Source organism: Carex rostrata, chromosome 31, assembly GCF_964058835.1.
Source record: "Carex rostrata chromosome 31, lpCarRost1.2, whole genome shotgun sequence".
Lineage (NCBI taxonomy): Eukaryota > Viridiplantae > Streptophyta > Magnoliopsida > Poales > Cyperaceae > Carex > Carex rostrata.
In genome coordinates, this window is record NC_135948.1 from 1,960,377 (window position 1) to 2,082,272 (window position 121,896).

General features: G+C 33.8%; 9 protein-coding genes and 1 long non-coding RNA gene across 14 annotated transcripts in view; 3 read left to right on the plus strand and 7 right to left on the minus strand.

Moving 5' to 3' along the window:
• LOC144547347 (nucleotide-sensitive chloride conductance regulator (ICln) family protein) overlaps positions 1-2,414 on the minus strand; it is a 3,700-nt gene extending 1,286 nt beyond the window's left edge. Inside the window, exons 1-4 of the mRNA XM_078295975.1 lie at positions 2,090-2,414; positions 1,418-1,541; positions 850-964; positions 278-337 (exon numbers count right to left, since the gene is read on the minus strand). Of these exons, the coding sequence (XP_078152101.1) occupies positions 278-337; positions 850-964; positions 1,418-1,541; positions 2,090-2,250 (460 nt within the window). The 5' untranslated portion in view covers positions 2,251-2,414. The remainder of the gene's footprint in view (positions 1-277; positions 338-849; positions 965-1,417; positions 1,542-2,089) is intronic.
• Positions 2,415-2,723: 309 nt separating this feature from the next.
• Positions 2,724-5,967, minus strand: LOC144547346 (alpha/beta-Hydrolases superfamily protein). The gene is made up of 8 exons (XM_078295974.1): positions 5,686-5,967; positions 5,040-5,165; positions 4,834-4,932; positions 4,569-4,711; positions 4,163-4,271; positions 3,974-4,081; positions 3,716-3,856; positions 2,724-3,330 (listed from the first exon to the last, which is right to left on the minus strand). Exons 1-8 carry the CDS (start codon positions 5,755-5,757, stop codon positions 2,974-2,976), a joined length of 1,155 nt encoding a protein of 384 aa, XP_078152100.1. The 5' UTR covers positions 5,758-5,967; the 3' UTR covers positions 2,724-2,973.
• A 7,256-nt stretch (positions 5,968-13,223) lies between these two features.
• On the minus strand, positions 13,224-16,533 carry LOC144547528 (Class I peptide chain release factor). Of its 3 annotated transcripts, none has more exons than XM_078296198.1 (8): positions 16,090-16,533; positions 15,693-15,752; positions 15,222-15,304; positions 15,042-15,106; positions 14,531-14,564; positions 13,901-13,971; positions 13,708-13,808; positions 13,224-13,482 (listed from the first exon to the last, which is right to left on the minus strand). In XM_078296198.1, the coding sequence occupies exons 1-7, from the start codon at positions 16,412-16,414 to the stop codon at positions 13,718-13,720; spliced, it is 729 nt and encodes a 242-aa protein (XP_078152324.1). In that variant the 5' UTR covers positions 16,415-16,533; the 3' UTR covers positions 13,224-13,482; positions 13,708-13,717. The 3 variants fall into 3 exon arrangements, 2 of the variants coding, with proteins under 2 accessions (XP_078152324.1, XP_078152325.1); XM_078296199.1 differs by having other exon boundaries at positions 13,224-13,627; XR_013509093.1 differs by lacking the exon at positions 13,224-13,482 and having other exon boundaries at positions 13,748-13,808; positions 14,433-14,564.
• A 652-nt stretch (positions 16,534-17,185) lies between these two features.
• LOC144547609 (uncharacterized) lies at positions 17,186-18,376 on the minus strand. The gene is made up of 2 exons (XR_013509115.1): positions 18,330-18,376; positions 17,186-17,398 (listed from the first exon to the last, which is right to left on the minus strand). It is a non-coding gene; the product is annotated as an uncharacterized LOC144547609 (long non-coding RNA).
• Positions 18,377-32,227: 13,851 nt separating this feature from the next.
• LOC144547548 (IRK-interacting protein-like) lies at positions 32,228-34,068 on the plus strand. Its single transcript, XM_078296227.1, has 2 exons — positions 32,228-32,502; positions 32,611-34,068. The coding sequence occupies exons 1-2, from the start codon at positions 32,371-32,373 to the stop codon at positions 33,919-33,921; spliced, it is 1,443 nt and encodes a 480-aa protein (XP_078152353.1). The 5' UTR covers positions 32,228-32,370; the 3' UTR covers positions 33,922-34,068.
• Positions 34,069-36,359: 2,291 nt separating this feature from the next.
• Positions 36,360-39,763, minus strand: PHR1 (photolyase 1). 2 transcript variants are annotated; one of them, XM_078296289.1, is made up of 9 exons: positions 39,197-39,759; positions 38,925-39,124; positions 38,301-38,541; positions 37,570-37,727; positions 37,428-37,464; positions 37,272-37,330; positions 37,111-37,192; positions 36,890-36,961; positions 36,360-36,773 (listed from the first exon to the last, which is right to left on the minus strand). In XM_078296289.1, the coding sequence occupies exons 1-9, from the start codon at positions 39,740-39,742 to the stop codon at positions 36,597-36,599; spliced, it is 1,572 nt and encodes a 523-aa protein (XP_078152415.1). In that variant the 5' UTR covers positions 39,743-39,759; the 3' UTR covers positions 36,360-36,596. The 2 variants fall into 2 exon arrangements, with proteins under 2 accessions (XP_078152415.1, XP_078152416.1); XM_078296290.1 differs by lacking the exon at positions 36,890-36,961 and having other exon boundaries at positions 39,197-39,763.
• Positions 39,764-47,032: 7,269 nt separating this feature from the next.
• On the minus strand, positions 47,033-55,260 carry LOC144547367 (uncharacterized). Of its 2 annotated transcripts, XM_078295992.1 has the most exons (11): positions 54,147-55,260; positions 52,140-52,453; positions 51,754-51,840; positions 51,267-51,509; positions 50,273-50,491; positions 49,328-49,952; positions 48,609-48,829; positions 48,458-48,525; positions 48,277-48,335; positions 47,463-47,518; positions 47,033-47,283 (listed from the first exon to the last, which is right to left on the minus strand). In XM_078295992.1, the coding sequence occupies exons 1-11, from the start codon at positions 55,201-55,203 to the stop codon at positions 47,212-47,214; spliced, it is 3,021 nt and encodes a 1,006-aa protein (XP_078152118.1). In that variant the 5' UTR covers positions 55,204-55,260; the 3' UTR covers positions 47,033-47,211. The 2 variants fall into 2 exon arrangements, with proteins under 2 accessions (XP_078152118.1, XP_078152119.1); XM_078295993.1 differs by lacking the exon at positions 51,754-51,840.
• Positions 55,261-84,632: 29,372 nt separating this feature from the next.
• Positions 84,633-87,541, plus strand: LOC144547661 (uncharacterized). The gene has a single exon (XM_078296357.1). The coding sequence runs from the start codon at positions 84,940-84,942 to the stop codon at positions 87,190-87,192; it is 2,253 nt and encodes a 750-aa protein (XP_078152483.1). The 5' UTR covers positions 84,633-84,939; the 3' UTR covers positions 87,193-87,541.
• A 19,016-nt stretch (positions 87,542-106,557) lies between these two features.
• Positions 106,558-111,241, minus strand: LOC144547664 (enolase 2-like). The gene is made up of 17 exons (XM_078296359.1): positions 111,002-111,241; positions 110,479-110,542; positions 110,317-110,381; positions 110,153-110,200; positions 109,963-110,049; positions 109,747-109,827; positions 109,558-109,659; positions 109,370-109,450; positions 109,138-109,212; positions 108,993-109,055; positions 108,816-108,896; positions 108,258-108,452; positions 107,728-107,778; positions 107,556-107,644; positions 107,414-107,465; positions 107,246-107,302; positions 106,558-106,790 (listed from the first exon to the last, which is right to left on the minus strand). The coding sequence occupies exons 1-17, from the start codon at positions 111,065-111,067 to the stop codon at positions 106,710-106,712; spliced, it is 1,338 nt and encodes a 445-aa protein (XP_078152485.1). The 5' UTR covers positions 111,068-111,241; the 3' UTR covers positions 106,558-106,709.
• A 6,784-nt stretch (positions 111,242-118,025) lies between these two features.
• LOC144547411 (pentatricopeptide repeat-containing protein At3g56550-like) lies at positions 118,026-119,938 on the plus strand. Its single transcript, XM_078296053.1, has 2 exons — positions 118,026-118,485; positions 118,790-119,938. Exons 1-2 carry the CDS (start codon positions 118,062-118,064, stop codon positions 119,890-119,892), a joined length of 1,527 nt encoding a protein of 508 aa, XP_078152179.1. The 5' UTR covers positions 118,026-118,061; the 3' UTR covers positions 119,893-119,938.
• The last annotated feature ends 1,958 nt before the right edge of the window (positions 119,939-121,896 follow it).

Below are 121,896 nucleotides of genomic sequence, written 5' to 3' on the forward strand. Positions count from 1 at the left end.
AGTGCTGTTTTTTTCTTCCTTTGTGTAGAGATCAAAGATTGATAGTTTTGGCACCATTCATCTAAGTGTCGCAAGGGATTTTAAGTGTATCGCTTCATGTATTGTAAAAGCACATGATATTTTGCGTGTTTCATGAGGATACACATAGTATGATATTTTCTCATGTGTATATTTGAAAATTTCTCTGCATGTACTCCACCCCAAAACAAAGAAAACACATAACATAACATATTTGAGATTAAAAATAGAAATATTATGCAAAATATAGAGTGCTTACCAGCATTCGGGTCAGGATTTAATTCAGCACAATGACAGAATACCTCAAAGAGTGAATCCACTGAAAAGAGGAGTTGCAGTTAAAGAACAGTACAGAAGATTAAAGGAAAAGAGATCTTATGCATATTACAGTAGGATCATAGTAGACATGCATAATACCAAAATTTCTTCATTATTGCAGTTACCACCCAATTAATTTGCAATAAGAGACATCTATCAGAAGGTCTGTTCTATAATAACAAAAAATGAACAAACCACTTCATAACAAGTTCATACAAACTTCAAAATCAAAACATCTCTGTTTGGTTTCAGCTTAAGTTCAAGTAGGAATTAAACATATAAGAAAAGAGGACCAAAATAAGTCAAGGGCAAATGGAATTTATCTTTTCCATCATATGAACCTAAGGCTGCATGCTAATTGCAAACATCTTTAGAAATATTCAGTGTTAGTTGCACCCGCCCAAAATGTTGAGTCTTTTGTGCAAATACTGTAAGATGGCTGGTGCTGTTTGCAAAAAAAAAAAAAAGCCTATAATTAACTCATACAAAAGAATTGGTTATTTGAAGGAATACATTGGCTGGCGTCAGATGGCAGAAAGCGCATCTCTGTAATTTTAGATATTTCTGTATCTTCACCAGAGTCTGATCCTGAGCCATCTGATTCCTCCCCTTCCTCTTCTATATCAATCTACACCACAAATTCACCACACAGTACAGGGAAACGTTAATTCAAAAATTGCCTGAAGTTCAAAATATTTGACTGTAAGAAGGCTGAATTGAACCTTAAAAAATAGCAATTTCAGCTATACCCTTGTAAAACAAGAATTGTCATGCATATCCATAAAAAAATACAAATGTTACGAAAGCCATTAGAAAATGTTAAGAACATCAACCCTTGCTATTTTCTCCATGCAAGCACAATGAGGAAAGTAGCGCTAATCCGGGTGGTTGAGAATTTATGGGAGGGCAGGTAACTGAGGTACTTTCGATGTGTTAGCATAAATTAGACATTTGATGTTTTGAGGAAACCGTTATATTTGATTTTATTAAAGGAGAAGCAACTACTTAACCAAAAAGTTCATTGGAAAGGGAAAATGCAGAACAAGCAGACCATAACCCAACCTAAAGAAGAAAAGAGTACCTGAGTGTATATACATGGCTGTGGGTACGCTTCCGGATCCCGGGAGACAGCATGAAGAGAGATCGACACAAAATCAACACTATAACCCTTTTCCTTTTCTGTATCACTCAGCCAAATCACCCTCCTTCAAATTTTATAACCACAAAATTTTTTATAGGATAAGATTCTCTTTATAGATAAACATACCTATGATTATCATTTTCCAAACTTTGAAGACAAAATAGCAAGGTGGACACTCCGATAATTGGGTCTTTGTGCATAATTTAACTATCTGTTGAGAGTGTATCTTTTACATAGATATCACATTCGTAGTTGGTTTTTTGTAAAATGTTGTTTTCATTATAAATGAAGTCTACAAGTAGGAATTTTGACCTTAAAAAATAATCTGAAAAAATAAGTTTTGGGAAAAAAATGCATTTATAACCCAAAATTCAGAATATTGGACATGATATGTGCTAACAGCATCCATCTAGCATTTTTAAATTTCACTAAAACTTCACTAAAAAATTCTGCCGCTATGCTTCCACTATCACATTTGCACTTTTTAGCAAATGCATGTAAGAACAGTACTCACCGAACAAGGACTCGGCTTCTCTAATATTTTTACTAAGACTACAAGCTAAGGTTTCAATAAGCCGTTGATATAGGATTTGGAGGTATTAAAAGTCGTACTTGGTAGTGACGTAGAGAGTTCCAGGCGATTCCGGCTGGCGACGGCCGAGAGCGATGGCGGCGCCACGCTCGACGCGCATCACCTCCTCCTCGGCGCCGGCGTTGAGGCGGGGCCCACCGTCGTCTGTACGGTCGGAGAACGGTTGTATTCCTAGCACCATTTTTTGAGAAAACTCCGGGTTTTGTCGGAAGGGTTTTGGTTCTAGGGTTTCTCTTGTTTTCCTTGTTTCATGGAAGGGTTTTTAATCTTTGTAGCTGATGCCTTTTCTCTTCCCTTTCTTAAAAGTGCAAAAGTGATTTTCTTTTTTTTTTTTATCAATTTTTTCTCTTTTCGAGGGAAAGTGCGACAAATGAAATGCGGATACGGTGCGGTGGCGGATCGACATTACGAATTAAACGGGCTTACCTGTCCGGGCCTTGAAATGATTCTCGGCCATTTAAATTTTGGAAATCCAACAACACCCACACGGTCGAAAACACGTACAAAGGTTTTTCTATTGTTCCAAATTCCAATCATGAACTGCTGATCGTCATTACAAATGTGTCGTAATATAAGCAGAAAGCAGACTAAAATCTAACTGATGAAAAAAAATTTGGCTGAAACATACACCACCTGAATTCATGAAGCATCAAAGATTAGTCGCACTCCACAGCAAGACCATTATCATACAAAGAAATAATACAAACTACAAAATTAAAATACAGACCAATCATGGAGCAAAAAACAATATTTAAAACTGAAAAACATCTACCAAACACAAACAGTCTCCAACCATAATTTACAGCACCGTCTCCACTCTAAGAACCCAAGAAACAATTACCAAAAAATTCCACATCACCTCAAAAAAAAAAAAAAGAGGAAGCAAGGAAGTGCAAATGAGCTTTTATGCAACTAGACTTGCTTTAGATCTACTCATGTATAAGCAAAAGGCAACACAAAAGTGCTGCAAGAGCAAGTGTGCATGCAATCCCTCAAGGATTGCAAATTTTACAGTACAGAGTGCAAGGCTGTCATACATTGTGCTTGTTGGTACGGGTTCGTCCGAATCAAGCGACTCAGATCCGAAATCCTGCAAGTCATCCCTACCATTCTGACCTCCATGAGGATCACCTTTATTATTGTCAAAGTGGGATCCGCTACTGTCACCGCCACTGTTCGAGCTGCCAGCCCCGCCATCATACCTTGGAATGCCCTGTAATAGGTCTGTCCTTGCTTCTACACCAACTCTTCTTAGATGAAGCTGTAAATATCCCAAAGATTTACCATGATAAATAACTATTGCAAAAACCTGGCATAACTAGCATTCCCAGAGCAACGCTACCCAGTCGATATGTTCCAGAACAGTAGGTAAAGTAAGAGATTGTAATGAACCTGACTATGGAGACTAGAGACCCACAGTGTATTGGTGCCAGACCTCACTATTTGCTCATAAAGTTTACCATTAACCAACTTGACCAGAAGGTACACAGATTAGCGGCAAGGTACCGACACCAAATCAGCACAGTACCTTCCTGCCTACTGGGAATCGGCTTCACTTGGAGCTACTGGCAAAAGATGAAATGGTACCTGACGATAGGTAGGAAAAATTAAAGGCATCTTATTCCTTAAGTTACAAATCAAAATACCTGAAGGTACAAGTTAACCTCGTCAGACCGGGAAAGAAAAGGAAAATCACCACCAGTTTTAAGTACAGCCTTTCTTGCACCAGGATACCTCTCATTCAGTTGATCCTTCAACTCCTGAGGAACTGCGCAATAGTCATTTGTCTGGGAACAAAGGAAGAAATGTGAAATGATATACTGATACACAAAAGAAAGATACCATCCCAATTAATAACAATGGGTTTCAGGTTTCAACTTTCAAATATAAAAGTTCAGACATACATCCATGATAGTAATGAGAGTATCAGGTAGTGAGATGGGGCCCACTGATGCAACATTTACATTCAACAATAATCTTGAAGATAGATCATCCCTTGATAATGTCTCCACCTGAGAATATAATTTATAGTTGTTAATTTCATGATGCAAACTGAGGAGAAGATATCTCAATATTATTAACATAACATTAACCTGGCCAACAACAAAATCGACAGAGTCAGCTATGAATGGCTCGTGTGGCCCATCATGGATTCCTGTCAAGATATGCCGCTTTAGCATAAACGAAGGTGCCCAATTAACACTGCAACGCATGTTAAGAAGATATCACATGAAAATGGAGAGGGGAAGTTCCGTGATATATTGCAAATGGGAGGGATAATTTTATCATTACTCCAAGTGTCAATTTGCGTGTTAATCCTTCAAAATTTGGAAACATGTGACTGACTGACACAATTTAAACAAACAGTGCTAATAGACGAATTCAGTTTTTTGTTTCATTATTTTTCTTCATTTATTCTCTTCTATTTCTGTCCTTGTTGTTGTTATTGTTGTTGTTACAAAAGAAACTATTTTGACTAAAGAAAAAGAGAAGACATACACAGGAGCCCAAGGCATAGCAGCAGCAAATTTATGTGTATCCAGAAAGGAATTTGAAAGAACTAATGACTTGACACGTCTTGGCCGGTGTTGTGCAAATATTTGTGCCAGGAATCCACCAAGAGATGTGCCATATATATGTACCTAATTTGTTGAGACCGAACAAGATCAACAGTCATTTGAAGTTCAATGCTTGACAGATGAAAAATAATGTTTTAATGGAATTCCTTTTGGAAAATTAATGGAAGAGAGAGAGAGGTCCTTACATGGTGAACATTCAGGAAATCCAAGAACTTCTCGAATGCATGAATCCACTCAAGGTGATTCCACACACGAGGTATATCTATTGATATCACTCGGTAACCCTAAACAATGAAATTTAAAGTAAAGATCAATACAATTTTATTCATCCTCATTTTAAGCGATACAGCATAAATCAACTTTTTTTTTGTGGTATCATTATATTATGAACCTTCATGGAGAGAGCCATTATCTGCTTGTAATACACATCAGCTGTACCAGCGATGCCCGGTATGCAAATTAGTGGTGGGACTGCCTTTGGACCAAAATCATAATATCTCCATTGTTTGAGCCCAATCTACAAAAAAGCCACACAATTTCATTTCAACTAAGAAAATCAGAAAATAAGTATCTCATATCCCTACTATGAGGATTTTCATCTGTAAACCTTTATGAAACAAAAATGATGCTTCTAATTGTTGTTATCTGGCGAGTGAGATAATAAATTACCATTTTCCCTACACTTACCTCCGCTGCATTGAATGCAATGGGAATATCTAAACTTTCTACTGCAAAGAGCTAAAATTTAGTAGATCAATCACATATCCTGAAGATAGGAATCGACAGTGGACAATTTTGCTAGGTTGGTGGTTGACTAAGATAAAATATTCGAGAATCAAATGAAATGGCTCAAAATTTTAGATATGGGAACTTAATCGTTCTGACACCGCAAATTCCTCGAATTGAAGGAAGTGGCAAATTCGGCCGATTAGTAGTTGACTAAGCTAAAAAAAATGCACCATTCGGATCAAGAGTAAACAATTGACTAACTAAAATGCTTATATGCGACTTAACAAGTATCTCGGGTCAACACTTACAGAGATCTTGTGCAAAGGGACCAGCGATTTGAAGTTCACATAATCACCAGGCAAAGGCAGCACCGCTTTCATCTCTCTCTCTCTCTCTCTCTCTCTAGAGAATAACTTATGGAAAGAAAGTTCGAGGGATCAAGTGTAGGAGAGAGCAAGCGAAGCAGACATGGGATGTCAAGAAGAGAGAAGGGAGAACAATGAACGATTGCTTGAGAAATTGTACAGCTTGGCTTGGGGGTGGAAGGAACGTCGCGATTTTGTTGAAGGAACTGCTTCGCGCCTATCGTGTCGTGTACCCAGCAAGCCATCTACGCCAATCGGGTCGAATCCGTATAACAAAATATTTCTGTTTGGATCACAGTCGTCCGGAACTCCGACTAATCCGGTTCAAGGAAGAATGCACTGAGCTGATTAAAACAAGTGTCGTAAATAATGGTATGCGGTCTTAGGGTACCGTCAAGTAATTAATTGAGAATAATTGGAAATAATTAGTTATAATTGGAAATAATCGGCCGATTAGCCAGAAAAATTTATGATGATTTGTTTGTCAAGCAATTAATCAAGAATAATTGAAAATAATCAGCTATAATCGAAAATAATCAACCGATTAGTCGGAAAAATTCAGGACAATTTAATCACCGTCAACAACTAATAGACCGATTAATCGACCTGAACGGATATTTTTTACAATACTAATTTTAATAGTGTTGCAGATTATGATTAAACGGTATAGATCCAAACATAAATATTATAATACCTTGTGTGATACGAATTCGGGTCCACATACGGTAAGTCGGTAACAGATCATGCGTCAAACTTTGGGATTTTGGACAGCTACAAACTTTGGGATTTTGCAAATACGAATATTAAATCAGAGGCGATATAGATTGAATTAGGAGGATCAACCAACCTTTTAACTGTTTATATTCATGTATTGGTACTAATATTTTTTTTTTTTTTGAAACATTGACAGTGGCTGTCAAGTATAATTTTTATTAATTAAAACATAAAATACATCCATCGTTCTACATCCAAAACATCATCCAAACTACACCAACATCTAAAAACATCCACATCTAAACATCACATCTAACAACACAAACAACTAAAACAACAAAAGAAATAAACCATATCCTTTAGTGGTAGACACCGATAACCTTCAGTATTAGCTGGCTAGCGACCAAAGGAAAGGAGACATCTTTTTTTCTATCTGGGTTACGGGCGGAGAAGGCAGGGTGTCGCGGTGGTGGGAGTGTAAAGAGAGAGAAGAACCGACGACTAGGGCTATTACTACTAACTATTCTTAGTTCTCCCAACAATGATAAAGGAATAGAAGGTGCCAATAGACAAGAGAAATGACGACTAGAGCTATTATCGTCAATTTTCTCTTCTCCCGACGGATAGGTGCTGCCGTGCTGGGGTAGGAGGCAAGAACGAGTAGCGCTTGCTAGCGGCTAGAATTTTTTGAAGAGAAAATGGGGTGGACAAGAGTGGAAGATGGCGGACGAGGTAATGGAGAAGACAGAGATCAAGAAGAGGAGAGGGTTATCGGTGCAGATCCCCCGCTCCCCCCCCCCCCCCCCCCCCCCCCCCCCGCGGGGGGAGTGGGAGGTGAGGACGGAGCTGAGGAGGCTTGCTGTTGGAGAGATAGGAGGAAGGAGATGGACGGGACTGAGGAGGCTTGCGACGTGAGATGGAAGGAAGGAGGTGGCAAAGGTGTCTAGGATTTTCTTCTTTCTTCTAGCCGGTACTAATATAGTTGATAGGGTCATGTTCATTTGGTTCTCACAAATATCTTGCAGGTCACGAATAAGCCGAGATTTGGACCTCTTCAGGAGACCAATCAGGAATCAAAAATAAAAAGTCCAGGGTTCACGAATCAGGTTCAACAAGGTCTCATAAAGCCTCATGTAATATGGATCAAGTTCGAATTTGGCTTACATCGTCTTTATTTGACTTACACCGCCTTTATGCGAGATAACCGTCTCTATATTCGGTTCATTAACCCCCACAATCCTCTAACCGCTCAGACAATACGGAATGGTGGTTAAAGGATGACCTATGTAAGGCAGATATCTCCATTGAATTAGCTTATCAAAGAGAGATATCATACAGGTTAGAGTCGAATATCTTCAAACCTAATCCAGTTCAAAAACAAGTATCATTTCGACCTGAGGACGAACTTAACTCGAAGATCTTTTTCCACGTACGACCTACTCTCTCCGAGATGGGGCGTATCAATAGTAGTATTTTTTTTTTAATTTAGTATAGTAAAAAATTAGAGTTGCTCTTCCCAACGTGGGCCATGCCTGTCTTGTGTAAAACTAGTATTGTTGTAGCATTTTTATAAATGGATAATAACGGGTCTATGGTAGTGGAATTTGTTGGAGTAAAATAAGGTGTTTTTAAGTTTATCAAGTATTTTTGTAAATTTTGCTCTAAAATTTATTAGATTGGTTTTAATTTTTAAATGACAAATTCAAACTGTTGAAATCTATTTATTTTACGAGTGATACATATACATGCGAAAATTTTAAAATTTTAAATTAATTTTGTATAGAGTAAAGTGGTAAAACAAATCATTCAAAAAATAAATGTATTTAAATTAATTTATAAACCTTCTAATTTTAACCGCTTGTATATATATAAAATTAATTTATAACTTAAAATTTTTGCATGTAGATGCATCACTTGTAAAGTAAATAAATTTTAACGATTCAGACTCGTCATTTGAAACCAATCCAATAGATTTAGAGTTGAGTTCACAAATAGGCTTAGTGAACTTAAGAATACAAATCAGTACACAATAAATATATGTAGGTTTTCATTACTCAATATAAGCCAATACATATATCAGTCCATACCAGTATATATTAATACATATCAGTACACAAATTAGCTTATGCTAGTACATATTGTAGTACAACTGGATATCTTTTAACAAAAATAAGTAAGAAAAAAAAACAGAAAAACAAACATAGTACATGCATCAGTACATGTCTTAGATAGTGTGTGTGAAACAGTGATGACATGCTCCGATTGCGTGGTGGTGAGCCTTTAATTTTCCTGCTCAGATCAGTAGGTGTTGAGCCTTTAATTTTCAATAGGCTACTGGAAATCAAAGCAAGACAGAGTATCTCACTGTGGAGGAAAGAAGCAAAAAGACAAAATGACTGGAGAAGAGATGCTAGAAAAGAAGAAGAAGAATAAGAAGAAAGAGAGCAGTATTATTAAAACCGGACCAGATCAGTAGCTTAATTGGAAAAAAAATCGAATTCATGTAGATTTTCTATTAATTTGTCCATAAGACCGTTCATGTTAATGAACCGCTCAAAACCGAGTTATTTGACTGGTTTTCAATTAAAAATAGTAGTTCGTATAACCAAAAACCCGGTTGAAAGAGGTTTAATTCATGCTTCGTTTTTCCTTTCGATCTCTCACGCTTGTATGAAATTTGTCAGAGATTTCTTTGTCCTTTTCTTCACTCCTCCGAAATTTGATCTCTTCCGTTCAAAAAACGCTCACCATCTAAATACTTCATATATATGCAAAATTTTGAAAGTTTCGAGTTTATTTGCTACACGGTCAAGTGGTCAAAGAAATGAATATTTTATTATAAGTTATTTTATATATTCAATTTTTATTATTTCTTTGACCACTTGACCGTGTAGCAAATAAACTCGAAACTTTCAAAATTTTGCATGTATATGCATCACTCATGAAGTACATGGATTTCAACGGTTTGGATTTGACATTTGACGTCGATCCGATATACTTTTGGAGTTATGCTCACCAAACTTTCTTGGTGAGCATGTCACACGCTAGCTTTACTCCTAAATACTTTAAGGCTCAAGCTTTGAAGTTCATTATTCACTGTGATTTCTCCTGATTATGTCGGTAAATAGAAATCTGATTTCTTCATTTTTCAAATATTCAAGATTTCAGTCATTACTTTGGTCATTCCTTCAGCATGAATGTTAATATAAATTAACTATTATCGAATACTTAGAGACCGCAATTGGTGCTAAAAAATTTGTGCTCAATTTTATTATTGAAACTGAGAGGTTAATTTCTATCACTTCGTCTTCGACTTCTCAAATTAATACTCCCTCCCCCATCCCAATTTTGTTTGATGTTATTTTTTTATATGAAGCTTTTATTCTTGCTGCTTTCATTTCTTTGAACCTTTTTTCTTATAGTTTCTCTCATATTAAGATATACTATAATTAATATACTAATTATTAGAAGTTGGAGATTAGTGAATCAGTCAAATCAGTTATGTTAGTAGAAACTTACTGTAATTATTAAAAATTTGCTCTAAAATCTTGAACATTTATGTTGTTATTTTGCAAATATGTTTAATAATTATTTTAAAATAATCTGCTGTTGAATCGGCAAATCCACTGATCCGACCAGTGAACCGTTGATTCGAAGGTTTACCGTGTCAATACTTGATCTGATTTTGATAACATTGGAAGAGAGGGAGGAAGACAACAAACATCCAACATCACCAATTGAAAAAACAAGAAAAGAAAAAAGAAACACTTTATTTACAAAAAGAGAGAAAAAAAAAATACAGAAGAGGCGAAATGGAGGAGCAACAGAAAGACGAAGCGTGAGCAGAGCGACAAAGGAAGAAGGAAGCTTTCTCTAAGAATAGCGCTAACTCAGGAATAGCTGCTATTCCTGACGAGCTATTCTCAACACAACACGTTTGGGTGAAAAAAATGATATTCTCAACAAAGGAATAGCTCGGGTTAGCTACTATTCTGTTATTCCTATGAAATGTTGGGTTAGTAGCTATTTCGAACCCAGAAATAGCTGTTATTCCGAACTATTCCTTGATTCATCCAAACACACCCTAACTCTCAAAATGACAACCTTTTTTTTTCCTCAAAGAGATGTCGAATAGTTCCTCCGTAGTAGTGGAATTGGAACATCCGTGGCCAACTTTTTGTTGTTGTTTTTTTTTTTTATCAAATGGTATTCGAAAAAATTATTTACAACTTTTTATTTTTCATAAATTAAATTTCATCATAATATTTTCCAAATAAATAATTTAAAATAAACATTTATTACAAAATATTTTGGCCGATAGAAACTTGAATTTTCGCCAGCCGGAATAATTGGTGTGCCGCCAGCCCGCCACCTCCTTCCTTATTCCTCTCGTCTAAATTTTTATTCTATCCTGATTTTCAAAATAAAAAATGTATATATTTTAATAAATATGACAGCTTTATGTCACATACATTCAACAGTTTTTGACCGAACTCAAGCATTCAAATATTTAAAAGATAAAAAAAATCATTATTTAATACAATGACAAAGATACATAGTTCCTGTATGAAAAGTTATGAGTTTGAAATTCAAATGAAAAAAATTATTTATTGTAAATAACGAAAATATTAAATAGTTGGATTGCTTGATCTCCAACATTTATTAAAAAAATTTAAAAGATACTTAACAATATTTTTTACGCACCAAAACAACCAACTAAATATGTGATATTAAACGCATGCATTCACAATTCATTCAAAATGCATGCTTTCAGAAGTTCTGCTTTTAGTCATCTTGTTGTAATACTTAGAAATTCTTTCTCGACATTTTCAGCCGTCTAAACGTATGAATTTAGTATGACTTTGTCAACACATGCATACAAAAAATAGACATAATATTAAAAAAATCAAAATTTTATATGTCAATTTTTTTAAAACCGAGATTAGACCAAAAAAGAAAAAAAAAACTGCTCTTGATATTTTTTGTGGAGGTTTTTAATGAAATGAATCTTGATATGGTTAATGTGAATTTCATTAGCTGATTGCTTGACCAAAATCCCTTTTTACCCAGAAAATCAATTATTGTACTTAATAACTGAGTTCTGATCCAGAGCGTTGGCAAAGATCAAAATTAAGAGCAAAACTAAGTTTCTTGGTGAACTAAAGTGTATAGGCTTTAAATGATGAATCTGAACCATTGAAACCCGTCTACTTTACGAGTAATGCGTCTACATGTAAAAAATAATAATTTTGCATAGAGTCAAGTGGTTAAAAAACGTTCAAAAAATGAATGCATTAAAATTAATTTATTAACCTTCTAATTTTGACCGCTTGACTTTGTACTAAATTAATGCGAATGTTTAAAATTTTCACATGTAGATGCATCACTCGTAAAGTAAGCAGATTTGAACGATTCGAATTCGTTATTTGAAACTAATTTGATAGATTTTAGACTTGAGTTCACCGTAGAGCTTAGTGAACTCAAGAACACCCTAGTTCTACTCCTGAATTAATGTATAACAAATTTTTTTTATTATACGGTAGAGGAAACCATGTCTGAAATCCACAACATGAACAAGGAAGTGTCAAATCATAAGATGGGCCATATAGGGCCATGTTATCAGAATATGTATTACGACAAAAGCTTATGGCTAGAAAAGCAAGATGAGATGCATGCAAGTCAGGTCCCAGCTGCTGGTCATGGTCTTTGATTTTAAGTCGGACAAATAGTGAGTTAGGTGTTTTTGTTCATGGCTTCATGCAATTGTAATTACGGGAACTGCTAACCAACATGTGAGCATGTGGCGGGACCAACTATCGCCATGCTTTCAGTTCAGTACAATCATTTTTTCTTAAAAAAAAAAAAAGTTGATTTTTGTATATTTGAATTACTACATTTAGTTCAATTAAAAAAAAATTAAATACTTTTCTGTGCAATTAAAATTCTTCAAATATTACATAATGTTCAATCAAACTATAGAATTTTTTTATTGATTCTACTCCGTTATATTTTTGGAATTGGTTCAAATTAATACTTTAATTTGTTCGATAGTTATTAAAATTCTTCGAATATTTATTTGTTAGAATGATCTATAGCGTGAACCATACACCCCTAAAGAAATACAAATTTAAATTGATGATAAAAAATAAACTAATTATTTCATTAGATTGAATTAATCCCATCCAACACATCAATGAATATTTATTAGTTCAACAATTGTCAGCCATATGAATAATTTAAAAATAATTAATAATTAATTTAATGATTAAAATAATTGATGACTTTTACATCCTTAAATGCCGGAGTATATTAATACCCTTTAAAATAAAAAAAGGCCCTTTCTTTTGGGAAATTCGATACTACCCATGCCGAAAAGCTCCTAATATTGCCTCTAGGGATCACAATTGTACCAATGCCTAAAGTCCAATTGCCAAGGTGGGTTTGAAAAAAAAAAAAAAATTGACTATCCAAAGCCTAATATTCCTTGTCCATTTTACCTACATCTTTTTAGACCTTCTATTCTCAAATGCAAACCTAATATTGTTGCACTCCAATATATATTTTTCCAACTGTTTGGAGTTTGCTTGTCTAGCTTTTAGTGGCCTTTTATATAATTGCCAAAGAGCTCTCCAACAAGAAACCATCCTGTAACAGAGTTCATTTTATAAGATTATAGAAAAGTAACTAACCCAGATACGCTTCACATGAGTCTCAACTCTGAACCAACAGAACAGGAAATAAAGAAAATGTTAAATGAACAAATATAATTTAAGAACTATGCCTCTACAAATTATTGTACATAGAAAACACGATAGTATTATTAAAAAAAATTAACATGTTTTCAAAATTACAAATGTCATACCTTAAATTATTAGTTTTTCCATCACAGCTGCCCAACAAATAATTAAATCAGTATGGAAAAAGTGGAGAAACACAAATTATTGCACTCTTAACTCTATTTGATGACTATAATCCCTATTTGTTCCAGCTGACCACCATATTTCCCTTTAGCAATGAAATCATTCCCTGGAGCAATTGCATTTGAGGGGAAAATGTAATTATACCATTAGATATCAAACAAAGCAAAGGCATCTGAATTATCATCACAGCCCACTGCCTTATTTACCTCCATTCCTTGTCTTCTTTCTTTTCATGAAAACTTTATCCTTTTCTAGAAAATTGCAAAGTGTACAGTTCCATGACCAAGTTCAAATTAATCAAATAAATTCAGATAAGTTTCTGACTACAAACCTCATAAAGATTAATCCCAATTGCCACGATTTCTTCTAAATTTTTTCTTGTCTGATAGAGCTTTTTTATTCTCTAATCTCTTCTTTGCTTCTTTAGCAGCCCTTTTTAACACAAACAAAAGCATAATCAATCACCTAAAACACTACATATGGTTATATTAGAAGAAGGAATGCACTATCCATAGTTTTCTTACAATTTAGCAATCCTTTTCTTTTGCTCCTCTGTGGGAGGAGGCGGTACATAAGACGCAGCATCTATAATTGCCTGTTGAAAACAACAGTTCTTTAGGAAAACCAAATTCTTCAACAAAAAAGTTTATTGACACCAAATTATTGAAATAGGAGGAAGCAGTAAAAAGGTACTTAAAGGAATGGAATGTATCCAAAGAGTTGGCTTCGGACAAGACCGCATGGAAGTTAGCGATTCACGTACCTGAACCATGACTTAGGAAATATTATTTAGGGGTTGTTTAGGGGTAGTATATAGTATTATAAGCTTTAGGTCATAAGACTAAGGATTTGGGGTCAAGATGTAGAGCTTAGGACTTTGGCTTCTACAATCTATAGTGTAGATATAATATAGTTAGTACTATTATTAGTATTATTACTATTATTATTGGTACCATTATTATTATTATTATTATGACTACTACTACTACTACTAATACTACTACTTTTATTATAATTATTATTATTTTATTATTATTTTATTACTATCTACCTTACCTTGTGATTACGATTGGGTTTCATTTCTAGTCTACCCCAACTTGTTTGGGACTAAAGACTTGGTTGTTGTTGTTGTTGTTGTATATTATAAATCTGACCTGAATTTTCTCCAGAGCATCATCTATGTTTCCTCTGCAAGAAATGGTGGAAATGGCGTTGCAGGATTTAGAAAAAAAAAAATGAATAATTTCTTAAAATCAAATATAATTAAGCTAACATTATAAATTATTAAAATTACCCTTGATTGCTGCAAGAACTGTAACCCAGAAAAGGCTTAAGAATTATCTTTGAGAGTGGATTTTATTAAAACACAGGAGAAGATATATGGTAGAAAGGCACTGCATCTCATACATTTTATGGAAAGTTGAATGCCCATAAAAGAATATATATATCAACCGAATGGACCAAAATTATGTACACAGTAAAACTCCAATACCTAAAGGCCATTATAGTGTTTTTGGTAATATATACACTGTTAAAACTAATTTACTTAGGAATGTTATATTTAAAAATCAAGGGGATTAGATGAGATCACTGAAAACCCGAGGGAACCAAAAAAGTGTATGATATATTGTGGCACAAATTAACTTAGAAAATGACAATGTTTACTTTTGGGTTCTCGTCTTGGTAGAAGATATAACGAGTTCGTCAAACTTGTTTATGCGGTTCTTTTCCTGTAAAATTAGCAAAAAAAAATTGAGCAAGCAATTTAAGATTATTTCATGATGAAGTTTCTTTGATAAAATACATCAAAAAAGTATGATTGAAGTAATTTTAGATTTGTTAGACCATTTGTAAAATCTTTTCTCTGACTCTCTCGCTTAACCAATGTGCTTCCTTTACATTAAACCGCATGTCCACCTTTGTATTTACTGCGATAATTATAGACTGAATGAATATAGGAAAAAAAAATCTAATATTAGTTAACTAGATTACTTGAGAACATGCTAGTCAGGCCCAGTACACATTCCGGTGAGTTAAGTAACCCAACAAATTATATTCAACAGCTGCAACAGATATAACCAAAAAAGACACTATCTTATATCCACACCATAATTGCTAGACCGATGTACCGGTATAGTAATAGCACACAAAAAATATTTCTTCAGTCATTGGGGGTAGATGTGGTTATGAACAAGGTTTTGGGTTGAACCTTAAATTCTGGCAGGAAAGACGCTTAAGAAATATCGAAGCTCATTAAAATACCAGTTCAGTGGAAAAACATGTGAAGAAGAAGAATGATGAAAGATGGACTACAACCTTTGTTGACATTCTGACCCCCGGGACCACCACTTCTTGCAAAATTAACAGTGACATGTTCTATACAAGAAAATGCAAAAGGTTCAATGAGATTTCATTTACTGCTCTGGAAATACAAGTTGTACTGATTAGGGATATAAACAAATTAGCTTGGCTCCAGTAGGAAATATTGTTCTTTTATTTTCAGTGTAAAAATATTATCTCGACCTTTACTATGAATGGGAAAATAGTAAAAAGAGAGTATCCAACCAAACTAACTCGCATGTTACCAGACATGAAGGGTCTGGGAAAATCTAAATCTCCTATTTTTTGTGTGTTAAAACTTAAAAATTGAAATTGTTACTACTAATTTCATCCCTAATCCCTGTACTGGTTTTGCAAATGATGGGTGTTATACCTAAAGTGATCTTAGGAGTTGGGCCTGACCCAGCAGTTCGGGCCCGTTCTTCAGCCTCTTGTATGATCTGACTCATCATACCCAGCCTAGCTGAACCTTTCATCTCTTCGCCTGATTCTGATGCCATGCACCTCACAACCCCCCTAATTCCCCATATTCCTGCTATTCCCTCAATTCCACCATTGCCCCGAATCAATCCTATTTGTGTAGTTCCTCCATTGAACCCAATTCCTCTAACGACTCCATTGGTCAATCCAATTAGACTTGCTCCTACTGGTACGCAACGAGTTATTCGTACCAAGGGAAAACTTCTCAGGGTCGCCATTAGAGAGAGAGAGAGTGTGTCCGTGGTTGGCTGCGTGTGCCTCTGAGAGATAGGAGATTGTGGAGGGAAGGAGAGCGGATGTTTTAATGGCGGATAAATGCCGCAAGGGGAGAAACTAGGAATAAGAGAGGAGGGTTTGTATTTCCTTATTTGGGCTCGGTGTTTGTCAATTGTTATTGGACTGAACATAGTTTGATACTGGGCCTATTATATGTTGTGTTCTGAAAAGGCCTATTGGTGCCTACAATCCATCTTTGAACAACAGTAGCTTCTGAGATTCACCATTTTATATGAAAAGAAACAAGTTAACAACGGAGCTTTAGTTTAAGCTTCCAAATCCGAAAACAAAATCCTTTGAGAAAAAGTCCATTTTTGTGCAAAATTCATTAATTTTCAATTGGTCTCGTACCCTGCATTGCAATGGAAACAAATTATAAAAACACAATAAAATCTCATACAAAATGATAAATTTTCATAAAAAAATTAGACTAAATGGCAAATAATATTTCTTAAATAATATATTAAATAACACCTGCACATAAATAATATTTTTTAAATAATATATCAAATGACATGTAATTTTTTTTTTATCTTTTTGACATATTTTCATAAAACATCTCAAACAAAATGTCATATTAAATTACAAATAACATTCCTTAGATAATATAAAAAATAAAAAGAAATAAGAGCATCTACATCCCTGTCACACCCCTGATCCGGAGGTGCGACGATTACTACCACATCTATTTACCATTCAATTAATTTAACATAAGCCATGGATCTTTTTATGCATTGCCAATAGCATCCATTATTTTTGTCGCATCCCAATTTATTTACAACAATTATTTGACATTTTATAGTGGATGATGCTAGAGATATATTCTCTGCACCCTGTCAGATACAATAAACCCAAATCCCATACCTTTAGGTGGCCCCGCTGTCAATTATAACCCAGAAGCGTTTCTCTGACTTCGCATAATGAATCTGTAACTCACAAGGGGAAACGAGTGAGAGATAATAAATTATTTCTCAGTGCTAATTGCCACTCAGATTATTGGATTCGAAGGAAATCCATATTCAGAATGAAATCACCGCACGAGAAACAAACAGTTCATTATATAATGACGAATGCAAATGCTCAATAACAGTATCCAATTGAACAACAAAAATTAGACAAATAAATCAAAACTCCAAGAATCTTATCAGAATAGATGGTTTGGGTCAAAGTCTTTTAAACCATAAAGTCTGGTAATGTTTGGAACCTAATCTTTACAACCACTAAGTCTGGTAATATTTGGTTTCTTAACTCTACAATTTCTAGTCTGGTAACATTGAAAGATACCATAACATGTATTTGTCGTGTCAGGCTTATACTGTTATAACTATCATTATAATTGGTTAACGGAAACAATACGAAATCAATACGAAATCAATATCACAATACTGTCATTATCGGGAAGAAAATCAATGATAAGACAGTTACCACAATTCATTAGTCTCGCAGTCACAATTTACATTTATTCAATATCCCCTATCCAACCGGTACTGGATTCAGTTGGGGTCATTCACCATATGCGCATAAGGGTCCTGGAGTAAAGTCTAGTAGCTAACTAGACTTTACAATATATTAATCTTTTTTCTCCACTATATGGAGGTTCAAGGATTATAGTATTTCATATTCAATTAATTCAGTCACTGTGGTCTCAATCAATCATTTACAATAAGAATTAACCAATCGATAAACCATATCAACATGACAGTCAACAGACTTACCTGTAATTCAGTTTCAGTTGTATTGGGCTATGCATATGATGCAACAGTTCAATCAATGCAGTCAATCAAATATTCAAAATGAACAGCGAGTTACGATTTAATTCCTAGTAATGAACCTCAGACTAATCCAATAACCTCGCACCTGATATCGTAGGGCAATAGGTGAGATCACTAGTAGTCTATTCTTCCCTGAACAGTTTCATTTATCTCCGTCATAATTATGCCTGATATCGTAGGGCAATAGGTGAGATCACTAGTAGTCTATTCTTTCCTGAACAGTTTCATTTATCTCCGTCATAATTATGCCGATTAATAACTGTGAAGCTCTCTGAAAGGGACCGGTCCGTAATTGGATAGTAAAATTATTTCTCTGTTCTTTTTTTTTCTCGTTGTCATTTCACACCTTTCTCCTTTTACATGGTTTTGATTTTTCTAATTTTTCTAATTTTTCTCTATTTTCGGAAGAGATAGGCAATACCCTTGATTAAGGGAAATTTAAGTAGCTAAGTGTTTCACTCACCAGTGGCCGCGTGGCCCAAGTCATTTGACTATTCTCCTTTTATTTTATATTTTATTATTTAAATCTTAAGTTTGCATTTCTTTATATATTCAACCTTTCTATTTGCAAGTTTTGCAAATTAGTCCAAATACTAAAAAGAAGATTATAATTATAACTAGATGCTTAACCCTCTATTGTATATATTAATTTGTCTGACTTTCGAATATTCAAACATTTTAGAATTTCAAATTAACAACATATTATTGGACAAAGTAACTTAAATATATCAGTTATGTTTAATAAAATGATACTTGACACTAAAATGCGATTTATTCTATAAAAACATATTTAAACATTTCGTACAAAATTTTCAATTATTAATTCTATATGCCTATTTTGCGAAATGTTACAATCCCTGGTACTATTAGAGTTTCTAATATGATGTGGAAATTTCTAATTTAGTTTTAGAGATGTGGGAGAGAAATTATAAAGTAAAGTTTCTTATTAAGAAACTCTTTATAAACTCCGCGCGCTGACCAGATGATTGGTTCAAACTATTTCTCCTTTTTAATTTGTTCCTGATATGGCTTAATATAAACTCTAAAATTATTTTCATAGATGTGAGAGTTAGAAACTTTAGAGACCTTAATTTCTAAAAAGTAGTTAAACAGTTATTTAAAAGCTCATTTGAGTTGCTGAGATTTAGATACTCTAAAGACATTACCAATCAATTCAAAAATTCCTTAAAAAACATTAACAATTAGAAAGATGTACAATTTGTATGTGAATAGTACGTGTCTAAATAAATTTTAGACTTCTACACGTAAAAAAAATTATATGGAAAGAATTAGAACATATAATTGGAGGGCTAATATTCAATCCAAAATTTCACCTTTTAATCAAAAATTGTTAGCTAATCAGTATACCTACTTGCTTAATGTAAGAAGGAGATATAATTATTGAGAAAAAAAAAATTTTGTGGGTTCCAAAAGCACCACAATTGGAGAGTGGCATGGAAGGAAAATTCATTTCACTAGGACATGTTTTGCATCTTGCCCCAAAAAAATATTTATTGAGAAAAACTAATTTTAAGATTAGACAATTTATATCAGAAAGTTTGTGTGCAGCAAATTCAATAAGAAATAAATAGTTTTTGGAGTGCTACAATTTTGTAATTGGGAGCAACACAATTATTTGCGTAAGAATATCTTTTAGAATAATTAATAAATAATAATACATAGGACCTATAATCAAAATAAATAAAAACGCAGATTAAACAGTCAGCGGCATAAAATCTTTACGGCTGACTTCTTCTCTGAACAACTTTTAATTTATGTTTGTTTGGTCTTCTTAGTCTTTTATGTTTGTTTGGTCTTCTTATTAGTCTCTTCCCTTGTCCTTATGGCATCTCTAATTGTTTGTGGCTACGTCCATTGTGGCCTTTGGTCACAGATTTTTGCAAGAAATCAACCAAAAGTAACTAAAAGGCTTTAATATGAAATATAGATTGATGACATTATGTATTTGATGATTGTATATATAAGGGCATAGTCAGATTTTTGAACTATGGGGGTCAAACAAATACAGAAATTAATTATATAATTTTCCTATAGTGAATGCAGTCAATTTTACTATATAGTGACATTTTACTCTAAATTATTATAGGTACGTTTAGATTGTGCAATGAATCACTGCAAGAAGAGCGATTTTTTGGGTTAGTGGTTGAGAATAGTGCTAACCTGAGTGGTTTAAGAATATCGCTAATCTGAGTGGTTTAAGAATATCTCTAAGTTTGACCTATTTGGGTTAGTAAAAATATCGTTTGGATTGTATATTTGGAATAGCAATGGAGAAAATGAATAAAATAATGATTAAACTAATCTAATTTTTTAACTAATATTATATTACATTTAAGTTGATTTTTTTTAATACTAATCTAACATTTTATTTAATACTAATATAATATTTTATTTAATACTAATCTAATCTAATATGATATTATATTTATTTAATACTAATCTAATATTTTATTTAATACTATTTAATATTTAAACTAATATTATATTACATTTAATACTAATCTAATATGATATTATATTTATTTAGTACTAATCTAATATTTATGTTCATATTATATTACATACAACACTTAACATTTAAATTAATATTATATTACATTAAAATTTAAAATTAATATTATATTATAACTAATATTTAAACTAGTATTTTATTCAATACTAATATAATCTAATTTTATATATAATACTAATCTAATATTTGAACTTATATTATATTACATTTAACATTTAAACTAATATTGTATTACATTTAATATTTAAACTAATATTATATTATATTTAAGATAATATTTTATTTAATACTAATCTAATATGATATTATATTTATTTGATACTAATCTAATATTTAAACTAATATTTAATTTAATATTATATTATATTTAATCTAACATTTAATTTTATATTAATCTAATTTGATATTATATTTATTAAATATTAATCTATTATTTAAATTAATATTATATTGCATTTAATATTAAATCAAAAGTTTTATTTAATACTAATTTAATATTTAAACTAACTCTAATTGAGAGGAATGAAAACTATATTTTTATTAATATTACAAACCCCACTAGCTGTATTTTTGCTAACCCACCATTTTTATGGGTTAGAAGAATAGAGCTATTTTTGAGCTAACCTAATTTTCTAATTTGTGTTTGGATCACCCAAAGTTAAGAATAGTGGAACTCACCCAATGTTAGCTTTATTCTTGCCCCATCCAAACACAATTATAGATAATCATACGTAAATAAAAAATAAGAAAAAAATAGAGGTCAATTTAATCTCATTCTTTCAAGCTAATTCCGTCTCTGATTCTATATACATACCATCATTTTACTTTCACAATTTGATAGGGTTCATGCTACCTGTCCTTTTTTATTTTTGTAAATGAGTGTTCATGCTACCTGTTGATGATTACAATTAACAAATACCACATAACTCATATGTCCTAACAAAAAAAAGAAGAAAAAAAACACTGGTTGATTTCTTGCAAAATCATATGACCACGACATGGAAGATAGTGTGGACATGTCCACAAGAAATCAGAGTTGCCTCCAGGACAAGGTAATAGACTAAACAAACCTACATTAAAGTTGTTTACAGGAGAAGTCAGCCGTCAAGTCATAGTCTTTCACTGGTTTTTCTGTCTGACATAATATTTGTTTTAGAGGTGACATGACAGCTGCCTACGAATTCCTTTCAAGGTTGTGCTGGGTTCTGGAGTTCGGATGCAGTGAACGAACTCAAAAAGTCGGGTTTTAGATTTTAATTGTTTGATTTAAATTCGTTATAATTTATTTGAAGTGGAGTGCAAACATTTTAAGTAATGAATTTGAATTCTAATGTGATCTCGAGTAATGGATTCAAATCGGATGGATTGTGAGGGTAAATTTCTCATTAAGTTGGGTTGCTTTAGGAAATCTGGACCCTGAGTTGTGAGGGTAAATTTCTCATTGAGGCCCTGTTCAGTACTAAAAAGAAAGTTATTGTTTATATGTGAAAACAAAATTTACTTGGATTGAATTTTTTTCTTTCCAAGTGAACAATAAAATCAGTTCAAAACTTCTAATTTTTATTCTCATTTCTATTCCTTAGTAGGCTGCCGAACAAGACCTAAAGTGAAGGAGAGAGTTCGGAGGGAAGGCAATCTTCCGAACAGTAATTTTACATCTCAAATCGTGACAAAATTCGTCAAAAATCAACACCACGTGATTCCGCTCTTCCCTCCGAATAGTACTTCTTCACCTCCACTTTCTCTTCGGTTCTTCTCTTCTGGAGCAGAGGAAACCTTTGAACAGAACCAGTCTGGAGTGAGCATTTCCCTCCCACAGTGATTCTCCCTTCCCTTTCTTCCGTCTTCCTTCGTCTGGAGCACGCCCTAAAGATCCAAAAATTTGATTTTTTTTTTTTTTTTTTCCTCTGTTAAATAACTTGACTCTTTCCCAAAGAATCCAACCCAAACCAAAGATTTGGATTTTGGATTTATGCCGAACACTTGCGTTGATTTAAGTGGCAGTTTGGCACCAAAAGTGATCTCTTCAAAATCCCTATAAACTTTACTTGCAATATTTTTTGTAATAATTAATGTTATGTCCATCAAAACTTTTATAATTCTCTATTTAATAATCATAATATCTAAATGCCTCATCTCCCTATTTTACATAAATATATTTTAATCTAATATTTTCTCTATATAATCTGGAAATGATTACTCAATTTATTGTGAATATTTTATTATTAAAATAAATTGATCAGTATGCCCTTCTCAAATTGGCATATATCTTCTACCTTCCACCTAGATAGAGATGCTCTCTCCTTAAATGTAACTGAAAGCTGCTTTGCTCGGACGACTTGACGAGGGAGCAAGCAGATATTATTTTGAGTACAAGGCTAAAAAAAAATAATTTCATCTTTGAATAAAAGATTCATGACAAACTAAGTATAAATTTTCACATTATATAGAGGAAAAATGAATTAGCAATTGTTAGTCATTTTCACATTATATAGCGGAATGAGAAAATAAGAAATATTTTGTATTTATGATGACACAATAAGACATTTTTTATGTTCTGGTGGCCAAACAGCTGTTCTAAACTTTTCCCTATTAAAGTACTTTCTTATTGACTTGAAATGTATCCGTTTTGAATTTAGAAAAGGACTATGATGATTATTATTATTATTTTTTTAGTAAATGTTGAAAGTCAAGTTACTCATTTATTTAATATTTGTAAATAAAAATTGAATTTCGAACCTGCGATCTTCAATACATAGGACATTGTTTTTGTCTCTAGACCTAATACTAGTTATCAAAACCATGATTAAATTAACCAACTATACAAAAAAAAAAAAAAAAAAAAAATCTACCAAATTGTGCCAATTGTCTGTCGATATATTTTAATAAACTAGGGTGAATTCATTTGTACTCTTCTTATGCTATTTGCTGGAAAGTATCCAAAACCATGTTTACCTTATTCATGGGCCAGGTCAAAAAAAATTTGGACGCAAAAAATGAAGAAACTTTTGTGGGTTTGACCCCCAATCCTCTTTATAAATGTATCTTTTTAGATACAGAAAAAAGAACAACAGTTGCAACTGTGCTGCCAGAAGACCAGCAGAGATTTGGGACATTTCCATGTGAGTTCCAATCCAATATGACATAAGCCCCCATCCAAAGGAGGCCTTATTTATCGTTTTCATTTTTTTTTTATATATTTTCTCCTTTTTGCAATAATGAATGTATACAAGAAAATAAGAATACATATGTGTAAATTTTTTTGTGAAATATTTTTTTTCAAAATTTTGAAAGAACTTAAATCAATCAAATAATATATCTGCATATCAAATAAGATAATTAAAATAAATAGTAAACAGATCTAAAAATAATAAATTTTGTTGTCTTACGTGATTTTGATATGTGAAATACATTCAGCAGCTTGGACTTTAGATCGTTTAGACAATTTATATTCGAACAGTTTATATATATGTTGATCGAAATACAAAAAAAAAAAAATATATATATATATATATATATTACAACAGCCTATCTATTTTGTATACCTAAAGTGCAGTGCGACTCTTTAAAGAATACATTTTGTTTGCGTTTTTCTGTATCAATTATCGTGTGGTTAATTGGATGATTCATGTGTCATGCTTCTCCCTCTTCTTTTGTGTCCAAAATTTGTTAAATACAAAACTTATTTTGTAAAATTATGTTCCTTTAAAAGTTCAACTTCTTTAATAATGTTTTATCTACTAATTAACTTTTTTATTAGTAGTGGCGGAGCCAGTTCTATAGAGTAATCTATAATACCGAGTAGACAACAGTCTACCTCTGAAAATTAAAAATTAATTATTCTTATTAATCTGATTAATAAGGTTTGCGTACTTCTAGTTTCTCAGTTGTGTACCTTCATTTTACATTCCAATTCCTTTCGCAGCCTGTTTAGAGAAAAAAAGAATCCGAACCCAGTTTGTGCGCATAGCACAATTCCAAAAAAAAAAAATCTCATCAAGTGCAATTCTTCATAAGAAAAAAGAACAAAGCAAGAGCAAGTCTAAATGAATTAGAGCGCAGTTTGTTAAAAAAAAAAAAAAGCGGCTCAGGTGGAGGCAAGATGAGAGGAGCGCAATTCGATAAGTATAGGTGCGATTTAATAGACAACTCATGAAAAATGGGAGGTAGCACAATTGGCTAGGAAAATATCCTAGAGTTGTTATACCCAAAGGTCGAGAGTTCGATTCCCCCTCACGAACCTTGGTAGCTACTACCAAGTTTTCAAAAAAAAAAATAGACAACTAAAACAGAAGCAAGAAAAACTGTCTAAACTTGATTTAAATACTGATTACGCCACAACAACTATTACAATAAGTAGATGCTCTTCATTCTGGTCCAACAGGATTAGCAATTAATAGATGCTTTTCATTCTGGTCTGGAATTCTCTCTTAAATAGAATAGTAGGTAATGGCCAAGACACCTACTTCTTGCTAGATAGATGGGCAGGTGAATGTGCCCTATATTGTATACATCCTAATCTCTTTCGTATCTCAAGCAGTCCTCATATTACAACAGGGTTGTTTACTGTACACTTTCTATATCAGTGGTTAGAGTATGGGGGCATGAAAAAATAGTACATATTTAAATCTTTGGAAAACCAAAATACTCCTCAAAATTAAAATATTCATATGGTTATTAAAGGAAGGTAAAATATTGACCAAAGACAATTTAGCTAAAAAGGGTTGGACTGGTGACCAAAAATGCTTATTTTGTGACTCTTTAGAAACAATTGACCACCTATTTGTACAATGCCCCCTTAATATCTAGAATTTGGTCTTGGATAGCTGATCATAATAATTTACCTTCAATTGTGAATATCTATCATATTTATGGCTATTAGACGCTTGGATACCCCTTAAAGACTGCTTACTTATTGAATTGATTAGGACAGCCACACTTTGGACTATTTGGTTAGCTAGAAATAATGTTTGTTTTAATAATACCATGATACCTGCAGTAGCTTCATTAGGCTCTAAAATTATTTCCTTAACTTCTTATTGGTGCAAATCAAATTTAGATGATTCATTTTTTAAATTAACTTTGATACTATCTATGGATACCTCAAATTTGTCTCAGGCAGGCATTATAACTATATCAGAGACCGATACATCGAAAGGGGAAAGAAGTACCTGGGATTTAGAGGAAGAGCCATGTCTTGAACTCGAGGGATCCGACCTTTCTGATTACATATGTGACAGAATTGAGTGTGATGCAGCAGACGCAACCTTCCTTGCATCTTCTGATCCCACTACACAAACCAGTTCATCATATGCTAGCTCATTTGCTGCCCCTTATAACTATTATGGATTTAGTTTACTATTTCCTATTTTGTGTAATATTCCTCTAGCAAACTCTTAGCTACTATATTTTGTGGTTTTAGATATCTCCTAGCTGCCTCACAGTTAGTGAGATTTTTATGTTTTTGTTTACATATCTGAACTTGCTATTTTGCATGATGTGTACTATTTCTGTTTCTAATGAAACAGGTGGTCTAATACTACTCTTTTTAAAAAAAATAAAATAAAAAATAAGTAGGGATCTCATTTTCATAATATACTTAGCGTAGTAAAATTGAGTCAGTCAGTCAGCCCATTAGTTATGAGTTATTTAAAAAAAAAAATCGAGAATTTATAAGGACTAAAGGTTGTTTCTTTGTATTTTGTGTTACAATCCTCTAACCACACACTTTGCAGATATTTTAACATCTAAACTAAATTTATAATATCCGATACCGTCTGAGATTTAAACCCGACAATTTTAAAAATATCCATTTTCATAAATATTTTATTAAAAATAACTATGGTTCAGCCGAAATTATAAAAATACCCAAACCGTGAATATATTCCATGGTCCAAAATTTTAATTCGGAACCGTGTTTCTACCGAGAACAGCCAGGAACTGGGCAATTTTTAAGACCTGATATCTCACAACCTGTTAGGAGATTTTGTATGAAATTTTACAGTCTTGTTCTATGATGTCAAGACTGCATGTCAATCAATTTTCATGATTTTTGGAGATATTTTTCTATATTGACAAGAGGTGCAAATTGCCCAGACTGCTAAAAAAGTGCACATAGTAGCAACTTTGCACCTCTGGTTAACATAGCAAAACATCTCCAAAAATCATGAAAATTAACTGACATGCAGTCTTGACATCATAAAACAAGACTGTGAAATTTCATACAAAATCTCCTAACAGATTGTGAGATATCAGGTCTCAAAAATTGCCCAGGTTCTGTTCCTAGCGAAAACAGATTGTTCCTGGCAGAAACACGGTTCCGAATTAAAATTCCGGACTGCGAAAAAAATCTACGGTTCCGAATTAAAATTCTGGACCATGGAATATATTCACAGTTTGGATATTTTTATAATTTCGGCTTAACCATGGTTATTTTTAATAAAATATTTATGAAAATAGGTATTTAAAAATGTCGGATTTAAATGCGTCTCTCCGTAGGGATAATATAAATTTACAATATCATTGTCATGAACACAAGAGAGATAATTTGTTCTCTATTTTTCACTTACCAAATATTTTGTAGGAATAATATAAATTAGTAATATTTTAGAAAAAAACAATCCGAACAATGTCTGCACAGATAAAGATTTGCATTCTTCTCGTAATATTCTCAGGTAGACAGGCACTAATTTGAATTAAATGCAAGTAGTTGATCAGCGAGAACCAGAGATATTTATTGGGGTCCGGGTCTCCTGAAGTAACTCAACTTTTGGATTTTGGATCGAGAACGTCCGATTCGAATTTGTTGTTCGAGATTGCTTCAGAATTCGGATTCGCTGCTCGGATGGATTGTCACAGATTCAAATCGAATGGTCCCGATCTAAAACCCAACGATTGAGTTACTTTACTGGATCTGAACTCTATTTATTGTCTCCAGTTTGTTTATGTAGCAACCCGGACAAACAGGAGAGCTTTTCCCACAGCAACCCACGGTGCAGGGAAGCGTCACTGTTTTTACTATGCCTTGCTTCTCTTTATACAGATACCTATTTCATTTTCATCTTGTCTTGTAATCCGGGGCCTAGATTGAATTAAATGCTAGTAGTTGAGAAGGCACTGTGACTGCATTTAATGCTGCATGACCACCGATCCATGATCCGTGAATCCATCCATCTTCCATCCACATGCCGCAATCCCATTTCCTTCTCACACTTGCACTACTAACATGTCATTATTCTTTTTTTATTGCAAGTCTCGTCTTATATGCATTCCCAGTGTAATTTCAAATAAAGTTATCCTCTTACTTTCACCGCAAAATAAGTTTCTTATATTTCAATGAGGAAGAGGGGGCTGTCCGATCGGACCACTTTTGTCTTTGATGAGTTCTCTCACTGTCAGATCTGCTTTATGATTCGTGTATACGGATTTTAAAGCAGACGCGAAATTGCGGACGCAAATTCTAAAACAGATCTGATGGTGAAGAAAACTCATTGAACACAAAAGTGATCCGATGGGTGTCGGACGCCCCCTCTCCCTTTCAATGATGTAGATCATTTTAGTCACTTTTTATTCTTTTTTTTTTTAAGGCTTAGTCAGTTTTTATTATTAGTCTGGTATAGATTTTGTTAGGTGTGATTTTTTTTTTGTTGGGGGGTTATATTCTCACTATTTGGCAAATATGAAAATAGAATTTATCTCAAATATTATTTAGGAGTAGGTCCGATGAGCATTAGACCTATTTTTAGGTTCAATTAGCTCTAACACCGTACAATTAGCATTAAGATCTGTGTGCACATAATTGATACAGACACGCACAGATTTTATTACGGAGCGCACGAATCTTAATACAATCGAATGGTCACTGCACCCATCGAACCAAAGTAGCTCCGATGGTGACTAAAACAATATTCACATAGTTTGTGGAAAAACGTATATTCGAAATATCACTATATATCAGTCTGATTCCGACTTGTTAAAAAATAAAATAATAAAAAATGTAACTAACCTACTACCATGGGTACCACTTTCTGCATCAATTTCACGTGATCCGCAGCAATCACATAACAGAAGCACAGCCTGATCAGTTTAAAGAATTGCACATGGTAAAAACAAAAAAAAAGACGGAAGTTGGTATCCTCTCCACCAAATAGATGGGATTTCTTTAAAAAAAAAAATCTGTAGGCACACACAATCTTTCGAATTAGAGTTCTAAATTAGTGTTGTTTAGAATTTTATCCTGAATTTTATGATAGAAAACTTCGTCATCATTATCAGAGTTTAGTGACATAAGCATTGTCTGATGAGTCGAAGACAGATGGGACCCACAACGCTTGAGTCTCAGATTATAGCTGTCCAATGGACCGTTACAAAATCGGTACCAGTATTTCAAACTCTATATTGTACTCTACCAAGAGTATAAATACGCTGTCAGTCTCGTATGTCAGTAACTCGCTGCACCTGGAACAGAGTACTCTGCCTCCTTGTAAATTCCTCTGTTTTTATTTTACCAGTTTAGCTCGTGTTGTGTGCAGTGGGCACTGTTTCTGTCACATACATACATGGCAAATTGTTTGAATCTGAAACATGAGTGAGTCTATGGTACTATGCATATTATGATTTGTTACTGTGCTACGGTTCTATATTCAAGTTTTCAAATCCTAACGGTCGGTCCGAACTGTTCATCTTGTTCTCCATATTAATATGTGTTTGGAGACCAAATTTTACATTTTTTGAAATTTTTTTTTACTATTTTTTTTTTATTTAAAATCACTGTTTTAGGATGGTCCAGAATTTTCAGATCAAGTGATTTTCTAAATATCTAAAAAAATAGTAAAAATTTTTCAAAAAATGTAAAATTTGGTCTCCAAACACATATTAATATGGAGAACAAGATGAACGGTTCGGATCGATCATTAGGATTTGAAAACTCGAATATAGAGCCATAGCATAGTAACAACCCGTGATATGCATAGTACCATAGACTCACTCGTGAAACATTGTCAGTGCGTTCAAACTCAAGCCTTTATTGCTCTCTTGTGTTTTTCTGCCGAAATTAAGCTCAAAACCCATTACAAAAATTATGAAAAGAAAAGGTGGGTGTTTTGAATGTGAAAGATTTAAATGAGAGAGGCCACCTGACAGGACGAATTAATGCAAGATGGCCAGATCTTTATTCGTCATTTTAAAGGCATGTTCAGAGAATCATGTCATGACAAGTCAAAATGCCTAGGTCTTTAAAATGCCCAGGAACACCATAATTAAAATTTGCAGAGTTGATCTTCAAATTTCAATAATTGCATGCAAATTTGACAATTTGTGCACAACATGACAATTTAAAAGATCTTTAATCGCCAATAGTATGACATTGTCATTTATCAGTGTCGGTCTGGCGGAGCCGGATCTGTACAAACTCCCCCACCTCCAAAATTAATTATGAAATTATGTTTCATTGTACTTCTATAAAATAAGCCTCTACAGCTATACTTGATCTATAAAATATTTATATAATTATGTCACATCATAAATATTTGCCTCATCCCATCTCACGCTCTGCCTCCGTACCTAAATATTATAGAACTATAGACATAGTCTGCAATGTACTCTTGTGTTCAGCTGTTGCTTAATTTGTGCAACAGTTATAGTTTGTGTTTGGCTAATGATATTGCCAAGTGTCATAGAAAAATTCGTCAAACTTGAAATTTTCAAATCATTTTCCAATTTATGATTTTGAAAATTCAGAGTTTCTCTATATTGATAAGGAATTTCTAATTTGTGAATTTGATCCTTATTCAATAAATTATTCTTTCCAAGCATAATTTTTTTTTTTCCCACTATCCTAACATTAATACTGCTAAAAGGTGAAAGAATCATATTGATGAATTACGGTGCAATTGCATGAGACCTAAATAAACACTTTATTAGGCTTTAGTAGCCATAAAAACCTACTTTTTTTGTGGGGTGGAAAGGTACCTAAGTATAGTGGAAGCATGCCCATCTTTATTTCCTTAACAACCCAAACTACCATTTCCATGAAACAGTTAATAGCACTAACTATTTTAAGCGAATCAGATCAGATGTCTCCCTACCTAAAGAGAACAACGAAGTTTGATCCACTGTGGCAGGAAATAAATGAAAAGCTGTGGCGGATAGTCAATGAAATTACCCGCGCTAGTCAAGCCGTTTTCAGGTGGTTGGTTAGTTTGTTTCCTTATTTATTTTCTTGAAAGTACAGAAAACAAAATTGTATTCGTACTTAGCTACAATAGTGTATTTTATTGAGGAAAAATTATTTAGTTTGTCCGGAAAATTCCATTCTCACTCGCCGATCTGTAACGTTGTTATATCCTGTGTTATAAAATGCGGTTTCTATGCGGTATGCAGAAGGTCACCGCATACCGCATATACGGTATACGGCCGCATATGCGGATTTTTATGCAGATTTATATATGCGGATTTTAAAATAAAAATTCATATATATTTGGAAGCATAATCTCACAACAAGAATAATAATACACATGTTTGTAGAACTATTTTATATCCATTATTATCTAATATAAAAACAACATACATATATAAGAATACATAATAACAAGATCATATGCGGATCATATGCGGATCATATGCGGTTTATATGCGGATCGTATGCGGATCATATGCGGTATGCGGATCATATGCGATATGCGGTCAAAAATTATGCAGCCGAATATGCGGCTGCATATGCGGAACCGCATATTAATTTTCTATGCGGTTCGGAACCGCATATGCATATGTGGCCGCATAGACCGCATTTTGTTACACTGGTTATATCAATAGACTTGAAAAGTATGTACCTGAAATAATTTAAAATTGTACATATTTTATACATATTAGAAAATTTATTATAAGATTTATATTAATTTTAACGCCATTTAGCAAGTGCTTCAGATTTCAGAAGAAGATAAAATGAACACCCATTTGATCTCCATTTAAAATCTGCGTTAAAAGTTAAAACCCTTACAAACTAATGGGTATAAACAAATAGCACGCCCCTCCTGTCTCCTGATCAGTGTACTACTGCCATTAGCCCATCATGAGCAATTTTTTTGAATGGATTCCAAGCAACTTAAAACACTCTTTCTGCAAGTTTGTGCTCAAAATTTGAATATTGAAACTTAAACAATGCTATAAATATTTAAATTCTCATGCAACCATAACATAAAATTTGTTCTTAATTAATTATGCTACCAGAAATTAGAAGCATAGTAAAATCCAGATCCAATTCATGAGGCCAACTTAACCAAACCAAACCAAACCCAAGTGGTACCTAACAGGGTTAAGAGGAGAGCATTCACAAATCATAATTGTACCGTGATATAAGCTCCAAGAAAGAACACAGAACTCCATTAATGAAAGAGGACAAATCATTGTCCCAACTTATACCAGAAAGAATAAATCATCTTGTATATATTCTTCCTTCTCTCTCTCTCTCTCTCTCTCTCTCATCTCTGCCTCACTTAACTGGGCTACCTTGCCGTGTCTCTGAGGGAAAGCTAAAACCTCTCTAGTACCCCACCCCTCTAAATGGTAGTGTGAGAAAGAGAAAACAGAGAGAATAATGAACAGAGCCACCATTACTACCGCCAAGAGCGAGAAAGCTGCTTCTCTCTCTTCCTTCATGACCTCTCCTTCTCCCTCCTCCTCTCTACCTTCTATCCCCTCCTTCTCCCCTCTCTTCTCCCCCTCTCCTGTGAGTTGTCAATTTTCTGATTTCCATTTTACACGGAGGTTAACAGTGATAACTTTAGCATGTATTACACAATACTGACCTTGTTGTTTTATCTCTTGATCTTTACAGATCCCAGAGCATGAAGAGAGATCAAACGATAAGAAGCACAAAACCCACACACAGCATAATTGCCCCCCTGACAACGGGTCTCATCAGCCGACCCCACTGCATCCGTCCTCCAAGAAAAAAAAAACACCGAAGCAAACCCCGTCCGTCACGTCAGGCTGCAATGAACCCAACACCGTCGCATCAGTCTCCTGCTCCAAGTGTCGCCCCTCCCGCGACTCCAAGAAACCATCGGTAGTCCCCATCTCCCCCACTTCCACCTCAACCTCCCGTCGCATCACGCCTCCGTCGCCTCTCTCCCTCTTCAATTCCCTCTTCAACCGCCGCGCCGGTTCGATCTCCTCCAACACGACCCCTCAATCCAGCGTTGCAGCAGCTTGCGATGACACCGACCCGCTCTACTGGCGAGCCACCGCAACGGAGCTATCGAAGAAGCTCATCGCAGCCACTCGCAAGCGCGACGAGGCGCTTCTTGAAACCTCTAAATTGAAGTATTCCCTCTCTGAGCTCGAACTCAAGCTCGCACAACTCGAGTCATCCTACCACGACCTAACGCAGACGAACCGGACCGGAACAACCGGTCTAGGCTCCGCCAGGAGTGATCCCGACCCGTTTGTCCAATCCGTCGTTGATTCTCGCGCGGCTTCACGTCTCCTAGCACGCGCGCTCTCTTCGCATCTACGAAAAAACCCGGTGCATAGTTCGTCTGGTTTGCTGCCGGCTCATATGGAAGCATTTCTGAACCGGATTTTTTATTCCGGGTTTGAACTAGATACAGAAGAAGAGACCCGGTTAGCCAACCCAACTGAGAGATGTGAGTTGAACAGGACTGCATACGAGTTGATTCGTGACTTGACTTGGGACGAGGTCTTAACAAAAGGGACCAAGCATTTCAGCGAAGGGTTGAGCCGGTTTTGCGATTCAAAAATGAGCGATGTGGTTGGTTCGATCGGCTGGACGAAATCCTGGCCCGAACCATTGCTACAGGCTTTCTTTTCAGCTGCCAAAGCGGCATGGTCGGTACGGCTTTTGGCCCGGTCAGTTCACCCGGCCATACCGATAATCCGGGTTGACAGAGGTGCAAAATTTGACAACCGGTTCATGGAAGACAGCGCCTCAGACCGGGCTGTTACAGACCGTCTCGAACCGGTCAGTGTGAAAATGTTGGTTGCTCCGGGTTTTCATGTGTATACTGCTGGGGACGCTGTGGTGAAATGTAAAGTGTTGTGTTTGTATAATAGCCGCAGGGATGGCTACAGAGATGCGAGTGTAGGGGATGGTGTGGGGCAGTGTCAGTTGAGAGATAAGGTATGAGCCACTACTGCTTTTTGTATGTGGAGAGATTGGGAAAAGGATGATGGAGAGATAGGGAAACGGATGATAAAACAAAGCGTTGTTTTCGTGTCGATTTTATGTGTGGGTTTGAAAAGATAACTTTTTTTAGTACATTAGTTTTTGCAGATATGGATGAGTTTCTTTTAAATTCTGTTAACCTTTTGTTCTCCTTTTTGTACTTTGAATCTTACTGGTTCAAACTAAAGTGCTTCATCAGAAAAAATTCAACTTTTGAACATTGATTTCCTACGAGAGATGATTACCACATATAATCAATTTTGTTTTTATTTGAGAAAGTAAACGCCATTTCTTCTGATGAAAGCTGGTACCATAGACTATAAAAGTGGTACCGGTACCATCACCAAACTTCGGCTGAAAATAAAAGGGCATGAGTTTAGTCAGTATAAATGAGGCTTGTGTTCAAGCTCTAAATTTATTTATTTTTTTGAATAAAAGTCTTACAAGTACCGGTTTCATATGAAACATGATTACATGATAGGTAAATTACATACTACAGATACTTATTCAATCTCTAAATGAGGCATCAGGCATGTGTTTATTTCTAATTTTTTTTCCTTAAGAAAATACGAAGCTGCAACAATACGTCTAGTTTTTTAGTAAAAGTCGGAGATCAAACTATCTAAGTATTTAATATTTACAAGAAATCTTTTATTCATAATTCAAACTTATGACCTCCCAGGCATAAGTTATTGCTCGTCTTGCCTTTGCCATCCAACTATTTACTATTTAACGGTATCAGTATGTCTTATCATTTATCACCATGGCCGTGTGGAATGATTTCATCTCCAAATTAGCGGCCGTTTTTGGATCTCACATATGCCAATGGATTTGGTGGAATTTTGATATTAGAATACTGTTTGTATGCTGCTTTTAGTGGGATATATGACCTCGGAAAATTACATTTAGGCCTTGTTCGGCTGCGTTACTGTCAACTGAATTTTTTTTTCTACGAAAACAGTACTTTTCAGTTCAATTTCTATGCCAATGTCCATTCCCAATTGGAGGCCGAACAGGGCCTTAAGATCTTCTCTTGTATGAATAAAGTGCGGGAATAAACACCATAGGTCCCACTTAATTTTTTCACCGGGTCCGGATCCCCTAAAGTAACCCAATTTTTGAGTTTATCCGGATCATCCTATCTGAATCCAAATCAAAGTGGAACGCACAGATCCTTGACGGTCCAATTCGAATCGGACAGTTTGGATCTAAACTAAAAAAATGATTTACTTTAGGAGATCGAACTCGGTGGGCCTTTATAAAATACATGCACTACGTCTTACTTTATGATGGTGTAATTGCTTTTTTAATTATTAAGAATATCGTTTTTTATTAATAAGATTTTGTATGATATTTCTAAAGAAAAGAAGAAAATTGTCTATACATTCTGACAACTAGTTGAGTGTATTTCCATGAATATAGTGTCTCGCGAATTGATTCATGGGATAACATCTGAAGTTCCGAACAGATTGCATAATGAAAATAAAAGAAATACTTCAGTTCTAGGGGGGCCTGTTCGAAATTTTTTCTAATAAATATTTAATTCAAAAATGGTTCCTTAGGAAATGTTTTGACGAAAATTAAAGGATGAAAGCACGGAGCTATGAACGCAGCCATCGAACACGTGTCAATCCACATCATTTTTAGATTCATAGTTTGACACTGTAAAAGCAACATAAACTCGGAAATGAGAAATTCTATTTGCTAGGTGACATATCTGTACTTTCTCCAAAAAGGAAAACGCCTATTGCAAAATTTCATGCAAGAAATGCTTGTTACTAGATGACAATTCTGTAGTCTTTAATTAGTCCCTTTCAGCAATGGATGATATTTGCACATAAAATTCCAATTTAACTGCTCTGGGATGCAGATTTTCTTCATAAGAGAATGAAGTTTTTTATAAGATTCCAATTATAGTCTAGTCTGTTAACATTTCTTTTCCTCTAATTTGAACTTTAAAGCAGACTTTTACTTGTTGCTTTCTACATGGCTGCTAAACAGGCGAAATGCATGACATGAACATACTGACAAACAACGTTCAAAAAAGTGAGGGGCCACTGCATGCATCCTAAATTCCTAATATTGCAATGCACATTACAATCGTACTATGTACAACAGAGTTAATGACATTCCAGAAACGAAATTAAGAAATTTTATTAAACCATTCAAAGTTGGGGTAATTTCACACGTCACTGCAAAACTAGAAAGTCAAAAGTTATAAAAAGGAGTCTTGCATGAAATCATCTTACTTAATCTTGTTCTCTCCATTCCCTTTCTCAAAATAGCCCCAACTGCCTTTCTCAAATCACAGTACCTTGATTTAGAAGTTTTAGAAGAGTTTTTTTTTTTATTATTGTTTTCAAAACACTCTTGATGTTTGGTGTTCTAACAGAATGTACATCAAACGAACAAAAATACCATATGAACCGATATTTAGTATTTGAATGAAAGATTAAATCAACATCTCATCCTAATTTCTACTTTTACATGCTAATTTACACTATCTTGATCATATCATGCAACAGATCAACTAGAACTCTCTTAGTAGAATAAAATTTACCAATAACTAAACTTTAACCTCTTCCTATTCTGTTATTTAAGAAAATAAAATATGCTGTTCTACTCGCAAAAGGATCCTATTTGTTCACCTTTTTAGATAACAATTTATCTAAAGGCCCTTCAGGTCTCCTTTTTTTAGTATTACTAAACAGTTTATTCACATATGAGATATATGCATCGACATTAAATTTTCTCTTACATCCATCGTAGTTCATGTACCGTATCTTTCCAAATACCGGCCTTTCCTTCCAGCCCTACAAATTTACAAAGTAAATAAATCAGTAAGTAGTTTAATAATACACTCTTCCATTATCCATTTTGCACATGAAATATTATTTAGAATTGTGATTGCAGTGTGAAAGATAAAGACCTGGTCGTGGACCCCACATATTGACCACATGCACCCAACATAGCCGCTTGGATCTCTACCATCTATCTCATACTAAAAATACATTAACAGTTTAACACTGTCAAATTATATTTTAAATATAAGCAAACACTAACATAGATGAATAAAATGTAATAAAAATTAACAATTAGCTCAATATATAGTCATTTCAAATTGTTAGAATAAAAACATGACATTATTACCTTGTCATTGAGATAGGTTGCAATGGAGAGAGCTTCTTCAGGCCCACTTGTCCACTCCAAAATTTTTTTGGCCCAATACATTCTGCAAAAGAGATAATTCATTTAGACTCCATTAATACCGTACCTGTTATTTACTGGTACAATGATAGCTTTTGAATCACCTCATGAAACCATGCATCTTTCCATAGCAAACCATCTCCAGTTGTGATGCATTCCACAGCTGTAATAATTATTGAAAAATCAATATAAATTTAACTAAAAGAAAAATATAGTCCATAACAAATTAAACACAAAGTATCCCAAAAGAACAAACATACAGGATCATGCGTTTTTCCTTTTTCCAATTGCTCTCTCCTGCAATAGTGAGAGAGAATTAATAATATGACACACTTTCCAGTAAATTTTATTATCATTATTACAATTTTGAAGCTAGTAACAATAATAGTAAACAAAACTAACATGTAAATATGGTCTCTTTTATCGTTGGCATGATCATATAATGTCTTGCGGGCCCATTCCCAGGCACCATCCAATGAGTCATATTTTGGTTGGTAATAACAGAAGTTATCAGCTAGCTCTCTTCTCACTATCAACTCTTCTAGAAATGCATCAATTGCCTGTCATTCAATTTGAAAAGTTGATTTAGTAAACAATCACTATATGTTAATTTAAAATAGAACTCATTGTAGTGGAGAAAACCACACAAGCACACATTGAATATACCCTGTACCTGTAAGATTTGATAGCAAGGACTATATTATTTCTAACAGAGCACACATTCACTGCACTGAACAAAGTACAGGTACACAGCATACTGAAATGGAATCATCAAGCGCCAATAAGAACTTTATGGTATCCGATTATGATTATCCTAAAGGAGAACTGGTAAAATACAAAATACTCAAGACAAACTATTAGTAGAGGACATATAATGAACCGAACTGGCAATGTTTGTAATACCTGCATGGTACCACTTTGCTAGTTTGAACACTGGACCAGCCTACGGGCATTGTTTGAGCCCAAAAAAAAAAGTTTGAACACTGGACTGGTGAGTGCATAGTATCATTTCAGTTTGAACAGCATGGCACCGATGCAAACCAACTAGTATTAGAGCAGTGTCTTAATACAAGATGAATGGATACTGATACATACCTTCTCATATTATAGAACCAATCAGATATGTTAATTACCTGGGGACTAACATTTCTGCAGGCTCGGGCCTCTAAGGCACACCTTTGGGCAGAAATTTGACCAAAGTGAAGATAAGGAGAAAGACCCGACAAACCCCTCGGCTTGGAGGGGTCGTTTCGATCACTATGATATCCCTTTATTCTCTTTGTCAGGAATCCTTCCTTTGAACCCAATAGCATCTCCATTGCTGCATCCTCTCCTGGCACACACCAATCAATTTCTGCCACACCACCTGCTTCCCTAAAAATTTGAAATATACAATCTATTCTGTAATAATGGTAGGCAGCAATGAAGATAAGGCTGAAATTGGACTTATTCTTTCCAGATTGAGATAATTTGTTTAAGATCTGAGTGTGGCTTATTCTCACACAAGATCCCGTGTTTGAAATGAAACTGATGACTGAATTTAATCACTAACATCGAAATACTGATGTTTATTCCAAATATGAACAATGGATCTTCACCGGACCTTCAAATTATAAAGCGAGCACTATGCAAAAGACCAATTTCTACAATCTCAAGTAATTCTCTAGGAGCAAAGTACATGTTTCAGAAAGTATGCTCCCGTGAGAAACCAGATTACTATAAACTAAATAATGTGCAAACTAGATTGTATAGTGTACCTATTAATCTCATCAATCAATGAATCCCAATCATTCTTTGGAGGTTCTTCATCCACCCACTTTACAGTCTGTTTCGAGAGTTTAGGAAAATCAACGAGAAATTCAGGCAGTAATTTATTTATCTTTGATCGGATGGTCCTTGCCGAGTATTCAAGCTTGTTAGAAGCCACCCAAACAGGTACTACATTATGAGCATCAACCTGTAAATTACAACATTAATTAATAAAAAAAGTAATTTGAACCTCAAATTAACAAATAATCATCACGTTCACCTGATGAATTGCTACATGAGGCTCAATTCTCTCAATAATCTCATCAAGCTCGCCTCTGAACTGCCGCAAAGGAGAGAAATCAACCACAAGGGACGATGCACCGAGTCTATTCACCAACTCAGGTATGGAGTCCTTGGGGTACGATTTGAAAAAGAAAAACGGTATATTATACGAAGAGAGTGTGGACTCAAGGCGCTTGAGGCCGCGCAAAAGAAAGTTCACGTGCCGGGCACGTGCGGAGAGAAAGAAGGGAGGGGGAAAGAGAGAGAAGGCGACGACGAATGGGGCGGAGAGAGAGGAGGCAAGATTGGCCGCGTGTAGTAGGGCCCAGTTGTCATTGACTCTTTGATCGCGAAACATCCAGTAGATCACAGGATCGGGTTTCGGTTTGCTTAACGCGGATCCGGTCCGGAGGATCCGAACCCGGCCGGGGTGAACCGCGGTCGGAGCACAGTGAGAAGCCATGCGGAGGTTTTTTTTTTTGTTCTTCTCCTTTTTTGAAAGAGGGAAGGGAAAAGGAGTTCGGAGGGTGGTGTTTATTTCCATTCGATTTTTTTTTTAAATAACTGTTTTAAAACTTTTTAATGAAACCAGCACTGTTTACATCAAAATTATAAAAAAAAAATCCACCGAGAATGTCTCCACCGTTGGTTAAGATTGAGGGAGTTATTTTCGAACCATCAATAATGATAAATGTAAAGTTTTTTGCTCTACCGATCTCTAAAATTAGTAGAGAAAATGATTTATTCTTCACTGATCCGATTGATAGAATTTTTTTTTTATATATAACTTCTCGATGTATAGTGCTTATTATGTTAAAAAAAAAATTTAAAACCAGTTCTATTTTAAAAAAAAAATATTTCCCTTTTGTTACTAAAAATATATATATATTTTTTTTGCGTGTTGATCATAATTCTTAAACTCGTGTCATCAGAATAAAGGAAAGCAAAGAGTTCCCTCTTTTTTTGCTTTATTATTTATGCATAATGTACTCACTAAATATACATAATTAGTTTTTATTTTTGACAAAAATATGCATAAATATTCATTGGTAGAACCATCCTTTAAGAGTAAAATGTTATAAATAATGTAAAATTAATCTTCATTCCCAACAAAAAAAAATTATATACTTAATTCTATAATTCTATTTACATTTGTTGTTCGTAACTTCAAAGTGCAACTCCACACTTTCATACGTTGAATGAAATCTGAAAAATTATCTCAGGTTATCTAAATCATTAGTTAAAAGTTAAAAGAAATATTGAGGCACTGCAAAATAAAAGGTGCGCTGGGAATAGGATAAAATCTACAGAAGTTTGGGGCATATATGCAAATATCATAAAGGTCAAGTGCTGGGATCTCACAGACCGGCGTTGTGGTTCCAAATGTGACACGTTGATTGGAAGTTTGGAACCGGGGGTTGGAAAAAGGAAGGGCTAGAATTGGCGCGGAGACGGAGCGAGACTTCAAAAAGAGCAGGAAGCCTTTGAGATTTCCTGTTGCACGTTCGGGAGTAGCGATACGTGTACCGAGTATTCACAGACTGTACTGCAGCAAGACTCGAAATGGATTAATATTTGCTTTTTTCAATTGAAAGGACTGGTTAAATTTTGACCCAAAAAAAGTGTTTAAATCAAAATCAGAATGTATCAGTATAAATGTAGGTAGTTGTGCTAGAATAATGTACAGTTATCATTCAGGCTTTCGCAACAGTATCATATACTCAGCAGGGGTGGACCCACGTTGATTCGAAGGGCACTTGGATTTTGAAATTTAATAGAGAAAACATATCTGATTTTATTTTGCCGCCTCCTGAAAATGAGCTTGCTTCTCTCTAAAACCATTGTAGCGGGGTGGAAAAGAATTGGAGAGACGAAGAAGAAAGGAAAAAAAAAAACAATTTTCCTGTTTTCCTATAATTTATGAGATTGTCTCTCTCTTTCTCTGAAACCATTGCTGACGAGTAGAGAAGCATCGAAGAGACGAAGAGGAAAGGAAAAAATAACTTTCCTGTTTTCTTATAACTGATGGGCTGGGCTTAAAAGGCCTATTATTTTATTTCTATCAAGAAATAAATATGAAAGATTATATATCATGGTGAGGAAATTTGAAAAGTTATAAGTAGATCCTTCAATTTTTTCACTTTTTACGAACTGAAAAGGGGGCGAATAGTTGGAGATATCAAGAAATCAATATGAAAGATTATATATCATGGTAAGAAAATTTGAAAAGTTACAAGCAGATCCTTTAATTTTTTTCACTTTTTACGAAGTGAAAAGAAGGCGAATAGTTGGAGATATCAAGAAATCAATATGAAGATTATAATAGATGTGAGAAAATTTGAAAAATTACAAGTAGATCCTTCAATTTTTTTTCACTTTTTAAGAACTAAAAATGAGGTGAATAGTTGGAGATTTGTCTTTACTTTTTGAGTTATAAGAATTTACTTTTCAAGTTAGGTGCAATTATTTTATTTATTTGTTTCTTCTTTACCTCTAATGTATTCATTTTAGGCGATTTAATATATTACTCCTACCGGATTCTTCTATACACACACACACATATCAGGCCATATTATGTTCTAAATCTATGGTAGCTAAAATTACATAATCAAAATTTATAGTAGCTAAATTATTATGTTGATTATTTTATATATAGTATTCGATTAATTAATGAGTTTGAACCCGATAAACTATTTGAATCCGATTTTTGTCCCTTAGGCCCTTCCTGACAAAAATTCTACGTCCATCCCTGATAATCAAGAGTCTCATAAATTATCATCTGGAAATCAATAATCAATTGTCATGTATTCAGAAGATAATACTTTTATAACCTTGCATACTTCTTGCTTCGAAAAACCGTCGGTGCAAATGAATCCAAACGACTTTTTATTTTTATTTTTAAGAACATACTTAATTTGATCCTAATTTTACAGAAAACTAAAAATTTATTTGGTTTCCATTCAATAAAATTCAACATGGAATCAACGTCAATAACTACAATAGCAAGTTCTTTACCAAGTTGTCGACCATTACAACAGTGCTTCTCCTTGATATTAATAACTGGCACAACTTGGCTAAATTCTGATTTTTTCGTAAATAGGCAAATCAATAAACATAGTTAAATATGTAGTGAAGGGAAAACAAGGAGCAATCCCTCCTCAGGCAGCAGACCTAGCACAAAATGTTGTACCAGTGGTACCTGGACCAGCTACCCAACCAAGAGGAAGAGCTCAACCAACTACTTCTGAGGAGGCAAGGCACAGTCTATGCCTCAAGGCCAAGGAGGTGGCTGGAATATCTAGAGGTGGTAAATCAAGTGCAACATCAGATAATGTCATCATCTCTACATTCCCTTACATTCACTTATCATACACTAAATTAGTTCAATTATATGATATTAGTGGGTTTCAGTTAGGGAACTCTGAGGAGGAGAAATTAGATACTGTTAAAAAATTAAGGTCACTCTCCCATTCTAAGTTTCAGTTATCCATCTCAGATATACTTTCTACCAAACAATCCGTCTTAATTAGCACCCCCATAGATCTTAGACCCTTTTTTGTCTAACTCCCTAGAAAATCAACATAGTATTAATGGTTAGAATTCTTAGTTGGAATGCAAGAGGTTTAGGCTCTGCTAATAAAAGAAGAGCCCTTAAGGATTTTCTAGCTCACAACCACATAGATATAGTAGGAATACAGAAAACCAAAAAGTCTGAGGATTTCTCTTCTAGAACCTTGAATGCAATTAGCTCACACATCTCTTATTGGATTTCTAAAGACTCTATAGGAGCTTAAGGAGGAACAATTAGGTATAAATGATTCCAAATTTTGGATCCTAAACACATGGATCTTGGATATTTCTATCACAGCACATATAAAATTGAAATCAACCAACTTTGAATACCTTATTACAGTAGTGTATGGTCCTGTCTTATCTACCCAACGAAGACCTTTCCTAACTGAATTAAGCTCCATCCCAGCTTGGTTGCTATTTGGAGATTTCAACCTTATTATAAATAGAACTGAAAGACAAGGTTCTTCCTTTACTATATCCTTAGCAATAGATTTAATGATTTTATCTCCAACTTTAACTTAGTTGACTTAACTCTTACTGATAGAAAATTCACTTGGTCTAGATCCATCTCATCTACTTCAAAGGCTTTACTTGATATATATTTGTGTACTACTGACTGGTTCTCTTAATTCCCTAACACAGTAGTAACCTCCTTATCTAGAATCTACTCATACCACAACCCAATTATCTTGCACACAGATTCATTATCCACCATTTCTAGAAAAACAATTAGGTTTGAAAAATCATGGATTTCCCAGGAAGGGTTCTCTAAATTACTAGCCACATGGTGGCAATCCTTCCAGTTAGGCTATGATCTGGGGAATGATTGGAAATTCAAATTATAATTTTTGAGGAAAAAACTCAGAGGTTGGAATGCAAACATCCAAGGAGACATTAAAAGGAAAAAACAACACCTCTTAGACCAAATAGAATACTATGAAAATATACAAGATTCCAACTCATTAACAGATATAGATTATAATAACTGGAAGGATTGCCAAACCTCACTATATAGAATATATCAGGATGAGGAATCCCACTAGCAACAAAGGGCTAGACTTAAATGGTTTTTAGAAGGAGATTTGAACACAAAAATTTTCCATCTCACCTCTTATATTAGAAAACAGAAAAATACTATTCTTACTCAAATTAGAATTAGACTTTGAGAAAGCCTTTGAGAAATGGCATTTTACTGAAATTAGACTTTGAGAAAGCCTTTGACAAGGTAAATTGGGAATTCTTACTTGAAGTAATTACAGCCAGAGGATTTAGTTCTCTCTTTATTAATTGGATCAAAGACATTATAGATAGTGGTAGAACTAGTATCTCTTTCAATGGATCTCAAAGCCCCTATTTCCGTTATAAAAAAGGTCTCAGACAATGGGAACCTTTATCACCACTTCTTTTTTATCTTTGTGCTGACACACTCAATAAAATATTAAGAAAAACACAATCAGCGGATTTTCTCTCTGGGTTAGATTCTTTTAATCAAGCCCCTAAGGTTCTCAACCTTCACTTTGCAGATGACACATTAATTTTCTTGGAAGCCAACCCTAAGATGGTAGAACACTTAAAATTTCTGTTAATAGGTTTTGAAGCATTCTCAGATTTAACAATTAATTTCCACAAGAGTGTTTTAGTACCCTTCAACATATCTCATGATTTAGCAGCCCACCTGTCCAACCAACTAGGCTGCCAACCGTCATCCCTACCCATTACTTACCTAGGTGTACCACTACACTAGAAAAAACTTAGTTATTCTGACTGGCAACCCTTGATTACAAAAATTGAGAATAGGTTACAATTTTGGAAAGGAAAACTTCTATCCTTAGGAGGCAGAGTAACATTATTAAACTCTGTATTACTTGCAATACCTATATACTGGCTCTCACTTTAAAAAATTCCTGTCAAAGTTAGAAATACAATAGATAGAATAAGGAAAAGGTTCCTATGGTCTGGTTCATCCCCAACCTCAAGGAAAAAATACCATCTAGTGAAATGGGATCAAGTATGTCTCAGTAAAGCTCAAGGAGGCCTTGGAATTACAATTTATAAAAGATGAACATCTCCTTACTTGCCAAATGGTGATTTAGATTTAAAGACCCAACCACCAATGAAAAATGGAAAGACATACTCATAGACAAATACAGCTCCTCAGGATTAGATATCTCTTACATCTCATCTTTTTTGTCAGAAATAACCTCAATTAGACACATTGTTGATTTAGAAATAAATAGAATAGTAGGCAATGACATTGATACTTCATTCTGGTTGGATAGATGGTTAGGAGAGTGCTCTCTATACTGTAAATACCCTAATCTTTTCCAAATCTCTTCTGACCCACTAATCTTAATCCATAATGCCATCACACCCAACTCTGTATCGTTATACTTTACTAGACAATTAAATGGTGTCTATCTACTAGAATGGAACCACCTTAGATCTTCCTTTACTTATTCATCTGTTTATACTTACATTAGTCAACCTGACAAAATATACTGGAGATGGAAGTCATCAGGCCAATTTTCTGTACACTCATTCTATACCTGGTTAGATTATGGAGGGATAAAAAATAAGACCTTTACCACCCTCTGGAAAACAAAGACCCCCCCTCAAAATAAAAGTATTCATGTAGTTAGTTAAAGAAGGAAAAATACTAACTAAGGATAATTTAGCTAAGAAAGGGTGGTATGGTGATATGAAATGCCAATTTTGTAATTCAGTAGAGACTATAGACTACCTATTTGTCACATGCCCAGTCATCTTTGCCATTTGGACTTGGATTGCAACTGTTTATCAGATTTATGGCTTTTAGATGCTTGCATTCCCCATAAAGATAAATTATTATTTGAATTGATTAGAGCAGTAATAATCTGGGTCATTTGGTTAAACCGAAATAAGATATGTTTTAATAGTAGTCTTGTACCAACCTTAGCTTCACTGGGTACCCAAATTATTTCATTGACCTCATTCTGGTGCAAAGCTAATACTAATGAATCTTATCTTAAATTAACTCTAATTATTTCTATGGATGCGACTCAACTGTCCCAAGCAGGCCCTCTTATAATCCTATCGGGGACCAATACCTCTCAGGAGGAGACCTTCAGCTGGAATTCTGAGGAAGAACCTTTTCTTGGACTCGAGAGATCGGACCTATCAGACTACCTAAGAGACAGGGCCGAATATGATGCCTTGGATGCCGAAACTAGCTCAAGAACAAACCCCAATGCTTCTAGTTCATCCATTACCTCCCCAGACCACTGATGCTTTACCTGTTATGCTAATATGCTTGTTCTGTTATCACTGTTTTGTTATGCTACTTTCTGTTTGTTCTGTTTGTTCTGTTTCTTTTGTGCTATGTTGCATGCTATTTTGTAGTATATCCATTATCCAGCATGCTAGAACTCTACTTAGATATACTCTTGGTCAGATAGAAACCAGAGTATTAGGCAAGTTGTAGTGTAACTGCAGAGAATATAGATCTGCTTTGTAAGAAACTATATTAGTTTCTAATGAAACAGGTAGATATATCCACTTTTTCAAAAAAAAAAAATGTAATGAAGGGAAATGTTAGCTTAATTTCAAAATATGAGCAGTGCACAACTATTGATGGTGTCCCATTAATTGAGTAATGCTAGCGTTCTTAAATTTCAAAAACTTCTTAATGGGACACTAACAATGCGGTCGTCTTTGTATTTTTTTTTTTACAGTATTATTTACTCGGATCATATTTTTCTCAATCAAACTCTTCTTTTGATGATGTCGTGCTATAATGAAACTAGTCTTAAAAGGCTTCTTTCATGTAAAAAGGGCCAAAGGCTCTGAAATAACTTTGTAGATAATTTTTTATCTTTTTTTTTTAATCGACCCACTTTTTTTGTAACAGAGTTATAGTATTTTTTTAATATAGCATTCGACTTAATATAAATATAGCACATCGAGTTTGTAGATGGCTGGAATTATACTTTTATAGCATAAATTGGTACATTTTCTTAAAAAAAAATTTGAACAGAGGCGCTGATACATTTCACTTCTTTGTATTTTTGCTTATTAAAATAATTTGGCCATTTGAAATTCTGTACCCGTACAAGAACCTCTAGATAGTGAAAACTTCTAGCTATCTAATAATAAAAAGCAACAGCATAAATCAGAACAAGAAAGTCACTGCAGCACATTACATTTGGACATTTTTGACGACATGACAAACAAAATATGCAGTTTATTAGCATTTTTTCCATCACAAAAAACAAAATATGCATCACCATCCAAGAACCAAATTATTTAGGAACCAAATGTAACTTAGAAAACCCCAGTGACGGAGTAACATTTCTTACATTGACTAAATTTCGTAAAAAATAGCAGATACATTTTGCTTTGAACATAAAGGTGATAACTCACGGACCAAATTATACTTTCAAATTTTAATCCAATGTTTCTAGCTCAGTAGTATGATCTTCTTGGAGGGTAATCTGCTGGGTAGGACCTACCAGCTGGATATGGGTAGCTAGGTTGCTGCAAAGCAAGTTACAAAAAGAGATGAACTAATTTCAGAATCAATATTTAGTTTCAAGCCATGATAAATAAACGAATAATTCAATTAAAATGAAGTAACATAAAGACTATCCATTTCAACTAACCAACAAATTTTAACAACAGATTGAAATAAAATGTAAAAGAAAAATGGTTCAAACCTGATATCTGGGATAAGTCACAAATCCAGGATGGGTTGTTGGAGGAATTGGCAGTTCTGCAATAACTCGATATAAGTAAAAAAAAAAAAAGTAGATAGGGTAGCAATGTATTGAGAACAACCTTGACAAGATTTTCTCAAATCAAGTTAAAATAGTTCTAAAACATCCAAACCATTCAAACTGATCTACTTCACGAGTGATGCATTTACATAAGAGTGATGCGTTTACATAAATTTTTTATAAATTTTCTGATTCATTTAATACCAAGTGAAATGGTAATAAAGTGATGAAAAATGAATGCAGAATAATTAACTGAACACCTTTTATTTTTTATCATTTTTGACCGCTTGACTTGATACTAAATTTTAAAATTTTAAAATTTAATATGTAAACGAAACTCTTATGAAGGAGATCGGTTTGAACGGTTTGGATTCTTCGATTGAAGCCAATCCGATAGGTTTTGGACCATTAGGACTTTTGCTGATTGGTTATGTATCAGTTTGCATGCAATTTGGATGCTATTTGATATATTCTATCAAATGTCATTAAAAATAGACCGGTGCCAATTTCAAGTCATTTCATGACCAGCAAAATTTGTACAATGTTATCATCATTTATGTGTATGATGTGCATAAAGCATAGATTATATTTCAATTGGGATTAAACGCTTGGTTGTTGTTGTTGTAGTTGTCAAGTTTACCCGCTCAAACAGATCCCATCCCTTGGAAATTTTGCCTCCTAAATTAAAAAAGGAGCTCAAGACCCCAAATACATTTATAAACAAAAAGACTTGATCAGAAGTTCAGAACAATACCTCTGGTGTAAACAATAGGCCTGTCATATCCACCACCATATGGTGCAGGAGCAGGAGCACTAATAAACAAAAATTACAAGTCAGCACACAGTTTCTTTTTTAAAAAAAAAATCCAGTAAAAAGTAAATGATATAGTTGATAATTTGACACGTGAAAAGATTCAGAAACATCAAATCCATACCTCGGTTCATAAACATGCCTAGTGCGAGGTGCATGGTGTGTAGGTGGTACATACCCTGCATGAGGCGCCTATATATGCAACCAATCATTAGGAAACAATTCATATAAAACAGCTTATAGAAAGAAATAAACAAATTAAGTGAAAGAAGTACTAGATCAGAGTGGTGGGAGTGGTAAGACCCAGAAGTATAAGTATATGGCTCGCGTCTACTTGGCTCATGCACACTAGCAGTATAAGGGGGTTCATGTATACTACTAGTACTAGCATAAGGAGGTTCATGTATATGCCTAGTATAAGAATGCGGCGCATATGCATACTCAAGTGAGAGTCGTCTATCAATTGGAGAAGATCCATGATGACTATGATAATTGCCTGAAAATAGTTTCACCAAACAAGAATCAAAGTCTACCCTTGAAATATTCAAGAGTGAGGCTATGGCACTGTGCATAGCACACTTTGGTCCGCACTATGGATGTATATCTCCATTATCAAAGTTCAAACAGTCGATCCGTTCCGCTCAACATGATCTCCATATGAAATGTGCTTGGATGCCAAATTTTACGTTTTTTAGAATTTTTTTACTATTTTTTGAAATAGGTACAAAATCACTTATCTAAAGATTCTAGACCATTCAAAAGTAGTGATTTTCTACCTATCTAAAAAAATAATAAAAGAATTCCAAAAAATACAAAATTCAGTCTCCATGTACATTTTTATATAGAGATCACGATGAACAGTTCGGATCGACAATTTAGACTTCGAAAATAAAAAAAATATAGTCATAGTAAGGACCAAAGTGCGCTATACATAGTACCGTAGCCTCACTCAAAATTCAAACTAAAATATTCACAAATCATAATTCACAGTTACCATAATGGTCGTCGCGAGACCTTTTGAAATCCCTCTCGTTATTGAAAGCAGGAGCATCCCTCTCTTTATTGAAAGAAGGCACACCCCTCTGATGCTGTTTACTACTTCCCTTGAATGGTTTCGACTTTTTTGCTCCTGACCGGTGAGGGTGGGGCTCACCTCGCATCCCCTTTTCATGCTGCTTCATTTTTCCCTTGAATGGTCTTTTTGATGACTCTGGTACCTCCTTAAAAGGTCTTTTTCTTGATCCTTGAGGGTTTACTGGTACAGGTGCTTCCTTATTGGGTTTTTTCTTTGGTGCATTTCGGTGAGGTGTCTCAATATTTGGTCCCTTCTTGTGCACCATTTTGTTCTTTTTAATTGTTTTTTGAGGGGAGAGGGGTTTTGGTTTTTGGGCAATTACCCCTTTCGATTTGGGTCTCTTGCGCTTCCTTTTAGAGCTTCCAGACACCTCAATTATTTTAACCTCCTCCTTTTCAACCTTTTCATCACTTTTCTTAATTATTCTAGCCTCCTCCTCCTCCTTTTCACCCTTTTCATTGCTTTTTTTTACCTTAAAATTGCCACGTAATATGAATTTTGTTCCAGTCTTCTTTGCATAAGGCCTTGCCAGTGAGGCACTCACCTGAAAAACATAAGAGGAAAAACATAGAGGCCCTTGTGTATTGAGAAATGGCAAGTAAATAAAACAGAGTAGAGATTGCCAAATGTCCTTTTTGCAAATAGTTGCCACCACTATTCCTTTTTTTCTTTCAAAGAATGATAAGATTAGTTGCCCACCATTATCTACCCTTTAATTTGATTACCACAATACTTTGCAATCCTCGGAGTAATTTTGATTAAATGATTTCTATCCATATTTTAAAGCACTGAAAAATGATAAAGTACATCAAATATTCTTATAACAATGGACAGAATTACATTTAAAATTGGAAAAATATATACCTTTGTATCATCCTGCTCAAGTAGGGCCTTGCTCAACCCCTCGACACAACTCAAGGCACTCTCTTGGGATACGAATTCAACAAATGCAAAATCCTTCCTTCTACTCTGTGATTTCCGATATAGCTTAATTTTCTCTATAGCTCCGTATTCCTTGCAAATCTCCTCTATTTTCTTGCCATCCCAAGACATAGGTACTGGTTCCAGGTATACTGTTTTCACCTGCCATATATAAATAAATATATAACGAGCTGTTTCCACAAATTCACATGATACAGCAAGTAGTACCCCCCCTCCCTCCTCCCACACAAGTTCTCAGTCATTGCCCTATATCCCTCTATACTGAGCCAGCCGAAGCACGCAAGCTACAAACTAAAGATGCAAATTGGAAACTCAGTACTATAAAATTATCCAAATAACCCTTAAACTGCATGATAAGAGAGAACAAAATGAGTTAATTTAACACAATATAGTTTATCCAATTGCTCTTAAATATTAAACAATGACTGAATAAAACCAAGAAACATATGAATTATATGCATGACCAAGAAACATATGAATTATATGCATGCCATAGAAACCATATATAATTGCAGAATTTGACATCCTGTAACAAGTGGATTGACAAATAATGAATATAAATAAAAAAGAAGATGAAAATATAAATTTGTTTACCAAGATGGCTGCACTAACTCCAGGTTCATTAACGATAGTTTAGAATACTAAGCAGCCTAAAGTTTTTGTAATTAAGAAATTTACACCTATATTTTAATAAATAACGGACAAACATAATAGTTAAAATTAAACAAAGGGAGGAAGATACAAAATTTTTCTACAAAATGGCTCCATTGACTCGAGTCAATTTTATGAAAGATTTCAAGCTTGTCGTGCATACATACTATATAGGCATTTAAATACAGATTTTAAATGTGGATACCATTTAGGTGGCTTTTGAGTTTTAGCCTAAAAACTATAGAAGAAATGAAAATTGATTTACCTTGGCCTGTAGCTCATCATCAATGTAATTTACTGGGAGTTGTGCAAATGAAACCTTGGCACTATAATCACAGCCAAGAACCGCATCAGGCTTGCACAAACGGTTCAAAGCAGCTTTTGCATCAATATGCGTGCAGAACTCTACAAAGGCAAAACCCTTGATCTTCCCTTCAACTTTTGGATCTTCAGGTAAGGCTATTTGGTCTATTCCTTCTACCCCAAGGCCTTTTAGTGCATCTAGCACCTGGAGGAAAAAAATAAAAGAGATCAGAATAATGCAAGCATGCTTGGCATATACCTCCTAATTGTTTGGAAACTTGCAAATTCACCAAAAAATAAAATGGTATTTGCATATGCACCCCTTTTGAAAGATCAATTTGGAGGGTTATTTGAGAGCAGCAAGTTGTTGAACACACAAATGACACTGGTGATTTTTAGAGGATAAGATGTAAAAATAATTTCATATAAAAAGTTTGTTTCATATGAACCTGATCCTTTGACCAAGACTTGCATATATTGCCGACAAAGAGTGTGCCCTGGTTGCTAGTGGAGATATGCACTGTCTTTCCCTTAATCTGATAACACAATACACTAAAAAGTAAGTGCCACAGCTAACCAAGTAGATATCAACACTCTAACCTCATTGCTAGGTTTTATTCAACTTTTGTTCCTTATTTTATCCTTAAATAAGCTTAAATTATATTCTTATTTTCATGTTTTTGAAACAAACAGAGTGGGAGAACAGCTTAACAGGTCCAGTCAATATAGGTCCAGATATTGCCAGTCATTTCATGATTGAACAGAACTAAACTGAACTGTATGAACAGTTTCTAAAACCAGCTTAACGGGTTTAAGGTTTAGTTAGAAATCCAACCTCTGTACCATCCTTGAGCTGAGACAGAGCCTTCTCTGCTGCCTCAGCAGTAGAATACTGCAAAAAGGCATAGCCTTTGCTTTTCTGGGTTTTTGAATGCCTGATAACCCTAACGGATTGAATCTCCCCAAACCCGGCAAAGGCCTTTACAATGTCTTCTTCAACCACAGTTTTCTCCAACTGGCTTATAAAAATTTGAGCATCTTTGACTTTTCTGTTGGGTAATAGAGCCTTCAAGTACATTGTGGGTTCTAGCATATCACCCAACCCCTGATCTTCTCCTCCTCCTCCATCTACTGATGCAAGTTGTACATCTGGAGAAGATTAAATAAAGGTTTTAAAAACCCTTCTTTGAGAGAGGTTTTCAACACAGGTAAGGTTGGATTTCACCCCGTGTGAAGATATTTTGAAATGGGTGAAAACAGCATTTTATACAACCCAACCTATACCAAAAACCTGAACAGGTACAGACTATGTCCCAGTGCATACAGAGACAAATATGATACAGGTTTTTGAGGAGGATACAGATGCTCATACAAGTAATACCTTGTATTCAGTATTAGAAAATATGAGCAGAAGCAGAGCTGTTTCTGAATCCAGTTCTGAGAACAAGAACTGCATACAGGACCGCCATTTTAAAACCTATAAACTTGAAGACAACTTGTCGAACAAGCCTACTGTGCTCAAAATGAGTACAGTTGAACCCAACTAGATCACTAAACAGCCCTTTTTTGTACCAGTAAGATACCAACCTTGTATTCAGTAATACCAACCTTTTTTGAGGAGGATACAGATGCTCATACAAGTAATACCTTGTATTCAGTATTAGAAAATATGAGCAGAAGCAGAGCTGTTTCTGAATCCAGTTCTGAGAACAAGAACTGCATACAGGACCGCCATTTTAAAACCTATAAGCTTGAAGACAACTTGTCGAACAAGCCTATTGTGCTCAAAATGAGTCCAGTTGAACCCAACTAGATCACTAAACAGCCCTTTTTTGTACCAGTAAGATACCAACCTTGGCCCATTCTCATACAATGTTTTAATTGACTGCGTAAGGATGCACGCATGTCTGTTAGTGAACCGAGTGGACTAATTCCTTAGGATGTATATTGTCTAATTCAACCTAGTTGACACAACTCACAAGAGAGCCAAGTCCAACCCGATTAAGCCATCAAACTTTAGCAGAAATATAGGAAAACATACTTTCTAATTCCAGCTACTAGCATTTGCAGTAAGTTGCAAATATGAAAATCATCAATAAAATCCATGGGTAGATATGCAGTTGAACTTGAATTCAGCATCATCACCAGGAGCAGAGGCATACTTTCAATTTATGGCGGTCAAAACTCAGAAATTTCGTATGAGGGTCAATCATATAAATTTTTTCAAAAAGTATAGGGGTCAATTTTATAGTATTCATAGTATTTTACTCTAAATTACATAGCAAAATAATGTCTAAGTACGAAAATATTGAAAATGAAGGGGGATCAATTGACTCCCATTCATTTGTAGTGGATCCACCACTGATCACCACCAAATGGAAAGAACAATTTTAGTATGTAAGCCAAAACCCATGCAACACTAACATTTGGGCAAAAAGTTTTTGGTCCATTATACTCAAAACCTCTATCCAATATTCAACTATCATAGATGTTCTATGTTCTCATGCTTCTAGGTCGCTGTTGAGAGGTTCTTAAATAAGATTTACCAATCAATCTTGACAAAAGAGTAAGAACTTTCAAGGCAAACAACATAACTAGAATGAATATTATGAATTATTCTAACATTCTTCTGAGATTACTGTATTTCCTCCAGAAAAAATGTATGATTCTTCTTTTTTCTGCTATGATTTCGTGTAGCTTATCTAGACTAATGAATTTCATTTTTTTTCCAAAATTCGATCTTGAGTGGACGGTTTACTGGATTTTTATTCACTGAATTTTGGATGAGCTTCAATAAACTTTTTCTTGCAATTGACAAAAATATTATCCAGAAACATACTACCTTTAACTGCAACAATGTCTCTATTCTCTTCATTATTCCTTCCTTTTGTAATCTCTTCATTTCCATCTCCCTCTCCCGCTTCTTCTTCTATGGGCTCTTCTTCTTCCTCCTCTTCCTCCTCCTGCTCCTCCTCCTCTTCCATTGGTTCTTCTTCCACCTGTTCTTGTTCCGTAGGTTCTTCTTCTTCTTCAAAAGCCTCTTCTTCTTCTTCCAATGGTTCTTCTTCTATCAGTTCTACCTCTTCCACGGAATCTTCTTCTATCAGTTCTCCTTCCACGGCTTCTTCTTCAATTGGTTCTCCTTCTTCCACGGCTTCCTCTTCAATCGGTTCTACTTCTTCTACGGCCTCTTCTTCGATCGGTTCTCCTTCTTCCACCAGTTGTTCTTCAAATTTGACTTTGTTTGCCAGTTCCTCAGTGTCAGTTTTTTCAATCTTCTCTCCTTCATCTTTTACTTCCTGACTGACGGGTATTTCTTCTATTTCTTTTTCTCCACCAGTCTTCTCTGTGTTCTCCTCTCCTTCTTTCACTGTTTTGATATCTCCTTCTCCAGCTATCTCTTTCTCCTCTCCTACATTCACTTCCAGTACATCTTTCATGGGCTTTTCTTGTTCTTCTACTGTACAATCACTCCCGTCCTTTGAAGCCTCTGATTTCTCTGTCTCAGCCTCTTTTCCTGACAAGGATCCCCTTTTTTGTTCAATTTGATCTCTTGCCACCGAAGCAACCGCCTCTTTCCTCACCCCGGACGCGGCGACCTTTGCCACAACCCTCTTCTTTGCGGGTCGGGCCCGAATAGCCGGGTCAATTTGGGAAGATTCTCCATCCTTGACGCTGTCAGACTCAATTTCCGATCCCGCGGTCATGATCGGATCGGGTTTTCGGGTTTGGTCTTTTTTTAAGAAAGAATCTTCCTTGGGACCGGTGGTATCTTCGACCGCGGCGGCCGGAGATACGGTGGATGGACACGGCGCCATTTCAACCTTTGGCGAAGATGCGGCGGGGGTGGAAACCTTGCTCTTGGTAACGGTGGTTTTTTTCGCGCGACGAGGAGGCATGGCTGCAGATCGGGAAGAAACGGAGCGAAAAAGACGAAGTATCTATTTATCTGGGAATTTGGGAAATTTTATAGAATCCATACTCTGAGGTAACAAAATATTTCTGTTTATATATGGACCGTCCGATCATAATCCGGGCCAATCCGCCCGAAGTGATATGCACGGTTACCTTAAAATATAGTGTGAATCGGACGGTTTGGATCTAAACATAAATATTCTGTTACCTTAGGTGATGTTAATTCAATTTTAGTTAGACATGGACGAACTCCGAAGTTGTAAGTTTAATCCGTCCGTCCATTTGAGGCAATGAGAGCATGCAGATCAAAAATCGGCGAATAAGAAATACCGTCAAATCTTCTAACGACTGCAGAGGAACCAACCCCTTAAAAAAAAGTATTTTTCGATATGTACACGTGTATTCATCAAAATATTCATTGTATTTTGTTTTTGAGAAATTTGGATATATACCCGTCACAACTTCTTTAATTAGATATTTACCCATTCAAAATTCAAAATTAGATATTTTCCCATCTAAACAAGACTTATTTATTAATATACCCATTTTCATTTTTTATCACTAAAAAATGCATATCAATATCAATAAAATATTTAAGAGACTATTTTGCCCTTCAAAGAATACTCAGAGATTAAACCGTTCTTTGATTGAATGGTTAGGATTTAACCTCCAATGCTCACATGCCTCTCAAGATATCAAACAATCGAAGCGCTCTTAACCCCTCCGTGCTTGTCATTAACTAATACTAAGGTCTGATTGCATGTTCTACTTCCTTCTTGTTGTTTTCTCAGTTTCATCTGTCATATGATAATGTCATTAGAATGGTTAATGGAGCCATTTTGAATATAGAATACAAGACTTGTTACATTAGAACCTAATAAAATGAATGTTATAAGGACCTGTTTGTAAATAGTTTTAATATTGTGTTTGTCAGTACCGTGAACCTAGTCTCTTTTCATGAAAATGATATTGATACTTTAGTTTGAATGAAAAAAAGCAAAAATACCATGCTCCAGTATTTGACCAAACCAAAACAAATAATTATTGGTTGGAGCTTCAGAAAAAAAAAAAAAAAGAAGAAGATGTGTAGAGTATAAGTCCATATATTCCTGAACAAATCAAATCCAAAGAAGTCACGATTGGTACGAAGACAGGTACCAGTCTTCAATAGACTTGTTGACTTCATATACAGGAGAGCAGTAAAAGATACTCATAGGTAGCGGAGAGGGAGGAGACAACGGACATTTGCGGAGGGATTAAGAGCGCTTTGATTGTTTGATATCCTGAGAGGCATGTGAGCAATGGAGGTTAAATTCTAACCATTCAATCAAAGAACTGTTTGATCTCCGAGTATTCTTTGAAGGGCAAAATAGTCTTTAAATATTTTATGAATATTGATTTACAGTTTTTAGTGAAGAAAAAAAATGGAAATGGGTATATTAATAAATTGGTCATGTTTAGATGGGAAAATATCTAATTTTCAATTTTGGATGGATAAATATCTAATTTTAGAAGTTGCGATGGGTATATATCCAAATTTCTCTTTGATTTTCATCAAAACTCTTACTACTGTTATTTGTGATTTGTTGTGGGTATACGTAAAATTCCCCCATTATATATAATATGTGTTTTTGTTCTTCAAACAAAACATAACTTTTAAGGTTCATTTCATTGATTGATTTAGCCAGACTAATCGTCCATAAATTCGTTATGTTAAAGAATGAAATTAGTAATCATCATATTTCCCAAACTAGATTTATAAAGAAACAAAATTATTAATCATCATATTACAACTAAAATTTGTCATTTATTAAAGACGGCTAGACTATATAAAAAGTTTACAAAAGATAAAATTCAATTAAATTTCTATACATATAATTAAAATATTGAATCATAGATGTGATTTAACCACCTTTAACTAAACCTTAGATCCGCACCTGGATTAACATTTAATGTCTAAAAATATAATTATTTTGTTTGTTCTAGATTTTAATGTTCTATTTTTATTTTATTTTTTCTAATGAAATCTTCTAAATTTTTTAACGTTCATCGCTCCTTTACGGAACTTAAACCTTGTTCACTCTTAAGAAACAAACCTGTCTGTAATTATTTGTATCGAATCTTGTTTATTTTTTATTTGAAATCTTAATTATAATTTGTATGGTTATTTGGTAATGGTGTTTTTTTTTTGTATTATAATTTTGTTCCCTGGGCGTATAGTATCGGGTCGGTGCATTCGTAGGTTACATTATTATTATTATTTTTTATTTCTAACAAAACTTATATATTCATTCACTTTATCAAAAAAGAAAAACAGAAGGAGGAGAAAAAAAAGACAACTATTAAATATTTGGGAACGACTAACAGTACCCTCATTTAGTTCCCTATCTATCTCCCACGCTAAAAGACAAAAAAAAATACAACGGAGGATCACTAACTAACGTGCACATGGTAACTACTGTCAATGAGCAGGGTTAACGTGATTTTATTCATCATCAAAATGTATAGTATTCATACCTACGAATTTATAGTATTCATACTTATTATCTATAATATTCATCATATGTAAACATAAACTGGAGGGAACCATTAATCTTGGGGACCAGTAACGACCAGGGAACTGCTGACGACGTCTGACAGCCTGAATTGGGGACCGCAACCGTCTGAAAGCGACATTTGCCAAGATTGGGGACCACTACAGCGAATCTATACAATGAAGTATTCATATCTAACTAATGAAGTATTCATATCTAAATTATGAAATATTCATATCTAACAAATGAAGTATGCATATGTTGACAACATGAAGTATTCATCTATAACTAATGAAGTATTTACACCTGACATTAACAAATATTCCCATCTGACACTAACAATATTCACACCTGCCCAGATTGGAGACCAGGAAGTATTCCCAACAGCCTAGTAATACAGAAAGTATTCACACCTGACACTAACAATATTCATAATGAAGATTACGAAGTATTTATACATGTACAAAATAATTTATACAATTCAAAATAAGACACCTCTTTTGGAACACCTCTTCATTTCACTTAAAAAGTCTCTTTTTTTATAGTAAGTATATTGTGTTCATATCTAACAAATGTAGTATTCATATCTAACTAATGAAAGTATTTATAACTAATTAATGTAAATATGAATTATTCATATCTAACAACATGAAGTATGCATATTTAACTAATGAAGTATTCATATGTTGCACTTTGACAACCTTCGCTGGGCTAGCATGGACCCCCTCCGACGATGCACCACGCTCTCCTCGCCGGATCTCATCGGAGACGAGGTAAGATTGTGCAGGATCGCACCGGATCTCGACGGTGCACCACGCTCTCCTGTGGTTGGCGATCGCAACTGGATGAGCGAAGGAGCGGTGATGTGTGAGGGAACAAGATTAGATAAGATAGTGTAAGGTGGGATGAGAGAGACGCGTTATTTTTTTGGATATGGATAAAGATAGTTAGGAGGGATTGTTAGGGAAGGGAGATAATATCTTTACCCTAAATATTTTGAAATTAATTACTAAATAATAATTATGAAAATTTTAGAAATTAAGCAATCCACTCCTACATTGGTACAATTAACAAAACAATTGAGAATTAAATACTTGGCCAATAAGAATTAAACATTTGCCCAACTCATCTTTAAAAAGTGATTTCTTATTAAGCAATTCTTTTCAACAATTGCTAAATAAGCAATAGCCATATAACCCAGCAATTACAAAAAACAATTGATACATCAACATAAGCAATCTATAAGCAATCACCGTTGAAGATGCTCTAAGGGTCAACCAAAAAACATAGGTATTGAACCCGATTACAAGAACCGAATCCCATTTCTTTTATGAGTTTCTTTTTCTTTTATCTAACAAATGTTAATGTTTTCCATCGGTAAATGAGCGAAATAAAAAATATTTTGACGGGAAATACAAATTTATGAAAGTTTTGGCGAACACACGAGCAATCCAATTTAATATTTTTATAAACGAAAGTCACATAAATAAATGAAAATTATTGATAAAATATTTTTATTTTGGTTTAAAATCATCTACAAAAATATTACCCTGACAATTTTCACAAGATATTGATAAAATTATTACCCTGACAATTTTGACAACTATAAAAATTACTTATAATTTTAAGTGCAGTGGTTGGAATGCAATCTATTATATATACCTTATGATATTGCAGGAAAAATAATAAACTTTTATGCAAATTCAATCGTTTATAAAATAACTTAAAATTTAATATTTGGTCACACATTCAAATTTTTTTTAAAAAAATAGACAACAAATCTATAAGAGTAACACTATATTTCTAATTTTTTTTAATTCTTTTATTTAATAATTTAAATAAAATTGTCAAGATTGTTAGGTTACACCTTTATAAATGATTTCCTTTAAATATACCATTAAGAAAGAAATAACCATTTTTTCGTAAGTTTACCTAGCATGGACAATGAGTATGGCAATACAACATTTTAATATAATTTTTTTTTTTTGTAAGAACTAGTCTTTGATCTAGTATCAAAGACACATGCTCTCTGACGTGAGAGGTCGTGAGTTTGAAATCCTAATGAGAAATATTATTTGTTGTAACTCCATACATATGGATTTTGAGACTTGACGTTGTCTTTCTTTCAAAAAATATGATTTTTTGGTAGAAGTAAATTTTCAGTGCAAGTTGAGAGCTATTTAGTTATTAATTAATACATGATAAAATCAAAATGGTGATTTTCAGCTAAATATATTTTTGAATTGACTTCCAAATTATATCTGTATATTATATCTAAATCATATTTTTCAAACAAATTTATTACAACATACGTTTATCTATTATGAAAAATCAGTCAGTGAAACATCGTTGTGTTTTAAAGAACTTACGCACATCGAACAATAAATGCATAAATTTCTCCCTAAAAATATCGCAATATACTATAAACCGTTCGATTTTTAACGAAAAACTCATGAAGATTATGACACATATGTTGGGTAAGACTAAGGTGCTATGGGTTGCATAGAGGGTTATGGTGCTACGGTTCAATATTTGAGTTTTCAAAATTCAAACGGTCGATCCGAACTGTTTATCTTGTTCTCCATATTAATATGTGTTTGGAGATCAAATTTTACATTTTTTGGAAATTTTTTACTATTTTTTTAGATAGGTAGAAAATCAAATATCTGAATGGTGCAGAATTTTTTAGATCAACTGATTTTCTACCTATCTAAAAAAATAGTAAAAAATTAAAAAAAAATGTAAAATTTGGTCTTCAAACACATATTAATATGGAGAACAAGATGAACAGTTCGGATCGACCGTTTGAATTTTAAAAACTTGAATATTGAGCCGTAGCACCGTAGCCCTCTATGCAACCCATAGCACCTTAGTCTTACCCCTTCTATATTTACATCAATAGTACTAACTTATCTAAATCTATGTTCAAGACTTATCGACTATAAACAATGAATTTAAACAGTTAAATTCAATTAACTTCATAAAATAATATGTTTATATGCAAAATTTAAAAAGATCAAATTAATTTAATATAAATTTAAGCAGTAAAAAATTATTTGTAAATTAATTTTAACATATTAATTTTTCATTATTTTTAATCATTTGACTTCGTACTGTATAAATTAATTTGAAAATTTGTCAATTTTGGCCATTTTTATTAAATTAATATCTAAAAAAAAGAAAATTTTAAAATTGCCCCTGTGTTTGTTTTTTTTTTCAAAACTGCTCCGACCGCTGGGCCCACCGGCGGTCCAAAAAACCGAGCAGACTGCCCCCTATAGGGGCGGGCCACACCCCTACCAGACCGCCCCCTACAGGGGCGGGCCACACCTCTAGTAGACTGTCCGGGTCAGGGGCGGTCCACTAGGGACTAGACCGCCTGTGGTCCGAGCGGTCCTTTTTTTTTTTAGAGAAATCTTAATATTTTGATTTAAATAATTTTATGAAGAAAAAATTTTCATGTTTAGAGTGTATGCCAAAAAATAAGACATTATGTCGTAACTCTTTATAACTTTGATTTGATTTGTCAGTTGGATATGACAAGTCTAAATATAACATTAATTAAGGACTTGACATTGATTCTTAATAATTTATTTTATTTAAATATACACAAGGAAATATAGTTAGATTGCCTCAATGATGTCAATTTTTTTTATTTTAGAGAATAATTGGATTATTTGATTATTGTCAACATATACCATTTGCTCGGAGATAGGCAAACGAAAACAATAAATAGTAAATGCATTTTAAAATAATTATATGAATAATTCTTGAATAATCTTAGACTTTTGACTAAAAAAATACCGATCGTTGTACGTCCATCGTTGAACGAAAACTTAAATTGAATTTTTGAGGCACTAAACAACATTTTTTTTTAAATTCTGATGATCCGGATGCCTGGGGTTTCCTCTTGGGTGATATTTGGATTCGTCTCGCCCCCCCCCCCTTTCCGAAAAGTGGTCATACACACAAATCCGACTTTCCTAGCCAAAGTTATGGTTGTTTAAAGTTTTTTCAAAGTCGAACTTTGAAAATTCATAACTAATTGTAGAAAAATCTAAATAAATTTAAATTTGTGTCAATTCTGTGTATTTTTTAATGCTCTACATGCTGGTGTAATCACTTTTACTGTTTGATTTCTGTATCAGTCCAGACTTACTAATTTACCAGAAGAGGTCAAATTTGATGTTTTTAGAGCATTGCACTATACCAGTGGCCTTTGCTTAGTGCTTGGCTGCTGAGTTTGGACTTGATACTATACTAGATGTCAGTCTATGGTGCATTATGCATGGACAGAGATCTAATTTGAGGTTTGTTCATATTTTAGTAGCTTTTAAACTACTATTTTAGTACCATAAATAAAGAGAAAAATATCAACAAGCTGTCAGAACTTGGAAATTTTTGAATCAAGGCCAAATCATTAATTAGTGTTATCTTTAAACTTGTGATATCCAACTGACATACCAAATCAAAGTTATAAAGAGTTACGACATCACTGCATAAAATATACCAAATGTCTTATTTTTTGGCATACACTCTAAACAAGGAACTTTTTTCTTCATAAAATTATTTAAATAAAAATATTAAGATCTCTCTAAAAAAAAAAAAAGGACCGCCCAGACCACAGGCGGTCTGGTCCCTCGTGGGCCGCCCCTGGCCCGGGCGATCTGCTAGAGATGTGGCCCGCCCCTGCAGGGGGGGGTTTGGTAGGGGTGTGGCTCGCCCCTGTAGGGGGCGGTCTGCTTGGTGTTTTGGGCCGCCCGTGGGTCCAGCATTGAGGCAGTTTTGAAAAAAAAAATCAAACACGGGGCCAATTTAAATTTTTTTTTTTTTTTTTAGGGGAGGGGGGGGGGGAGTTATTAATAAAAAATGGGCGTGTTAATTTTATACGTAAACACATCACTCATAAAAATAAATTGCTTTCAACCATTTAGACTCGCCATATATTTGAAACTAATTCAATAAATATAAGAATTATAGCTACCAAAATACGTAATGAGAGAGATGCAGTGAGCTTAAAAATAATACAGTATTAATCTTGTTTTACGCTGTTCTCTCGCTCTCTTGTGAATCCATCATCTCGCTGAGTAGAACTAGGGTGTTCTTAAGCTCACCAAAATATTTGGTGAGCTTAATTCTAAAATTCATCAAATTAGTTTCAAATGACGAATTTGAACTGTTGGAACCCGCCAACCTTACGAGTGATGCGTCTACATATGAAAATTTTAAACATTCGAATTAATTTAGTATAAAGTCAATCGGTCAAAATTAGAAGTAATAAATTAATTTTAGTGCATTCATTTTTTAAATATTTTTTGACCGCTTGACTTTATACTAAATTAATTCGAATGTTTAAAATTTTCACATGTAGACGCATCACTCGTAAGGTAAATGGATTTCAACGGTTCGGATTCGTCATTTGAAATTGATTTGATGAGTTTTGGAATTAAGCTGATCAAACACTTTGGTGAGCTTAAGAACATCCTAGTTCTACTCTAATTTATATATATACATCTCAGCATGTGTATATGGTAGTGGAATGCAAAACTTAATAAACCATATTTAAAGGACCTCAAAGCAAACTAATATTTATAATTAGGGATCAACTAACTATCCTCCAATTCATTTTCCCTATTTATTTCCCAGTCAATAACTATATTTGTTGATCACTAATTAAGAGGGGGACCACAACTTCCAACAATAAAAGACAAAACAAAATGCGTCATTATCGATTATTAAGTTGAGGGGCCGCTCATTTACTGGGTGGACCACTAACTACTTGAGGGACCGCTTAATATTTGATAGATTTTACAACTGGTGCGCACAAATATGGATACATATGCATGCAAGTGTTAATATATAATAGATCAAATATTTAAAAAAAAAAAAAAAACTGGACACATCACACCCATCTTTTACACATTTTTAGAGATGGGGTTTTTTTCTCCCGTTCAATCTCGCTAATATTTCTGAAGATCTGTGATGAAATTTGTGAATCTAATATCACGAACATCTTTTACGTAATTTTCTCTTTCAAATGAGATCCATGATGACATACTTTCGAGTTGTCCGTCGCGTAAGTATTCATATCTTGTCATGTAGTTTCATACCTCGTCGGGCAAGTATTCTACCACGTAGAGCAAGTATTCATACATCTTTGTGCAAGTATTGATACTTCGTCGAGCAAGTATTCATACCTTGTTGAGAAAGTATTCATAAATCTCCTGTGACAACCTGCCTTGTTGCCGGCGGATCGGTAAGAACCGATGGATAGGAAGTCGAAGGTGATGCAGTTATGAATACTTGCATGACGAGGTATGAATACTTGCATGACGAGGTATGAATACTTGCACTACGAGATATGAATACTTGCGCGGCGGACAACTCAAAAGTATTTTATCATGGATCTCATTTGAAAGAGAAAATTACGTAGAAAATGTCTGTGACTTTAAATTTGCAAAAAAAATCACAAATTGTCAGAAATATGAGCGACATTGAAGTAAGAGAAAATAACATCTTTAAAAATGTGTAAAAAATGAGTATGTGATAAGAAAGATTGTTTAAAGAAATACTTGATATCTTACATATTATTGAATACTTACTATATTAGATGTTAATACTTGCGTGTATAAGTATACATATTTACGCGCATCAGTTGTAAAGTTTTTCAAATATAAGTGGTCCCTCAGTTAATTAGCGGTCCCCCACATTATTAATGACTGATACACGTTTTCTTTTGCCTTTTTGTGCTGGAAGTTGTGTCCCCTCATATAATTAATGATTGGAGGATGGATGAGAGAAATAAACTTGGGGAAAAAAATGTTTATTCTTATAATTAATAATCATGTGATCCTTTTGTTGACAAAAATACTAATAAGTGCCGTAACAATTAATGGAGCTCCGACATATTTTAAGAACAAAATACTAAGTTCCCACAACTAGTGAGAATCCCATATTTGCATTTTTTTTTAAGGCCAAAAAACAAAAGAAAAGGTCTCTGAACTTGGTTGCGAAATTTCGAACATCAACGCTGCGATCAGAGATTAGAGAACGGACATTAAAACAAAACAGACCCGGGTGTGCAGATTATGAAGAAAGGAATTTTATTTACTTCAAAAAATACAGTAGCTCAACTCATAAAGTGTTATATTATCTTCAAAATTCATAAAACCTCATATCTTAACAATTGTTAAATACTATGCTATTTTGATGTGTGAGATGTTTGAATCCTTGAACTTTTAACAAGTTAAGTAGCCAAGTAGGCACTCAGCACTACTAGGTGACCATTATGTATAGCAGGCAACATACACTGGCTTGTTAGGGAACCTTTTTTTTTTGTAATTCACAAAGTTTCATTCGGAACGACCCTCGTAGTGTGTGTATATATAGAGTGGCTAATATTAACAAACGCTTCGATTTTTACATTTTCAAAGTCTAAACAGTCAATTCAAACCGTTCAACATTTAATCTATATTATATTGTGCTTGCAGACCAAATTTTTTTACTATTTATTAAACCAGTTTTAGAATTGTTATTTTTAATGATCTAAAAAAATTTAGATGTTTATTAAAATTAGTGATTTTGAAACTGGTTTAATAAATAAAAAAATCCAAAAAAATGTAAAATTGGACCTCCAAGTACATTTTAATATAGAGATCACATCTAATGGTTTTGATTGACCGTTTGAACTTTAAAAATCGCAAAACCAATTGGTTGCACCACGGCTCCAGATCAAACGTTTTGATATTAGCCAACCTCTATGAATATATATATATATGAAGGGGTTGGCTAATATCAAAACGTTTGTTCTTAGGCCGTGGAACAAACGCTTTGGTTTTTACATTTTCAAAGTCCAAACAGTAGATCCAAACCGTTCAACATTTAATCTAAAATAAAATGTGTTTGGAGACAAATTTTATATTTTTTGGAATTCTTTTCTTTTTTATTAAGTCAGTTTTAAAATCATTGTTTTCAATGATTTAAAAATTTTCACTGTTTATTAAAATCAACGATTTTAAAACTGACTTACTAAATAGTAAAATTTTTTAACAAAATGTAAAATTTGGTCACCACGTACATTTTAGTATAGAGACCGATCACATTTAACAGTTTGGATCGACCGTTTGAACTTTAAAAATCAGAAAAATCAATTGGTTGCACACGGCTAATGAAAATCAGCTCTTTTACTTAATTATTAATTACTTATCAATTCTTTCAAAATTGAAAACCCAATTGGTCAAGAGCTGGCTTATTCGATGTAACCGCTGAATATTTCTTTTCCGTTTGGTAAAGAGAAAATGTTTCTGTCCACTGGGTTTTGTCCACAGTTTGTCCACAGCGCTATCCACTCGGTGTTTAAAACGGACACCGGTCCCCACTTCTAACTAATCACTTACTCCGCATATTTAACCTTCCTTCCGTGCCTCTATTTCCTTTTTTCAATCTCATTTTCAAAACATTCATTCTCCGATCAACTTGTTTTCTTTCCAATATTATTTTCTCGCTTTACGGAAACGAAAATTTCTAAATCTAAAAATCGATCGATCTCTAAAAATTCGCTTTAAGCAGCGCAATTAGTCCCAGACCAACATATTTTGTCCTTTTGCATCTCTGTGGACTCGTGAGACTTGCGTTGATCAAATTAAGAAAAATCTCTTCGTCAGCTGCGCCGTATGCCTAGCTCTTTTGTTCTATGTACCACGCTCCGCTTTCTCTCTCACATCCAAATCAGAGATAGATTGTATTCAGCTCTATTGTTTTTCTTTTGATTTTTTTTTTGGAAACAGGATGAGAGAATGTTTTCCCACATGATCGACCCTGATAATACTGACCGCTTTTACAATCCTTCAATCGTGGAACCTTCAATCGTGGAGCGCGATCAAATAGAAGTTTTTGTTGAAGAGCACGACAAAATTCAAATCTAGTAAGTTATTTCTGTTGAATTTGTTGTTTTCGTTGTATGCAGTAACAGATCTAGCATTTCCAATAAAATATGGAGGAAAGAGATGATAGAGAGTCGATATGGAGCATTGATATGTTAATTTTACTGTATTGCCCCATTAATTTTACAGTATTCATCTTGTCATTTTACAGTATTCATCTTATGACAATCTGGAGGAAATAGATGATAGAAAGGCGATATGGAGTATTGATCTGTTAATTTTACAGTATTGCCCCGTTAATTTTACAGTATTCATCTTGTCATTTTTACAGTTTTTCTGTTGAATTTGTTTTTTTCATTGTATGCAGTAACGGATTTATCATTTTGACTGAATTTTTATCTGAATATTAGTCGTATGTTGTAATTTCGTATGATTTTGTATTCTCAGTTTTTTACAGTACATATATATGAATTTCAATATATATGTCTCATTTTACAGGATATCGAACTGCTATGAAAGTTTCTAGATGTTTGAAAATGTGAAGTACGTTTTTTGTAGGATGTGTTATTTAAGTTACAGCATTGAATGATGAATTTTACAGTATTGGTGCATATTGAAATGTTTTCATATTACAGGTGATTTTCAGTCAGGTAAATAACTTGTAATATTATTTTGTAATTCTTATTTGTTATAAATTGAATTTGTTTCATTGTTTATTTTATTATTATGCAGGATGACATCTCAAAAGAACGTGTTGTTCTTGTGATGAGGCTTCTTACTCATCCGAACAATGAACACATGAGGTTTTTAATGTAAAAGTTATTTGTCCATAGTTTTTTTGTTGCTATTATGCTATTCTGAATGTTGCGGTGAATATTTTTCTCTTGTGTTGAACATATGTTGTTTTGTGGTGAACAGATTTTTTTTGTGTGATGATGGATGTATGTATAGATTTAGCAATTTTAGAATATACATGGTATTATTTTATGGTTTATATTTTGCAATTTTACAGTATACATGATTCTTTGTAGGTTGTAGTTTAAACTGAAATGTAGCATTTGTTACATTTTATCTTACAGTATAGATGGTATTATTTTATGGTTTATTTTTAAAAAATTTACAGTATACAAGAATCAATTGAAAATTTACAGTATTATGTGAAAATTTTACAGTATACAAGATTCAATTGAAAATTTACAGTATTATTTGAAAATTTTACAGTATACAAGATTCAATTTTACAGTATATATTTTACAATATATAAGATTCAATTGAAAATTCTACTGTATACAAGATTCAATTTTACAGTATACAAGATTCAATTGAAAATTTTACTGTATACAATATTCAATTTTACAGTTCCGCTGATTCAATTTTACAGTATACAAGATTCAATTGTAAATTTTACTGTGTAAAAGATTCAATTTTATAGTATACAAGATTCAATTTTATAGTATACAAGATTCAACCCAGTGCGGAAACTAATAATTAACTCTAACTGCCAATAACCGCTAATAACTGCTAATAACTAACTCTAACTGCCAATAACTTCCTATAACTGTAATTTCCGAAAGTACAGTTTGAAAGTACATTTATTTTGTCATGTTGTGCAAGTTGCAATCTTTTTCTAACTATCATAAGACCACTTCAAATAGTTGCTGGATGTTTTGTGATTAACTGATATATTTTATGTGATATATTGTATAATTATACAGCATGTAGAAGTAATTTTACAGTATTCGCGCAAGTCAAAGCTGTGGACAAATGGTGAACAAAAGACTGTGGACAATTAGACGCTTCCTACACAAGCTTCGTTTGTGAAATTAAGATATGGACAATAGCACTGGCTCTCTCTCTCTCTCTCTCTCTCCTCTGAATTCATTCAAGTAAACTCCAGATAAAAATTTCTGGAACCGGTCATAGTTTTGTTCTTAATTACCATTATCAGGACTTGTACTAGTAATTTTGGTGGTGGCTTAACCATAAGCAACCCCTTTCAATTTATACTTCTTCACATCTTTTCTTTTACATTTTCTTACGGGACATTGAATTTTCAGGTTGATTTAATATTTAATTTTTCAAATATTTGTATTCTGTTATCATAAGCAATTGGTTGCTCTAATATGTTGCTTGTTGGTTATTATCATTTTTCTTTATGAACAATTTATTATTGCTATTTGGGCTTATATTATTTTGTTTGAATTTATGCAGAGGTTTTGACATTGATAGAATTGTTCTTGCACTTCAAAAATGTGATCCGAGCTTCTTAAATTGGGCCTCATAAATTGGGCTTAATAAATTATGGCTCGGAAAGAATAACGGATTAGTCTGTTCTATCAGACTTTCACTATGCTTTCACTATGCCGAACTCTACAATTTGCATTTGATAATTTCTATTTTGGGATAACTATTTTTGTCCGATTGTGTACTATATTCTATTCCGTTATTCCAGCTTCAGCGCCTTTAAATCCGGCTTAATTTTCAAACTAAAGTGTATCTTTTCTATGCACATCATTCGTATTGATTTTATTTTTGCTTTAATCATAATTTCCCCGTACCATATCCACGGCAAAGGATGCACAAATGGAGGGAGAATTTGCAATATCTGTTGGTATACCATTCGAATATTCTTAAGTTGTCTATTTTTAATTAAAATATTTTTTTTATTTTTTTTGCATTTTAAATAGAATAATTGTTGTTATACTCGTCAAAATCTTCTACATGTTCAGTTTCCCGTCAAAACCAAGAAATTGCTTATTCTCCGCTAAAAAAAAAAAACCTATTTTATTCTTTTTCTGAACTTTTATTTGAATTTATTATTAATCTTTTATTTAAAAATGAAATAACTAATTTACTGTCCAATTACGATCGATGTCTTTTTACATTCTAATAGCTACTGAATTTGTATTTATCGAAAAATTGAGTTATTTGTTAAAAATTGGGTTATTCTAAGTAATCAAATAAAAATTTAAAATTAGATTAAAGAAAGGGAGAAATGAGAAAAGTTATTTGTTTCTAGTAAGGAATAAACAATTTTTAAGGTTTTTAATGAAGAAATTAATAATTTAAAAATTGTTTTTATGAGTGTAACAACAATTATCCCTACCCATTATGAAGGGGACCGGAACGGTTTAAATGAAATCTGTTTGCACTGCTGACATGTAGAGTGGGGAAAATGGCACGGTGGAGCCGGCTCCGTTACGGAACGGCACGTTTTACTGTTCCGTGTTATGACTCGCGTGTCCCGTGCCGTGACCATTCGCATACCGTAACCAGCTTTTGAAAAATTTGGCACAACACAGCACATCACGCGAAAGATCCAGTCACGGCATGGCACGTCACGTAATTACGCGAGTCACGTGTAATTAGAACCGTTAGGTCTTAGTCAAATGGTGAATCTTGAATAAACTAACTTAAATTATGAAAAAAATAGTTAAACGTTCTCACGTAACCAGTTACGTTTGGACACATAGTCATGGCACGCGAGTCACGGCGTGACTCGCGTGTGTTGGTCCCAAAGGCACCTAGAGGGGGGTGAATATGGCTTTTTAAAATTTTAATCTAAGTTATAAGGTTCGAGTGTGTCCTAAAGTTATTATTGGCAGAAACTTAGAATAACTTTATCCTAAACTAAAAATATTAAATAAATAAAGTAAATAGTAGAGTTTAGGAATACTTGATACAAGAGTTGTTTACGGAGTTCGGCACTAATGCCTACGTCTCCAGGGCCCGCAACTTTTAAGTTGGCGTGCCTTTCTTTACCCAATGAGAAAGGATTACAAAGTAGAACCGGTGAGCCCTTACAATCTTTTGGGAAGTCACACGTCCCGAACAAGGAGCACTAAAGGCTCAAGGAAGACAATCCGATTACCGAGGACTCAAGGATTGCTCGGTGAGCACAAAGGCTCGAAGTAGTAAATGGTTTGATCACACAGGATCACTCTAGGAGTTGTGTAATTGATTGAATAAGCTTGAGATTGATTATGAGTATTGAAGTTTAAGCACACAAATAACAATGGTTTTTTCTAGATCTGTAAATACGAAATATTAAAGTTGGAGGCGGCTAGAGTGTCAATCCAAACCTTGGTATAGCTTCTATTTATAGAGAGTTGCCAAAAGGAAAGTAAGTGGTGATGACCGTTGCAACGGTACATGGACCGTTACAATGGTAGGGTAGTTCGAACAGGTTTGGATGCAACAGTCAAGGACCGTTGTAACGGTCTCCACAACGGAAGTCTCTGTCTCAACTTCCAGCTGGAGCCGCTTGATTTCGATTTAATGCGGCGCAGTCATTTCTATGATTTTATTTTTTCCGTTGCAACGATATGCCTCACTTAGTTCAGTCTCAAGCTTATTTTACCAATTTTACAGATCGATTATCCTTAATCTTGAGTTATGCTTTTGCTATCCATACTCTTGTGCTTCATGACCACATCCTTGATGTTATATTGCAGTTCATTGATTCATCCTCGATGTGTATTAATTGTATCTCCAGTTGTCATGAACCTGCACATGTCTCAAGAAGAAAAACTGTAAAATGCAATTATGTATATTTTGCAAATCCAGTCAAACGAGCAAGTTGAGGGCTCCAAAAGCCAACAGCCTGTCGTGACCACTCCTCAATATTTTGGTCACGACATGGCATGGCACATGTCACTGTTCACTTGGTCACGACACAGCATAGCTAGAGTTTGGCAAAAACCCGGGTCGAGTATACCCGCCCGTACCCGCCCGTACCCGCCGCCCGGGGTACCCGTGCCCGAGCTCGGGTATGGGTCGGGTACTCGGGTACTCGGGTACTCGGGTACTCGGGTACGCGGGTACGGGCAAAAATCGGACCGGACCCGTTATTTTGGACCAATACCCGACCATACCCTACCCGAGTTTACCCGTACCCGATTAAACCCGTACCCGACTACCCGTATACCCGAGTTACTGTTCATCCATTTCAAAATTCAAAAATTCTGATTTTTCCCCCCCAAACCAACAAAAAAAACCAAAAAAACCAACAAAAAAAACAAAAACAAAAAAACCAGAAAAAAAAAACAGCAAAAAAAAAAAAAAAAAAAAACAGCAGAAAAAAAACCAACAAAAAAAAAAAAAAAAAAAATACCCGTACCCGTACCCGCCTTACCCGTCAAGGGTACACGGGTAAGGGTATAGGACGGGTAGGGTATGGGTTTTGAAAATTATACCCGCCATACCCGTACCCGAATACCCTTGTACCCAAGTATACCTGTACCCGAGACGTACCCGTACCCGAGTATACCTGTACCCGAGACGTACCCGTACCCGAGACGGGTATACCCGGGGTACCCGTACCCGCCCGATTATAAATACACTAAGCATAGCACAAGACCAAAGTCACAGTGTGTTAATCACAGCACGGCACGGCACGTTTTTTTCCACTCTACTGACATGCTTTCAAGTACCTCTTTTGAATCTACCAACTTCTACCTATCAACATTTATTTATTTATTCAGTTATAAATTCCATGACTTGTGGAGACATGCGCAAATAAATGCAGATAATTTATAGAAATTCAGAATTTAAAATAGAAAATAATTGGAAAATAAGGAAGTGATGTAAATTCCATGAACAGAAAACAGAAATACTATTTCATGCAAAGATATTGGAGTAAACATTTCATTAATTGATATCATCTTGTAAATTCACTTAAAAGAGTTCTCTCTCAAAACCCTTGCAACTCCTGTAATCATTTACGATTTACGATTAATAAAATAGAAGCTTGACTCCTGTTTTGATGTTTCTTACTCAAAAAAACATCATTACCTGATGCTTCTGAGGTAAACACATTTTAAGCCAATTGACCTTCTCTAATTTTGTATAGGTAATAAAAAGACACTTATAATCACAGATAGATGGTATTAATTTTTTCCTGCACTTACAATTAAAACATTCGATGCATTAAAGTTCGATTATTTATACTATATTAAAAAAAAAATGTTTAGCAGGGATGGAGATTTTTGCACCACTTCCTGAGGTCATAGCTCTTTGTATGAAACATGTATTCGTTTGAATGTACTGAGAATAGCGAGAATAGTGCTGTTCTGATCCATTCAAACATACTCAATTGCTATTCGGAACAGCGAGAATAGTGCTATTTTGCTATTCCTACAAAAAGTCGAAATAGCAATTGGTGCTATCTCAAATGTTCAATTTCTACATTGCTATTCTAAATATTAAATCCAAACAATATTTTCGCTATTCCGAATAGCACCACATCAACACTATTCTCACACTCTTCCAAAAATGACTATTCTCATCTACTATTTTCAAAGCTATTCTGACTATTCTAGAGTGCATCCAAACATACCTAAACTAGCGATCGATGAAGTAATATTATACAGTAGCTGCCTTTTCCTTGAAATTAATTCTGTTTTCCAACATATGTTCGTATTTATAAACCTGATATATGATAAATTGATAATAATTTGCTTAATTTGATAGGCTCAAGGAGAGAACGGGGTCAGCTATCAGCATTGGTACCAGAACAGTAACAGAAGTTGATGATGCACTGTAAGCAACCCCCTTCAATTTATAGCCCTTTCATTTGCTCATCCTTTCTTTTACATTTCTTATGAGGCATGAATTCTTAATATAGAATAATATCATTTTATATTTTTGTGTACACACAACAGAGGATATAAGAAGGCTTGTTGTCTTTTATGAAACATTTACATATATACTGTATGATCTAACATGTAACATCAAATTTCAAATTTTTAATCATTTTACTCCTGCTAATAAAGTACTTTGCTTGAAACTTGTAGCATTTAGGGATCGAATCTCCTGCCCCCCTGGGGGCAGGAATTTCCTGCCCCCAGAGTCACTGTTAGTGGGCCCCACCCACCCCAAACCCCAAACCCGGCCCCACCCATCCTAAACCCGACCCCACCCCACAGTGACTGAGGGGGCAGGAAAATCCTGCACCCCGGGGGCAGGTGATCTGCTCCCTAGCATTTAAGTAATTGTAAGTAAAGCATTAACTGCGCACTTATTTGTTAATTCATTACTGCTATAATTTTGCTTTCCCATTCTTCATCTATTTCATGAAGAGAAACTGATTTGGGGTATGTTTGTTTGGATGTATCAAATATAGAGACTATTTGAGAATAACAATGTGCATCCAAACAATGTTTTTGTTTTCCGGAATAGTTAAAATAACTGCTATTTTTTTTCCTTGTAAATGTTGGAATAATTATTATTTAGAAGCGGGAAGAAAGAGAAAAACATGTTTCCTTCTCGGATCTCCGTCAATACATTTCCGAAATAACAAAGTTGACATTGCTTATGTCATCTCCATGTCGTGACAATTCGTTTGAGATCCCACTTATTCATCTTTCCTCTTAATTAGCACCTTGTTAACACTATTTTTTTTTCGATTATAGCTATTCACTATTCCAAATATACAATCAAAACAACATTTTACTAATCCGAACAACACTATTTTCACATTAATATCAAAATTACTATTTTTTTTCCTATTCTCATCTAGTAATCTCAAATTTCACTATTCTAACTCCAATTCAAACATAGACGTACACCAATATGTTTGATACTCATTATTGCTATTTATTATTCATATTCTTTCATTTAAACTTTTGCAGCGTTTTTGTCATTTGACAGAATTCTTGTTGGACTTGAATATATGAAATATAATATCAACTACTACTAGGCTGAAATCTAAATTCTTATGTTTAAAAAAAGAGTACGGTTCAAATGCCTCCATTTTTTGTACCTTCATCGTGCCTCCATTTTTAAAACGTTAATAACTCAAAATTTAAATCGTAAACTTCAAAATAAAATTGTTAGATGTGATCTATGCTATTTTATCTATGTGCTCAAAATTTTTTTATCACATTTTAGTTTTCTTTTTATGTGAATTAATAAATTGAAAAATCAACGTCTAGAAATTATTCACATTAGTACGTTTTTACAAGCTCTTGATGACAACCAAAACGAAGTTGAAATGTTATAATTTTTTACACGTGCATAGATAAAATAATGTAGATCATATCTAATAATTTTTTTTTAACTTTTAAGTTTAAAATTTTAAGTTATTAAAGTTTTTAAAAATAGAGGTACAAAAAATAGAGAATTTGAACCATCTCTTAAAAAAAAATAGTAAAATACACAAATATCTGAAAATGTTTCGTTGCATATAAAAGCCCATTTAAATATTGGGCCAGACCAATTAGCTATTATCCCAATAAAATTTGATCCAGAGCCTCTTGATTTGGGCCTGGAAAAATATTAAGCAGTAAAGTTTGCTGTGAAGGTATTTTGATAATCCAGTAATTCAAAAGAAAAGTAACGTTCTATTTCCTCGGAAAAGGACAAAACATTCAAATTTTTCCTTGTAATTTTATTATGGAAGCATAAGGCAACAAATAATTATTTTCCTCTAACATCATAATCAATTCTATTTCATCTAGTCCTTGAAGTGCATGGTACACTTGTAGACTAGTAATTTTCTTTCCCAAATAGCGAAAACTTTGTCACAAAATCTGTTGAACCAACCACTAAAATGTGAAATACTGCAACCTTTTCCCAGTAAAAGAGCTTTTCCAGCCTTTTTGTCAAAAGAAAAGCGCGCAAGACATCTTTATTTTTATTTTTAGTTTTCATCGTAATTATTATTTTTGAGCTATATATATTGCCTCGTTATTTTAAGTTGATAAAACGACATGACAGAGAAAGCTACCACGCCACAAAAACATGTTTTAATGCACTGTACATATCTGTTTCTTCACAGTACAATTCCGTTTAGATTTCATCCTGGTCCCTGATTTTAGTATTATTTTTGCATGGTCCAGGCCTCCTGGGAGATTTAAAGCGATTAAACAATAAACATGAATGAATAGTTATGTAACTGTACCAAATGCCTCGTGAAAAAGTAGAGCACCTTTTTTATTTTTCTCAGATAAAGCTGAGAGAGATGTTGTAGGTATTGAAAGGAGAATAGCTAGATCCGTGGCTAAAGGAAAAATGCCTGCCATTAGCCCATGATCTCCTCTACCAGTACCACTAATTGGATGCTGAGAGTGATGCTGTTGCTTGCCTCTTTTCAATTCAAACTTCCTTTCTGTCTTCAAATTCAAAATGTTTTTAAAAAAGTAATTCAACTTCAGTCCGGATTACTGGATTGATTATACCCGCTGCGGGTAGCCCGTACCCTATGCCCGGGGTACCTGTGCCCGAGCCCGGGTATACGGGTACGGGCAAAAAACGGACCGGTCACTCTTTTTTGGACAAAAACCCGACCATATCCGGACCGACCATACCCGTACCCATACCCGCGTACCCTTGTACCCGTATCCCTGCCCGTACCCGTATACCCGACCCACTTTAATTTAAATTTCAAAATTTTCAAAATCCCTCCCTCCCACTTTATTTATATTTTATTGTTTTAAAGTAATTGATTTAAGATATTTATATTTATATTTTATTTAACCTATTGAAAATAAATGAACGTTTACAAAATATATTATCAATTTAAAATAAAATTAGAATGAGAATTTGAAAATAAAATAAAATGTGACTTAGCTGAATAAACATACAAATTTTCGCAAGAATAATTTTTATATATAAGTTACAAATTTTATTTATGTAGGAATTATAACAATGTGACTTGATAATTTTATGTGTGTGTGTATATATATATATATATATATATATATATAGACACACACACACACTATTTGATATTGAACTATTTAGATTTTAAAAGTCGAATTATAAACACGTAATAATATTTATACAACACTGTTAAAAAAAACAGAAAAAAATAAAATAAACCGGACCGGACCGGACCGGACCGCCCTGCCCCTCAAAGTTACAATGGGCACGGGTATAAGACGGGCAGGGCACGGTTTTTGAAAAAAATACCCGTGATACTCGTGCCCGACCTCTACCCGTGCCCGTGCCCGGGAATGCCCGGCCCGCCCTATCCTACCCGAGATCAATACACTAGTCCAGATGCTATGCTAATATATTATTGGTCACATTTCATATAAGTTTCAAACGGCAAATTTAAACCGTTTAAATAGATCTACTTCACGAGTACTACATTTACATGCAAAATTTATAAATTTATCTTGGTCAACTTCTTTTCTTTTCTGTCATTCTATCATTTAATTTTGAAAAGTAAGTCCATCATCTGAGTTTAAATTTCGACTCGATTTTTTTGGTCAACTTTATTTCTTTTCTGTCATTCCCTCAAAATTGACATTTCTTTTTGTTGAAATAAATCTAACCCTAAGACTATGAGTCCGTGCATAATTCGTTGTAGCTTTTTTCTTGAATTTTGAATACGCATATGATATGAATGTACAATTGTGATTTAATTATGAAGTGTGTACGTCTTAGATCAATATAATATATCCAATGCATTATCTTATTTAAATTTTAAATAGGGGCGAACAAAGAATGTGGAATAAAATGTGATAAAATTTAGATATGTTTCTGCTATGATGATATTTATTGTACAACAGATTAAAAAAAAAAAATCATTTGGGTACTTATTATACTACTTTTGTATTTTCCTACATTTTTTTTTATTTACACGTTTCAAATTTTGTGTCTTTTAACACGAATGGCAGAGCGGGGTACTTTGCTCTCCTGTGGTCCAATTTTTTTACATAAATGCTTCTAAAAGTATACTTCCAAATAAAAAAAATTGTATAAAGGGTGTGGGTTCTACAAAAAAAATTTAAAATATCTTTCGTAAAAAAATATACGGCCGTCTTATTTGGAATACATACGCACATAAATAACCAACAATATTTATAAATTCGGTTTTTTTTTTTTGTAAAACCTGATATCATTGTTTATAAATTCGTACAGCACAGATAGCAATTGCAAGGGGGATGCAAAAATAAGTTAGGCGAGCGAGACGCGTGGCAGCAAATTATTGGCGGAAGAGTCGCCATCGAATGGGAATTCACACCCTCTGCGGTACCTCAAACTTTGAGTGTTTTTGGAAAATCTCAACCGTTCATGAGAAATACACGAATCTGAAAGCAAAAATAATACTGGCCCCCGCGCTATCCCCGAATAGGAATCGTACACGTCGGTCCTGCAAAAGTTGAGATATCTCAGAGGATAGTAGTGGTTTGCTTTTACCCGAACAGGTATGACCCGTTTTACCCGACCCGTACCCGTTACCCGAGGTACCCGTACCCGTGCCCGGGTATAGGCGGGTAAACGGGTACACGGGTACGGGTTTGAGACGGACCGGACTCAATGATTCGGGAAAAAACCCGCCCAACCCGTACCCGTTTTACCCGTACCCGAAACCCGTCTACCCGCACCCGTTTTACCCGTACCCGCACCCGTTTACCCGACCTACTTTACCCTTTTACCCGTTTACCCATTACCCTTTACCCGTTTACCCGTTTTTTTTAAATTCAAAATTCAAAATTATTTTGCCGCCGAAAAAAATAATATTAAAAACAGAAAAAAAAACTAAAAAACAGTATTAAAAAAAATAAAAAAAATAAAAAAAATAAAAAATACCCGTACCCTACCCGCCCTACCCGACTACCCGTACCCGAGGTACCCGTTACCCGGGACGGGCACGGGTTTGAAACGAGTAGGGTACACTTTTTTAAAACCCTACCCGACCTACCCGTACCCGCCTACCCGACTACCCGCCCTACCCGTACCCGCCCTACCCGTACCCGCCTTACCCGACTACCCGCCCTACCCGTACCCGAGGTACCCGTACCCTACCCGAATTCAATCCACTAGAGGATAGCACTCATCGAGTGGAGCGGTTTTAGAAAGGTGAGATTTTCTACGGCTATACGAACAAAGAAGGCTGCTGCAGGTCGGTGTGGTGGTTCGGTGAATCTTGAATAGATGCACGCCACACATTCGATCACATAATATCACGCAACAGGAAAAGTAAGGAGCTGTAGATTTTGATCCAAAAACAAGTATTGATTAAATCCAACGATCCAGATATCATCTGAGGAGGTAGCTTTTGTATCCTGGCCTTCCCTCAGACTCAAGTGGGTAACAAATGTAAGTTGGTAAAATGGTTAAATAGAACGTAAACAAATTTGGTAAAAATGCTACGTGTTTTCGATAAATTATTTGAGAGGACATTAAAATTTAAATAGAATTTATAAATTATTTTTTAAAAATCAAATCAAGTAAATAAAATTAACTAAATAAATCAAGTCCGAAACAAACGATGAATTATTTTGATAAAATGGTGCTAAAACGTTCAAAATGAATTACTTATCTGCCCTTAAAAAGTTTTGCTCCAAAAAATTAATTCATACATTGAATTTTTCAACTAAATGTTATGAAATTTTATTTTCTGGAGAGAAATATTTTACTTATCCTCTCTATTATCTATAGTGTGTTTGACACATTTATTTATTTATTTTTCTTTGCAAAGTTAATATACAAAGTTTTCTGTTGCCAGTCGACTGAAAAATTAAATAGTAACTAGAATTAATTAAGTTACAATATTATTTACAATTCCTAATCATACCGAAAAATAATTAAATAAGAAATTGACCTGTGTTAAAGTTCTCTAAAATTTATAAAATTATTTTTTCGAATAAATTTTTTTAGTACATTTCCTCTATTTTAAGAAAATTGACAAAACGTGTATACATTTATAGATCATAATGGATAAATGTTTTGACTTGATCAAAACGTGTGTCAATTATCAATTATTATGTTTAAATTGAAATAAACAATTGAGCATTATGTAATAATTATGTGTATTGCACAATATTATTTCAATTGAGCATTATGTTATAATTATGTGTATTGCACAATACACAGGTATGCATTTTGCAAAATTCAATGGGTATTCTAACATGCACAACAAAATTATTGGAAATATTTATCATTGTTCCTGCCTTCTATGAATTAATTAATTTTTTTTTATTTTTTACATCAATTATTACTACTAGATTTCCTCATAAAATAAAATTACATGATAATTATTCATCCAGCCACTTTAATCTCCCAGATTTTGATTTCGTCTCTGCTTGCCTTTGGTTTCTTGTGGGGCCTCCAACTAGAGTAAAAATTTGAATAGTCTGCAGATTTGAAAATTAATCATTATGTCGTTTAATTTTTTTGGTTTTGGCATGGTCCTTTTCCTCCCAAAATGTTAATAAAGTTTGTGGATATTAAATGCATGTAAGAAATTTGATAGAAGATAGTTGCTGTTGTGAAGTTACTTTTCAATTTGCTTAGCCAAATGTGTGAAAGAACTCTTCAATGCTTTTAGTTAATGGCATGATTAGAAATAGTGTTTGTTTATTTTGAAATGGGATGCACATGCAAATTTAATTATGTAAACTTGACTGTGTTGTCAATTATATATGGGCCAATTTCAATTTGTATATTATGACCGATTGGTGTATAAGTTCTGTGGCGTTTTAAAACTCTAGTCAATGCTCCAATGTGTATTTTCACATTCATTGCATGGGCCGCCAATAAGTTTTTGTTTTTGTGCATTATAAAAGGCGCAGATTTCTCTGTGGCAGTGCCAGTGCCAGTGGCACACCTCCACACGCACACTCACCACACGCACGAGTCAAGTCTACTTTTCCGGGGGCAAATAATTCTATAATTAATAACTGAGGCTTCATATTTTGCACATGCATCCTTCATTTTTTAATAATTTTCTTTACCACAATTTTCTTTAGAAGTATGTTATCAATGTTTTAGTAATGCATCCTCTGATTTTATGAAATTTTTTATTCAGTCAAAAAATTTGTCTTAAAAGGTGTTCGGATGGAGTAATTTTTTTCGTACTGTTTGGATTGACTTTCTACTAATTCTTATAATTTTTTTCAAATATCTTATAACAATTAGGTTCAAATAAAATTCTTTCCCATAAAATTATTCCTTCTATAAAATATTTTTTCTTCTCATAAATTCATTCATGAAACCCATCTTCCATGCTACACAATTCTATATGTTTCTTTATCTGTAATTCACTGTAAATTAATTTGAACAAGTTTCATCTTTAAACGGAACTAATTTTTTTTTAGTTGTGCACCTCCTTTTTTTATTTTTTTTTTGTTTACATATTGTATAAAAATTATGCAAATTGCAAAGGTAACATCGTAAGCATACACGTTAGCAAAGGAGCGTATGAAAATATATTATAAAAAATAGGAATACCAGATTATGCGAATCATTCAGTGAAAAGCGCAGGAACCTTGAAGAGACATAAAGTTGAATTTAATTAAATACAAATAACAAAAGTTGGTAAAAAGATGGAAATAAAATAGCACGCAGTATTCCCCACGTTCTCTGCAATTAAAATATTTTGACTCCCCAATTTGCACCCGGACTTTCCAATTATTGTTTTAATTTTTCAATATTAAACCTACTAATAAAAAAAAACTTGAAATTTAGAGAGAATAAAATTTAGAAATTGATATCTCTTTGATGAAAGAAAAACCATACAAGACTAAGCTCAAATTTTGATCGGCATATCTTTTTTTATTTCAAATTATCAAATACTAAACATTACCTTGCAAACATTTTCAACTCAAAAATATTATAGTTTTTTTTTCAGAAAGTCCCAAATTTGTGACATATGTCTTATGGGTGCACCTTTAATTTCTTTTATATATTTCCTTCCATTTTGCAGGATTGGGTGACCAAATATACTTTCATACACAATCAAACCTAATAAAGGCACGAGTTTGATTTATGGCAAATTATTTTATTAGTCTATCATCTCCAGATCTAACAAATGGAGATATCCATTCTGATGGTAAATTAAATAGGGGCTATTATGTAAAATGTAAAAATAATATAGCTAGCGGGAATTAAACTCATTATTTTACACATACCAACTATAACTCAGACCACTAGACTACCGAAAAAACATTTGTTATTTTATGAGAGGGGCTAAATTATACAAAAGTTCAAAAAACACCAAAGTTTAATTAAATTTTAATATACGTAATTAAAAAATTTAAAATTATAAGATGACTTAGCACCTCTTGACATATACGTAAATCCGCTACTTAAGTACAGAAGTTGAGTAAGAATATTTAAATTATCATAATAAATAGGCGTAATTTTTTTAAAAATTGACAGAAATGGACATCTCCATTCAGTAAAATTCAGAGACTTGAACTTCCAGAGACATTCAGACAAGGGTACGAAATTGATGTATGATGGGTTAATTTCCCATACCTAAAATTTGACAAAATTAGTCCTTTATAATGTATTAGTGGGCCCAGACTAGACGACTGTACAACGGAAATACCGGGTTCGGACCCGCTGTGGTTGGATTATGTTGACTTCTGTGTGCTGATGTATAGGCAAGGTCCCCCCACCGTTTAATTCAAGTACTTTTGATACAATTACAAACTAAATGTAAATATTGAGGGGACAATCATAATATTAGTAAAAAATAAATAAATTGGGGGCATTATGTTTCTTTTAGAAAAAAATATTATTAATGCACTTTTATAGAGAACTTGAATTGTAAACTAAACATATTTTTCTAAAAGTAATAAAGCTCTTTTATGGTTTGATTTACCTAATAAATATTATACATCCAAACCATTGAATTGTTTCAATATTTTCTTTATTATTTGTGTAATGGTTTAATAGAAATTTTACTACTGAAATATTTATATTTTCGCATACTAGAAAAAAAAAATTAGAGTTGGATAAGGATATGAATATGTTTGGTTGGAGTAAGAATAAACTATTTTTAGAACAAGACAATTCGGAATAGCTTGTTCTTTAGGGTTAGGGTTTAGGCTTTTGTCTTATTAGAATAACTTTTTCTTATAAAAAGTTGAATTTAGCTATTCTAATAAGACAAATTACATAAGAGCTATGGTAGCTATTCTTTGTTTTGCAACCAAACATGAGCGTTTTCTTCTTCATTCGTACTAATAAATGGTTTCCATTTAATTTGTCCGTTACAACCTTTTTTGAATTTTCAATTATTGTTAGCAATTATGTTTATTAAATAAACTTATAGATATTTCTCTAAATTTATCTACAAATTTTTGTCAAAGAAAAATGAGGATCTAAGTTTTCATCTCTATATTGAATTATTGATGGGTGGATAAATAGTTTTAGGTTTTGAACTAAAATATGGGTGACAAAACTCATAATGACTCAAAAGAAATGAGTCTGTGTAAAATCTTTAAAAGAAACAAGATGTAAAATAGAAGAAAATAATAGGTTTGAAAAGATACATTAAAATAAAAATAAATGTAAAATTGCAAACTATTCTACATTACTGAGGGTCATTTCACCTTTATTTTTTATTTTCAACCACTCTAAAAACTACTCTTAGTAATATTGCAAACTAAATAATTCAATTTTCAATGCCTTCCATAAGCATAGAAATAATTTTTGTAGGCCTTTTTTAATTAAAAGACCTACTGTAATAAGATGTTTAATTCTAGACAGAACGACTAAAGTTCTGATCTATTCAGATTCTTGGATGTTTGGCAAGATTATATTATTTTCCAAAATATTTGATAATTTTATATCTATTTGTTAGCTTATATAACTTTTCTATTTGTTTTTAATTATGTATGTTTAATGTACAGTGTCTGTGTCGGACACCCCAATGCTTGTTAGACATGCCTTGCATGCACACAATGCAACATATAAGGTCCTGTTCGGCCGTGTTACTGTTTCCGTGGGAGCAGTATTTTTCATTTCAATTCCTGTGCCCATGCCCATTCCCGTGGGAACAGTACATAATGAAATATTTGATTGGATTTAAGACTCAAATAAATATTTTATCAAATATTTGAAACGTTGTTATTCATTTAAAAAATATATATTTGATGAGTGGTGAGATATGAATAAATATGTCATTAAATATTTAAAACGTTGCAATTCTTAAAAAAAATAGGATAGAAGAAAAATAATATTCTTAACGTCTGCTTGTAGTGGTAGACTGGTAGTAGAGCAACATGTTTTGGAGAATCCTACCTTGATTCAATGCAATTGGCAAGACCATAGACTCGGGACGACGAGTACATATTCTTCTATTGCACATACTCTATTTCATTTCGTGTAACGAGTTATTCACCCAAATGGGACGAAGTGACACCAGATAACATGGTTATGTCGGTGGATAACTTAAAAGAAGGTTTGTTATAGAGAAATTACAACAGAAGCACTGATTTTCTAGTTGTACAGTAACTACATCTAATCATGTCAACAGTGTATCTAAAAAAATTACAATGTTCTAGCGACCAGCGATAATTTAATGGTATTAAATTTTGATTGATTACTGGTTTGTTTGAGATTAGCTTCCTTTATTTGCTGTTGTAATACCCACCGTCAAAACAGAGGTACGAACCTATAGGCTAGTACCAAAGAACCTAACCTAGGATGTAGAACTATTTTCAACTATAGATAGATACATTTATGAATTCTGAGACCAAATAATTGATTCTCTCTGCATGCCAAATTTTAATAATACTCTTGCCAAAGTTTTGATATACAAGTAATTATTTATTGTTAATTATTAGTATCCATTTTTATTCATGGCACTTTACTTTAATGGATGACATGGTCATGGTGTGACAAATTATGCCCGCATCCGCTAATTGTACTGTATCATGCCTTGGGGCTTGGGGGTATGAAAACCATAGTCCAAATTGTATTTATTCAACTTAGAAATGGGATAGTATAATAAATTAATAATCTTAGCCCGCGCCCGCTAAATAATTGGATTCGATTCGATAACCAGGACCACTATCTCTGGAAAAAAATATATAATAGACTCAAATATTAAATGGAGACTGAATAAATTTATAACAAATTGCAATGTACTAGAATGTACAGAATAATAATATTTCTGAGCATTCCTCTTACACCTCCGGTCAACCTTGCTCCCCATGACCGCACAATCCCCTCATTATTTAGAGAGAGAAACGCATAGACTGGATGCAACAAACAATTAAAATTTGCTTAGAGAGAGAGAAATCAAAAAAAAAAAGAGAGAGCGACCTCCATCTCTCTCTCATAAATCATTTTCTACCTTCTCAAACTTCATTCTACTCTCTCTCTTTATCTACTACTAAACACAAACTAACCCCCCCTTAAAACAAACCAAGATTCATTCTCTCCACTCTTACCTCTATCTCTCTTTCTCCACTGTCACACTCTTTAAACCTACAATCAAGCACTTTGCAAGCATAAAACAAAAAGGAAAAGAGATAAAGAGAGAAAGAGAGAAAGAGAGAAACATAAAATATATGTACTATATCAATTGGATGGAGTTGTAGTTTAGTGGCCGATCATGACTTCGCCGGAGGAAGAGACGGCGCCACCTCCACCTCCGCCGCCTCCTACTCAGGTGGGAGAGGATGCGGCAGCGCGGGCGGCCGAGCGACGGTATGAGGGGCTTACACTGGTACGAGCCAAGGCCGTGAGAGGGAAAGGCGCATGGTACTGGGCCCACCTAGAACCGACACTTGTCCGATGTCCCGAAACGGGTCGGCCCGCTTCAGTTCGCCTACGTTGTTCTCTTTGCGGATCCGCCTTCTCTGCCTCGAACCCGTCTCGCACCGCCTCTGAGCACCTGAAGCGGGGCACTTGTCCCAATTTCTCGTCATCTTCTCCAATTGGGTCTAACCCGAACACAACCCCACCTCAACCTCTCAATTCCATCCGCCCGTACAACAACCGCAAACGATCCCTGCACCCCGTCCATCATGCACCGGCCTTGCTACCAGCTCCTCCGATTAGTGCTCAGCCAATTGTCTTATCGGGTGGGAAAGATGATTTTAATGCATTGCAAATGTTAGAGGACAGTGTGAAAAAGTTAAAAACACCCAGTAATTTGCCGCCGCCACCTAATCTTACCAAGGCCCAAATCGACTCGGCAATGGCGCTCTTATCGGATTGGTTTTATGAATCTTGTACCGGGTTAACCGTTTCTTCGATTGAACATCCGAAGTTCAAGGCCTTTTTGCAGCAATTGGGTCTTCCAGCTGTAACCCGGCGGGAATTAACGGGTCCACGGCTAGAAACCCGATTTGCTGAGGCCCATGCAGCTGCGGAGGCACGTGTCAGGGATGCTCTGTTCTTCCAGGTGGCAGCAGATGGCTGGAGGTCTCCAGTTTCGAGCGAACTGGAGGAGACTGTTGTTAGTTTTTCTATCAATCTCCCTAACGGTACACAGGTGTTTCACAGGACAATCCTGGCACAGCCCAATGCACCGGCACAATATGCTGAGGATGTGATGTGGGATAATGTCCTTGAAATATCTGGCACGGGTAACAGTACGGGTATGAGTGGGGAAGAAACTGGTATAGTTCGACGGTGTGCCGGTATAGTATCTGACCGGTTTAAGACCAAGGCTCTACAAAGCCTGGAAAACCGGTACCACTGGATGGTTAACATTTCATGTCAGTTCCAAGCATTTCGTTCCTTGATCAAGGATTTGTACCATGAACTACCATTGTTCTACAATGTGTGTACTAACTGTACAAAATTGGCTACATACTTCAATACCGAGTCACCTGCACGTACAATTTTTAACAAGTACGTGTTACAGGATCCAGACGGACCTGTTAGCCCGTTGCGGGTATACACCCAAGGTGGCGATTTCTCTACCATTTTGTTGATGCTAGATGATATAATGGCATCAGCACGTGTATTTCACTCTCTGGTACAAGATGAGTCGTTCAAGGTGGTATGCTTAGAAGATGCAAATGCAAGGGGTTTATGTGAAATGGTACGAGATAGAGGCTTTTGGGTTGACTTGGAGGTGGTACATGCACTCTCGCGATTAATTGAAGAAATGGCGCATGAGGTGGAAGAAGAGAGGCCACTTGTCGGCCGGTGTTTGCCGTTGTGGGAGGAGTTGCGGTCAAGAGTCAAGGACCTGTGTGTAAAATTCGGCATTGATGAGGGCCTGGTCAAAAAGGTGCTTGATAGAAGGTTTAAGAAGAACTACCATCCGGCTTGGTCGGCTGCATTTATTCTCGACCCGTTGTACCTTGTAAAGGATTCTACCGGTAAGTATTTACCACCTTTCAAGTTTCTATCTTCAGAACAAGAGAAAGATGTAGACAGGTTGATTACACGAATGGTCACACGAGAAGAGGCACACATAGTGTTGATGGAGCTCATGAAGTGGCGGTCTGAAGGACTCGACCCGTTATATGCTCGTGCGGTGCAGGTCAGGCAACCTGACCCATTAACGGGCAAGTTGCGATTGGCGAACCCGCAGAGTAGCCGGCTTGTATGGGAGACTTGCTTGAGTGATTTCAGATGTTTAAATAAAGTGGCGGTGCGGTTGATTTTTCTTCATGCAACTTCATGTGGGGTCAAGTGTAATGTACCGTCAATTAGGTGGGCGGCCGTGCATGGACGGACTAGGGTTTGCATGGACCGGGTAAACAAGCTGGTCTATGTGGCAGCTCACTCAAGAGGAGATAGGAAGGAGGGTTTTAATGAAGAGGAGAGAGATTTGGAGTTGTTTGTTAATGGAGAGAGTGAAGATGAAGAAGAAGAAGAGGCCATTCATGAATCTATAACATTTTAATTAATTATTATATTAAGGAGAATTTTATCTAATTTTTTTTGTTTTCGTTTTGACCTATTGGTTGTGAATTTTGCAAGATTGCATTAGTAGCTGGTTTTTAGAATTTTGGTAGCTTCTAGAAAAATTTCTTCCTTGAGATAGTAGTGCTCTGTTTGAATTTCGCCTTGCTGGATTAATTAGCACTTTAGCTGTTTTGGAGGGGTAATAGTGAATAATTAGAAGGAGATTTTTGAATTTACCCCTTTAGCATTCTGTACATGTTTTTCATGGCTGTAGTTCTGTTCTAAAGAACTATGCTGAAAGCAAGGAAGAAATTGTAAAGGCAGAATGGTTAAAGCTCTGTTCTTAGTAGCAGTATTAATTAGTTAATTAATTCCTGTTGATGTGGTTAAAGCTCTGTTTTGAGTAAAGGTATTGACAGTGTTATTTTTATTTCATACATAATATGAGTCATATACTTTTTATTATATTGACTCTATTTTCTATACCATTGTCAATATCTTTATCCAGTTCTTTAGTGTTCTTATTTTTCTCTTATATTACAGAAAATCGGGCAAATTTCTCTCTCTCTCTCTCGCTGTTTATTTTATAGCTTTGTTACTAACAATTCCTTCATTGATCGACTAGATATCCCTATAAACATTTGAATGAGCAGCATCTGAAGCGGTGATTATGAATTTCAAAGTTTTCCATTCATAAAAAATTTATCCATATGTCCATTTGATTATTCTCAGAGAATACATACTCCATTTGAAATCTTAAAATATTCTCAGAATACAAATTTAGCGTGCAATTAATCATTGTTTTTAGTATATGCTTGCGTAGGTTATTAATTTATGAAGATTCAAATGTTGTCAATTGTCATGCTTATATACTAAAAGGTTATAAAGTATGCAATCAACAATAAAATAAAAAATCTAGACCTGATTTGTTTTATTTTTTCTAATGTGCGCAAAAGTCTTACAACATGTTTTACTTAATTTTAGTGGGCAACAAGTGCGAAGCAAAAAAAAATGAAATATATAGAAATCATCCCCATTAGTGATATTATGCAACCTCAAGTTAACCTTTTTTAATTCTATTTTTTCTATTTTGAAAATTAAAATAAGGGCCCGGTCTAACCGGTTAATCTGTTTGAAGTAAAATATAGATTCATGTGTTCTTTTTGTTGATAACATATTTTTTTAGGGTTGTTAATAACATATTAAATGTTAGTAGAAACTAACAATTAAATGAAAAATGTCATATTTGGAAAGTGCAACTGATTCTTGCAATGGAGATGACCAAAAAGTTATAAAATAAAAAAGAGCCCAAGAAGGAAAAAAACAAAATGAAATAAAACAAAAGAGTCTCCGACACAAACTTGTGAAAGAGGTTCAACCAAATGGAGCTGTCTATGTTCTTACACTTTATATATATATATATATATATATATTTTCAAAATAGTAGGTTTCACAAAGGAACTATAGATTTGGATTTGACTATTTCCAAATTAAGATCTTGATCCTACTAAGATGACACTACCAACACAGATTCTATGGTTTTGGCAAATTGACCGTTTGGTGCCATGAGGGTCTCATGTCTCATGTCAAATTCAGATCATTAAATGGATTGGAAAATATTAAAATACAATGAACTTGGCAACTGAAGTTGATTTTTCTGATAGTTATTTAGAAAGAGATCGAATACTTTGCCCCCCGGGGGCAGGAATTTCAGAGTCACTGTTAGTGGATTCTAAATTCAAAAATGAACAGTGACCGACCTCCTTTAAGAGTGACCGGTCTCAAGCAACTTTTCAACTCTAAATTTTGCAGCTTTGTGCTACCTATATATCTAGATTTTTGTGCATTTTTTTTCTTAAAAAAAAGAGGTAAAAGAAGACATCTTGATCATGATAAAATAATTATAAATTTTTGAGGCATATTAAAAGACTTAACATATTTGGAACTCATTTGGAGGCATTCTAGGAAAAGAAATATCTTGTCAATTGCTAATTTTGAAAAGCAAACATAGCAAATCTTATATCTTTATTGGGTGTTTATTGTTTCCCTGACAACATAATTCACACTAGTTGTAGTTAGCTGGGGTTTATTGGGTCTGATGAAATTAAAGGCAGGCACCTCAAGCCTCAAAAGGAACTCTAGTGCACTGTGGTATCCCTTGCTGTGGCAATTGGTGTAACTAATTTTCACAAAGAAAAATGCTGAACTACCTCTTGAGTTCTTACATATTTCTTTAATTTGTTTATTATATTAATTGTTCATTAAATACATCAATATGTTGCTTGAAAATCAAAATAATTATACTTCTAGCTAGTTAGTGAGACTGGAATTAACCTCTACCTATATCTTTGTTAACAATTATAATATCTTGATTGAAAATATCAACCAAGACCCTTTACGCTTTTTTTAAGAAAAAAAAAAGAATTAGCCCGACAAGTGATCCTATACCATATGTCAAAATAATTCTGATCCAAAATTCAAAATTACATAAAACATAAATGCTACTCATCCAAATCTGGCATGCCAGAACTTCAAGACAATGCACTTCTTAATTGGTTCCTCACTTCAAAAAGTCAACAAGTTAAATATTGGGGAAAATTTATTTATTGGAAAATAAATTGGGAATAAACTTAACAGTTGTGAATAACATGTTAACATGTCATATATATATATATATATATATATGAGAAGAATCAATGCTTAAAAGAAAAAAAAATCTATATTTCAATCAAATAATTAGGAAAGCTAACTTCAGGTTTAGTACAACATCATGTATGTGTGATATTACAGATTTTAAGTTTGACTAAAACATCTACTGTGAATATTTAAAATTCATATTTATCTCACAAAAAGAAATAAATAAACCACTTCAAAGAGCAAAGTATCATTATTTTCCAAGAAAAATATTCTTCTATCATGTCTATCATCCCTCATATCATCCATTCCTTGAGCGATTTTTACTAGTTCCATTTCTTTTTTGGCATCTATATATTCACTTTTAACGTCTTTTTTGTTGTTGTTGTCATAAACTCATCCTTGTACATTTCTCTTTCACCTCCAACTCTCTCTCATTTGATCACTTCAAAATCCTATCTATTTCATTGCTCCTATGAGTCCTTTAATTTGCTTGTCTATTCCGATAGCTCATCGATCGTCTCCTTCTCTTACTCTCGCAATCACGCTTTTAATTAGCTAGCTAGGCTCCTCGCCTTTAGTTATCTCTATTTTCACTTCGTCAACATCTCATCTCTATTTTTTCCATCTCTTCTCCCCTCCTCTTGTCTCCGACAACCCTTCTCCTTTTCTTACTCTATATATAATATTACAAACACATGTCAAATATAATGATATAAACATCTGTTGTAATAGTATAGATACATGCTTTAATTAATAACATAAACTCCTAATTCAAGAGAATCAAAAGAACAACCCAAGTATCTTAACAAAATGACTTCCTTATTGTCCGCTTTTATTAGTATAAACACTTGTTATAATAGTGATTATACATTTTTTTCAGTATAACACTTTTTATTAGTATAGATACATGGTTTGAAAACCGCTGATTTCAATGCTGCAGAAATTTACTAAAAACAGCGGTTTTCAAATTAGCTTAATAAATAGTAAAAAAATTTCAAAAAATATAAAATTTGGTTTCCAAGTAGATTATAATATAGATTAAACATATAACGGTTTGGATTTGTTGTTTGGACATCACAAAGTAAAAAAAAAAGACTGCAGCATCTCCGACTAAAATGCTGCCAGCAGCAAATTAGCCGGACCCTGTATATATATAGAAGCGCCGAAGAACTGTTAGAATATCTTTTATTTTTTTCGTACAAATAAATTGTAAGGAGATGCCAGCTTTTGTGGCCATGAGATGCTAGCTTGAAAGGCAAGTTTTGTAGCTAGACTCCTCCCTATACATGTAAAAGCTTTGGTGGCATTGAAATTTAAGAGATTCCTAGATTAAAGGAACATGAGTTGTTTTGGCGACTTGTGATCTCTCTCTCTCCCTCTCTTTCATGGCGACTGATGGATGTTGCCTCTACATGTCACTTGCATTTTTTTCTCCATTTCTCAAGAAACTGCATGCTTTATTCCATCTGTGGTTCATATTTTTGGGTACTGATAGCGCACGAAGCCATTATTGTCAAGAAATTGACTTGACTGAATCATTGAATGCCCATAATGGACAATTCCATTCTCACATAACTGGAGAGGATCTATTTACTGTTTTTCTTCTTTTGATTGAATTGATGGAGAGAGAAACAAAAATAATGGCCCCTATGTCAACCTAGGAGCATCATTTTGGAGAGGGGAAAATATCAAAACATGCATGCATGTAGAATCTCTTGTTATCTTTAGCCTAAATTTTTTTTTCTTTTCTAAGTGGACCAAGTTTGTCTCTAAAACTTGTGTTTTGTTGGATGGTAAATATATATAGACTTCCCTGTCTCATTATTTCAGCTCAAACTCAGTTTGACCCACTACTGCCAACTATGTTTGTCCTATTAATTATTTCAGTCTTCTAAGTATCATAAAGAGACCTCATGAATAATAATAAAAATTGTGGAACCAGATATTAAACAGTTTCCCCATTGAATGTGCTCCAAGAGACCAAGATTAATTAAGACAGAATTTCCTCACTCAAAAAAACAAATAAGATTGAATTTGAATAGCTTTACAGCCAATCCACAGTCCATTGACATTACAATTTTTTTTTTCTTTTGAATCTTTTTTTAATTAAGAAACTTAATTAGTAGTGACTACTAAGTAATTTTTTTTTCTTTTGAATCATTAATTCTCAATTGATCTTTCTGCTAAAGGTATACATAAAAGAATTGAAATTAATTCCATTTTCATAATTTCTCTTATAATTAAGGCATCGATCCTTTCAAAGAAATGAAATGTTTCCTCTAAAGTTCCACATAGAGAGAACTAAAAAAAATGTCTTTAATTAAAGTTCCATTCTCTCACAACATCTCTTTTTGAAGGTTCACATGCATAGATAATTAATTGAAAGAAAAACAAGACTAATTAAATCATGACATAATTTTGAAGTGCAGTACAATAATGAGAATATCAACTCTGTCACCTCATGAGATTTCTCTATCTCAGTTCAATGGCATCAGCCACTGATCATGCACTGTCTTGCTATGGTTCTTCAGAGATATGGTCGGACCCAATAATATACTTGATGTCTCTTGATATATATTTTTCGATGATATATATATACTCAACTTCAAAACTAAGCTTTAATTTCATCCATGCTCTCTTGGCCTAACATGAAATTAATTACATAGTGACCTTTTAGCTGCTCAACTATATGATCGACTTCTCATGTTGATTTAACACTACAACTGTACATTGAAAATTTGTATAGGCTTATAATTAATTAAGTGCAAAATGTGGTCGTCAAATTGCAATTAATAAATGGTGAAACAAAAAGATCTAATGGAACTTTTTGAACACAAGTCAATATATAGGTAGCCTGTCTTACGAAACGTCACTAAAAGTTTCCTCTTTCTTGTTATACTTCAAAAACCCTAAAATTCATTCTTGTCCCCTTCTCAACCTTTTTTCTCTCTCGTTCTCTCTCTCTCTCGTATATGTTATAGAATGGCATTTCAACATCTAATTAAGTGAAAAGCCACATAGTTACATGCACTTTTGGGGTGACCCATACCTTCTTTCAGTTGTTGTCGGCAAAGATACCTGGACAATGAAATGACAACAAACAAACCCATTTCTCTTTTTTAATTACTCCTTCCTTTATTAATTTGTCAATCAAGATTACTTAATGATCTTAATATTTTCTTTCGACTATATATATATATATATATATATATGCCGCTGCTTCACCTTAAAAAGAAAAAGAAAGAAAGAAAGACCAAGGATCGACGAAAGATACACCAGTGGAGAACTTGAAATTAGTGTCGGCTGTTTATGGGTATTAGTGTCGGACATTAGGCGACACTAATCGGGCTGATACTAATACTTTGTAAATAGCCGACACTAAAAGTAAGTCATTAGTGTCGGCTATTTATTAAATGGCCGACACTAATACTAACTTTTAGTGTCGGCTATTTATTAAAAAGCCGACACTAATAAGTATTAGTGTCGGCCATTTAATAAATAGCCGACACTAATACTTATTAGTGTCGGCTTTTTAATAAATAGCCGACACTAATGTTTTTTTTTTTTTTAAAATAAATTTCAAAAATTCACTATAAATCATAGAAAATTCTAAAAATGAAAATTTTTGTTCTGGAATGCTCATATATTTTTGCTGAACTATATATAAAACAAAGATATCAAATAATTCATCATAATTTACAAATAACACTCACTAAATAAAATATCATCCAAATTGCTCATTTATTGTTATCATACAAACCCTAAAACAGAAAATATATAAAAGATACATAAAAGACCCTAAATAAAATATCATACAAACCCTAAAACAGAAAATACATAAAAGATACATAAAAGACCCTAAAAACTCTAAAATTATAAAGACTATACCAAAAGTCCATGAAGGAAGACTCGGATCGCGAATCTGAGCCCGCAAAATGGTGAAACAAATCATAGATTCGTTTTTGATCCGGTTTTGGGCTGTGGAGTTCCTGTCAAAATTTCAGCCCGATCCGACGGACGGATCAAAAGTTACGTCCCTTTTCGTGAAGCATGCGCAGGACCATATTGCATTACATCTTCTGGTATTCGCCTAGAAGCAGCTCGGTTTGAGAAGATCAGGTCGGAGAGAAGCGTGAAGCGAAGTGAAGGAGATGTTTTAAACCCTAGGTGTGTGTTTGAAAGAGGTGCGCGGGACTTAAAATGAAATTTTTTTAGCTTTAGTGTCGGCTGTTTATAAATAGGCGACACTAATAACTGAGAATTAGTGTCGGCTGTTTATAAATGGCCGACACTAATTGTTAAGTATTAGTGTCGGTTGTTTATAAACAGCCGACACTAATACATTAGTGTCGCATTTTTATAAACAGTCGACACTAATTCTCAGTTATTAGTATCGCCTACATATAAATAGCCGACACTAATATTATTAGTGTCGGGTTTTTGTAAACGACCGATACTAAAGTATTAGTGTCGGTTTTTTAAGGCGACACTAATTGTATGTTCTCCACTAGTGATAATATATATTTCTAGTTTTTCAAGTGATCATATACAAACTATTGAATTTTTTTTTTATAATTAAGTGTCATTTGGAATTGCCACCAATTTCATAGAAACCGCTAAGCAAGATAATGATTCTTAAAAAACTTATTATCGAAATTATTGAGATTTTCTCCGATACACCACTTTTAGAAAATATAAAATATAAATCTTTTTTCCGGTCTGTTAAACTGAAGGAAATATCGAAAAGTTAAATATCAACAGTTATATATATTTCTATAACAAAATTTATGATTTAGATTGTGATTAATTGAGATATTATTGAAATCTTTTTAATAGTTAAATATGATGAACAAATTAAGGGAATGTTTCCAGTTTGATCATGGCTTGATTCTTGTCAAATTTCTTCAATTTCTGTGAGAGACGTCTAAAATGAAATATTCACCCAAAGATATTGAAAATAGTATATACAAAATAATAAAAAGTATAATAATTAAAGAGAGCTTATTATATTTAGCCATAAATATAACTTCATTTTGATTTGATGAATGAAACCACACGAAGCAGCTTCAATTATTTAAATTAACCATTAATTATAAATAAACCTCAGAACAAAAAAAATTACATACTACATGATTAGACCATAAAATACTCAGAGAAATATAATTCACTCCAATATGCATTTGAAATATCTTCCTAATAACACCTCTATAATATTGAATGTCATGTGAATTTTGGAAACGATTGCAAATATCTACCTTTTTTTTTTTTTTTTTTTTTTTTTTGCTTGTCTAAAGTTTCTCACATTTCGGATAAAATATGATTGGATACATCTTTTTTTTTCTTATAATCTCCAAAAAAAATATTGCATCTAGGTCTTTCTAGAATTTAATTAATTATACAGGTCAAACTTTGCTAGGAAATTAGTGATGATAATTAAGCTTATTATTATTTAATTATGAGTAAAGTTGTAACATGATTTTGGAGGAGAGGAGAGACGTGATAATTAACTTAATTATTATTTTTTTGTTTCACTTGTTCTCTTTCTTAATTTTTTTTATATCTCATGCTACATCTCATCATTATTTATAGTTGACCTAAAATACTTCTAGACTCTCAATAGCTAATACAAAGTATTTACATATTTGTAAAACTGACCTTATCCTATTTACCATATGCATCTAGATATATTAGTAGAGCACCTATATCTGAATATTTTTTTCAAATTTATCTTGTAATCTAAACCTAAATATTTTCATATACTTCTCTATACATAGAAAATTTTAAGAGGTTTCCAAACAAATTTTTGGATATTTTGGCTAACTTTAAAAATTTACAGATTTTTATTTCTCGACACTACCCCTATAAATTTAATTTCCTTTCTATATATCCTTCATTTTGAGTAAATACTTTGACTTTAACAAATGACATATGTGATAATGAGTGGTTGTAAAATTGTTGGCTACTTGATCTCTACACTTGACATGTGCTATTTAATTTTCTTCTCTCCTTTCTGTGCTTCTGCTAAAAATGAAATTGTACATCAATATGCTTGCTCCTTTCATAATGCACTGAGTTTAATGTTTATAATTATTACCTTTATTACTAACTTGTTGTCCATATTTAAATTTATTCACAATATTTTAATCTAATTTCTTCAAACAACTTCATGACATGTATTATTGTATGGATGCTTCGCTAGCTACTAGATATATTTTGTCTGATGAGTTGACAATATCATAATTCATTTATTCATTGAAAGCCATGTAAATATCGTTTTTGCCACATAAAATAAATTATGAGGTGCGTTTTGTACCAGAAGAAAAAACAACAACTAATTCTGATCTCGAACGCAGTAATGAATCTTTTATGGCTTTGCAAATTTCAATTTGTTGATCTCAACAAATCCATCTACCAATTTACTATGCGGTTAGCATGCACCGCTAGAAGCTCTCGATCCCCTATCCCCTGCGCTTTGCACTTTGTAACCAGTCCCTACACTAATTTTATACAAAAATATTGATGTGAATAATATAAAATAGTTTAGGAAAAGAGAATTAGCAATGTTTTAGTATCGATATGTCCATTCCCAAATGTTTATGATTAATATAGTAGTGAACTTAACAGAGATATAAATTAAGAAATGTTGGTTTCAATTATTGATTATGGCTTACTACTGTGCCATGATTAGCACCTTGTTGATTAATCGTTAATTGTGTTCAAGTACTCAGTATATATGGTCACACTAGGTGACTAAAATGATGGGTTTTTAATTAATGGTAACATGGAACGCAACAATTAATATGCCAATCAATATATTATATATTATGTCCAAATCCATAATTTATTACACTGTAGGTTTCCACATTTCAAGATTTAAAGAGCCAAGGTCTTGACATGAGAGGATCTAATTTCAATTATTGTTGAGGTATGGATTTTGATAACAAAAAGAAAAGAGATCATGATCTGTGGTACAAGAGGACAGATACAACATAGAGAAGTGGTGCCTTGAAAGCCCAGCATTTGAGCAGTCAGAAGTAAATGGTATCATGAGTCACTCTTCTTTTTTCATGCTATCTAACCATAACAAAAGTTGCATATCATCTCCATTTTATATACTGAGAACATGTCCCTTTAGTGGGTAGCCATGAACAGAGGACGGGTCCAGTGAATCAATTAAAGCAGAGAGAAAGACAGCAATCATACAAGCAAGGATTCCTTTAATGGAAACAAATGCTCCCTTTCTCCTTCCTTGGAATAGTATTTTCATGCATTTCACCTTTTTTTTGGGTGCTTTGTAACTTGTCATCAAAATGTGTACCCTCACCAGCCCTTGATGAATCAGCATGCATTAATTTTGCCAAGGACAGTTATTTAATCATTCAATTCGTTCAACTATGAAATAAATAATAATAATATAATTCATATCATACAGTTACTTATTTCTTTCTAAACTAGTTCAGCTACCGGAGTACAGTATATATGCATCCATGGATTTCTATCAAATTACTTGTATCAAATGAATTTCATTTCTCGACTTTATAATGTAGTACAACACTAACTAATTATTTATGTACCAAAAACCTTCTTCTTTTTTTTCATTTTTTTTGCTTATAAGCCCGTAGGCACACTTCATTGATCCAAACAAATACTTGCAAATTAACATAGGTGACTTCTTGTTAACAGCAAACATACCCCTTCCCACTATCTAAACAGATTTAATCGCCTGCTAAACGAAAAAGGGGAAATGTAAAGCCAGTGTAGCACCACCCATTCAACCTTCCCTACTTTGCCAGATTATCAGCTAAATCTATTTGGCATCTTCAAACATAACGGCTCTCAAAACTGCTTTGCATCTTCAATAATTTCCAAACATAAAAAACAAAAAAATAAATAGAAAATAAAATAAAAGAAAAAGAAAAAAAGTAGTCTGAGCCTACCGACATTTTTATTTATATCCATTTTTTAACATATTTTATTAAAAATAACCAAGTTTTTGAGTTTTTATTAAAAATACCTAAGTCGCAGGAATTTTTTGCGACTTGAAATAAGGGCCCAAGTCGCAGGAAATTCCTGTGACTTGCTGGGGCGGACGCAGGATTTCTGTCAAGGGTGGCAAAAATCGGATTCAAATTATAACTTATCGGTTTCAAACTCATTAGCTAATCGAGTACTATAAATAAAAAATTCAACAAAATAAAACCCGAATTTATCCCAATTCAAGAAATGTAAGTAAAATAAAGTTCAAGAAATATATAAAGAAATATATAGTACAAACTCAAATTTATGGCCTTAAAATGTACAACTGATGCTTGCTTGGTACTGATAAATAGAATTGGAATGAAACTTGAATGATTTGCAGAATTAGAACCCCAACAAAGTTTTAATTAAGACTTATTTACAAAATTTTACAAAAATCAGCCCTTGTCTGACTGATGGGTATCGGAATAACATTCACACCTGGTACCATCTCCAAAACATCAGCAATTCAACAGAAAACATAACATTGGTACAAGGTAGCGTTGGGATGGTAACAACAATAATGAAATAATCGAGAGGGATGTGTGTGGTATTCAGTTCATGGTTCTGAAATTCGGAATAAGAATCGAAATCGGATAGTTGACCATGGAATCGTAATTGGGTGAATCGGTCGGAATCGGATAAATTGAATCGGAAACTCATATTTTTTTAGCAGAAGCATGTTTTATACTAAATTTGTCAAATAATCCATTCCAACACTCATAATAATTAAATTTGAACAGATAATAATCAAATTTGTAGTGTATTACTTAAAAAATAATAATATATATCTAATTTTAAATTAAATAGACGTACTATTAGATAAAACAATAAAAACTGAATTTTTTTTACAAAAGACAAATAAAATATTTAATTTTAACTTTTACATTTTCATATTTTATTTTGTATATTCGTTAATTTATTTTCATAGAAAATATTTTATTACATAAACAATTAATATTATATTTTTATTCAAGTAAAACTAATAAATAAATAAAACAAACTGTCTCTATTTAATAATAATAAAATCATGCTATTATTAATAATAATCGATGCTTTTTTTAGACAGTCTAAACATTATTTTTAATAAATGCAGATTAATAACTGGTTCGCTTCTCCCTGTGTAATAACATGTCTAGATATGGTCCACAATAAGCCATGTTATATTTTCAAAACAGAACTGTACATCATATATAAACCAAGTCTATTCAATATTTTATAATGATCTAAGCTTTCTTCTTCGTTCCGAATTATGATTCCCCTCTTTCTGAATAACGACTCCCCAGATTGAGATGTTGGCCGTTAGTATTACCCAAATAATTTAGAGAAGACTTGAAGCAGCATTGAGCTTAATGGGTCCAAGAAGGGGCAAAGGTATCACTACACCTATTTTTTCTATTAAATCTGAAAAAACGGGGGGGGGGGGGGGGCTCCCTGAGCTATACTTGGTCCGCCCCTGGTGACTTGAGTATTTTATTATTATTATTATTTTCTTTTTTTCACTATAAAAACCTCGTTTCTTTCTCTTCCCTCACAAATTCAGCAGAACTCAACATTCGGAGAAAGAGAGGAAGAGAAAGAGAGAAGGATGAGGTGATTTTCGAGTATTTTTTTTTTGCAACTATTACAACTGAAATCAGTAAACTGACAAAATATTTATCATTTACGAATGTAGTTTATTGGCCATGTCTATTACCATTTCAGTATATTTTGGAGGGAAGTTCATAACTTACCAGTATGGGGTACATTACTCCAAACCTGCAGCAAATATCTATTGGGTTGATGAAAATTTCTTATTTGATGAGTTGAAATCGCTTATTTACGAAGCGAATAGTTACAATAGGAATCATTGGGACTTAAAAATAATAAGCCAAATGGTCCAAGCAGAAAGGTCTGTCAGAATCACATTTGGAGATGAAAGGGCATTGAGAGGCCTGATCGCGCGGGTTGTGAAGTCTGACGATGATGACTTCGAAGTTTTTGCCCGCAAAAGTCGTAGAGAGCTAGGGGGCTTGAAGTTTAGCTCAAAATTTGATTGCAGAAAATAATCAACAAAATTATGAACCACACACTTCTTTTCTCGTACCAAAACCAGAACCAGAACCAGAAATATACAGTAATTCACCCTAACCACAATCTCCACCTTTTATCCCACCTATATCCATGTATGGGGGTCCTTCATCCTTATCTATGCCTAAACCAAATCCTCACCCCAGACCGCCACTAGTACAGGAAGATCCAACCGAGTTGGATTTTGAATTTATCAACAAAATTTCGGAGGAGACTCCGCAAACTGGGGATGAATGGGCGGAAGGAGCTTGGGACCCTGATGATGAAGAAGATGATTTTAATGTAGAAGATGACACACAGCCCAATTTGAGTCAAAATAGAAATATGTTGTTAAGTGGCCGTTCTGCGACTCATATGTTCGTAAATTTCAATGACATATCTGATTTTTGAGAAGCAGATGTTTCTTACTATAGTCATCGGATTGAATACAGGAGTGAGCTCGCTCCCGACCAATACTTCGAAAACAAAGAAAAACTGACGAAGAAGATCAGAGAGTACTATATTGGCAAGAACTAGGAGATATATACAAAGAGAAGTGACACAAAGTGGATGGAAGTTAAATGCCGAACTCCGAGCTGTCATTTCGTTCTTAAGGCAAAAGCAACGGGTTATAGATATATTCTTGTTGTTGTTCTTATTATTGTTATTATTATTATTTATTATTATTATTATTATTTTTTATTATTATTATTATTATTATTATTTATTATTATTATTATTATTATTATTATTATTATTATTAGTATTCATGCAACCCAAACAAACTCGAAGAACCTAAACTGGTGTTATTGTTGTTAAACTACTAAGATCTATCCCTGTGAATCGACACCCGGCACTACTACATAGTAGGATTATGCGCTTATAATCCGACAGAGTAGCATTAGAGTAACTAAGTATATATTTATATATACTAAAAGTTTGTAATACTCATTTCAAGTCATCAGGGTCCTTATTCCAAGTCACAGGAAATTCCTACGACTTAGGTATTTTTAATAAAAACTCAAAACCTTGGTTATTTTTAATAAATATAAATAAAAATGTCAGCTTAGCCTAGTTTCTATTATTATATGGATGCGTTTGGATGGAGCAAGAATAGCACTAACTCTCTATTCTTTGTTTGTCTTATATGGGTTAGCTCACTGTTCTACTAACCCAACCAAAAGTTGAGTTAGCTACTATTCTCAATTTTGAGATTAGCTCTATTCTTTGTTTCATCCAAACATACAAAGAAGTTGATGTGAAATTAAAATAATGCCACTTCCATTAACCTATAAGCTCGGTACATTTTAATAGTTAATAATTCACAGAAAAATACATTGTATTAATTACTAAATTACATCCATTGTGGGAGATCGATAATGCATGGGTAACCAAATATTATTGGTTTTTCTCTAGCTAGGGGTACTGTAGATAAAAAATAAAATAAAAAGGCTATGCCTTTTTGATGATTCAATGGGTAGGTTTAACCGTTTAAAAATGAGCACACTAAACCTACCTTTACTTAAGAAGGTTGGTTACACAATAAGACGTGCTAATTGGGACCCACCATTAACAACTCAACCTAACCTGAATCTGATGCTATTTACCGTATATTATGAAAAACCAGTATAGTCGTCAGTAGATATGTTATGATATTAATTCGTACATTTAAGGTCTTTTTTATACATATAGCTAGGTTGATATATATATATATATATATATAGGATCATAGGAATTAATTATTTCACAGTAAAATAATTTGTGACTGTTTATATGTAAAATTTGTATAGTATTAAGTTCTATATAAAATTAAATTACACTGTGGACATACTTCTTGACAGTGCTCCAACAATAATTTTGGTTATTCGGTCTCATCCTTGTTAAATTGTTTTTTTCTCCTTTTTTGAGGCAAATTATGAAAGAGGTATTGAGGTACGTTCTAATTTTTTTATAAACGGAAGGAACAAAAAATGTCGAAAACATTAATTAAACCGATAGCTGAAAATTTGATACGCAATCTTCTGTACTAAGATTTATGTAATTTTTTTTTTTTTAATGGACGCCATCTATTTCATTTTTACCCCAACTATCTTCTTTACTAGTGTATATACTCGAATCATATTTCAAATTTATATCTTGTATAATTTGAGAAGACGAAAACAAAGGGAGTGTATTAGTATTACAGTACTATATATATACGTTTATATCGGTGCAACTGAAATTGAACGCAGGTTATGAGTATTAATTTGTTGGAAGGGTAGTAGCAGGAGTATAGTAACCTGTCGGCAAGACAACTGTAATGGTGACCTCTCACCTACTCTTATTTACTGCTCTCTCTCTCTCTCTCTCTCTCCAGGGGGGAAGAGCATATATAAGACAGTCACTCTAGCTAGTACTTGAATTATTGCGTTCTGTATAGCGGGTCATTGCATGCACATTCTGAATACAGATTGATGAAACAAATTGAAGTTTCGTTTGCATTTCAGTAAGAAAAGAAGAAAAGGAAGAAGAAGAAACTATATATGGTACATTAGGCAATTGTAAGAGATATCTTTGGCCTCTTGGCCTTTATTTCTTTGAGAAATCTTTTATTTGGATTTATTTTTTGTCTAGGATTAGCAATTTTTAAAAAATATGTATCATAAAAACGGTATGATAGATGCTTAATTATGCAAATATATATTATATATGACAAGTTTAGAATTGAATTGTGATGACAATTTAATGATTACCAGTGTGTGTGATAAATCAATGCTTGTGTATATATAATGTTAGATATCAAGGAATGGAGTGGACCAGAGTCAGACCACTAATATGTTGCTATTAATGATTTCTCCTTTTTATACAGTGTTTTCAGACATAATAATTAGCCATATTTACCCTTACATTGGTAAGATAATTTCCGTACCGGTTCTTTCATGATAGCACCCCATGCAAACAAAAGATAGACATTGTGAGCATAATTATTACTTTTCATATTTTTAAGTTTCCTGATTTTTCTCTATGTAGGTTTTTTGTGGTCTGATGTACGGATCACTTGCATGTGGTGAATTGTAATTTGTAAGGTTGAGTAGTTGATGATATGCAAATAAGAGGATCTAAATATGTTTATATATATGTAATTGTTGGATAGTTTTCATGCATATAATTTCTTCTATCTGTGTTTTGATCTGAATGGATGTATAAAATGCTCTATATTCTTGTCATTTTATCCTACAGGGTCAATAATTTGCCAATAGGAACTTTCTTACTTGATTTGTTAGCCAAATAATTAATTGATTGATTAAGAAGCAGCAAGAAAAAAAAAATTGCAATTTGGTTTTGACACATCTGCTTGATTTCAAGCAATTTTGAATGTAAATAACATGATTCTCAGTAAAACTACCAAATCATTGTAATAGATTATATTCCACAAATTGCTGACAAGTTCAGGTGACCAGAGAAAAAAAAAAAAAAAAAAAGGAAGAAAAAGAAATAAGAACATTTGAATCATTTTATCATAAGGGGAGTTTTAATTAAAGCTGCCTCTGAACAAGGGAACAGCCTTCCACTTGAAACAAAGCTGATCAAATCAGGACCACAGATTGCAAAATCCCACTACTGGATCGGGTACAAAAATCATGCATTAACAAATTACATCCAAAATCCAGTCGAGATCAGATCGATTATTGGTCCTCTTTATTTAATTTAAATGTACTAGATCGATCCTGCAGATCAATATCATCACCTTATGAAAATGGTATCTGAGGATTGCTTTTTTATTCTAAACGTGATGTTGAAGTCTTGATTAATACCCATTTTCAAGGCTTTCAGGGATATCTCCAGTATTAACTGGAGGGGTTGGTATACACAGCAGCCTACCTCGCCTCCAGACATTCCTTCGTGGCGGATCCCACTGGGTGACCGTACACAAAAGTGGGCCCCGCAATAGGAAAATATGTGTAATGCCTTTTCATTAAAATGAAACGGAAGCGGGGTCCACAATCTGTGAAACGAACGAATCGAAGCAGCCCGGCATTGACCGGGTCCTGTTCTGAAACCTCGGTTTTATTTTCTCAAGTACACTTTCTCCATTATCTTCTCCATTCCTCTTCGTTTCATATCATTGGCAAGTGATATCTTACAATCCATAACAGAAAGGATGAAGCTTTGTGTTGCCCGGGCCAAAAAGGATGACGGTTCATTTGAAATTTAAGTTTAGTCAATATTTTCATTTTAATGAATAATATATTATATATATATAAATATAATCTCTCTAAATATTTTGTTATAAAGTTTTTTTTTTTAAATTAATGATGCTTCAAAATCTTACCTTAGTCTCCTCTAAAATTTTGCTCAAGTTATATTACTATCTATCATCCTTTGGGAAGTAAAGATAGTATTTTATTTTCCGCTCATATCTCTATTTTCAAAGTTAAAACAGTCGATCCGAACTTCTCAACATGTTATTCATATTGATATGTGCTTAGAGACCAAATTTTACATTTTTTTGAAACTTTTTACTATTCTTTTAGAATTTTTGAAAACACAGCTTTTTTATTAAATAAAATAATAATAAAAATTCAGAAAAACACTGATTTTTAGAAATTCTAAAAAAAATAAAATTTGATCTCCAAGCACATTTTCAATATGAAGATCATGTTGAAAAGTTCAAATTAACTATGTGGAATTTCAACTTCACATGAGTGTTACACGTGTAGCAATATTCAAATTACATTCTATACACTATGATTTAACAATATATGAATAAATATATATTATCCTTTATGTAGACCACATCTTCATGTAATTAAACGAGCTTTGTTAGACTTGAAGAGTCGGACAAAATATTTCTTGATAGGTTTCAATTGAAGATTATTACAATTTAATTTAATTTATAGGAGAATAAATAGTGTTGTTGCGAAACCAATAGAATTAATGTTTCTTTGATATAGAGTTCTTCATCTTGATAATGATTAACAAAAGAAATGATCAATGACCACATTTTGTCAAAAAAGAAAGGAACAAAAGAAATAATTAACAAAGATCTATATAGCTTTTTAAAATTATAAGAGAATGAGATGACAATGATCGTTTGTTCTACTTATTAGATCTGTTCGAATGTATGTATGTTATCTTTAAAAAGTAAAAGAAAAATAATTATTTTAAGATGCAATTATAGCTTTTTAAATTATAAGAGAATGAAATGACTGTGATATTTTGTTCTATTTATTGGCTTTGCTCTAACAGAGAGGAGAGGAGTACATCGCCAATTTAAAATAGAAAAAGACATCTCCATTGAATAACGAATGGACAGTATATAAAATCAGAAGCACCTCAAAAAGATGATTGCTACATCCGTATCGAGGTGACAGCGATAAGTGGGGCCTGAAATCAATAGTGGATATTGGGGCCCACAATATGTACGGAACGATGATAATGGAGCGTCAGATCTGCATCAGACGGATGGTGGGGTCCGATTGTATCCGTTTGTTGAATCATTACCTTTATTGACCTCTCGTTACAATTGTAATAAAGTAGCTTAAGCAATCATCTTATCTTCTCCAGTTTCCGATCACTGGAAATATCCCTGCCTCTAGATTCGGCATGAGGACCACAGAGACATTTGCATAAATCATTTCTCTAATTTGTTCAGATCCAGTGAAGTACCTCATCGTGGGTTAGATCCGAACCATTATTTATAAATCGGTACTAATTTTAAAAAGATCCGTAAATTTCAATTAGGTCTGAATTATTTACTGACTGAGAATAACCTCAAGAAATGAGGTACCTGACCTCAGGTTGCAGAACCCACTTGTTACATCCCTTCAGTCCTCTGGTTCTGGATTTTGAAAATCACTGTTAGTGTAACATCCTTCGGTATATAAATATAATACTTTCATATTTTAATCACAAAACCAATATACATTTCCAATGTGTAATTCTTTCGCATTTTTATACACAAAAAAAAAAACTAAAAAGGACCAACAAGATATTGAATATGACACGATATCGGATATAAAAAAAAAAAAAAAACAATAGATAGAGGGGGAAAAGAAGGCAAGAGAGCAGTTGAGGCTTATTCGCAGGCAGGTATAATGCTGCTTGTTTTCTTCTCTTTGTAAAATAATGAGCAAAATATTTGTATCAGTTTTTCTATTACGCAAGCTGATCATTTGGCTAACTGTACGCTTAACTTTATAAGGAAGATTTTTGTTAGCTACTACATAGGTTAAATGGAGATGTGCGTCACTAGGCAAGCCACAGCATAAAAGAAAGCTACGGCGCAATTTCATTGTTCGTTCAATAAATATTCCTTGACATGACGAATCCATTCACATTGCATGTAATCTTGTAACCTATCAGCCTATCACTTGAGGATAATATTGTGTTATTTTAAGGAGTATTATCTTCATCATATCGTTTTCAGTCAAAATCGTGACGCCAAGCTGATGTAGCAAATGCTTTTGTTTTTGTATGTAAATCCACCTAATTTTCGAAAGAAAATATATGACGCAGTCCCAATATTTAGATATATATGATATGATTTTGTTCGTATCATCCATGGACCCGGCCCAAGGCCCAGTATTGGCTTGAAGAACCCAAGGAAACAATTGAAACATTTTCAAGGCCGATGGAGCGCTATCAAGTGAAGCATTAACAAATACATCAGAATATCAGATAATAAGACTTTTGCAAAGTTATATTTCACCCCAAAAGCAGACACATCACACATCCGAGTTGATCATATTATATAACATCAACTTGAAAAGAAAAACTCAAGCAGTTAATACTCACAGCCTGAGAGAATTCCTGTTCTATATTTAGAGGTTTTTAGTAAGGCTGAACAGGTGACCTGAACTTGGCTCCAGCATACACAGCTGCAGGACCCAGCTCCTCTTCGATCCTTAGCAACTATAAAACAAAACAACAATTGAGAAAAGGACAATTAGATCTCATCATTTTGTTCATAGGAAAATAATAAGATTTGGGTGGGACAACGAAGAAAGTTCCATCTGTGACACTATTGAACATACAAATATAATGTATTAACCCAGAACAATGAGAAATATCTCCTGTAACCATAAACATTGGGTATGTCAGTTTTACACTGCCAATAAACATAGAGAGAAGGAATCTGGAGATACCTTGACAAAAATTGAGAAGCATGGGCTCCAAAGAAGTTTTACATATATTACAGGGGTCTGAATGACATATCTAATTTTACAGGTATCTTTGATATTTTGAGGTTCGACCAAAGTAAGTGAAATGACCCCACAAAAGAAGAAAATCCAAGATTAAGTGCACTGATAGATAGCAGACCAAGTTGAAACTTCAAAATATATTGGTCCCTAGATAATATATAGTACCTGATTATATTTGGCCAGGCGTTCAGATCTGCATGGAGCTCCAGCTTTGATCTGGCCCTGTTGAAGAAATAACAGTTTTACATGAATACTATTTCAAATTTACTCATACAGAGAAATAATGAGACACGGATCATTCATAGAAATAAGGAAACAAGTCAAGGAACTTACTGTTGCCAACCCAACTGAGAGATCAGCAATGAAGGTATCCTCTGTCTCACCACTACAAGTAGAATTAACAAGCAGATCAAAAATATATGGTACAGAGTCCAAATACTTGCTTATGTGTGTACATATATTGAGAATTTAGTACCTCCTGTGGCTGGCCATTACACCCCAACCGGCATGCTTAGACATTTTAACAGCCTCAATACTCTCAGTCACTGACCCAATTTGATTCACCTATCAGATTGTTCACAAATGTTTAACCTATTGGATGACGATAAAATAGAAGTTTAAAAACACACAATTGGTTACTTGTGTACCTTTAAAAGAAGAGCATTGCAAGCCTTTTCCTTTATTGCCTTGGCAACCCTCTACATGATCAAATTAAGATTACAATGAAAACTAGGATATATTAAAAATAATATTCAGTAAAATATTTCTGGGATTTTGCATGGGCCCTTCATTTCCTATCATTTGCATAAACAGCTAGCTGGTTTTTTTGGGAGGGATATTTGCAAGTAGCACATCTACTAATTAATCAGCACAAAAGCTATCCACATTGCTCACAACTTTATAAATTTAATCAAATTTGATTGCTCACTAGTTAACATGTAACTAGAAATTATTTTTTTAGCTTGATGTCACAAAAGCACCAGATTGTAAAAATTCATCCCAAATATGACTCTTCCATTGTTAGTACTTGTAAATAACCCAAATAGTTTCAGAAGAAAATTTAAATCAGAAATTTCTGGTGCCACTTACATTTACCAAACAATATCTGGGGCATTTTCAAAAGTTAAAATTCAATGATACACCGAAGGATATGCCTATGAGAGGGAAGAATACGGACCGTTGGATTGGTAACAAGGAGATCATCTCCTACAATCTGTACTTGATCTCCAATCTCCTCAGTCAACTTAGCATAGTGTACCCAGTCATCCTGGTCAAATGGGTCTTCTATCGACACTATTGGATAATCCGTTACAAATGACTTGTAGACATTCTTCAGGCTGTCTCCTGATATCTTTTGTGATCCATCATTGTTCTATCAAAATAAGGATAAAGGAAAAATGAAATTAAAAAGAGAAGCGGGAAGAGTTAAAAGACATGTTACATTTGTTATTTGTTTAAACAGTTCACAGTAAACAATAGATATAAATATATCACTTATTCCTTTTTGTGGCTTAACTTGTTCTTGTAGAATGTGTTTACTTTAGTTACTATTAGATGCACTACTTAATCAAGCTCTTAATCTGATAGTATAATTTTTATTATCCAAACTCAATAATCACTCACTAATCACATTTCTTTTAGTTTTTATTATCCAAACTCACTAATCACTCACTTTTACCTATTATCTTTGGCATGTAAGCGAACTCAATTTGTGATCCAGTAAGGCACAATTTACCTCCTCTTTGAAGTTGAGATCATAGGTGTGATCCTTCTCGTTGTAGAACTCTGAAGCGGCAACATCCATTCCAATCATGACCTGCCACACGACAAGGGAAATGAAATGCAAAAAGAACATTCCATCAATTAATCCGAAATGATATATTTCCTAGAGATAATTGGAAGGTAAACAAACCTTGCCAGTATACCCAGCTTTTGCAATGGCAGTCTTCAAAAGCTCAAGACCCTCTTTGTTCTCCTACAATCCATAATATATAAGAAGATAAATATCTAATAAGCTATCAAATAAGTACACGACTCTAAAAGGAGGTAATAAAGACCTGAATATTGGGAGCAAAACCACCTTCATCTCCAACATTTGTAGCATCCTGACCATACTTCTTCTTTATGACAGCCTTTAATAGCAGAAGAACATTAAAACGTGCAAGTAAACATAGTAAAATGGAAACAAATAAAAAAAATGAGTTTTAAAGAAGATGATGGTAAAAAAAAGTAACAAAGAAAGAAAATAAATTCTACGTCACAAAGGAAAAAAATAATTTAAATTTTGACCTTCAGATGATGATACACTTCTACACCCATCTTCATTGCTTCCTTGAAGCATGAGGCACCAACGGGAAGAATCATGAATTCCTAAAAGTAGACAATTAGATAAAGAAAACCATTATTAAAGAAAACTATTGTTAATCTAAGTATATAGAAAATGTACATAAATAGTTTATTGTTTGATTATTATTTACCTGCATGGCAAGCTTGTTTCCAGCATGAGACCCACCATTGATGACATTGAAAGCAGGCACAGGGAGTACCAGGTGCTTATTCCCAGCAATATTCGCAATGTGCTTCAAGAAAAAACAAAAATAAGTTGGAGCTGATTTGTTAGATATGTCAAAATTGAATATGAAAGCATATCAAGAAAGGTTCCATACCTGATAAAGGGGAATTTTTTTGACACTGGCTCCTGCCTTGCACACAGCAAGTGACACTGCCAATATTGCATTTGCACCCAGCTGAATTTTCATCCCAAAAAGAAGATTTTTTTTTTATCAAACAAGAAGAATTTAAATTTAGTTTGCTAAAATATCACAACAATAAATTATCCGAAGTAAACTGGAACAACTGGAAATTAGAGAAAAGTAAGGTACCTTTTGTTTGCACCAGCCCCACTCATTTGAAGTTCCATCAAGTTTTTGCACCATGTAATTGTCAATTTGGGTCTGCTCTGTTGGGTCCTGCCAAAATCATGAAGTATGTTGAACTCCTCTACCATTTATTGTTATATAATTTAAGATGAAATGGTAACAAGATAAAATGAAGCACAAGAATAGCACAAACCTTGCCAACCAAGGTTGGTCCGATGATAGCATTCACGTTCTCCACAGCCTACATACGGAAGTTATAAAAAAAAAATACATAGATTATGGCAGAAAAGAAAGAAAACATATATCATTTGAAATAAATCACAAAACTGAATAACAAAATGAATATAAACAAAGTACCTTGAGAACACCTTTTCCCATGTAGTCAGATCCACCATCTCGCAACTCCAAAGCTTCATAAACACCTACAATTGATATGATATATCAAAGGGTATTTTTTCTTAATCTTACAATCCATCTTTTATTAAATAAAAAAAGGAGATTTGTTGTGGTTTCAGGTACCAGTCGAGGCGCCACTTGGGACAGCTGCTCTTGCAAAGGTTCCATCAGACAAGCAAACATCCACCTACAAATATTCAACAAATTCAACAAGATATATATATATTTTTGTATCTTCTGAATGACAAAAGTTCCACTATAGCTCCTAAACTAAAAGATAAAATACTGATATCTATAAATCATATATGCCATAACGTCTAAATTTCATTGTATAAAATACAGAAATTACAGTCTTAAACAGCTTAGTAAGAGACTAAACTCTCCAAAAACTGATTCCTCTAACAACCTAATGAAAGGATCCAGATCGATCACATGGGTGTAGCTTTCGAGTCTAAAAATTTGTTAGGACAAGGGTTTAAGTCAGGTTTAAGGTAACGATTAATATTCAAACACGAAATAACAATCAAAGAGAAAATTTACTTGTATTTCGTTCAGATAATACTCAGAGAGTTCCCAGATTGAAATACTAGAGATTATCCGACAATGGAAGCAAAAATCAGTTAAAACATTGAAAAAAACAAATTACCTCAACCGTCGGATTGCCACGGCTATCGAAGATCTGCCTCGCCTTCACGCACTTGATCGTCGCCATTTCTGCTCCGAGCTGAGATTTTTTTTGGCAAAATTGGGATTTAGGATTGCTCTTGTTTCGAGAAGAGAGAATAGTGGGAAAGAAGAAGATACTAGTCTGGCTGCCTGGCAGCTTTTAGTAAGCTCAGGTGTGGCGAATATAATATTTATATTTAATGAGAAAGCATGCGGGAGCGGGAGTTGTGGGGTCCAGCTATCAGCAAATGAATAACCGTCGGATCTGATAGGTCACGGATTTTACGGGTAGGATAGGGAAAGGGCAGATATGAGATAAAGGCTTTTCTTTTGTAGTCGATAAAGTTTGGTTAAACCTGGTCTTTCATTCTTGTCGTGTATATTGGAAGCTGAATATTGTGGATCAAAAGTTCGAAACTGCCAGTTATACAAGTTAACTTATTAGTACGTTATACACCGGGAACATTCACAGTACAGTGCTGAGAGAATATTCCGAGGTATTTTAGTGAAATTAAAGGCCGAGAAATATTGATCTTTAAACCTGGGCTTTTGTACATCTATCTATCCGTGTGATCCATGGGCTGATAATTTGAATTGTAATTTATCATCAATTTAATTCCTGGAGACCCGTAATTCGTAATGATTTAGCAAAACAAAAGAAGTACACTAAATCCCGTTTGTACAATACCACCTTATATATATATATATTTTTTAGGAGACATTTGAATGGCATATTGCCAACTCTTTTTTCGTTTTCTGTGTATCTGAAATATTGATAAAGAATACCGAAAAGAAGATCCGCTATAACAATAAATCGAGTTAAAACAGAATTTTCTTTTTCTTTCACAAATTTATTTCCAATCGCCATAGCTGAGACACGTGCCATTAGTATTGATCCAAAAACTAGTTAGAAAGTAATATCTTCATGAAAAAGGTAACAAGATATGTGCACCCAACAATATTTATTTATACTCAACTTAACAAAATGATCTGCTTAAATTGGCATGTATATTTTGTAGTGGAGTAAGACTTGGGTGCTATGGATAGCATAATTCATTCATGCTACGGTCTCAAAAACCTATCGTATAAATTTTAAATTTCAATTTAAGTAGTTCAATAAATTGGTTATATAATAAATTTGTAAAATACTAATTTTAATTATATTTTTACTATTTTTATGATTTATGAAAGATGGCAAAAAAATGGTCTAAAATGTTGCCAATTTTCTTTTATTTTTAGGCCATTTTTACCACATTTCATAAATCATAAAAAATAGTAAAAAATAAGTATTCTACAAGTTTATTATATAACTAATTTATTGAGCTACTTAAATCGAAGTTTAAAATTTATACGATAGGTTTTTGATGCCGTAGCACGGATGACCTTATGCTATCCATAGCACTCAAGCCTTACTCTTTATAGTGTATCCGATTATAATGTTTTGAGCATGTCCTTTTCAGTGTTTTGTGCTATTGGCTTGTTTGAGAAAAAAAAAAATCAAATAAAAAGTCCAAATGATGTAAAGGATGTGTTGCAAAAACATTTTTCAAAATGACTTTGATCGAATCTTCATGTATTTCTGGTTCACATTTTTTTAGCTTATAGAAATTAAGATTTTGAAGCATATTTCCGTTTACTACTATTTAGTCAGTATGCTCAAAAGTTTTTTTTTTTTTTAATATTTTCCGTTTACTACTGTATATTTTTCTCATTGTGTATCTGCTTGATACAAAGGCAGAGACAGTTTTAGACACATGAGTCAATATATATAAAATGTCAATGATTTTTATTTTTTTAAAATATATGATGTCGTCTTAAAAATTATATAAGAAAAATATGATAACCAAATAATTAGTTTTACATTTTGAGAAGGGGGTACATTAAACCCCATTTATCTTTAGACTTATAAACACACGAATTGGCTATGTGGTGAGTTGTAAATGCATTCAGACTTTAATACTGTTACAGTAAAAACACAAATATGGAGCTCATTGGATGAAATTATCAATATATCAATAATAATAGTTAGTTTTTTTACTGATACTGTTACTATTAGTTTTAGACTTTTAGTTGAAAACTGTGGCCGAAAAAAAGGCAAGTAAGTCTCACCATGAAAGATTAATCAACCCAATACACGAATGATTTATAAAAGCGACGCAGAAAATCCATATCATTTTTGACCAGGAGCGTTGACTATTGACTCCTTCCTGAGGAAGGAGGCGAACAATTTGCTTTGCATTCCTAAAAAAATAGAAAAGAAATTAAAAGTTAAATCTTCTTCAGCACACATGAGACTAGAGAGAGTGCTTCACATATAAAAGCAACACACTACAAAATTCACTCAACTAAAAACAAAACCCCTTACTAAATCAAGAAGAAGACGATGCTCCTCTTTACTGTACCAGCATGGAATCCATCAGTTCTTGCCTTTTGCTTGTGCCAGATAATCGTAGCTGTTCTCTTGCTGAGTGGAAGCACTGTCAGCAGCAAGCAATGGAATATAAATTACATAGACTATGGAGTGATGAGAAGGACTGCAATAACAGAGCTTGATGATGGAATTGAAAGTTGTGAAAAAGAGACGAAAGATCTCGACGCATCGGATGACAATGGCGATGATGAATGTGGAGATGGAGATGGCGATGATGAGCTGAGAAAGAGAGCAGAGGAGTTTATTGAGAGAATGAATAGAGTGTGGAGAGCAGAACAAAAAGATATATTATAACTAGCTAGATCATTACGGTGGATTATGATATAAATTTATTTAATTTATGGAATTCTTATGATGGTTTTTTTGTAATTATCGATATTTCAGTTAGCGGGAGAAATTTGTATCCGATATGTTTTAAGATCCGTATGCGTTAAATCGGTACAAATCTTGCAGCGAATCCGTATGCGGATAATGTTACATTTTACGGACATAAATATCGTAGTTTAGTCAGTAATCTCAACATGAGCACATCATATTAATAAATGGGAAAATTTCCCTTGTACCCATCTAAAACTTTGAAATAGCTAATTTTCCCATCAAAATATCATAATATCCCATATCTCCATCAAAATTTAGCATTCTTTCTTCTATCCCCATTTTATTATTTAACTTTTTATTTAATTATTTTAAAAATTATATTGACCAATATACCCTTACAAATTTGAATGGAGATGTCCTGTTTCTTCTTCCCCTATCCCCACGCCTAATATTTCCCGTTGAAGGAGATTGAATGGAAAAATAAATTTTGCCCAGGTTCTCCCTCTTGTGTGTACCTCCCTCGGCGAAACCAATAAAATTCGAAGCTGAAGCGATTGAGCTTGAATTTGGAAGGTTTGAGCGCCACCAAGGATGAAGATATTCACGTGGTCGGCAACTCAGAATAAGATTCTGAGTTTATGACTCACGACAATTTGCAAAAAAAAAGGCTGGACGCTTGCCAGCATGTTCTTTCTTTGCAAATTGGCAACAGAAATAGGAGGACACATCTTCAGGGAATGTTGATTTACACTACAGCTATATGAATGACTCAAGCTCTCTAGACCTGGTCAATGCTGGCCGCACACACCTACAACTCAAAGAAGAAGAACATTGCTGAATTGATGCAAAAGATCAACTGACAATTAAAGTTCTATGAAGAAATGGAGCAGCCAAGAATACAGGGAGGAATTACATAATCATGAAGATGCAGTAAGGAAGATTATAGGCCTTGATTCTGGCAGGACAAAAGAAGAAAACATGCCGGAAAAAAAAAAGAACATTGGTATTTTGATTTTTTTTTTTTTTTTGTTGAAATTTAGATTACACAATGAAGGTTGTAAAAGGTTAAAGATGAAAAAAAGAAGTTATTTTCTTCGGTAGCATTTTTCAAGTTGTCATCTTGTACATCTATTTATAACACATGTATTTGTTTGTTGTTACTTAATTTTGTAATTGATCTTCATTTTATTGTTGTGTTGTAAACTCTGTGCTGGATATGAAATGTAAATTAGATATATTAGCGTATTTTAAAAATTTGAGTACAATTTGGTGTTGTTTTATAATTTGGAGTTGTCAATTTTGTTCTCATTCTAAACATGTGCATACATCTCAGTTTTTGATGTATCGTTTTTCACTTGTATCACTTGGTACCAGTGACAAGTTGAAACAGTAATTGAAACATAATATATGAAAATATAAACTATAATTGCATATATGAAAGCATATTGGTACTAATTGCATGTATGACGACTTTGCTGTTGTAACACAGGGAGTGTGTAACATAATAAGTCATCTACTAGACAATCATGTAAATTAGCATATGAGTATGAATTTTTTTTTTTTTTTGGGAAAAATATGAATCATGTCCATATTGAATTTCATTGATAATAAAGTTACAACTACAAAAGTTTGAAAAGGAAGAAATGCTCAAAACAGATGAGCTTTAAAATTTTTAAAATAAGAGCCCAAAAGAGAAATTACAGTAAAAAAAAAAGGCAAAATGTTGACTAAAGGTAGCAACAGCAGCAGGCGCTCCAGTGGTATACTGGCAAATCGGTCCAGCAGCCACTATTATTACGAGGAATGTGTAATATGCCAACTTATTTCTTCCACCAAATCATCCATCGCTTTGTCTCTGTCTCGGGAGATTCTAGAGCAACATTCTCTCCACAACACGAATTGCGAAATGAGTAACAATGTCCTTTTTGAATTGATTAGATCTCAAAATTTAATTGAGACAAATGTTTGATTAGACCTTTGAAAAGCTCAACCACAGCTTAGAATTTTCTCGAATTTTCCGAGAGAGGCACGCATGAGGGAGAACTAGGGCTTCTCTTGCGATCCCCAGAAAAATATCAGTTTTTCTGAGAGAGTGACACACACAAGGGCCAAGAGAGGCCTGATTGCTTCGGCGTTCTATGGGAAGAAGAAAGAAATTTCTAATGGGAGAAAAATTTGGTCTGAAGAGGAATAAACAAAAGAAGCAATGGACACCTCAAGTTAAAATTCATGGGTATATTAGTCCGTTCAGATTTTTAGATAATTAAATAAAATGTTAAATAATTAAAATGGGATAGAAGAAAGAAAGTTAAATTTGAATGGGGATATTGGATATTATGATATTTTGATGAGGATATTGGCTATTTTAAAATTTTGCATGGGTATAGTGGAAATTTTCCCTTAATAAATCTATCAACATAACAAAATCTCTGATTGTCCCAATTATTGGACATTCAAGTCAGATTGTTAATCAATGGTGTAATTATTAGCTCTAAAATATAGAGTGCCAAACATAAGAACTTAGTGATGCCATTATTTAACTTCAACCCAATTGTCTTAATTACAAATCACAAAATAATGATACAAAATTATATAGCTCCATAATTAAATTAAACAAATATTTATATCTGATATGTCTGTTTATTCTACAAGAGATGCATTTTAAATTAATATTCATTTTGCACTGAAATGTTTCTCCTGTAGAAGGGAATATGAATGTTGATTTTTCTTTTTGAGTTAGGGCCTGTTCGGATGTCTCTAAACCTATAAGAATTAAAAGGATTTTAAGACTGGTAGAAAAAAATTCTATTGCACTGTTCGGTTGAATATTTCTACAGAGATGGAATTGAATTATGTTTTCATTTTTGAACCCAACTCTTCTTTATTTGGTGGGAACAAAAAAATTTGATCAGATTGCATTTTTTTCTTTCCCAAATGTTATTGTTCTCTCTCTTCATTAGACAATATTAATCCATGGCAATGGTAACTTGTTGATATTTATTTTATTCTTTAGATAACATGGTTGCTATGTGAGCATACAATAAAGAGAAATGTTATGGTACCCCGAGTCATCATACCCGAGCGCATTCCCCAAGTAGTTTAACAGAAAAAAAATTCTAATGTTGTCTAACTTCCATTTTCAGCGCTAATATCAAAACATTTAAAGCTATGTTTATAACATTTTATAATGCTACTCACAAACATGTAAACCTCTGTCTAAAAGCATTAAAATTCTAAATCTATATAATTTTAACTCCTAACTACTTTTGTCTTCATGCCAAAAACGGAAAGATTTATTTCACTCACTTTTTTTTATTTTTTCTCTGATCATTATAATTTATTTTTCCGATGATCCGTGATGAATTTTACGAATCTAAAAATACGAACGTTTTCTATTCGATTTTATCTTTCAAATAAGATCCATGAAGAAATACTTTTGAGTAATTTTAATGTCATTTGTTTTTTTAAAGTAAAACTCATGAGCACTTTAAATTTTCAAGTTTTGAAATCTCAGTCTGCAACCATTAAAATTTTCAAGGCTTTGTACATGAGGTTTATATACTTTGTAAATGAAGTGTTATTATTGAGATTTATATACTTTGAAATGTGAGCCACTAGCTTTTTTTGCCAGTCTCAGAGTGTTTATGATAATAGAAATTTAGAATATCAACATAATTTTAAATATCCAAAGAATGTATTTGCGTCATTCCATCATTTATGTTGTACAAAAAAAAAGAGGAGGGTTCAAATGCCTCCATGTTTTTGTGCCTCCATCATGCCTCCATCTCTCTATCATTTTCAAAGTTCAAACAGTCGATCCGAACCGCTCAACCTAACCTCCATACTAAAATATGTTTGGAGACCAAATTTTATATTTTTAGAAATTTTTTTACTATTTTTTTAGATAAGTACAAAATCAGTAAATCTGAACCATCTAAAAACAGTATTTTTGTACCTATCTAAAAAAATTTCTAAAAATATAAAATTTGGTCTACAAACATATTTTAGTATGGAAGTTAGGTTGAGCGGTTCGGATCGACTGTTTGAACTTTGAAAATGATGGAGAGAGATGGAGATATGATGGAGGCACAAAAACATGGAGGCATTTGAACCATCCTCAAAAAAAAATCTCATGATTTGTCCAACTTTTAAATTGAGCATGCAAAAAAAAAAATCATCACCCCAGATTAAGCCCTCAAACTAATGACGGGTTCGTCTAACCTCTTATCCATTCGACATCTCTAAACTCCGCTAGTGTGCTGATTCTCTCAAACCAACGGTGGAAGCACAAATGAGCGCGCCAGCACCTCCCTTACTCATGCTGCCTCGGTTCTCTCCTCACCTCAGGCCAACCATTCCCCATATCAATCCTTCTTCAAAAGAGAGCACATTGCCATTTCTTCCTAACTGTGATGATCTCAACCGCATCCACCTACCCAGCCTCTTAAAATCTTGTGCACGCCACCGCCACGTGTCACTCGGCCGACAGATCCATGCTCTCTCCATCAAGCTTGGTAGCTTAACTTCTGACCCGCTTGTCCAGTCATCCCTTGTTTCTTTTTACTCTTCATGTTCTCTCCACGCCCTGGCACTCCAACTGTTCGACGAATTGCCTCAACGAAACCTCTTCTCCTACACCTCTTCCATGGAGGTCTGTGTTAAGTCAGATCAGCCTGAGCGCGCGGTTTCTCTCTTCCACCAAATGCTCGTGTCAGGTATGTGTTTTTATACTGAAAGCTTGCAAAATTTTACCAGACCTGAGATTTGTGCCTCACTGCATAAGCTAAACCCAGAACCTTATCCAGCTTAGATTATTTCTGAATCTGAAACCAGAGGGACTCGGTACTTGACTTTGATTTCACAGGAACAGGTATTGACCTGTGAAGACCTGCAAATGGAACATGATTATTATACAAGATACCAAAATTGACATGTCCTTGGGACATTTTAGCTGACCAATATTGCATTCCATTAGAGTAACATTTGTTTTCCATTTTGTTGAGCCTCTTTATTACACAGGTTATTCTCCTGATTCCTTCTCGATTGTTACGTTCCTCTCAGCATGTGCTGAAATGGGATTTTTAAATATGGGGCGTGGGGCCCATGCACTAGCTTTGAAAACCGGACTGGAGCTCACACCATTTCTTGCCACGGCTCTCATTAGTATGTACTCCAAGTGCGGCTCAATTGACTCTGCTACCTTGCTTTTTCAACAGACACCAGAAAACACCAAATCCCTACATGTTTGGAATGCTATAATATATGGTCTTGCCTCGCATGGGCACGGTATTGATGCGCTAAGACTATTCAACAATATGATTTCAAGCGGGTCCCACCAACCAGACAGTGTAATGTTCATTGGTCTCCTTTCCGGATGTGCAAACTCGGGTTTGGTCCAGGAAGGCAAGCTTTATTTCAAATATATGACTGCAAAATTTGGAATTGAACCTACAGTAAAGCATTATGGGTGCATGGTTAATTTGTTGGGTCGTGCTGGGCTATTAGATGAAGCATTTGACTTGGTGACGCACATGCCCATGCAACCTAATTATGTTATATGGCTGTCTTTACTTAGGTCTTGTTGTGCGCATGGTAACTTACCCCTGGCAGAACAAGTGATGGCAAGAATAAGTGATAAAGAAATAGAGTCTCAAGTCAAAGATGCAAGTCCCTTTTTCATTCTGTCGGCCATGTACAGAAAAGCAGGTGTTTATGACAAATATGCATGGCTAAGGTACAGGTTGGATAGAAACCCAGAGGGTAAGAGTTGGGCGGAGATTGGTGGAAAGAGGCATGAGTTCAGTGAAGGGTTTCTTGGTTTAGATTGTACTGTGCAGACTGAGATCACAGAGGTTTTAGATGATTTGGATGTTAAATTAGGTAAGGAGAGAGAGGAGACAAATGCAGACCACCACAGTGAGAAGATGGCGGTTGCATACGGGTTGATCAAGAGTAAGTCAGGACCGCCTATAAGGGTATTTAAAAAATTGAGGATATGCAAGGATTGCCATGATTGGATGAAGTTTGTTTCAAAGAGTTATGAAAGAGAGATAGTAATGAGAGATATTAACCGGTTCCATAGATTTGTTGGTGGGATATGTACATGTAGAGATTTCTGGTGACAATGTAGAAATATTTTCATCTAAATCAGCATGTTATTTCTCTTTACTGTACTTAGGCGTTATGTGTAATATTCTTTGGTAAGATTAGATGATGAGTTAATGTATATATACTCTTTTTTCCATAACTCATTGTCACTGTCATCATCATAATCATCCGATGTAGTATGATCATTGTATTGTATTGTATTCTATTTTATTTATTATTATATATGTGGATTCTGCTCTGAACATGTTATAATTGTGGTGCCAGATATTGTGATCAATTAATGGACCTTTCTTATGGATAAATAAACATAGGATGTCTGTTGCTTGTATGATTTATAGTTTGGGAAGGATGACCAACTTATTCTGACAATTGTGACCGTCAATATTAAAATTCATCCAAATCTGAATATAATTATTGATAAATTATTTCCATTTAGATATCAGCGCAATTTCAGAATCATTTGGATCGCCTATTAAAAGGCAACCAAACCAAATTTTCAAATGGTTGAGTAATTTATGTTTGAATTAATAGGGTTATAAGGCCAATCTAAATCAAGAAAAATATATCATAATTGTCAAGTGGAATTGTTGTCAATAACACCAATCCTTAAGAGCATTGTCAAGTGGAATTGTTTTGAAATGGCTGACTAATTTATTGTCAATAACACCAATCCTTAAGATATATAAGAAAAATATATCTAACTGGTGGTTTTTTTTTTTCTAAATTTAGCTAACGCTGGAACAATCAAAACGATATTGTCCATGCTATGATGGTTCGGAATATGAGCATTTAGCTGACTTAATCTTAATATGTAATGTAGTTTATGTGATTATGTCTTGTAGAATAGTTAGCAGAATCTAGTTTTCCTCCTACATATTTATTTGTGTAATAATTGTTTCAGCCATTCATAACGAGCTGCTCACCGAATGCAATGGAGTTACGATGAAAGCTTTCCGAAGAATCAAGTTTGCACCAAAAGTAAATATTATAATTTTTTTTATTTGAAGTTCTTTCATCATCTTCAGAAATCTATTGGATAGTTGCAATAGTATACAATTGTAAGCTCATTTTAGTTTGCTCCAATGAGCTTCTCAAATTTGGTGTTACATGTCTGATCTGTCATATCTTGTAACCCCAAACTGAAGGGGCTTACAATTTGGTAACTAACCTTTTTTACCCTTTTGTCTCCGGTACTGGTACAAGTACAGCAGATTTTATTGAACCGTATCAAAATGGGCTAGTCTTGCTTAGACCAAGAACTCTAATGATCCGGCCCAGTAATTATTGTTAATAGGCCTGTTTTTAGTGATATTGCACAACTTGGGCCGGTTTAAAGCATGAACCAGTTCGAAGGCTCAGAAGATAACTGAATGTAGATCAACAGCTTGCTAAGTTTATCAGACTTTTTGGTTCCTAAGAAGAAGAACTCAGTTCGGAAATGAAATTTGGATACAGGAGAAACAACAAGGCAGTATTTTTCTCTGCAAATCATGAACTTAAATGCTCATTTTCGACATGGATCTAGCTAACAAAACATCATCTGCATGGTTGAACTCATTCTCCCGTTGAAGTTAAGCGTACGTCAAAATGCTCGATGATGTCAGATATTTTTATTTTCTCGTTATGTTTTCGGCTTTATCCAACTCACTCGTTGTTATTATAGAAGGTAATAAACTTATGCTTGATTACGTTTCCAGAAGTTTAATTTGAATAGCAGTATTTCCTTCCTAATAAATGTATAAACCCAATAAAGACGATAATGCCCCCATCCCTATCAATACCAGCATGTTTATTCGCATGATTTGAACAATGAAAGACCTCATGGTGACGAAACCAATTAATTAATGACAACATTGAACCATTTGACAAGTCATGATATGCATGCATTTTTTCCTTACAAGGAAAGAATATCCCGAAAACATTATTCGGAATTTCTAAAGATGATTTTGTTCATGCAGTCATTAATGGAAATTTAACCCGAATTAAGATCCATACATGCATCTTTACTTTTATTCCCA

Excerpts from the sequence above, each read along its gene's own strand:
- LOC144547548 (XM_078296227.1), top strand. The coding sequence starts at position 32,371 with ATGAACAGAGCCACCATTACTACCGCCAAGAGCGAGAAAGCTGCTTCT. Across the intron at positions 32,503-32,610 it reads CTCTCTTCTCCCCCTCTCCT|ATCCCAGAGCATGAAGAGAG; the intron begins GTGAGTTGTCAA and ends TGATCTTTACAG.
- LOC144547528 (XM_078296198.1), bottom strand. The coding sequence starts at position 16,414 with ATGGCGACCCTGAGAAGTTTTCCCTTGGTACGAATAACTCGTTGCGTA. Across the intron at positions 14,565-15,041 it reads ACCAAGACGAGAACCCAAAA|AGGAAACATAGATGATGCTC; the intron begins GTAAACATTGTC and ends CATTTCTTGCAG. Across the intron at positions 13,809-13,900 it reads AAGAAAAGGATTGCTAAATT|GGCTGCTAAAGAAGCAAAGA; the intron begins GTAAGAAAACTA and ends TGTGTTAAAAAG.
- LOC144547367 (XM_078295992.1), bottom strand. The coding sequence starts at position 55,203 with ATGCCTCCTCGTCGCGCGAAAAAAACCACCGTTACCAAGAGCAAGGTT. Across the intron at positions 52,454-54,146 it reads AGACATTGTTGCAGTTAAAG|ATGTACAACTTGCATCAGTA; the intron begins GTAGTATGTTTC and ends AATCTTCTCCAG. Across the intron at positions 47,519-48,276 it reads GCCTATTGTTTACACCAGAG|AACTGCCAATTCCTCCAACA; the intron begins GTATTGTTCTGA and ends GAGTTATTGCAG.
- PHR1 (XM_078296289.1), bottom strand. The coding sequence starts at position 39,742 with ATGGAAATAAACACCACCCTCCGAACTCCTTTTCCCTTCCCTCTTTCA. Across the intron at positions 37,331-37,427 it reads AAGGAAAAACGCATGATCCT|CTGTGGAATGCATCACAACT; the intron begins GTATGTTTGTTC and ends TAATTATTACAG. Across the intron at positions 37,193-37,271 it reads AAGATGCATGGTTTCATGAG|AATGTATTGGGCCAAAAAAA; the intron begins GTGATTCAAAAG and ends TCTCTTTTGCAG.
- LOC144547664 (XM_078296359.1), bottom strand. The coding sequence starts at position 111,067 with ATGGCGACGATCAAGTGCGTGAAGGCGAGGCAGATCTTCGATAGCCGT. Across the intron at positions 109,451-109,557 it reads GAAACAAGCTTGCCATGCAG|GAATTCATGATTCTTCCCGT; the intron begins GTAAATAATAAT and ends GTCTACTTTTAG. Across the intron at positions 106,791-107,245 it reads GCCTGGCCAAATATAATCAG|TTGCTAAGGATCGAAGAGGA; the intron begins GTACTATATATT and ends TTTGTTTTATAG.
- LOC144547661 (XM_078296357.1), top strand. The coding sequence starts at position 84,940 with ATGACTTCGCCGGAGGAAGAGACGGCGCCACCTCCACCTCCGCCGCCT.
- LOC144547411 (XM_078296053.1), top strand. The coding sequence starts at position 118,062 with ATGAGCGCGCCAGCACCTCCCTTACTCATGCTGCCTCGGTTCTCTCCT. Across the intron at positions 118,486-118,789 it reads CCACCAAATGCTCGTGTCAG|GTTATTCTCCTGATTCCTTC; the intron begins GTATGTGTTTTT and ends TTTATTACACAG.
- LOC144547346 (XM_078295974.1), bottom strand. The coding sequence starts at position 5,757 with ATGAAAGCGGTGCTGCCTTTGCCTGGTGATTATGTGAACTTCAAATCG. Across the intron at positions 3,857-3,973 it reads CTCTCATTACTATCATGGAT|ACAAATGACTATTGCGCAGT; the intron begins GTATGTCTGAAC and ends CTTTGTTCCCAG. Across the intron at positions 3,331-3,715 it reads AGGTTAACTTGTACCTTCAG|CTTCATCTAAGAAGAGTTGG; the intron begins GTATTTTGATTT and ends GGATATTTACAG.